This window comes from Miniopterus schreibersii (genome assembly GCF_964146895.1).
Source record: "Miniopterus schreibersii genome assembly, chromosome: 6".
Lineage (NCBI taxonomy): Eukaryota > Metazoa > Chordata > Mammalia > Chiroptera > Miniopteridae > Miniopterus > Miniopterus schreibersii.
Window position 1 is genome coordinate 69,824,474 of NC_138107.1, and position 127,550 is coordinate 69,952,023.

Here is a 127,550-nt window from a genome sequence, read left to right on the forward strand (position 1 = left end):
TAGGCCAGGAAACGCTTTCAGCCGGGTCCCAATATCACCCCTTGGGGCGTGGGACGGAAAGGCCGGGCCACGGGAAATGACAGAGGGCAGCCAAAGGCTTCGGGGGGCCGCCCGCTGCGCCGCGGGGCGCGAAGGCGGGGACTGAGCCTCGCGGGGCAGAGCGGGGGCGCGGCTCTCCGCGCGCGGGGATCGCGGCCCCGCAGCCCCTCCCACGCCGCGCGCCCCCGAAGCCGGGCCCCACCCGCGCGCCGGCGCGGCCCCGTCCGCCCCTTCCGGCGCCCGGCCTGGGCATGCAGCTCCTGCGGGCACTGCGGCTCGGGGGCCTCGGCGCCCGCGCCGGCCAGATCGCCGGGGCCCGAGCCCCCGCCGCCCGCCCCGGGCCCGGCTCCCGCGCGCCGCCCACCGGGCCCCGGCCCCGCCCCGGCCTCGGCCTCCGCCTCCGCCCGGGGCCGCTCGGCCGGGCCGCCGCCGCTGCCGCCTGCCGAGACGCGCGGCCCGCTAGCGCCGCCACCGTGGAGCACCCCGAAGCGGGTGAGCCGGGGCCTGGGGCGTGGGCCCCGCGTAGCGCTCGGCCTCGGGGAGGCCCGGCCGCGCCTCGGCGCCCCGTCCCCTGCGCGGGTTCTCCGCTCGCTCCCGCGGAGCAGGACGCGGGGCCGCGCGGAGGAGCGGGGTGCCGCGGGGGTGACCGGGGCTGCTGGTAGCTACCCATTTCAGTGCGCAGACTGTCGCGGGGCAGGCGTGTGAACCCACCCCAAGTTTCAGTTTTGTTTCCCCCGCTCCGATCTTGTGACCTTTGTACGGACTTCATGCCAACACACACCCTCCGACCGCGTGTGGTCAGGGAAACCCAGATAATCGCGACCTTTATCCTGTATCACAAACACGAAAGACCTGACCCACCGCAGTGTGTCCTGGAGGGTTTTATTCTAGGTGTTTGAAAGGGACCTTTTTAAATTGGCGCCAAATCTGTAGTAGGGCCCAGAATTAATTTCCAACTTAAGTCAGCGTGCCCTGTGAATTGAACTTTGTGCGTAGAGAGTTAGGGGTTGGGCTTTAGGTGAAAGGGACCAATTAGGGAAAACATGCTCTTCTGCGAGCTCTGTGTAGTGTAAACGGATAAAAAGATATTTAAAAAGCATTAAAATGTTAATTGTATTATATAATAGCTGTTAACTGGTGCAAACGTGTTTACAATGGTCATGGGAATGAAATAATCTAGGCCTTGTGGATGGGTTAGGAGGGTCTGAGTTTTTGAAAGAGGATCTGGGTCTTTTCCCTACGCATATTAACAAAGTTTAAGATATTTTTGGAGGTTACTGTTTCCTTACATTTCTCTTCAAATATTATTGTCTTATTTTGTCCATTTCTCTCTAGCAGTTGGATTGTACTTTTATTTTTATGATGAGGAAACCAAAGCATGGAGGTCACACTGCACTCAGCATTTATCCAGATGAAAGACACTACTGTTGTTACCAGGGAGGCATGCTCACCTGGGTTGGGGGAAAGGCATTGGGACCTTCATTTTCTGGGGTTTTAAAGGCTGGGCAGTTAGAAGAGGATCAATAGAATGTTCATCAGCTTCGTGGGGATGTACCAAAATGAGATTTAGTCTCTTAATTTGTCGGTCCTTGGGCGTGGTTAGCAAGTGGCACTATTTGGATTTCTGTTGTTGGCCTCCCTGAGTAGGGTGATTTAAGCTATTTAGCCTCTGGCCTGGGAGAAGTGCAAATCATTTACTCTTAAGTGTCATTGGTTGAGGGAAGATGGCTGCAAACTGCTGTTTAACTATCTGTCTTAGTTTCCCTATTCCACTTGTCCTAGAATTTTCCTAGCTTCATACCATGCTATAACATTCCCCATTCAGAGACTTATGGGAACATGCCAGCATCACCTCCTCCCCCCTTCTTTGCTCCGGCGGGAACACCACGGAGACTGGCAACCAGGGTAGCAATGGGCAGAAGCACTCAGTCCCAGGACACCCCCTCCAGGGAGTACGCCAGTGCCATTCCCTTCCCTCACAGGCACCTGTCCCATAACCTCTAAGGGACCCCATGGGACTTGCAACCAGGGGAACAATGGGCAGAGGCATCTCCTCCCTTGGCTAACTCCAAAGCTCCCCTTTTCTCTGACTTCCCAGTGAGCCAAAGCAGCCCAGCTGAGGCTCTCCTGTAGTTTCTTCTATGCCTTCCTTGTTTCATAGTCTTAAGTATATTTTTGCTGTAGACAGTAAATTTTTGCTTTCTTTTCTACACTTTGTCTCTTGATTGCAATCTTTTCCCCAAGAAGACAAGAACCAAGGTCTCCTCATCGTCTCCCTGGCAACACTATTTTTACTAGCTAGCCAGGACTAGCATGGATGGCATGGACCCTTCCCATTGGTTCTTAGGGAATACACCAAATATATATACCTAATACTTAATGGTTTTATAATGTATTTTAAAGGTATACATTGTTTTCTTACAAAAGTGATATTCTATTTAAAACATATGAATAGCAGAAAGTGGGAAAATACAAATATATTGAAGATACCTATGTCAGCATTTAGATATTTCTATCCTTTAGCTTTTTCCTACAAAATTGTAATTATAGTATTATTTTGGTTTTTAAAAAGTCAATATTTGGTATAAACTTTCTTTCGGTTGTTGCAGTCTTCATAGCCTTTATTCTTAGTTGTCATTAGCGTGAGTATGCATGGTGTAACCATATCCCTATTAGGCATTTAAGCAGTTCCACTTTTTCTTTTTTGTTTAAACAAAGCTGCGGTAAACCTATGTCAGCATACTGTATGTGATAGATACCCAGATATATCAGTAAGAAGAACATTTTCATGGCTCCTGATCTGTTGCCAGACTGCTTTCTGAAGGATTATTTCAATTTACAGCACTATAAACTGTGTATATTAAGAGGCAGCAGGACATGTTTCTGGAAGGAGCAGGTTTGGCAGCAGAATGACTGGACTTAAATTCTAGTCGCAGACCTAGCTGTAACCTTGGGCAAGTTACTTAATTGGCTAGTCTATAAAATCAGTAAGTAATAGCACCTCCCTGATAGCATGGTTGTGTGGATGAAAGGAGCTGCTATCTGTAAAGTGCTTCTGGCTGTACTTGGCATGTTGTACAAGCTCAGTGTTAGCTGCTGTTAGTAGTAGCAGTAGTAGTAGTTTGCCAGTTTGACCTCATCTTTATATTATTAGTGCACTTAGAAGCATTGCTTTTATTTGGATTTGTACAAAAGATAGAATTTTATTTTAACTATGGCTAGACCATATTTTAAGTACGCAAAACAATCAATTGATAGTTTAAGTGCTTTACTTAAGGGTCAGTTATTTTAAGGCAGTTTTCCAAAAGCAAAATATTTATACCGTTTGTAAAAGAAAGTGTAGTTATGATGGATGTGTTTAATTTATTTCTTCCATCCTAACACTAAAGCTTAGAGAACTGAAGGAAGGCTTCTAGATTTGAACCCTGTTAAGAAACATCGCTCTACAGAAAGACCAGCAGTTCTTTCAAGAGTTACTTGGAAGTGGTATTCTCTTTTTCCTGAGTTAATAATTCACATCTACAAAACGGTTTAAGTATTGGGTATTTAATGGAACAAAGTTTATATTTCAAGTTCTGGACTCTTGCTGATTTTGACATTACATTGCATTCAAGAGTTTATATATGTTTTATTTAAAAAGATGGAGAATTATTTAAAAAGATGGAGAATGGCCTGAGCGGTGTGGCTTGGTTGGTTGAACTTGTCCTGCACACCCGGAGGTCACTGGTTGATTTTCTGTCAGGGCACATAACTAGGTTTTAGCTCGATCCCCAGTAGAGGGCATACAGGAGGCAGCCCATTGATGTTTCTCTCTCTCCTTTTCTCTGAAATCAATAAAAACATATTATTTTAAAAAATCAATAAAAAGATATTTTTAAAAAATGGAGAATGATGTTGACCAAAGTCATATTATGCTTCAATATTTATTTTTATGTCATATGGAATAGTAGTACCATTCATTCATCCTATGAAAATGAGAACCTGTGATATGCTGAAGTTGCCTTTAAACACCAGGAATTATTTTTTCATGGGCATTGAGATAGCTATATTGCAGTGTAGCTTGACTAACTTATTAACCATGCCTAAATGTTTACTTACCTTTATTCAGTCATTCAGTACAAATGTATTGATCACCTACTGTGAACTGAACACTGTTCTAGGCATTGAGGAGAATAAGACGGAGCTTAAGGAATTTAGAGTAAGGTAACCATACTTACTGATCGGGGAGTAATTCTGAAAAGCTCCCCCTTTCACTTTTAAAAGTGGGCTTGGGCAGTGAACTATATGGTCCCTTTAGCTTGGAGTCTAATGGGGAAGCCAGACATGTGGACATCTATAACGTGATGTATTTGTGCTGTGATGGGAGGAAGCATTAGGTACCTGGAAGGAGACTGGCTTACCTAACTCAGTCCTGCGTTGGGGACCAGGAAAATTTTCACCAATAGCAAACATCTGATTTGAGTTTTTACCTTTAAATTGATTGTTCTCAACTGTTAACACAATCTCTTAGTCTGGTGTAGAAACAAAATATGGAAGAGGTGAAAGAGATTTTCTGGGCCACAGTTTTTCAAACTTGATTGCATATTAGAATCACCCTGCGAGGCTTTAAAAAAAATACTGGAGGCCGGCCTGATCCCCAGAGATTGTGATTTAGTTGGCCTGGGGTGGGACCAGACACTGGTAAATTAAAAAACCTTCTCAGGGCAGCCAGGATTTAGAATTTTTCAACTAGGACAACCTCGTCATATTCAATTGCACAATTACTACTCTTTGTTGCTAGCTTTTCAGCTGTAAGCTACATGATCAGTGGTGATCCTTTATGTGTAGCTACATGTACCCAAAGGTAAAAGATATTATATTTATCTATTAGAACTTTTGTACTCATCTATGAAAACTTTGGTTTAAGTACAAACTATAGTTTTCAATGCAAGCATAAAAATAGAAAGGAAATGGTTACTTGTTCTTACATATTTCAAATAGTTGTGAGTTTATGATTAGACTCATAGTAAACTGTAAGATCTTTTGCCTTTCTTAAAAAAAATTATTGAATTTAGAGAGAGAAAGAGAAATGAGGGAGAGAAAGAGAAGGGGGGGAGAGAGAAATATCAATTTGTTGTTCCACTTATTTATGCATTCACTGATTGATTGTTGTATGTGCCCTGATCGGGATGGAACCTGCAACCTTGGAGTGTTGGAACAACACTCTAACCAACTGAACTACCTGCCAGGGCTAGATCTTTTGGTTTTTAATCATTGAATTTCCAGAAAAGAATATTTAGGGCCATGTATTTTTTTTCTTTCTTTTTTTTAATCCTCACCTGAGGATATTTTTTCCATTGCTTTTCAGAGAGAGTGGAAAGGAGAGAGAGGGAGAGAAACATCAATGTGAGAGAGACATATTAATTGGTGGCCTCCCACACGGACCCCAACCAGGGCTCGGGATTGAGCCTCAACCGAGATATATGCCCTTGGCTGGAATGAACCCAGGACCCTTCAGTCCCTGGGCCGATCTTCTTACCACTGAGCCAAACTGGCTAGGGGGAGCCATTTTGTTTTTAAAAAGTTTCTTTATCTTTATTGTTGAAAATGTTACAGATGTCCCCTTTTTACCCCCATTGATCCCCTCCACCCGCATCCACCCCACTCCGAGACCTTCCCCCATACCAGAGTCTGTGTCCATGGGTTATGCTTATAAACATATAAGTTCTTTGATTAATCTCTCCCCGCCCACTCCCCCATCCCTATCTTCCCTCTGAGATCCTTCAGTCTGTTCCATGCTTTGGATCCATTTTGTTCATCAGTTTATTTTGTTTATTACATTTCATATACAGGTGAGATCATGTGGTACTTATCTTTCTCTGACTGGTTTATTCCATTTAGCATAATACTCTCCAGTTCTTTCCATGCTGTCCCAAAGGATAAGAGATCCTTCTTTTTACAGCTGCATAGTATTCCATGGTGTGAATGCCCCACAGCTTTTTATCCACTCATCCACTGATGGGCACTTGGGTTGTTTCCAGATCTTAGCTATTGTAAATTGTGCTGCTATGAACATAGGGGTGCATAAGTTCTTTGTGATTGGTGTTTTGGGTTTCTTAGGATATATTCCTAGAAGTGGGATCACTGGATCAAATGGCAGGTCAATTTTTAATCTTTTGAGGAAACTCCGTACTGCTTTCCATAGTGGCTGCACCAGCCTGCATTCCCAACAGCAATGTACTAGGGTTCCCTTTTCTTCACACCCTTTCCAGCACTTGTCGTTTGTTGATTTGTTGATGATAGCCATTCTGACAGGTGTGAAATGATATCTCATCTTGGTTTTAATTTGCATCTCTCTGATTAGTGATGTTCAACATTTTTTCATATGTCCCTTGGCCATCTGTATGTCCTCTTTGGAGAAGTGTCTATTTAGGTCCTTTGCCCATTTTTTAATTGGATTGTTTGTCTTCTATTTGTTAAGTTGTATGAGTTCTTTATATATTTTGGTGTTAACCCTTTATCTTGAGGTGTCGTTGGCAAGCATGTTCTCCCATACAGTGGGCTCCCTTTTCGTTTTGTTGATGGTTTCTTTTGCTGTGCAGAAGCTTTTTATTTTGATGTAGTACCATTTGTTTATTTTCTCCTACGTTTCTCTTGCCGTAGGAGATGTATCAGCAAACATACTGCTAAAAGAGATGTCTGAAATTTTGCTGCCTATGTTTTTCTCTAGAATTTTTATGGTCTTATATTTAAGTCTTTTATCCATTTTAAGTTTACTTTTGTGTATGGTGTAAGTTGTTGGTCTAGTTTCATCTTTTTTGCATGTACCTGTCCAATTTTTCCAACAACATTTATTGAAGAGACTGTCTTTACTCCATTGTATGTTCTTGCCTCCTTTGTCAAATATTAATTGACTATAATGGCTTCGGTCAATTTCTGGGTTCTCTGTTCTGTTCCACTGATCTATATGTCTGTTCTTGTGCCAGTACCAGGCTGTTTTGATTACAGTGGCTTTGTAGTATAACTTGATATCTGGTATTGTGATCCCTCCAACTTTGTTCTTCTTTCTCAAGATTGCTGTGGCTGTTTGGGGTCTTTTTGGGTTTCATATAAATTTTCAAAGTGTTTGTTCTAGATCTGTGAAATATGCTGTTGGTATTTTAATAAGGATTGTGTTGAAATTATAGATTGCTTTGAGTAGTATGGACATATTAATGATGTTAATTCTTCCATTCCATGAACATAGTATATTTTTCCGTTTGTTTATATCTTTCTCTATTTCTTTTCTCAGTATCCTGTAATTTTCCGAGTAAAGGTCTTTTACATCTTTGGTTAAGTTTATTCCTAGGTATCTTATTTTTTTAGTTGCAATGGTAAATGGGATTGTTTTTTCAGATTCTCTTTCTGAGAGTTCATTGTTGGTGTATAAAAATGCCATCGATTTCTGGGTGTTAATTTTGTATCCTGCCACCTTGCTGAATTCATTTATTATATTTAGTAGTTTTTTGGTGGATTCTTTAGGATTTTCTATGCACAATATCTTGTCATCTGCAAATAATGACAGTTTTGTTTCCTCCTTCCCAATTTGGATGCCTTTTATGTTTTCTTCTTGTCTGATTGTTGTGGCTAGGACTTCCAGTACTATGTTGAATAAGAGTGGTGAAAGTGGACACCCCGTCTTGTTACTGTTCTTAGGGGAAATGGTTTTAGTTTTTACCCATTGAGTATGATGTTGGCCATAGGTTTGTCATATATGGCCTTTATTATGTTGAGTTATGATCCCTCTATTCCCACTTTGCTGAGAGTTTTTATCAAAAATGGGTGTTGGATTTTATCGAATGCTTTTTCTGCATCTATTGATAAGATCATGTGATTTTTGTCTTTCAGTTTGTTTATGTCCTATATCACGTTTATTGATTTGTGAATATTGTATCAGCCTTGCATCCCTGGAATAAATCCCATTTGGTCATGGTGTATGATCCTTTTAATATATTGCTGGATCTGATTTGCTAATATTTTGTTGAAGATTTTAGCATCTTATGTTCATCAGGGATATTCGCCTGTAATTCTCTTTGTAGTGTCTTTATCTGGTTTGGAATTAGGCTAATGCTGGCCTTGTAAAAAGACCTTGGAAGTGTTCCTTCCTCTTGGATTTTTTGAAATAGTTTGAGGAGGGTAGGTGTTAATTCTTCTTTGAATGTTTGGTAAAACTCCCCTGTGAAGCCATCCGGGCCAGGGCTTTTGTGTGCTGGGAACCCTTTGATTATTGCTTCACCTTCATCAGCAGTTATCAGCCTATTCAGATTTTCTGACTCTTCCTGATTGTATTTTGGAAGGTTGTATTTTTCTAGGAATTTATCCATTTCATCCAGGTTGTCCAGCTTGGTGGCATATAGTTGTTCATAGTATTTTCTTACAATTCTTTGTATTTCTGTTGGATTAGTTGTTATTTCTCCTCTTTTGTTTCTGATTTTGTTTATTTGGGTCCTCTGTCTTTGTTTCTTGATGAGCCTGGCTAAAGGCTCATCAATCTTGTTTATCTTTTCAGAGGACCAGCACTTGGTTTCATTAATCTTTTGTATTGTTTTTGTAGTCTCTATGTCATTTATTTCTGTTCTGATCTTTATTATTTCCTCCCTTTTACTTACTCTGGGCTTTTCTTGTTGTTCTCTTTCTAAGTTTTTAAGTTGTAGGGTTCGAGAGTCTATTAGTAAAGTTTTTCTTGTTTTTGAGGTAGGCTTGTAGTGCTATGAACTTCTCTCTCAGGACTGCTTTCATTGTGTCCCATAGATTTGGAGTTGTTGTGTGTTCATTTTCATTTGTTTCCAGGAAGTTTTTTATTTCTTTCTTGATCTCTTTGGTAACCCATTCATTGCTTAAAAACATGCTTTTCAGCCTCCATTTGTTTAAATGTTTTTTAGTGTTTTTATTTTGGTTGATTTCTAATTTCATGCCATTGTGGTCAGAGAAGATGCTTGATATGATTTCAGTCTTCTTGAACTTGTAGAGACTTGTTTTGTGTCCTAACATGTGGTCTATCTTTGAGAATGTCCTGTGTGCATTTGAGAAGAATGTATATTCTGCAGGTTTGGGGTAGAATGTTCTGTAAATGTCAGTTAAATCCATCTGATCCAGTGTGTCATTTAGGTTCACTATTCCCTTGATTTTTTGTCTGGAAGACCTATCCAATGAAGTCAGTGGGGTGTTAAAGTCCCCTAGTATGACTGTATTGCTGTAGATCTCTCCCTTAAAGTCCTCTAGAAGTTTTTTTTATAAATTTAGGCACTCCTATATTGGGTGCATATATGTTTATCAGGGTTATATCCTTCTGTTGGATTGATCCCTTTAGTATTATGTAATGGCTTTTCTTGTCTCTCGTTATGGTCTTCATTTTGAAGTCTGTTTTGTCTGATATGAATATTGCTACCCCAGCTTTTTTTTCATTTCCATTTGCATGGAAAATTTTTTTCCATTCCTTCACTCTCATCTTGTGTGGGTCTTTTGTTCTGAGGTCTACAATATATGTTGTAGACAGCATATATTTGGTCTTGTTTTCTTATCCATTTAGCCACCCTATATCTATTTATTGGGACATTTAATCCATTTACATTTAAGGTTATTATTGAAAGATACTTACCTACTGCCATTTTATTTCTTTATGCCTATGTTTCTCGTTCTCTCTATTTCCACTTCTAATTACAGCAGTTCCTTTAACATTTCCTGTAATGCTGGTTTGGTGGTGATAAATTCCTTTAGCCTTTTTTTGTCTGGGAAGCTCCTTATTTCACCATCTATCTTGAATGATAATCTTGCTGGATAGAGTAGTCTTGGTTTCAGATCCTTGTTCTGCATTACCTTTAATACTTCATGCCATTTCCTTCTGGCCTGTAGAGTTTCTGATGAGAAGTTAGCTGACATCCTATGGAGGCTCCTTGGTAGGTAAAAGATTGCTTTTCTCTAGCTTCCTTTAAGATTATCTGTTTGTCTTAAATTCTTGGGATTTTAATTATGATGTGTCTGGACATGGGCCTCTTTGGATTCTTCTTGTTTGGGACTCTCTGTGCCTCCTGAACTTGTATCACCTTTTCCTTGACTAGGTTAGGGAAGTTTTCTGCCATTATTTCTTCAAACTGGTTCTCTAACCCTTGCTTGCTTTTGACCTCCTCTGTCACTCCTATAATGTGAATATTGTTATGTTTCATGCTGTCTCACATCTGTACTTCTTACCAGTCTCTGTACGGTCTCCACTTTTCGTCCTTGGTTATGAGGGTGCTCTCCAGCTCATCTTCAGTTGGTTTTCAGGATGGTTTGTCTGTGTTTTAGTTGTAAATCTAGATTGGTCCCTGGAGAGTGTCAGTGTAGCTTCCAATCAGTCTGCTGCAGTCTTGGATCGGAGCCATGTATTTTTGACTGAGTTTCTAATGTTAATATAATAATGGAGGGGGAAGATTTAAAAGTCTTTATTGAAGAAAAAACGAAAGTCAGAACTTATACAAATGAGAAAGCATAGTGATATTGTTAAAAAACAAACATGAAAAAAGACCAACAAAACCTTATTGGTTTGTTTTCAAAAGGTATGTGAAAAAAAATAAGATTTAAAATTAAGAAAATATAACTATAAATGATCTTGAGGATTATTGATTAACTGAGTCTTCATCTAACCCTCATTTGAGTACAGTGCTTCAGAAAATTATTAAAGCTGTTTAGCATGAAAATGCATTTATAAAAATGTAGACTGTGGTATACATAATATTAATACAAGTAGCTTTACAATATATTTGGATACACGTGGTATAATTTCTTAACATGTTAATTTACATTGAATTCAGTTAGTTGAGTTGTTTTAGCTTAGGATATAAGTTAATTAAGTTAAATAATTAATTTTTCTTTTTTTGTGATATATTAAAGATGTACATTCCAGTGAGTGTGAAAATACGTCGAGAAAAAAGAAAATGTCAGAAGAATGTGAAGCCAGCACTATGGATTCTCTGGTAGATTTGTCACTTGCTGCTATAGATATTAAAGATGATTGTGAACGTAAGTATTTTTAAAATAAATATATATTTAGAAGCAATGAAATTTTGTGATATATATATTTTTTCTTAATAAATTCATCCGAAGTACTTGTCATGTTCTTGAGTTTGGGTTGTTAATTAATAGTTATCTGTTGATATTCTGTAGTCAAAACTATCACAGATAATATTAAGACACATCTCATAGAATTTTGAGCCAGATCATTCTGTAGTTTCTAAGGAACTTTAGGAAATAATGAAACAGGACCTTTCATGGTTTACAACCTCCTGCTTCAGTTGTTCTGGAGCCAGTGCTAATTTCAGCAGTGCATATTCATCTAACCAATATTTCCTGGCCCTTTGATAAGAGCCAGGCACTTTGCAAGGCATTGGGAGGGTCACCAGGGAACAAGACAGACATAGCCCTGCTCTCAAGGAGTTTAACAGGCTAGTGTTGAGAATAGTTCAACTTCCAATTCATTATTCATGTATTAGATTGATTAGGTCCTGAGAGCTCTGTCCACAGACTTCAGAGAGCCAGTGCTTACGTGATTAAAATACTGCTGGAACTACACAACTGTCTGAATCGGAATTTCCCGGCATTGTAAAAACAGTACTGTACATAATATTTGGGGCTACCCCCACTGAAAATGTGACAACTTTGCTTGTTATCCAGGTTACTTGTGAAGAGAAAATAAGGAAAAGCACTGGTGCAGTCCACAAATATCCACTGACTGCATGCTCTGGGCTACTCATTGCTGGCAGCCTTACCTAGAACCTTGCTGTGACTTGATATAGTTCTAGCTTGACTGGGGGCCTGTAACTGGAGGCTCCATAAGAAATTATCTAGTTCAGTCTATTCATTTTTGAGAAGAGAAAACGAGACTCAGAGACATTAAGTAAATTATAAGTCACACAATTGAAAGGAACTAGTTATGGACTGTGTGATTTCTGATTCACTGGTCATTTCTTTGATGAACATTCATTGGATGTCTGACAAATGCCGAGTAGTGGCGCTAGATGTTGGGAATATTGAAACACATAATATTGAAATGCGTGACCATCAAGAAGCTCATAGCTTCAGTGGGGAGCCAATACATTAACTGCTCTAATTCCATAAGATGCATGCCATACAGGATGGCCGGGGAATCCATGGGGAGAGGGTGTGTGTGGGGAGGCATATAACCTGGATGCGGGGTTTGAAAAGGTGGTCTTAGACGGCTTCCCAGGAGAGGAGGCCTGGCCCATAATATGAACTCTTTAGGATTCTTGCCTCTGTGCTCTCATGAACTTCACTGATCACCAGGATTGCCTGTGGTGATTCAAAACTACAGATTCCACTTTTCCACTTCCGTGTCAGGTGGAACCTTTTTGTTTTACTTTTTAAACATCCCATGCTATTCTCATGCTCAGCGTGTCACAGAAACCACATAGTTCCACTATCACACTGTCTTCCGATACAGGAAACCTGGTTAATATTTTGGGGGATGTGAGGAGAGGGGGGATGCTTAGAATGTATGAAATCTCTGGTATCTTATTAGTTTTTCCTGTTCCATAACCCAGGAGGAAAAGGAAGGCAGAAGAGGTGTTTGCTCAGTCAGGGCATGGCATGGGTTTCCCATCTTTTCCTTTACAGCTGGTTGTAGGGAACAGCCTTTGTGGTTTTCATGGCTGTCAGAGAAATGTTCATTTGAAGAATTAGATACGATTAGGACTGTATCCAAAAGATACAGTCACTTTTTCCTGATTTCATTACTCTCTCTAATTTGGGTACAAAATAAAGAAGAAAGCTCCTGAATAGTCATACCTTTGTGTCTTGCCCGTGGTGGGCATCTGCCATCCACTCTTCTCCCCTCATCCCTGTTGAAGTCCCTGAATCACTCCCATCCAGGGGCTCATAAGTTAGACTGGAATAAGAGGTGAAACTTGTTCACTGTTCCAGCTATCAGTACATACCTAAGATATATGAAACAAACTGCTTCTACTAGAGATTGAGAGTGGTACCGGCAGAATCCCAGAAAGCAAGTAGTATTTCTGTAGCTACTGTATTCTTATCTCTCTACTGGTGAGGAGAAACGGGCCACTGGGACCAGAAAGAAGGAAGGGACAGCCATTCCTTCATCCGAATAGGGATCTTTCCTCTTGTATATGGTGCACTTCTTACCGAAAAAATGATCTTATCCATGTAAGTTAGGGGCTTGCTCAGGTCACCCCACAGAAGTCCAATTTTTGGCATAGAGTATTATACCACTTTTTGATAGCTCAGATTTTGCGAGTTAAGTCTGTGGGTTAGTCTAGACTCCAAACCACCGTGCATAATATTACCTTTGTGGGAAGATTGATTTCAAATTCCAAGCTCCAACTTACACACAGTCAGTGTGGTATAATGAGAGAAACAGAAAACTTGTGTTTTATGTTTTGGTTATTTCATTTTCTACTTGTGTGACCTTGCACACTTAAACTGTGTGAGCTGGGCTGCTTCAACTGTGAAATGTGGATAATTTCTTCTTTTTTACCTCATATGGGGTTGCTGTACAGACCAAAAGAGGTAATGTGTGGAAGAAGGCAATTAAAAATGTAAAATAATATACAAATACTATTTAGTAAACGTTTGAAACACATCCCTTAATTATTTGGGGACAACTTGTTGTCTCATTTTTATAACAGCGTTTATTAAAACACTAAGGAACAAATAGTAAAATTGTTTGCAAACCAGAAACTACCAACTAGTTTTTCTGAAGAGAGATTTTTATAGAAATATCAAAAAAATGGGATTTTTGTTGTCAACCCATAAACCTTAAGATAGATACAGTGTGTGTGTCTAGAACACAGGACAATTAGCTGGTAGCTTGGATGGATTTGGGGCTTTCTCTTACATTTAGTAACATGGAAATTTAATCAGTTGAATGGCTCCATGGCAGACAACAACCTTAACATTCTCAAATAGCTGGTTGTTGCCTTGGGTCTTTCAGTTTCCTCTGGTGGGTGGAAATTGTGCGTTAACTGCCAAGAAATTCTTGCTGATTGAAACCCTGGCAGAGCGATGGGGAAAGTAGTGCTAACAAGAAGAACACCGTGGGAAGGGGAATCCTTGCCAGTAAGAAAGCTCCTCCCCAAATGTTTGGTCTGAGTGTCTGGGTTGTCAACTGTGTTATTAGGTGCAGTGTCATTAGGTACCATGCAGTCTAGTTGGCAGAAATTAATCTTTACATTTTTTGCTTTTGTTTTGGAGAAGAGACTATTTTACTAGAAGTATATGTTAGAATATAAAATGTATTAGAATATTGTGTTAGAATTAAATGTAAAATATATTAGATATATTTATTAGGATGTAAATAGATATTAGAAAAAAATATTCAGATGTATATACAAAGAAAATCGTTTAGAAATATGTAAGAAGCCATAAAACCTGCACCATACCTCTGGCTTTACAGGTTGCACATGTTCTGGGAGAAAATGCAGTGTTAGTGAGTTGCTGGCCTGGACCTGGATGGGTCTCTTCGCTTTACTGAGGGAAGTGTCATTGGTCAATAGGTTAGACACCAGTAGAGCACCCAGAAAACGGGGTTGCTGTAAATCCTGCCTCAGAAAGTTTAATGGGGGTGTGAAAGGGAGAGTCATTTTACTGCTGACAGGACTAGCTTAGTACGCTTCCCATAAAGCATAAATTTGTGGAGGGCTTTAGTTTATTGAACTTCATTCTCTTAAGAGAATCACAGCAGCCTTTAACTATGAAGCCACATTTAATCAAGATTCAAAATAAAATGTTTAAGTGATTTTTTTTGTTTTTGTTTTTAGCAACATGTTTTTCCTCATTGTGGAATTCAGTTCTCCTGATATTGGAATTATTACAATCCTTATTTTACCTTACACAGAATTCTAACCTTGTAGTTACTGGAGATTTCAGAGATGTGGGAGACTATCATTTTATTACTTATTATCTAATACTGTTAAGTTGTATTTTAAAAAATACTTCAACTCTTAAATTTTGTAATATATCAATTGAAACTTACCTTTACTTGAAAAAACTTTTTTTAGAAAAATGCTATATCGAATAAAGAGTGAATCTCTCTCCTTGTTAATAGTGATTATCCTGAATCAATTTTTTAAAAAGGTAAATTACGTTCTGTTTCCTCTCAATAATTGATTGGGGAAGCATAGTCCAAATTTTATTATGAAAGGCTTAAGGCAAATATTTGGCCCAGATAATACAAAGGGTTGATACTCCCCTCCCCCTGCTTTTTGTTTGTTTGTGTGTGTTTTTTAAAAAAAACATAGGAAAACAAATAAAAATTAGAAAAGCCTAATAGATACATTAATTCATTCAACACATGATTATCAAATGCCTGCTACGTACCGGGTACTGTTATTGATGCTGGGCAAAGGTTGAAGATAAAATTCAGTTAGTAGACAAATATATGGAGAGTTATTCAACTTTAAAAGTATCAAAGGGTGTGCTTTAAAATATGATTATAACCTACCAGATTGGCAATATCTTTAAAAAATAATATGCAATGATTTTAATGTCATATCTACATTGCTTCTGACATTGCACTTGTTTTAGAATGGAGTTTGTTGAGATCTCTGGCATTGTTCATACATGGGATAGAGCCACTCATGAGATTCCAAATATAAGAACATAGTTTTACTTGGGGAAAAAGTTTTACTCATAAATATATGTGTCACAGTGTCTTTTAAATAGTAAAAGTGTTGGGGAAAAAACAAATGTCCAAGATTATGCAATGGTTGAGTAAACTATGCTTGTGCCTTAAATAACATTATACAATTATATATTATGAAAATAATATTTCTAAAAAGTGTGTTACAGGGAACATTTGCTATATAAAATGCAAAGTGAAAAAATAGGAGGAAAATGTATGTGTTCTTTATAATTGTGTGAACACTTTGTGTGACCTGTCTCCAAAATTCATAGTGGTTGTGTTAAGATAGTAGGTTTATGAGCAAATCTTTTGTTCCTTTCTCTAATCTTCAAATTTTATGAATGTTCTTGATTTTTTTAATGAAACAATACAATTAAACATTTTGATTGTGGTTAAAAACTTACTTTTAAAGACGTAAGCTTCATTGACTTAGTCAACGGAGCGCTGCATAAACTCATTCCTCTTTGATGTTGTCCTTAAGGTGTTACCAGTAGTGTTAAATTGCTGTGGTTAAAAGTGAGGGCAGTGGAGTCAGACTGTCAAGGTTCCAATTTGCTTCTGCACTTTCTTATTGTGTACTTTGAGCAAGTGTCTAGGTGCAATTTCATTATCTATAAAATTGGCCTAATGTTACCTCATTCCATCGTTGGGAGGATTCAACTAATTAATATATGGGAAGTTCTTAGAATAGTGTAGGGTACAGAACTAGCTTTTGTAAATTTCTATTAATTCACTCTCACCAAAATCTTTTGCCTAAATGTATTTGCTAAATTAAATATTTTAAAAATTTCGCCCCTTGAGCAATACTTTATGAGAATATTATCGAGTGCTTCCAGCACAATGCTAAATGCTTTCTCTTTCCAACTTAATCCTTACAGAGACTCATTGATGGGGATAAAATTATTTTTTGTGTGATCCAAAGATTTTCAGTTAGGAAGGGGGAATAATTCTATCAAATACAGAATGTAATATATTAAGTCATATAGTTAAGGAGTTTTAAGAATGGCTACTTCAAAGACTTTGGCTGCTTAAGTAATAACAAGGCAAAAAAGAAGTCAAAACAAAATCTAGTTCATTCTCAGCCTTTCTGGCTAAGAGCAGGTGTGAAAACAATCAACCAACAATAACAGATGGACTACCTAATTAAATTAATTTCTTCCATAATTTATTCCCTTGGAGTTTTTTGAGGAAATAAATAAAACTTTAGGGAAATTTCCATAATTTATGTAAAATGACATGTAGTGCTTTAGGTAAAAACCAAAAACAAATGCATGGATTAGAGAGTTACAGCCTTTGTCAACAAGGCCCGATTCATTGGAGCACATTAAATAGCTACTGAAATCATTATGAAAATTAACAAGTGTAATAAATTAAATTTATAAACATGGGTTTATAAAGCTATACTGTAACTCATAATAATACTTTTGTTAAATGAGAAGGTTATTCTAAATAATCAACGGAAAGGGGAGGGCACATGGCCAAAGCTTTCTACATTTAGCTTCTGTGGTCACTGATCTTTAGTGTTAAACTAGATATTATATGAGTATTTTGTTCATTATATTTTCATATGAACTAAATAAAAAGAGTAGTAGCAAGTTGTATTTTGGAACTTAGCTTATGATTTCAAAGTTAGAAATAAAATGAAGTTCAGTAAGGAAAAAAGGGATTTAATACTCTGGCCATACAAATAAACTTTACAAAAAAAAGACAAAGATGTACAAAAAGGAAAAAAGAGATAATGGGTTTGGTAGGTAACAAGTTGACCATAAATCAGCAGGACTCACTGAATTAAAAATAAGCACAGATATATTACAAGGTTAAATAAAACCACTATAGCAATAAATACTCATAGGATTCATTTCTTTTTTTACCCAGATGTCATCAGATAATTTTAAATTTTGCCCTGGCTGTGATGCCTACCAAAAGAAAATTTTAGCTAATCTAGTTCAAATGAAGGTTAAATACTTAATTGGTAAGATTATAGAAAGCTAAGAGAATTTAGAGAAATAGTGTACTTATTTTTTCCAGGAGGTTGTATTCTGAATTGGAGTTTTTATGCTATGTCATTCTCATGATGCCAGAATTGTTAGAGTTGTGATTCATTACAGCTATGAGTATTACCTTCAGAAATTATGATTTTTCTTCTCTGATGTCTGTAAAATGGTCTTATGGAATGTTTGAAATGGCAAGATAGTTGTTACAGACAGGAGGACAGTTTAGTTTTAAACAGATAAGGTATTACTTAAAATGCTGAAAGCTTCAGTGGCCCTTTAAATATCCTTCTTAGTATTGTTCATATTGAGTGAAATATAGCAAAAATGTTTCTGTGTCTTATGTTCACAGTAAGAGATAAATATATTTTACATTTCTACCCAATACACGTGTATGGAAAAAACTCAAATTTCATGAAGCAATACTGAAACTTACCTTAAGCAATGTACTGTCTATACTAATCCATTCCATTCCTTTTCATTCCATTTCAGCTTTTAATAAGTGCTTTTTTCTTATTTTTTCCTAAGATGATTTCATAACCCACAAGTAGGTTGATACTTGCAATTTGAAAAAAGAAAAACTAGGCTATAGGTTTAAGATTCTCTTTCTACCGTGTTAATTTTAGTTTGGACACCATTCTTTATTTGATTTCACCACCAAATGTCCTAATTGGTACTGTCGTTAACAGTTAGTACCTTTATCACAGATCACAGAACACTAGAACTAACCCTAGGTAGAGATTATATCACTCTCCTGCCTCTGGTGTATGTGTGTGTGTGTTTAAGTTTTGCTATAGAAACTTTAAGGCATATTCCAAAGGAGAATATTATAATGAGCCTCATATATTCATTACTTCGTTTTCATGGGTTATTTTGAAGTAAATTGCAGATGTATCATTTTTATTTGTAAAAACTGTAGTGTGCATCTTTAAAAGATAGAGAATCTTTAAAAAAAAAACACCCAAATTTCCTTATCACACTAATAAATAACAGTAATTCCTAATGTCATCAAATATCCTGTCAGTATTCACATTTCTCTGTGTCATAATTTTTTAAAAACTGGTTTGAATTAGGAACCAAAGTCTATGCATTATATTTGGTTGATACATCCCTTTTATCTCTTTTCATCTATAGATGTTTGTGTGTGTGTGTTTATGTATGTGACTGTGTGTATTTTATTGTTGAAGAACTCAGGTTGTGTAGAAGTACCCTATTCTGCTCATTTAACATATTCCTCTGTCCGTGATATCTCCAGTAAACTGGTAGCGATGTTAGGAGGCTTGATTAAGTTTTGGGATATTGACAACAATGCTGCAAAAGTGTTTTGAATTTCCTATTGTGTGACATCAGGACGCACATAATGTTTGGTTGTCTTGCCTTTTTGTGATGTCAGGATTGATCTCCATCTTGTCGTCTGATGTTTCCATTATGAAAGTTCCCATCAGCTTTCTACCTAATGGATTATTCACTGATGAACTTTGGGTTGATCCATTACTCTATTAAGTATTTCAAAATGGTAATATTTTAACTCTACCCCTTTTGTATATATTAGCTGAAAATTTCTATAAAGAAGGACTTTACCTTAGTTAACTGATTTTTCCTATGACTATTTGGTCATAAGGAAAGACAGGATAAATGTGATTTATTTTCCCCTTTTATCATCAGATTTTTAGAATAACAGTTCTTTAGACTCCTCCAAAGGTGACTTGTGAGTTTTTGGTTTTAATTTTTCTTTTGTTTATTATCTTGAACTGATGGATTTAAACCTGTTTGATATACTTCACATCATTGAAGTTATTATTCTGTTTGATGCTCAGATTGTTTCATATTTGGCCGATATGGGGGGCTTTCAAAATGGCTCTAGAGACCTTCTGACAGGATCCCAGGAGTCTTTGATTTCCAAGCCCCTCTAGTACATTTTGTGCCCCTGACTTAGAATCAGCTATATCTCCAAGGATCAGCCAGACTTTTAAGCTCTCAGATAAAGAAATTAAGTGACTTGATGGAAAGATGCTTGTTGGAAGACTAGTTTTGGGGTGAGTGCCCTTTTCACTGTCTACTGCTGCTCGTTGCCTTGCCAGCAGCCCTTCCCGTTTTCCTTCTGTAGATTGCGCTTTCCACATAGGCATAGGTTGGTAATGCCATATACTCGCTGCCCCAGCTTCCTGTGCTGCTTCGCATTAGCCTTGTGTCCCGATTTGGACAATGAGATCTAAGGGGAAGGATGCTGGGAACTTACTCAGAATTGGTTTGTAATTTTACTTTAAAAATGGGTATTTTGCCTTTGAAATTTTTAAAATATTATATTTAATTTTTAAAATACTGTTCAAGACCGCCTTTTGTTTTCCACATGGTCTGGATGATGAAAAACAATGGGTAGTTTATAAATCATCTCAGTCTCCATTTGGGGTCTTAAAGGTTCTTAGCAGATACAGATTTATCTCCCTAACTATGTTTTGTTCTGGGCAATATCTCATATTATCATAACTAATAATAATGCTTATTTTGTACCAGGAAGTAGTCTAAGGGCTTTCTGTATTAACTTACTCCTCAAAATGACCCCAGTATTATTATCCTCAGACTATAGGGTAGGAAACTGAGGTAAAGAGACTTCATGTGATTTATCTAAGATCACGCTAGTAAGTGGGGGAGCCAGGATTCCCACCCAGACACTCAGGTTCCAGACTATATTAAGATTGGTTTCCATTTTCAGAATACCAGTTTACTAAGAGCAGATGGAATTGGGCTAGAAATGTATTTAGAAGTGCATTAATAATATATGTGGTCTTTCATTAGCATATATTGTGGCTTCTGTTTAAAATTAGTATGTTTAGTTTGGATTACTCCAATCAGATATGGGACCTTTTCTTAGAGGCCTAAAATTATACATAGCTCATCAACATATTGATTTGATTTTCCATATTAAAAAACTTGCCTGGGAAATAAAACCCAGTGGCATCATATGAGGCAATTTAGATCATGCTCATAATACAGATGAGAGTGTTGCAAACTATTTCTTAGCAACTGAATTTTAAAGTTGTGACAAGCTCACGTGTAAAAGAAGCTAATAATAATTTATATTGTCAATACATAGTCTCTGTTTGTGAAGATACATAATTTTAACCATATTAATCACTAGGCATATTGCTGAGAAATATAGTGGTGAAATGGATATGCAAACATGCCAGACAATTTTCCTTAATTCACAATGATACAGTCAGACTTATTACCCAGGTCACCTTGTTCTTATGTACCCCTGTCTTCTAGGTCTCACAAATATATATTAGTTCTAGAAAGATAGCATGTCTATTTCTACAAACCCTTAGTTTAAAAATTTTAAACATACTCTACTATTTTTCTTAGAAGTTAGCATTAAAATACTATTTGCGACACTCATTTAAAATTGTTTACTATTATTATTTCAAAGAAAACAGAATAAGGACAATTATTTATTTTTGGTTTTGTGTATAATAGTAACTAGTTAGGCAGAACTGCAATGGAGAAGTACTCTGATCCAGTAGAAAGTATTCTAGGAGAGTTGAGATTTGGATACCAGACTCAACTGTGTGATATTGAGCAGTTTTTAAAAGGTTTTCTGCTCTTCTGCTTCCTCATATGTGAAATAAGAGGCTTGGTAAGGCCAGGGTTGCATAGGCATTATGCTATTGGTACAGCTCAGACTTCTGCCACAGCCCAGGTGGCAAAGCATTGGGTGCAGGTGGTCATTGTGGTCGATTAGAATCGATCCAAAGACGAAATCAACATATGGGATTAAATGTAAAGTAAGGTGGTTCCTCCCTCCCACCCCTTTCTAAAATCATCCCTTAGAAAGTATAATTATATTAGTATTTTTACAAAGTCTCTATGAGGCACTCCATTTTGAACAGTAAACTACTGTTCAGAAAGACACAGCCTGAAAACTCAATTAACGGTAGCTTTGCATGCATGTGGAAGCCTGGGTGGACTCTGTAAAAAAGGAGACAATTTCACACTGGTTTGGTGATTATTTCTGGGGCATGGCTTCATAGTTAGAATTGTTGGGTGCTGTGAATGAGTTTTTCGAAGACAACTTCAAAAGGAAGTGTGCTAAATGCTTCTCAAATTATCCACGGTCAAGGACCAGTTTTGCTTTTAAAAAATATCCTATTTGTTGCCAACTGATACTTTTGTAAAAGGCAATAAAAAAAATGAATTGTTAGAAAAATGTTTTTAAAATGACCAACAGAATAGAAACCAAAATTCAATAGACAAAACTATATTGCCTGAATGCTATGCAAGTTTCTAAAACAGACTCTTAATTTTTACAAATAGTGTGACATTGGCCACAAACCAAACTTTGAGTGGCACTGCTGCTTATATTGTAGGAGCCACAAGTATACATACACAGGATGGATAAAAAATAATGTTTCCTAGTGTCGTAAAAATTGTGGCATGGGAGTGAGAATGGCTGTTTGTCATGCCTTAGTTCAGAGGTTGGTACGCTGTGGCCCAGTGGCTATCTGCTCTGTAAAAGTTTTACTGGAGCACAGCTATACCTACTCATCTGTGTATTGCCTGCAACAGACTTGGGTAGTTTTGACTGAGACCATATGTATACAAAGCCTAAAGTATTTACTATGAGGTCCTCTGCAGAAGAGTTTGCCATCTCCTGCTTTAGATTTGAAAATGACAATTATGAATGCTGCTACTTATATAGTGCCTGTTTCCTTTTTTTCTGACTGTATTATCTTTGTTTTAATACATTAGATATATTATTGTTTGACTTTTATCTTCTAGTCACTGATGTACCTCAAATAAATTTGGAGAAGAGTGAAGAAAATGAACGTGAAGATCAAATAAGGAAGAAGAAAAAAAAGAACAAAGACTATCAACCGAACTATTTCCTATCCATTCCGATCACCAACAAAGAGGTGCTATATTTTTAAAAACGATTTTTACTGTAAAGTTCTGAATTATATTTAAAGTTCACTAAATACTTACTTGTAAGCCCATTTGTTCTCAGCTTGTAAGAGTCTTTGGTGACATTTTATCGGGTCCACACAGGGAATAATTCTATTTATATATTTTAAAAATAATTTTGAAAAATATTATTTAAACAATCCATATTTAAACAGTTTTGCAAAAGCCACTTGAAAAAGTATTGCCAGATGGCATGTGAGGGTCCTTTCTAAGCATTTGTTCACCACAACAGAGGAAATGTTCGGAAGCTGAGAGCAGTGACCAGGTAGAGCAAGGGTTTCAAACCCTTGCTGGGAAAGTCAGCCAGGATTTCTCGCTGCTTAGTCCTGTGTATGGTAATGGTGATGGTGATTGCAACATAATTTCTTTAAAAATTACTCATTGTCATATCAACTTAATATTACATGACAGACTTGGTAGAAATCTATTAAAAATCTGAAAAATTAATGTAGCATGAATAATAGGAGGTCAGATCAGCCAATTAGCCTACACCAAGTAACCCTTATACGTAGCTGAGAAAGAAAACTACAGTAACTAATTAAAACTGCTAGGGCAGTGAGGTAGGAATTGAAATGCCGTACAAAAGAACGCCTCACTTGGAAGACTGACTGCTTTTCCATTTGGCCCAGTTTAAGAGCCAGAACTGAATTTCTGTTTGATTGTGGGTTATATATATTATTGTTTGACTAGGCACATTTTCAGATTGCTTCTCTTATTTAACTAAAATGTTTCTAGGGAATGCTGATGAATTAAAAAAAATAAACAAAATTGAAATCAATGAAATCACTATCAAAAGAAAAAAATTCTGCAATATATCTAGTCTTTGAGATAAGGTTTAGCAGGGAGAGAAGACAAATAGAGATAAATTGTATTCCTAACAATAGAAGATTTTAGAGTCATATTCTGAGTTTACTGGTGCATACTGGTGGGTTAACAGTAAAATCATTCTTAAAAGTGTTTAATTTAGTGTAACCAGCAATTATATATTATTTTAAAATACTTATGAGTTATTTGGAAAGGTTTTCTTTGAACTAAAGGATCATGTGTCCATATGGGAATTAGAAGAGAGTAGGAAGTCAAAGGTAGTGCTGCTTAACGGAGCCGTCAGAGCCGGGCTCTCAGGAAACTGAAATAGAAGTGACTTCCCCAAGGACGTGTGATTTATGATTAGAAGAGACTCCAGTTTCGTCATTCTGATTTGTTGCTTAGAGAGTGTTCCACTGCAGAGTCAATCAGCATAAAAGTTGTTAAAAAAACTTCTATAAATGACTTTCTCTAGGCCCTTCTTTTTATCTTTTCTTCACCCCTCTACTCTTGACTTCCATGGTGGTCTGGACAGCAGCTGTGCGTCACCCTTCACGCCCCCCACCCCCGAGGCCCGCAGCCTGGTGCTGGTTTCTCACCTCTGCCAGTCAAGATTGGTGGGCGATGTGGAGAGGAAAGGCAGGTAGGGAAGGGAGCTGAGAGGAAAGCAGGTAGAGAAATTCTTTCCTTCTACCTCTCAGCTCAGGATCTGGGCCACCAAGGTGACTACTGGAGGAAGTGGGATGGGAGAACTGTCTTCAAGTCTTAGTTTTCACTGCGCAGCCTGTGTTTCTGCTTCTCAGCTTCTGGGATGCTGGATAGAAAGTGGCAGGACTACAAGCTTTGGAGTCTGACAGGCCTTGTTTGAATACCAGCTCGGTCACAAACTCTCCTGTGGATGTAGATCAAGTTAGCGACTTTCCGTAGTTTCAGTTTCTTCAGGTGTAAATGGAGGTGATGATGAGGATTTTCTAAACCCAAATCTGGACATGCCACCTCCCTGCCTATACATGTCAGTGTTTCCCCACTGACATTAGGATAAAGACAAAGTCTTTACCACATTCTGTGAGATTCTGCATGGTCTGCCCTCCTCTTCAGCCCTCCTTCCTTCTGCTGGAGCCCCCTCTGGCCTTTCTTGAACTTGCCAGGCTCCCTCTGCCCCAGGGAACGCCTTCTCTGGCGGCCAGTTTTCTTTCCTCTCTGGGTTTTGTGAATGCCAAAATCTCAGCTCAAGCCTCTCAGCTGTGATCACCCTGACTGGGTCAATCTTCCCCTTCCCCCCAAAGACTTGAAAGTCTTTCCTTTTGTCATTTGCCATCCTTGCACTTGGACACTTGTTAGTCTTCCTTACGGAGTTTTTCAGCTCATTCCCATTACCTAGAACACTGCTTAGCCAAGAGTAAACACAAAATAATGTCATTTCAGGGGCAAAAGGTGTGTTTCTGGCATACTAAGTTACAACCAGGACTTTACAAATAATGTTACAAGCGTCAGTTTTATAATATAGGTTCAACAGTAGTCCTCTGTCTTCAAGGGGCTAGGGTAACTTGTGACAGTGGGGAATACAGGTTTCAAGTGACCTCGAAACCAAATAATTTAGTGTGTTTCCCTCTCAAGAGACTTATTTGTAGGTAACAGAAAGCTTACATGTAAATATGGGGTTAAGAGGTAAGAATGGGACTGTAGGAGGTACATTCTCTGTCTTTTGTATGAGCATCTTTTTTGTTTGTTTGTTTTCAAGTATCTAATGTTAATTTTCTTTCTAAACTACTCATGAGCTTTTGTGGGAAGGCCTGGGAAAAGAAGCAGCATTTATAACATTGTGTCAATGGGAGACTGTATTCCAAATTTCAATTAAGTGACCTGCAAACAAGCTTTGGGAAGCTAGCACACTCACAATGAGTTGCTCTACTTTTGGCCTCTACTTGTTGGCATCTAGTTTTAAAGAAAAAAGTTTTCAGACTTACATGGATCTTTGATTTTTAAACATGTTCTTAGACGTTTCAGATTCTTTATTAATGGAAAAATCATGATTTCATAGTTTTAAAAAATGGAATTGGAAAATGAATTAGAATGATTCATAAAAATATACTAATTTCAAGTATATGAAAGTATGTTTTTCCATTAGCTGCAGTTATACATTAGTTCAAATATAAAAATAAAGAAGAAAAAAATTTAATGGAGTTATAATAAATCTTCAGTTTCTTAACTGACTAGATTTTATATTCTTTCTTACGGGAAGGAATAATATAAGGTAAATCAACATTGAAAAATGCAAGGGAACAATCAGAAGCGGATTGAAATTAGAAGTGTATTAATTTTTTTGTAAGATTTTTTTTCTATACTAATAGAAAAATATGATTTTTTTAGAGGTTTTCAAAGGCATTTGTTACATTTAATTCTGTATTTCATCATTCTGTAATATGAAATTGCTGGCCTTAGGAAAATATGAAAGTAGATTTGTATATTCAGTTTCTTTCTAAAAAATTATTTTATTTTTTATTTTATTTATTTATTTTTTCATTCAGCATTTATAACATTGTAATGTAATTACAATGTTAATTGTGAAAGTATTTGATGAAATGTAATTGTGAAAGTATTTGACATCATCATGTATGTTAAACACTTGGTAGATATAGAAAATTCTCCTATTTGAGGATAATTTTTAGTTTCACTTCAGTTATTACTGTATCATCAAATTTTTGAGTTCTTTTCATAGTTGTAGACAAGCAAGAAAAATGAGAGTATTCAGCTTGGAAGAAAAGTTAGGTAGCAAAATGTCAAAAGATGAGGTCAAAGACTTTCCACTGTGTAGTAGAATGTGACATGCACACACTCCCTCTTGCACACTAACTTTAAGGCATTTTCTTTGAACTCATGTATGTTTTGACAATTAGAAAGCTTAAAATATGTAAAAATGAAATTTCTCATTGCATTATTTTCGGGCATGTGGAATATGGCTTAGTGGTGAGGTTTAGCAGATGGGTGTTTGATTTATTCTCTAAACACAAAGAAATTACTCAGTGAATGAAATAGTTAAGAATTTAATAAAGCTTTCTTTTTAAAAAAGTTTCTTTCAATGTCATATTTAAATATGCCTCTATAATATTAGATTTTTAATATGTGTATTGTGCAATATGGCCAATGGTTGTGGGTTATGATGAAAGATAAGCTTTAATGAATTTATGAATTTTAACAGTAGCTGTAACAATTAGTTTCCTTTGACCTTTAATGGCATTGGTACTTTCTTTCATGGCATACAGACAAGACTCTGAATATCTTTCCTTTTTATCTTTTAAGAATATCTAATTAGAAATAAAATGCATTTAAAAAACTCTTAAGGTGATATCAAGGAATATATAAATTAATCTGGCCCATCAAAGAATAATTAGACATATATTGCTTGATTAGATTAACTTTAGAATTTTCATAGGTTTGAGGTTAATCCTGCATTATAAGAACTGTGTGACTTCAGAGAAATAGTCTTCAAAGAGTTTTACAGTTTTTAATTAGTGACTTTACAAGCTACTGGATAATTCAAAGATATGAATGGTCTAACACAATTTTACCATGTAGGACATTGCCCTAAAATGTAGAATATACCAGTGAATGAAATTTGAGGGTTGTCCTGAATTTATGTATAATTAGCATTTGAGTTTAGAATGAAAACTAAGTTTTTAAAACCAAGAAAATGCAAATACTGTACCCACGAAATGCAAGTAGCAAACCTTCCATTGTGACAATCAAAATGTGGTCAGGCATTGCTAAATGTCCCCTGGGAGGCAAAATTGTCCAAGGTAGAGAACCATTGATTTTAATAATATTGGCAGTGTTTCATACCTTATGTTAGGCAAGTGGTATAAAGTTTACAAAGTAGGTCATTTACTATGTAGCTTATCTACTGTAATCTTGAACACAACTTTGTAAGTTTGGCAATGAACATTTTATTATTCCTGTTTTGTAATGGGAGAAACCAAGACTCAGTGAAACTAGGGGACTTGTATGAGGTCACACCTGTGGCAGACCTGGGGTTAAATCCAGGATTTCTAGGGCAGGTCCCGCACCTTTCATTTGCATCTCTCTCTACTATATAGCAAAGTTCTCATCCTAAGCCACTTTTGCATGATCAGTTAAACCAGAAATTACTGTTTGTATCAGCTAAGATTAGAAGATGCAGTTCTGTTGTCTTGAGCCTGACATTTTTGAGCACCTATGAACCTGACCTTATTGACCTCTTCATTATTCCTAAGAGCCAATTTCAGCAATTCATTGCACCAGGGAAGAAACTCTCAAAATTCAAATTCAATAGACTTACACTAAAGGCTTTTTCTTTTTTGAGAGGAGCAGTGTGTTGTTTCATTACACTATCCGTAAGATTTCCTAAAACTCTGCTTTGAATGTCTTTTTCCCCCTCGATGTTTCATTTCTTAAGTCGTTCCCTACGGCTCTGACCTTCTCCTTGCGTCCCTGACAGTAGATTCCTTGTAAGTCTTCCTCCCTTTCTGTCCAGCCGCCTCTGCCGGCCGCCTCACCCCTCCTGGGTCTTTCCTCTGGGCGCCTCCCTCATCTTTTCTCAGGCTCTGCAGTTTATCCTCCAGTTTCTGTGTGTTTGGGGCATATGATCTTAAAGGGGCTTTTTAATCTTCTTTCATTTTTAATGGAGACAATACCAGTATCTACCTCATAGGATTGTGGAGAGGCTTCAGTGACCTAATGTATGTAAAGAGCTTGCTTTAGTGCCTAGAGCCCAGTGGCCGCACAATAAAGGCCAGTTACTGCTGTCCTCGGTGAAATATTGTTTTTATTATTATTACCAGGCACTGTGGTAAGGTGGCGGGGTAGAAGAAATAGATATTGCCCTTGAGGAGTTTATAATTTAGTTTGGTGAATATAGAGTAGAGGAAACTGCGGCTCTACAAGATCCTTGTGTACTGTTATGCTATAAGCGTTTTATTTATCAGGCCATCAATATTCTTTTATTGGGTATCATAGAAGCGACATCTTACGTAGGAAAATGTTATGTTAGGTGTTATTGTATAAATTCCTACCAGGAAAATGCTGTTTCCTGTGTTACTGTCTTCCAGATTGCAAGGAATAGAGAAACGCTGAAGTTGTTTTGGGTGATGTGGGTCTCTTGTAAAGATGCATGAGTGGTCAGATCCCCGGACACATCCCATGATTTGCCCAATCACTTTCCTCAGATAATGGGAGCATTGTTCTGGATAAAACAGCTACTCTGGTATCAGAACAGCCTGCTGTGCTCATGATTCAGTGTTTTCTTATCTCTGCTGTCTTTTTACTGACTCTGCTTCTTTTGCCAGCCCCTCTCTCCCCTTCTTTTCTCTCTAATTCTGCTGTCTCAATGCTTCTACGTGCTCTCTTTTCTCAGGGTATGGTTCAGTTTGCCATTTCATATTTGAACTATTTTCCAGTGCACTCATATTTAGAAGTTGACTAGAATTGGATCTAACTGGAAATGAGGAGGGAAGAGGTATCATTCCTCTTCCTGTTTTCAAGTAGGTAGTGAGAGGAGAAGACTTATAAGGGACCTGGGATTTCGCCCGGATGCAAATTGTAATGGCTTTTCTAACATACACATTTGGACTTCTTTCTCACTCTCCCTCCTCACATGCCTGGATAAATGACAGTAGTCATTCCTGTTGAAATTCTTGCTGTTTTAAAAAATTCACTAGGGGACAAATAAATGTGACTTCCAATAGAGATGGACTGTTGTCTCTGATGGTTTGATCTTTCTGTGCAAGAATAAAACTTTTTTTAGGAAAGATTATAGTAAGTCATACTATATATTCAAGGACAGGTTTCTGAAGAGATGCATGGCCATTGAAAGTTTTTCTGCTCAACTAGTGACCCAATCTGTAAAATAAGGATATTAGGCTCGATGTTCTTAAGGTGGTCAAACAGTGTATGATTTTTAAAAACTTACATCCTGTTATGCTTTCCAAGTCATCTATTAGGATATTTGAGAACAAGTAGACAATTAAGTATTGTTTGGTTGAAGAATCTTAACATTTCTAATTTTGGTTGTTGCTTTTCTTCTTGATTTACATTTTGTCATAAGGAAATTTTGCTTACCTATCTCTGTTTTCTGCGTATGTATGTGGATTAGATAACAAGAGGAATTAAGATTCTGCAAAGTGCAGTAATAAAACAAGATGAGCGCCTGGCCAAGGCAATGTGCAGTGATGGTTCCTTTCATATTACCCTTCTGGTGATGAAGTTAAACGAACATGAAGTAAACAAGTGAGTAATATGTCTTTTTTGAAGATTGTTTTTCAGATTATTACTTCAGTATAAATAAACATAGCAGAAACCAAAAAGCAATTAAATTCTAAAGAAGTTTTCTTTATTATAATTTATCCCAGTTAGTAGTCAGTGCACAGAATTAGATGTGTAAATATCCTTTCTAATCTAGATTTTTAAGCTCTGTTTTTGTTGTCAAATGGCAGCCCTTGATGATGCAATTGTTTTGCCTGTGTTAATTATGTAAACCCTCTGGAACTGACCATTTAGGTTGGGATTCTAGGTAAAGACTCTGGAACATACCTCCTTCTCTTAATAGATGCCTGATTTTAGAAAAATTATTTAATTTTTAAGTAAATGGAGAAAATAATAGTATCAATACATGTAAGAGTTCTTAGTATAAGGCCTGGCACATAGTAGGCACCCGATATTGTTATCTATTAGAGCTGTCATTGCGCTCGGTCAGTGTACAATTTCAGTTTTAGCTCACTCATTCTTAGAGCACCTCCGGTTCCAGCGTTGTGCGTGGAGGCCGAGTATAAGTCATTGACTGTTGCTTTCCACCCTGGAGTGGAGAAGCCTTGTCTTCCCCCCGGATTCTCTGGGATACTCTGTCTATATGTATGCTCGCCCCTTTCCCGCTACCTCCTGTAATGCTCTCTGGAATAAGCTCAGGCTTAAGTTCTGTGGAAAACCAAAGCCAGAATGGATGAAAGGTTACTTCTTTTTTCTATCCCGACAGAGTCTCCTAAGAGAATGAAGAACAAAGCTTGAATTAGGAAGGGAGTGGGAGAAAGGGAAAGTAAAAGGGAGAAAACAATAAATTAGTAACTGAAAATATACAGCTACATTATGATTCTTGTAGTAATATCTTAAACAGCAGAACCTCGTGTCTTTAGCGATCCGTCTTACGACCTACCCCAACCTGATCTACCCAAGAGCAAGTCTTGAGCATGCTGCGATGGCAGAGAGGACTAGAAGATTTTACTTGACCAACTTTACCTGTTCACTTTGCCAGACTGAAGAACAAAACAAAACTCTGATGCTCTTAAAAGAAAAGAAGTCAAAGAAGATGTGACACAACAAGATGAAAGCCCTAGAGAAAGAATACTGCCCTGTGTGTGTTAGAATGGTGTATAAGTCAGCGTTCTCCAAAGAAACAGAACCAATGGGATGCACATTTATACGGATATCTAGATATATTGATATCTATCTATATATGTATATCTATCTATATCTATATGCCTATATCTAGATTTATTTTAAGGAATTAGCTCACATAATTAGCTCACTGGCAAGTCCAATATCTACAGGGCAGTTTGGCAGGCTAGAGACCCAGGGAAGAGTTGATGTTGTAGCCTCAAGTTCAGTGGCAGTCTGGAGGCAGAATTCCTTCTTCCTTGGACAATGACTGTCCTGTTTTAACTTCAAATATAATCTTTCGGCTGAACTCCAGTTTCAGAATTCTGTTTCCTATATGTGTATACTTTTTACTAATTTTACCATACATAAGTCTTTTCATAAACTGCTCTTGTAAAGATGTTCTATTTAAAAGAATTTGAAAGTTAGTGATACTTACCATAGACACTATGACTACTTTTTACCCTGTGATTGATGATATCTCATTAGGACACATTTATTGATTTATGCGACTAGAGAACTGAAAAATTGGACTGAGTTTAGATCGTCTATATTTCTTTAAAGAAAAATGAGATATAGAATTCAGTCTCTGAAAAGCCCTAACTTTTAGCATGGCTTGCTTTAGTATATAGTTACATTTAAAATGAGTATCTTGAATTCCCTCGATTTATGATGGACGAGCCAGAAGTGGCTGTTCTGCTTTTGCATGCTTTAACTCATAGCACACAGTGAAGGACAGTATTACAGTAGAAGTGTTTGCACTGTGTCTTTTTGGATGAACATAAATAGTTTGGAAAGATTGGATTTAGGATGCGGATTTGGAGGTACTATAATGAGAAATGTTGACATTTCCAGAGCTATTTTTAGTATTGTACATTATGTTATGACAGAAATGGGTCTCAGTATGGAAGCTATAGATGACAAACAGTTAAAAACTTTATATGAAAACTAATTTAGAGATATGAAAGATCTAGAAAAATACCTAAATTTCTTTGCATACATTTAACATATAATTATTGGCGAACAAATCACTGATCAAAATAATTTAAATTAATGGTGGTTCACCAGAGGGTGTTTTAAAGCCCTCTCCATAGTGTAAGAATGTACCTACTTCTTTTTTGAGTGATTGCTGCCCTCTAGTGAGATTTTAATTTTTTTCTCATGATAAAGTACCTATACGAAAATCCTCTTCAAGATGGAAATAATTGATCTTAATTTATAAAATACTCTAAACCTAATAATGTCTAATTCATTAATATAGTAAATATTTTTTTTATAAGGAAAAATCAAGGACTTGAAATAGAATAGCCCTGTAATGACATAGGTGAAACAGATAATAACAAACTTATGTAGTTGCATTTAGCGAATATGAACTTATATTTTTGTTAAATCCAAGTACAGTAAATGATTTTATTATGGAGACATATTTTAAAAGATGATGTATATTAAGTTTGAGTAGAGTGCCTTGCAAATAGTAAATACTGTACACATATTAGTACTTTTAAGCTCTCATAGGTATTAGGTTTCTTACAATATATTATCAGTAATTTTTTCCCCAAATGTGCATGCACTATTTCCTTGGTTAAAAATTTCTTGGTGAACTATAAAATAATATTTTCTTTTATGTCTTTAATGTAATAAAAATTATAATTAGGTAAAGATTTAATTTACTTCTTTCATAGTTTTTGTTTAAAAATTAATCTTAGTTTTATTTTAATCATATAGATTAGATTTTGAAGGTATTTTGTGCTTTAAAATAACTAGTACAAACATAAAAATTAATTTATCTTTCTAAAACTGATTACTTTGTTTCTTGTTTGGTTTGGTATATTTTATCACTTAGTATGTTATGAAAAATATATTATCTCTTGCCAGGGGTATTGATGCTCTTTTGGAATTAAAACCGTCCATAGAAGAAATCCTTCAAGGAAAACGCCTGATTTTGTCCTTTGAAGGCATTGACACCTTTAACAATCAGGTTGGATTTGTGAAGCTGGCAGAAGGAGACCACATGAACCCACTTTTGGAAATTGCAGGTATAACAAACAGCAACACACTAATATGAAATGTCAACTGTTGAATATGTAGTTCCCCTTTGCCGCCCAATTCTGGTGATAGAGATTTGATATCTTTTAATGTTGGGAAGCCAGTATAACCTTACTTGATATGTGAGCTGCTTCAGCATTTTCATGTGTGGGTAAGAAGTTAAGTAAAATGCCTGAAAAGTCATCTTGATTCTTTCACCTGAGGAATATGTTGATTCTGAGGCTGTCTGGAAGGTGATGGCTGGATTCGGGTATTTGTTAAGAGTGTCCTAATCCTAAATCTGAAGGATCTCAGGGTTAGCGTGACACGTGGCATTGAATGAATGAATAAGAATCACTAGTTGCCCATTCAGAGGCTTTTGGCGATTGCCAGCCCTAATCCAGAGTCAGTAGATAACTCAGCAGCATTTTCCTCTGTGCTACTGTTCCTCCCTCCTGTGTAGACACTACTTTCTGAGCAGAAGGTCCATTGGTGATGGTGCAAGATCTCACATCCATTAGAGAACATGTTACTTTGTGCAGCACAATTGAAAATTGTTAGGGAAGTAGAAGCAGGAAATTATACAACCTGGATGAGTGACTTTTGAGTTGATCCAGAGAGCATAGGTTATATGTTAGTCTACAAACTATAAACCAATTTTATTTTCATTTCCTTATATATATCAAGTCATTTCATGTCATCTCATTTCAGGTTCATTAATCCTTGTTTCATAACACATTCTCATCATTGGTCTACTTTCATCTGTCTACCTACCTACCTACCTACCTACCTTAAATTAATATCATAATCACCTGGGAGTCCCCAACCCAAAATGAAAGCTGTGTAGTAATCTACAGTATTGTCCTTGCTAGTAATCTAACCTCATTGTTTTTTTCATTAATTCATCTCTTTGCCTTCTCTCATTTAAGCACACTGTTGCGCTGAGGTCAATGTTTATTTCTTTGTATTTTCCCAAAGTATATGTAGTTTTAATTGATTTTAATCTTATAAAAGGGTGTCATGTTGTATGTGATCTTTTGAGACATGCTTTTTAAAATTTAATATTATATTGTCTTTATGCAGTTTTATAGTTGCCCATTCAAAAGTGCACCTCTTTTTGAGGTGGGGTGAGCATGAAGATCAGGTTTCATTTCATTGTTGGTTAAGTTCTTTTGTAGATACACACACACACACACACACAAAGATGCAAACAATTAAATAATATTTATTAGTCAAGTAAGACTTAACAGAATTAGTTAGCCAAGGAGAAGGCAACTCTTAATAGTTCCCCCCCCCTTTTTATTGAATTTATCGGGGTGACGCTGGTTAACAAAATTAGACAGGTTTCAGGTGCACAGTTCTACAACACATCATCTGTACACTGTATTGTGTGTTCACCCCAACTCTAACAGTTTTGATGGCAGAGCATTTGGGCACCCATTCCCACAGTTAAACTCAATCTCTTCTTCCTGACTATTCTGGAAAAAATGCTAGATTTAGGTCTTTTCTTTTGTAATTTAAATATCTCTGAACTCAAGAAACATTTTAAATTAGTCATTCATTTATTGTTCTTTTAAATAATTAAATGAGTGCTTACAACATTGAGAATTCCATTCTTATAAAATATTCTCACAAAGGCAGTTTCCATTATTGATAAAAGACCCATCCTGTGCCGAGGAATGTGAAATCTCTCCAGCTTTAGGAGAGTGTTGGTTTATCATTTTAGGGAAGGTCACTGCCCCTGTAATTCCTTTCTTGATACCAGAGACTTCTGCTTAAAAATATATATACCTTTTCATAAATTTAAATGAAGCATTACCAAAAAATGGAAAACAGAGGGAGCACAGCACTCTGTCCCTTCATGTAATCACTGTTTGTTACACTTGTTTAATCTTTTATTGTACTGTTGCTTTTGATTATTGCTTTTATGGACTTTTATAAGAAATATTACTATTTGAATATGTATATACAAAGTTTCCATTGAAGTCTGGTTGGAGCCTCCATTTGTACAATATTCAGTCAGAATGTTCAATACACAGAGTTTTTGTCAATATTTTACCTCATTAGATGTATTTTTAAAAGAATACTTCAGGTTTTTGTATTGCTTTAGTTTAGCAGTATTAGTAAAATAATGTAATTTTGTTTTTGTGTCATATTTTATAAACTATTCAAATGATATAGTCCAACTTTTAGAAGAATATATCCATTGACTATGGTACAAAACTTTGTAATAAACTATGTATATGTATATGCCTGTATAAGAATATTAAAATCTTGTTTGTTCAAAATCATGGAGGCAGAGCTAGTTTGACTTAATGGAAAAGCAAGATAGTTTCTGAAGAAAATAAATTTAATTATTAAAGTATTGATAAAGAACTTAAGTTTAAGTACATATTATGAAGTGTAGCTAACTTGAATAGTTGAAAATTATAATTCATGAATAGTCTCATTTGCCTAATTTTCATAGAGTTTTAAAATTTACAAGTTAGAAGAAGCAGATTCTTAAAATAGGACATAGTTGTTTTTGAAAAAAAGGACTGAATTTTAGACACTAATATTTGAAGCCATTACTGAAAATTTGCAGGCTAATGAGTAATTTAGAAATTTTAATGTGTAAAATTGAAGAAAATTATTATACATTTTGAACGAATAGAGTCTGAATTGATGAACTTTTACATCAGTACTTGAATTATGCATCCAGATATGCTGCTAATCCCTGTCGATTGATGACACTTTGATCTTGTTTTTCCAGGGAAGGGGAGTGGGGGGCTGGGTGGAGGTGGGTAAAGGAGGCGGGGAATGGGGATCTCTGTAATAGTGTCAACAATAAAAATAAAGTTAAAACAAAACAAAACAATACCTTCTTTCCTAGCATTACACAGTAGCTCATAGAGCTAAGAGGATTTTGAAAATTTTGCATTTATATGGCATTTCTCCACATTTTACAATGATGAAGTTGCTCTGAAAATCAGCTTTTTGCATAGAAATGAATATGTGATTTCATTTATTTTTTTCAGTGAACCATAATTTTGTTAACAAGTATATTACATTGAGAGAGTGCTGAAAATTTAGCTTACTGGAATTCTAATAGTCCTTGCAATTTTTTTTTTTTAAATGAGAAAAGTGTGCTTGGTTAGAATGATAAAAGATTCCAAGTGCACTTTACCTGGTAAAAGGAAAATGGAAAGGTTTTAGGATATTCATTTGAACATTACACTTCCTCTTATTTTGACTGTCATTTTCCTCCAAAAGATGGAGAGAATATGCCCTGTATTTTCTGCTCTTTGTGAAGAATCTGTTCTGTTGCTGGTATCTTTGGGCCTTTCTAGGCTGCTCTTACAATTTTATTTTTTTTTATATTAAGTTAAATTTAAAAATATTTGAATGCAGTTTATTAGCTTAATAGTTATCGATCTTATGGCAAATGGTGCATTTGAAAACATTCAGAACTTATTATGTATTTAAACATAACGCATTTCTTCTTTTCCAACTTTCATTTTTAACCTTTTAATTTTTTAAAACTCTTTAATTTTTCACTTTTCCAGAAGTTTAAAAATTTAGTCCGATTTATCTGTTTTTACTTTTGATGCCTGTGATTTTGGTGTTGTATACAAGAAATCATTGTTAAATCCAGTATAATGAAATTGTTTTCTTCTTTGAGTTTTATAGTTTTAGCTCTTATGTTTAATTTAGTCCTTTGATCCATTTTTAGTTAACTTTTGTATATGGTATAAAGTAAGGGTCTAACTTCATTATTTTGCATGTGAATATCCAGTTTTCCCAAAACTATTTGTTGAAAAGACTAACTTTCTCCATTGAATGGTCTTGGCACTTCTTTATTTCATTGGCCTAAATGCTCACCTTCATGGCAGTCCCATACCTTTTGATTACTTAGCTTTCTAGCAAATTTTGAAACCAGGAAATGTTAGACCTTCAACTTTAGTTTAGACTTTCAAGTTTAGTTCTAAGTATTTTATTATTTTTGGTAATATTTTAAATGGAATTTTCTTAATTTTTTTTTGGATTGTATTATTGATCTTTTATAAGACTCATGTGAAGTATTACTTCTAAAATAAAGCCTTTTTTGGTTCTTCAAAATAGAAATGACCATTTTCTCTTCCAGTCCCCCCCCCAACAATAGATGGATATCTACTGTAGAAACTATTAATACCACATGACATTTTGTTATTTGGAAATCTATCTTTCTTAACTAGAGTAAAAGCTCTTTAAGAGAATATTTCATTTTTGTGTCCCTAGAGCATGCTACATAATAGAGGTTCAATAAATATTTATTTTTAACAGATATATAAACCAACGAAAAAAATTTAGATATAAACATAAAAGTCTAATTGAAAGAACATTTAACCTTAGATAGTCTCTCTTCCCTCGTTGACATTCATGTCTAAATCTTTGCATCAGAATAAAATCCAGTCCTGTTATCTAGACTCCCCTAGAAACGTTGTACTTGGTGCTTTCTGACAGTTCACTTGGATTAGCTGGTTGTTAGGATAAGAAGGGACCTGAGAGAAGGGACTGCAACACTTCTACTCTAAATATTAAATGACGTGTCCAAGAATGCACATTAAAAAATCGGAGAACTGGGCCAGTGTTATGAAAATGCTCAATCTGGGTCTCTTTTTTTTTGGTCAATGGCAGTGGAATGAATGTGATTCCTCTGGCATCAAGGTGTAATGTTTTAAAGTTCTATTTGACAGTTCTGTACAGCAATTGGTTGGAAATATCTATTTAAAATGATGAGTATAAAAATTTTAAATTGAAATTGGTTTCAACATTATGCCAGCCTTTAAGTTGAAGCATATAGTTCAAATGACTTACTAAAATCATTTAAAATGAAACAGTTTAAGCAGCATATGGAAATAAGAATCATTCAGGTAGTAATAAAATAGGAATGACAAGAACAGTTGTATGGTTTTTATTTCTTAAAAGTTTTAAATGGCCAAAAGGTGACTCTAAAATTTTATTGAGATTTTTAACATTATATGTGGCATAATTTTACTATATTTTTCAATGGTATTAGAAAGCATCTCCCAATTGGAAAACATGGAAAGAACTCACTGTCTTCTATTGTGTGATTTAATCACAAATCAGTCTTTTTAAAACTATAATCTAACTTATTACTTCTGTTGCATCCACATACTGAAATACAATATATATAGTTAAGAATATATTAGGCCTACCTAATTTTTATTAGTACTTTAGACTGTCCTTATTAATAAATCTCTGTGTACCACAATAAAAAACATAAACCTCTTTGTCATTATTCTCAAATTATGCATCATGCTATCATATAAACACCCCCACAGTTTTAAAAAGGGGGAGCAAATGGCAAAAGGGGAGAAAAATATTTGTTTTGCAAGAAAGTGTATATAATTAAAAGTCCATGATTTTGTTTTGATATGTTACGGTTTATTTTGAGACAACTTTTAGCAATTTTTAAATATTTTAGGTATACATTATTGTTGCTAAATATTTAAGAGTTTACCTGAAGAAATTTCCTATATAAAGATCAAAATATATATAACTTAAAAAACAGGTAAAACTTCCAGTACCTAGTATGCTCAATAAATGTTTCTTTAATAGATGAAAAAAAAATACAAACCCACAAAATAACCCCAGATAAAACTGTATTTGTTAGGATAACAAAAGCATCGTTTCTTTATTAAATTATTCATTTCACTGTTCATTTACATAGCCAAGTCTATTACTGTTAAAATATATTTTAAGAAACTGTTCTTCAGACAATTTTTATCTTTAGCTATCAGGTAAATTATATTATTTAGGAAGCATTCTTAGCTGACTTATGAAGGATATCTGATGTATTTGCTGTGTGATTTTCTATTTAGTGCTTGAAGGAATGCCTGTGGTACTGGAAAGAATTGAACAATCTCTTAAATTATTCATAAGCTTCTCTTCCAGAATATAAATTAACATAGATGAAGAATGACATGTGGTTTTCACACTAGCAAAAACTCTTCTTATCTCAAGAAGGTTATTTTTATGACTGTTGCCCAGTACTCTGGCTAAGCAATAGATTATACTGTTATTAGGAATATAAAATCAGTACTAAGAAATACTTTAAAAAAGTAGGTGGCATTTTCTTTTTCCCTATTCCTTTGTTCCTAGAGCATATACTGTACTGGAAAAACACGTTAATAAAAATTAAATGTACTCTGTGACAAATATTATTTAAAACAGTACTGTGAATAGATACCTATCATGCGTGATTTCAGTAAATAGTGGAAACTCTTGGATCAACATTTGACCAGGTAGTTGAAAAATGTTGTTTCTTTAGAATCAAATAATATGTAAAAACTAACGTAGATAGTAACAGACAAAACAGATGTCTGCTGTGTAGTTTCTGTTAACAAAGCTCCTTCCATTATATCTCCTGCACGTTCTGATAATTCTGGACGTTGTTAAGCCCTCTTCTTCCTTGGGCTGGAATCTGACCCATGAGACCACAAGCTCCATGAAAGCAGGGACGTGTTTGCTGACTTTAGCAGATGTGTCTGGCATGTATGGGAAGTGCTCAGAACATAACTGAACAAATGAATTTTTGCTTTTAACCTTCATGCTATTGCTGTTTTCTGGGTTGATTTGAACATATTGGTAAATTTCTGTCAGAAGCTGGCCTATGTGATAATTCCTCAAATACTTGAAGACTTAGAAAATATGCCCCGATTCCTTCACTCAGATATTAGGAACTTAATAAGTTAGGTTACCGTGGTATATGTTAAATTATAGGACATTGCCAATGTTTGACTGCTTTTTACTCATAAAAGTGACAGTTTCGTATGAATCAGCCTAATATTTTAATCCCAGGTCTATTTAAAACAGTTGAGAGTATGCCGAAACAGAGAGGGTGAAAGCTGGGTTGTGGCAGGGAAACTGAGAAATGATGTATGTAACTTCTATGAGCTAAAAGTTGATAAGTTAATTATAATGTTACTTGTTATGAATACACTCTTACTGTTTTAAAACACAGGAATGCTGGACTGTTGTCTCTTTTTTGGCTGCCCATTATCTAAACTCTTCCCCGTCATCCCCCTGTCAGGTACATTCTTTCACAGGTTCCTTTGGTTCTAGGAGCGTGATCTTGCTTTGGCCCAGACTTTGAATTAGAAGCAAGTAACTTGAAGAAAAAATAAGTTTGCAGAATCCATTCTCTCAGGCTGATGGCAGCATTTCCAGCCCTTTGCTGTGCATGGTTTCAGTGGTGCCAGCTGGACACCTCGTGGTGTCAGTGGACCTGTTCTCCTTCATAACTGTGGGCATCTTGACTTCATAGCCTTCCAGCCTGGTAGTCCTCTCACGTTCTTCTATGGATTCACTTCCTGCTTAACTCAGGCAAAGTTGTCACCCATTGTCTGCAACTCAGAACCAGTGTTTTCTTGGCATTTTAATGGTCTATTGCTTAGCCTTCTTTATTGCCACAGGAGAGAGAAAAATCGTTTGGTGGCAGCGACTTGCAGTGAAGGGTTTTTTAGAACATGCCCCACATAGTTTGTTCAGACGTATGTGCAGGTCTGTGCTCAGCTGAACACTCAAGAGGGATGGACCCTTTGCAGATCTCTGGAGTTTTCGATCTGTGCAGGTCTCACTTCTCCAATACTCTGCCTTGTGAGCTGTACCTTGGTCTCTCCTACTCGCAGCTCTTTTCCTGAACCCAGTGAGGTGACTGAGCTCCATCTGGGTTACTCCTCCTTGCACAGGGGCCTACACACTCAAGGATGTAAGCCGGTCAGTTGAAGGGCTCATCTTGTTTGCATCTCATCTCTCGGAGATCACTGGCCTTCGTTGCTTGATGTGTACAGTGTCTTGCAAACCATTATTTCATACACTTTGTCCTTTTATTGGTTGTTTCAGATGGGAGGGCAAATCTGATTTCTGTTATTCCATCTTGGTCAGAAGCAGAAGTTTTAGATATGAAGAGCACAGATCAGCTAGTCCTTTTGTATACATATGGACACCACCGGTATAATGGGTGAAAGTCAGCATCTTTATCAGCCAAACAGTTATGTTATTAAATGTTTCTCTTTCAAATTGTTGCTTTTGTGCGCTCTACTCAAAGTTTGAAAGCATTGCAGATTTAACGGTCATAAATATATTTATCATGCACACTGTTTTTCTTTCTCTCTTTTAAAAAACTATCTCAAACAGATACTAAAGTCATCTTCATTATAAGATATTTTGTTATTTTTTTGAATTGCTGTTTTTTTAAAGAAAGTCATATGTCGCAGTAACATTTTCGTGTTTCTTTTTATTTACTTCAGAGGCTGCAAAAATGACATTTCAAGAAAAAGGCATCTTGGCAGGAGAGAGCAGAAGTTTTAAGCCTCATTTGACCTTCATGAAATTGTCCCAAGCACCATGGCTCCGGAAGAAGGTGAGTGGACATTTTTATTGCAAGCCTTGTTTTATTGGCCATACCAGCCTTAAGCATGATCGGGGGCACGAGTGACACTTGTAGTGGTTTTTGACACCGTACGTCCTATTGCTCCGGGGTCTAATTCCCGGGGATGCTGGGTTGGCTCATGAGCCTCCGTGGAGCCTGTTCCACCTGTTCCCTCCTTTGCCACTGCGGCTATTAGCTGCGTACTCTGACCAACACTCACTGCTGCTTCGTCTGTTCCCACGCCTGCTTCATCCCACAAAGAGCCTTGAGGTAGTGCTAGGGTTTTGTTTTCTGCTTTCTTTGCTGATGGTTGTTTGCAGCCTGCTGCTATGAAAGCTTCCTCCACTGACCTGCATACACTGGCGCTGCTAACTGGGTTCTTCAAGGTGGGACAGTTTTTAACCTCTTTACGGAGCTCTTTCAAGGTTTCCAGAAGTCCACCTTGCTCTTCCAGTGGTTGTCTCCATTGAGGGTGTGGAGCAGGTGTTCCTGGGACTGGGCAAGAGGGTAACTGTGGGAAACCCCATACTTAAAAGTACTTCTCCCTGAGGATGGTCAACAGTGACATAAGCCAAGGGACTTGTGTCTTGACTTTCCTGATCTCAGGGTAACTTTCCACCTTCCCAGGCCACCCCCTCTCTTTCAGAGGTTGGGCTAACTTTTGACTCTCTTCTGGATTCATGAGCATTTCTCCTGGATTGTTAAGGGCACCCTTCACTGTTTTTCCCATTTCAGCCTAGAGAGTTTCTCAGGCACATTAAGACACCTGCTGACCTGCTCTGATATAGCAGCGTTGTGGAGGTGGCCCTGCAGGTTAGTATTCGCACCTGCTCTCCATGACCCTGGGCTGCAGTTAAGACTGATTTGCAGCTCTATAAATGAAGGTCATGTTTATTACTAAGTAGATCTTTTTTCTAAATTTGGCACATTTTGCATTTATTGTCTTTGTTCTGAAAGTCTTTTTTTCCTTTAAAACACATATTTAATTGATTTACCATCCCGTGGTTATCAGTTTTCTACAAACTGTTGTAAAATTCTTCTCAAAAAGAGATCCTGCATGATTTCTTGTTTTTGTTTCTGTTTTTGATTTTGCTAACTATGCCCCACATTCAGTAATAACTATATTAGGTGCCGTTCTAGAGTATTTTGGTAAAAATAATTTGTGTAAATAATAGATTTTGAAATTTGGAATGCTAACAGCTGACACAGCTTGTAGACCGACAGTTTACTTTTATTCCCTATCTTTCTTATTTTGCCTTCAAATGGACTGTCCTCTTCCCAGTGCTTTCAAACTTAATCACTGAATGGCAGACAGTGGCAAAGGTAATGACCCACTTCAAAGTGTTTTTTTGTCTTATCGATATTAACTTTGAAATGATAGCACACAAAGATATTTATCAAAGGAATATTTAGACTAGAATCTCAATTTCAGTGTTTCAGACTGAATTGAAATGATTCCTTGGCAGTTAATTTCACAGAATCTGCTCCCTTACTTTACAGAAAGGGATGTTGCAGAGCCCTGTGTGGAATCCGTCTTACCTCATTCTCAGTCTCATTTTCTTCCCTCCCACTGGCCACGCCCAGTTTATCCAAATTAATTTCCCTATGTGAGGAGCAATGTGGCCCAAATCACATTAAATTAACAGATCTTTATTGAGTGCCTACTATGCACCAGGCACTGGGTGCCAGCCTAGAGTTACGATAAAAATAGAAGCAGTCCCTGCTTGTGTGGTATATAAACTGTAAATCAGATGGGATTTTGTGTAGGTTAGAATGCTTAATCTTTAGAAAATAAATACTGGCCTTACTGTTTTTCAGAAAGCCAAATAAGAATTTTTTCTTTAAATCTGTGGAATGATTCTGTTTCCATTTACTGCTATGATGTTCAGTGTTTCTGAATGCTTATGAAAGTGTATCGTCAACTTTGGGATTCACGAGTCACTTGGGGTGCTTGGTGAAGCTACAGATCTGGAGTTAAATAGACCTAAAGATCTGGACTTTTGATGTTTAGTAAGTGCTGTGGGTGATTCTGACCCAGGTGATCTGCGCGTAGTACAGTAAGTCCCCACTTAATGTCAGCAGTAGGTTCTTGGGACTTCAGCGAAACTAGGTGTAATGAAACCAATTTTACCCTAAATGCTGTAAGCAAGAGTTAAGTTTCTGTGGCATCTCATCAACATTATAACGAAATGATGTTATTTGAGGACCTGCTGGATACTCCGAGACCTGCAGGCTTAAATAAATATCCAGCATTTTCTTTATGCACATCATTGGCTCCACTGTAAAAGTTAAAGGCCGTGTGAAAGGTGGCGTACATTAGAGTGGACTTCTATTATGCTTTGTCGTTTGGAATGCAGATTATCTGAAAACGTGACTGTTTGGTCTTCCTTCTTAACTTTTTTACATTTCCCACTGGCTGTTCCCTCAGCACCAAGTCTCTCCTGGCTTTTTATTCTGGTGCACTCATTTACAAGTGAGTGGCCATTGATAAAGTCAGTAATGGAATGTATTGCTAGCATTCAGTGTTGTTTAGATTTATAATGAAATAAGAGAGAGAGGAACTGTGGGAAATAATAGGTTTATTTTCACTCAAATATTAGGAAGTTTGTCTCATTTCAAGTACTCTTTTTACATTACAAGTTATTTTAGTTATAGAATATTAGGTGAATATATGCTCACTGTAAACAGTCCAAATACATACAAACCTATAGAGTGAAAGACACAATTTTTTCTCATCACCACCCTGCCATCCCCCTTCTCCCAATATAATCTCTCTCTCCGTAGGTTACCGCTACTAGTCTGTCCTCCTGACCTTTTCCTGTACACTGCAGATATACACAGGTGCATATGCCGTTTCTTTAAAACAGAAATAAATATGCCGTTGACCTCTGAACAACATGGGTTTGAACTGTGTGGGTCCATTTACACACAGATATTTTTTCCAATAAATACCGTAAATGTATTTTTCTTATGATTTTCTTAATAACATTTTTTCTCTAGTTTACTTTATTGTAAAAATACTGTATATAATACATACAATATACAAAATGGGTGTTAATTGACTGTTTATGTTATCAATAAGGCTTCTAGTCAAGAGTGGGCTATTAGTAGTAGTTAACTTTTGGGGATTCCAAAGTATATGCAGATTTTGACTGTGTGAGTGGGGTTGTTCTAACTTCTGCGTTGTTCAAGGATCAACTGTTCATTATTTTGATATATCATATTTTATTTTCCCTTTGATGAATTATTATGTTAATTTCTGTTTCTTTGCTACCACAAAAAATACTGAAGTGAACATCCTTGTCAGATTTTCTTTGGGTAGATATGCCAATATTTCAAAGAAGCAATTCCTTGAAGAGGCATTCCAAGGTCAAAGGGTAGTATACATTTTAACTTTTCAAAATACAACAAATTTCCTTTTATTATTATTATTATTATTATTATTTTTAATATATCTTTATTGATTTCAGAGAGAGGAAGGGAGAGGGAGAAAGAAACATCAATGATGAGAGTCATCACTGATCAGCTGCCTCTGGCACGCCCCCTGCTGGGCATCGAGCCCACAACCTGGGCATGTGCCCTGACCGGGAATCGAACCGACATCTCCTGGATCATAGGTTGATGCTCAACCACTGAGCTACGCCTGACTGGCCCGACAAATTTCCTTTTAAAACAATGGTGCCAGGTTATACTTTCAACCACAGTGTATGGGAGGAACATTTGTGAGGATAAACTTGAGGTAGAAAGACCATCAAAGATTGTGATGGTGGCATATAAATTGATATGGCCCTTTAAGCTGTAATCAAACAATTTCCATCAGAAAACATTAAAATACTCATGTTTTTTAACTAAGAAGTCCATGCTACTAAGATTATCCTAATGAAATACATTTTTAAATGAGATATGATTGATATATAACATTGTATAAGTTTAAGGTATATAATGTAATAGTTCAATATATGTATGTATTGTAAAATGATTACCTCAGTCAAGGTAGTTTAACATGTCTATTACTTCTCATAATTACCATTTTTTTAATGGTGAGAAATTTTGAGAACAACTCTCAGCAAATTTCAAATATATAGTACAGAATTATTAACTATAGTAATTATGCTGTATATTACATCTCCAGGACTTATTTTATCACTGAGACATAATTTAAAATAAGAAATTCTTTAAGTATAAAGATGTTTACTGAAACATTATCTGCAATAGGGAAAAATTTGATAACTTCCATAACAATAGGAGAATGTTTAAGTCAATTATGGTAAATCATATCAATGATTAAGAAGCTATTATAATACTTTTAAGAACTGTATAATAGCATAAAAAGGTACATAAAATGTAGAATGATACTATATTTAAAGTTGTATAAAAATAGTTTTCTTGGGTTTGCTTTGAATACACCTAATGGGCTTCCATGTATTTCAGAGGTACAAAGTGGGTTCCCACAATTACTTTTTTAGCTCATGAATTTTCTGGTAGATCAGTGACTAGAGATGACCTTAATGTCACTGGAATACATATAGTAAGTCCCCTTCACATACTCAAGATTTCTGTCTTGCTTGGGTGGGGGTTTGCTAGGGCTCTGAGGAGGAGTGGAGCCGTGGTGGGCTGAGCATGGAAGGAAGTGATGGTGGGCAAGTTAGATGTCTCGTGACAATTCAGGGTGAGGGGAGCTTAGATACAGGAAATCTGAAGGTTTCCCAGTATCTTTGAGGAGTGGTCCTTCAGTTTGTGGGATGGATGGGTGTTGCATAGTGAGAGTGTCTAGAAAAGAGCTAATGATGTCTGCCACTAAGATACTCTGTTTCGAAGGTTGGTGCCTGTTGGTATACTCCTTATATTTCTATTTGACCCGCTAGAAGGTTGTGTGGAAGTCATTTCATGTACCAAGTAGATACTAGTGTACTCCTAAGATACTGGTGGTACTAATATCAGGGTAGACATGGTAGAAAGGGGTGTTCTGGGTACAGCAGTGCTCTAGGTCATTACAGGCAGATTTTGAGATAGTAAGATATCCATTCATTATTATTTACAGGAGGTATAATCAATTGTTCTGTAGTAGTACTTCAGTTGATTTTTTTTTTACCATATAATGTCATTTTTTTTTAATGATCTAAGAATCTGGTATCCATGCTGACATTAAAAAAAGGATTCAAAGTTGGGGCCATAATTGGTTTGTTCCTGAAGCTGAAACATCTCATTGACATAGAAGATGTGGACAGATGTCTGGTGCAGGGGATGGTCATAAAGATTAGTGTGAGAATTTCCCAGTGGTGTTCAGTGTTGACTGCAGAAGTCCCTGGGCGTCTGGGGTACCTCCCACTTGTAGGCACCTGTTTTCAGGTAATGATACCATTCAGTAGAAGCAATCAAAAGCCCAGTGGGCTAATCAAAAGTTCTATAGATTGTATTCATAATTTTGAAAATGTAGAAACTCTACTTTAGATTTCCTGATAGGAAACTTCCACTGTTACACATGATATTCTGGCTCCCAAGCTAGAGTACTGAGTTCTAACTCAGATTCTGGGAAACATAATACTTTCCTTGGCAATCTTGTATTTTTTGGACATCAGGAGGCATTTAGTCAATGTGCTGGTTTTGCATATTGTTAGTTTCATAAAATGCTAGTGGGGTATATCACATAAGAGAGTATTGAAAGTAGTTGTGTGTTTTAAAGCTATTTTGATGATCACTGTTCTTTCAAAGTTATAGTTTTTTCATCAAATGAATGAAGCCTCAGAAAATCTTATTAAATCACATTGTCTCTGACATAATAACTAAAATTCAAGTTATTTGTATAGTGTCCTTAGAATATATTTTTTTCACATGGCTAGTCTGCTACTTGTTCAGCCCTAGGCTTTTTATAGTGCATTCTTTTGAACTTATTTCTCTCATTGAGTGACCTTGTACTTCTGTGATTTAAACATTGCAGAAACTGATTACTAACACTTGGTGGCAGGAGAAGACCAGTTTCAAATGAAATGAGCGTCTTAATGCAGATCTAGATTCCTCAAGACATAAATGTGATCTTTTCAAGGATAGGTCAGTTGTTTTTAAGCATAAATTATTTTCTGGGCTTCTTAGATGTCTTTTCTGATTTAGGAGTCTTTCAAATTACTAACCTAGCACTTAAACGGTCAAAGTTGTAGTTTATGAATTGGCACTTCCTTGTAGCAGCTTTCCAGAGTCAGACAAGTGTTCAATTTATCTCCACTATTACTATTAGTGATGGGACATTTTTCTCTCTCAACAAGTTTTAGATTTCATTAATTTATTTTCCTAGTCAAGGACAGAATGGAGCATTATGATCTTGTAGGAAACTGGCAAGCCCCACAGTGGATTGATTATGGCTAAAGGCAAAATAAAGCGTATGATCGAGAAAACTTAAACTAGATTCCAAAATAGTGTTGATACAGAATTAGCTTGTTTCATAAATGATCGTGGCTAATTTCCAACCCACACAAATAGTCATATAAAAGTAAACCAGCTAAAATTATTTGGGTGGCAATAAGACTTTCTCTACCACTGGGAAAAGTGCCCAGGCTCAATGGCCAACCACCTCTTGTTATTATAATTAGCTGCATAATAAAAGAAGGTAAAACTGTAGTTTTCTTGAGAGTCTCACTTAGATCTGAGGGGAACCTGAGACTGTAATCCAGAACTAAAACCAGTATACATTGGAATTATACTTCCATTCCTAAATATGAGTTGATTGATTTTAATCGTTCATTGGAATTTTATTCTCTCAAGGAGAGATACCTTAAAAACCAGAGTAATACTAATTCTTTGAATTACTATATTGCTCAGTTTTCTTTCTGTATATAATGTCATCCTAATATACAGATTCCTTGTTTCTTGTTAACTTTTCTATTAATTTTTTTTTGCCTACCAAACCCACTGCTTATTTTACTAGCCTAGAGGTGCTTCTTGAAATTCTCTTTCTGAGAACTGAGCAATTTACTCCTGTAAATTCAAGGAAAGATGTTATTGGCCTCTTTGCCAGGGCCGAACTTCACATTCTCTGTAGTTGAAGACTTAACAGAACTTGCTCATCTCACCTAAGGGCCAGCCAGCCTTGACTGCAGGAACTCCAGCTTGGTTCTTACAGTAAGTGTTCTTTCACTGACACCTGCCTGGTGGCAACATTTTTAATTGTTGGCAAAGTTTGTGACACTATTTTCGAGACCCACCTTGAAGGCTTTCTAAGAACAATTGTATCTTTACGCTCCCCTCAAGCTTATGGCCAGAGTCTGAAAGTACTTCTCTTCCATCTCTGACTATGGCTTTCAACGCAGCTGGATTTGGTGATAATAATTTGTTATAAAACGTTATTTCGACCAGAACATTTCTTTTGTAATACTTTCACGTTGCCAGCACTACCATGGGTCCTTAACCAGCCCTTGCCTGGGAGGATGCTCTGTGTGACTCCCTCTAGTGGTCCTGCACTGGAGCCACATGCCCGCCCTGCTCAGCCGGGACCTGTCCCTCACCCTCCCTGACCTTCCCTGATAATCAGAGAATGGTAGAGTACTTTGTGCCCTGAACTTCCAGACTAAATAGCTCTAGAACCTGGAAATCCAGTTGACTCAAGTGAGGGGAGTGGTCACCTGGGAGTAAGCTGAATGGGTAGGGAAATCATGTGAAACACACTTTTCAACAGGCTATCACTTTCTGTCACACATGTCCCCACTGGCATGTGCCTGAATTGACCAGAGTGTGGACGGGGTGGATATGAGGGGATGGTGTCAGGTTTGGCTGGTCTCGCTTTCCTGTGACCCTGCCCACTGTGATAACACATATCGGGTACAGCAAAAGAGGAATATGCCAGTGTATATAACGTCATCCTAATATACAGATTCCTTGTTTCTTGTTAACTTTTTTATTAATTTTTTTTTTTTTGCCTACCAAACCCACTGCTTATTTTACTAGCCTAGAGGTGCTTCTTGAAATTTGGCAAAAATCCTAAGTTTTTAAAATCTCTGAAAAAGAAGACTGTGTGAAAGTTACTGGCTGGTCTGATATCTTTTTTTTATGGTACTTTTTTTTTAAAGAAGTATGTAATCTAATATTCACATATTATACTATGAATACTATTATATTATTCTAAATCCATTGGAAAAATTATGTAATCTTTATAATTCTGTATTTTAAGAATATACCGGGGAGATTTCACAATTAAATGTTTAAGTTTGAAATGTGGACAAAAGAAACATTCCAACTGCATGTTATATATAAAGTTCTTTTACATAGCCATGGGTATCATATTAAAAAAGAAAATCTTTGGGTACATTTTTTTTTCTCTACTTAGAGAAAAACATTTATTTTGAAACTGGTTTAAGAGGTACACCTGATTCTTGGGTCATATGTGTAATGACTGTTCCATATTCAACTATTGGCTTTTTTCTACAAAACCCTCTTTTATCTAGTATGTTATCCAGGGAATGTTTCTAACCAAAGAAAGTGAAGAGGCTTGTATAATTGAGCACTTTTATTGCTGGTCGCATTTCCTAACCCGCAGCACACTTACTATACACCTTAGTGTCCTTATTTCTTTCCTGCTCCCTCACTCAGTTCCTGAGATGGTTCCTCGTTGGGACGCCTTCCTCTGTTAGGCAGGGACGTCTTTTCCAAGTGGCCTGCAGGGCGTGTGCCTGGGCAGTTCAAAGAGGGTGAGTTAGGGGAGGTAAGGTGTTCTGCTGAAATGGGGGCTGGGAGGGAGGGGAAGGAAGAGCGCTGGTGGGAGGAGAGTGGAGGAATTTGTTCATAAGAAAGTGGAAAATTAAGCAAGTACTAGAGGCATAGGAGCAGATGAGCTACAACAACTCTCTAGGTCTTTCTTGCTTAACATTACAAGATTGCAGTTATGTCTATGAATGAATTTGAAATATTTTGAATGTACAGTCCCTTCTACAATCTCTAGGCGTTTAACTCTTTTTTGGGCTGTATTTGAAACAGTCTTTAGGTCTGAAGTTCTGTCTATAGGTAATCTGACCAATTTAAGTAAATGGTTCCATATTTTTTTTACCTTTAGGCTATACAAGCAGAACACATTCAACCACAATATAAGTACATTGCAGTATATAGGTTAGTGTCATAGAACAAGTTAAAATTGTTTCTTAAGATTTTTCTATGAATTCATTTCTGAATGATCTTCTGCAGAACAGCTTCATTGTCCTCTATTTCATTTTTGAGATCCCAGGAATTTTTTACACTAGTGGCTTGCTGGCATTAGTTAGTGTTGGGAAGTATCGACTTAAGAGGGAAGCTACCGCATCGAAGGAGGAAAATATTTTAGATTAAGTTGTGAGTGTATAGATCATATTTGGTGAGAAATTTTGATGTGGGGGATATTTTGTGTTTATACAACATAAATTCTTTAGTTTATAGAAATAAGTGATTAAGTTGAGGAGTTCAGGAAAATATGTCATTATTTGCTCCAAAGAGCAAAATATTAGGAAAACAGATGTGATAGGGAGGAGTAGGCTGTGGCTTGTTTACATTTGAGTGACCACAAGACTGGTGAGCCAAGAACACACAGCTGGTGTTTGATCAAGGGGAGTTGAGAGCCCAGCTGAGGTCGACCTGTAGGAAAGCATTCTCTCATGCCTTGTTAGCAGACTCCTCTTTTGTCTCATTATGATGAGAAAAGCCACACACAAACACAATAACTTATATGGCCAAACAGCATGTGATCTGTCATGCTGCACCTGAGAAGGCTTGAGGGGGGATTGAGAAGAGTTTTGCTAAGTAGACAAAGGGTGAGCTTCTGTGGGAACAGACTGTGCTGTAAATAAAGGTGTGTTCCAGTGAGCCTGCAACCTTGAGAACTTCTTGGGTACCCTCGACCTGTTATCTCTCTGGTTCACATGTCATTAGTCAGTATAAATGAACTAAATGTTTTTGAACCAAAGCCATGTTCTTCCTCTGTTCTGTTTGAGGCCAGCACCTCATGGAAAAAGACTCCAGGTCCAGGAAGCAAGACAGCCTGTTCTGTTGGTGGCTTTTGTGAAGTGGCCTGGGTTGTTAGAAGTTGTATAGCCTCTGCCCTCTGTGACTGCTTTCCTTTCCACTCGATGGCCCCTCTCAGTTTGTTAGTATAGTAGAAGTAGGTGTCAACAGAAGATTGAAAACATACAGCTCTAGCAGTTATGTTTCTTCCTATTATTTGCTGAAAGATGTAATATTGTAAATGTTAGATTTGATGCTAGGATAAAGAGTTTCTACTTTTTCTTTCCCCAAAGCCTCAAGATTAAACAAGGCTGTAGGGCTGAAGCAAGTTGATAAATAGAGGGACTAAGGAGATGGTTTACCTAAAAAAAGCCCACGGTGACCTGCATAGAGGCTCCAGCATAAAGTAAAATAACGGGTTGAGAAATACTGTTTCCTCAAATAAACAACTGGTTTAGAAAGCGCAGACAGCCTCTGCCAGTATTTTACTTTTTATAGAATGGATTATTTGGGTAATTTTTCCCTATGTATAAGTAGCATCTACGAATTCTTTCTCATCTCCCTCTATGAAATTCATTTACCATGGACATGTAATTATCACTTGATTTATTAACATTAATGGCAGGTGTTTTAGAATACTAGAGATTCCCAAAGTAATTTTCACATTGGTTTTAGAAATATGATAATATATATGATTATATCTTAAGTATGATTAATTTTCTTTAATTTTAATAATTTACAGTAAATAGTGAAGAGCTTGAATACTGTCATTCTAATCTTTTAAGTTTATCATCTGTGTTCTCCGCTTGTCCTGATTCCGAATCCAAGCTCTGCCTCTTCCAAGTTGTGTGTCCTTCAGTCAGTGACCTACTCTCTCTGTGATTCAGTTTCTTTATCTGGGGAACATAGTGGTACCAGTCTCATTGGCTTATTGTGATTATTAAATTAGTTAATAAAAGTTCTTAGGGCAGTGTCTGTACATAGTAAATACTACAGACTTTCTATTATTGTTGTTCTACAGATGACAGAAAGCCTCCCTTTTTCCAGATTGGTTTAGAACGTAAGTGAAGCGCCATTGTCTTGTCAGTTTTCATCACCCCTTACTTTCCTCTCTGCACCTAGTGACGGGCAGTGGGCAGAGTCAGGGCCGCAGGCCAGGGGCGGTGGCGGAGCTGGGCGCGGCCGTGGGTGGCGTGGGCAGGCCCTCTCCTCTCCAGGCCGGCCGAGGGCGGCTGGGTGCAATGGAGCCCGAGGGGAAGGGCCGGGCGGAGGGCGCCGCAGGCAGGGCGGGGCCGGGTCTGCGCGGGAGGCGCGGGGGAGACCGCGGGAGGCGCGGCCTTAGGGACCCACCGAGCGCAGCCGGGGCGGAGCGGCGCCCGGGGAGGAAGTAGGAGCCCTCCCGCCGCCGGCTCTCCCCGCGCTCCGAGCCCCTTCCACCGCACAGGCTCCCGCAGCCGGCGGGATGCGCCCACCCCCCAGGAGAGCGAGGGGAAGCGCGGGGTCGCACTGCTCGGGGCAGTGTGTGCGGCTCCTGCAGGAGACCCGGGGACGGACAGGGGCAGGCGCGCCTGGGTCCCGGTAGCCCTCCTAAGGCGCGTGTGCCGGGGGAGCTGCTTCTGGAGTTCAAGGTCACCCAGGGTGGCTGTGCAGCTGCCCCCAGGGCATTGGCGGCGGTGGCTAAAATGATGGAAAATCTCCCGCCGATCAGCAGGCGCTGCGCTGAGCCCCGAGCGCCCTGCCCTGGCCTCTCCAGGGCCCAGCCGGGAGGCGGTTCCCTCCGGGCGCTGCGGGTCTGTAGGTTTCTCCCCCTGCAGCTGGCTGCGGGGCCCTTGCACCAAGTTGTTAAAAGTGTAAAAAATTACCATTCCTCTTTCACTAGCCGAGGCCCCAAATGAGAAGCCAGTTTGGCTTGGCTCTTAATTTACCTCCTGAATTTTGGTTTCAGGTCATTATCACAGGAAAGGTACACATTTCTTTTACGGCACCTTCATGACAGGAATAAACTGTTGGAAAACACACTGGAGCTCTAGGAATGTCAAGCTTACCATCCGTGGGACTCATAATTTCTTTGTCTGATATGTTTGTATTTTCATCATGGAAGCTGTGGTTATTATAGGTCACTAAGAAATTATTTTCCATTATATAAAAAGCCTTCATCTTCTTAATAAAACTGACATTGCATCTTTCCTTTGATCACATTAACTTTTTCATAGAAATTAAAGATGAATAATAAGTAGTTTATCTTTCAGAACCTTAAATGAATGATTTTCACATCCAGATTGTCCACTAATGTGAATTTTTATATTTCATGGCGCTTTACATTCTTTGTTGAAAATAGAATTGGCTGCAGAGTAATATAAGTCTGAGCCCTCTTTTGTACATATTTAATTATACACATCACTTAGCTAAATGTAAATGATATGGTGTTTCCTGAGTAAATAACTTCCATTACTTGTCAGATACAGCCATTAGATGATTCTAAAAATACTCATCATGTTCTCCATGGCATTTTTCCTGTATTGGCTGTTTGGGTGCCAGGTTATCATCAAGAGTGAAGTTCCTTGGGGTTCATGGTACATTGTATCAAAGGTTATCAAATGCTTTGATATCACTGATAATTTCACTAAACTCTGACTGAAACTAGGCTAAGGGGAGGTAAACCTTCAGTTATTCCTACTGATTAATTAGGACAGTCTTGAAAAGCTTTTCTGTTTGATGTTTCTTGCCACTAATTTATTGTTTCAAAGTCTGATATCCTGTATTTAACTTCCTATTTTCTCTTTCAATGTTATGTTGTATAATTGATATGTCAGTTACATTGGGTACAACTATAAATGTGTAAAATATACCTTTTCCATGTTAGGTCCAAGGCAAAATAATTTTCAAACAGAGTACTAGACACTCAAGCATGTTCAGAATTCCAGGGCTGAAGCACCCTTAGCATGGTTTCACTGAAGATACCCTACCTATTGTTTCTCTAAATTTGAAATAGCCCCAACTCTCTTAGCCTTTGCATAGGTCAAATTTTCCTGCCTTTACCCATTTTTGTGGTTTTCTTTGAGCTCTCCTAACATGTACCTCAAACAATCTTTGAATAACAAGGTACCTTGGAAAGGATCTGGTCTATGAAGAAGGGGAGCAGAATAATTTGGGGGTTCAAAACATGAAAATAATGCTATCACCCCACCCTTTGAGCTTTAAAATATAACTTTGCAGGGTGACGTCTTTGGGACTATTTTGGCAACCCAGTGATCTAGTCAGAAAATAGGAGACTTCTTTACCCTTATTCTAAATGATATCCAATTTTGATGTACTCATTTATTTTCTTAGACTGCTACTCCTTTCTTTTATTATGAAAGAGAAATACTACCTGCTACAGCTGGATGGGGAGACTAATTCAGATATATTTCATTAGAAAAGAAATGTATTGACATGGGATAAAGAGCCTAAAAAAAAGAAATATATTGCCAAACAAAAATTCCCTGGAGAACAAAGAGCATGCTAATATTGTATATCAGATAAAGCAGATTGTCTGTTTTTATATACTTTGTTGTTAAAGATGTTTTCTGATAATTGCTTGTAATTTCATTGTCTGCTAGGACTCATGCCTCTTTGAACCACAGTGCTCTCTCTAAATTGAGTTAAAGAGTTAATTCCATTTTACTCTCTAGTAAAAATTAACACCTTAAGGTTCATGTTGGGAGTCATCTGTGAACAATTCTTGCAAAATAGTTGGTACCTACTTTTGCTAAAATTAAATTAATTTGCCTAATAGACTAGAGTCTGTCTTATGTTTCCCTTATTTCTTACTTGAGAAAATGACTTGTATAAGTGTAATCTGAAAACAATATATATGCATAGAAAAGATTTGAAGGATATACACTCCAGTGTTGATAATGTATTTTATATAAATAGAGTTGTGATTTTTCTCTCTTTCTAGTTTCTTCATGTTTTCTAACTTTTAACACATGACAGGTATTGCCAAGATAATATTAAAAATATTATAAATTGCCTAGCTCAGAGGTTGAGCATTGACCTATGATCCAGGAGATCCCAGTTGGATTCCCTGTCAGGGCCCATGCCCAGGTTGCGGGCTGGATCCCCAGCAGGGGGCGTGCAGGAGGCAGCTGATCAATGACTTGCTCGTCATTGATGTTTCTCTCTCCCCCTCTCCCTTCCTCTTTCTGAAATCAATAAAGATGTATTAAAAAAATATTACAAATTAAAAGGAAAAGTTCACACATGGTCAGCCAGTAAGCTTGCCCTGTATTGTACCTTCATCTTACAGACTGTGTTTTGGGACCGTGAGACTAGGTGCAGGACCATTTGTAAGGAGAGGGGAATATATTCTTTCCTGTTTTGGGAAACTACAGCAGTATCAAGGCATCCCACTGTAATTTTTCAACCATCCCTCCTTCTGCTATGAAAGACACTGAGAATAGGGAGGGGTAGGTAGAGAAGAACTTGGAATTGCTTAAAACTGATGCCCTCCCCCAACTCAAAAAACCTCAAATCGACTTTCATATGATTCTTACAAAAGAGTTTAAATATTGCATCCATCTTATTAAAACTGTTGTATACTACAAAATGGTATGGTCCATATCACTTTTCAAAATTCATCCATTTCTCCTTTGTTGTTGGAGATAATTACTCTGTCCTTGATATCTCAAATTTCAACTTGGTAGACTTCATTATTTCTGAAGCTTAAAGTGTATGGAGTTATGCATGTTGCCAGATTTAAACACAACACTCTTTAATGATTTTTAAATACAACTCATCCTAGACAAAGAGATTTTAAAAAGAGCTTTATAACAATTTTGTGGTATCTATTTTCACATTCCTATAGGCAGTACTGTGTACCAAAAGGTAATGTCAGATTTTAGGAAAGTGATGTAAATATGAACTGACTGCCTAGATGAAATGATTGATTGTTGTGATTTTGTTTTGTCATTTCAAGGGAGTGAAAAAAATAGACCCCAAGTTCTATGAAAAATTTATCAATCACAGATTTGGAGAAGAATTGGTCCACCGCATTGATCTTTGCTCCATGCTGAAGAAAAAGCAAAGTGATGGTTACTATCACTGTGAGTCTTCAATTGTGATTGGTGAGTGCCTTTGGAAAATTATTTATTATTTTAATTTTTTTTTCTTCACATTTTTACTTTTGATTTCTTTAGCCTTATTTTGGCAAATATTTAGGACCAATTGTATGTTTTTCTCAATGACACATTTTTCTAAATATGTGTTTTGGGAATATGACATTGAAAATTTTGTAGAACATATTTAGTATTCATATATATCAGTCAAGATTTTGGTACACACAGTTTTTCTACTTTTGTGCCCTAAAGATGATTATAATGAAGTCTTAAAATGTTGATTCAGATTGCATTTCAGTTTAATTTTATTTCATGAACATGAAGAAAGCATTTTCTCCAGTGAAGGCCTACATGACCACACCATTCTACACCAGGCATTTTCATGTTTGCTGCTTTTAATTAGGAATAGAATGTTCCAGTACATAAAGTTTCACTGTGGGAAAGCCTTTGTAGGTGGCCTGCAAAAATTGAAAACTCGTCCTTCAATTTCTTCTCTAAAGGAAACATATTTTGAGGGGAAACAAATACCCATACATAAATGCTCTAGTATCTTATCAGGGATATGGGTGTGATGAGACAGACTCAGATACACTTGTGTTTCCAAGTGGAAAATGTGTACATCAAATGAAGATTTTTTTAAAAACCAGAACAGATCTTTCCCCATTGTTTACAACATGAGTGTATTTCAAAGGAGCCTGATCTGTTGTGATTCAAATTTACTATTTGAAACCAAGCACGAGTCTTATGAAACTGTGAACTTCAAGACAACTTACCATGAAAATACTCAAAGAAGATACATACATGACTCTAAATATTTCAAAGTCTTCAACCAAGATAATTTCTCTATGCTTCAGTTTGAAGAAAACCTATGGAGATATATGTCCTGAAAGGATCTTAATGCTGACGTTTATTAAAACACTTTAAAAAATGTTCAAGAGGCATGATTTTATTTCCGAATTCTCACTAGAGATCTTCAGAGAATTCATCATTTTACCTTCCAGAGATTTTAGCTACTTAAAACAGAAGATACTCAGCATATTGTTTGAATTTTATGTTCTAAAATATTTCAAACCTATTTTAAGGAATATATTTTTGGTTTCAGAATCTCTTTCATGTTTTCAGAGCTGTCTTCTACTGAAGTTTTGATGAGGGCCAAACCTCCTGTTTAGATTCATTGTAAAAGGCAAATTTAAATCCTTCTTGTGTAGTACAGATTTTGGCTCGCTTTCCATGACTTCTCTATAATTACTTTAGGCCAACCTTTAAGGAGAATTATGTACTTCATTGCCTCTCCTATTCCCACTGTCATTTAAAAAAATAAACAAACAAAAAGCAATATGTGGACTTTACTGAAGATATCGTGGGACTGCATTATACAGTTTATAGCACGCTTCACCTACATCGCCACTAGACAACTCTGCTCAGCTCACCCCAAATCCCTATGTTTAGCCACTGAATTTTTTCTTCGATTGCTCTTTTCCAGCTTAGTTTCTAAAATTCCCCCAATTATAGGCAATTTCTCTAGATTTTTTTTCCCCCCTTAGGTTTCTTTGTATCACACTCTTCAAATTCAAAGCAATTTAGCTTCTTTCAAACTCCACCAATCTTATATCCCAGTACCGATTATTTAACATTATTTAAAAAAAAATTTTTTGCCCATTGCAAACATTCTTTTTCAGTCATATTTAAGAATAATATCTGCATCTAAAATGATAATTATGTTAAAATTAATCAAGTTTAATACACACTAGAGTTCTTTTATTTGCTATGGATAATTATTGATTTCTCAATCTTACCTGAGTTTTGAAACAATACTTACCAGGATTTGGCACACTTTCTTTGTGAATTTCATTTCTTGATCATATGCAATCAGTTTACATTGGTTTGGCTTTTCTTTGACTTGATCCTAACACAAATTTAATGTCTGTTTCCAGAACCTTCAAGCAGTATTTATTGTATATATTAATAGAATGATCTTAAGATATTTTGTAATCAGAATTCTAGGGTAGAAGTTGGGTTTCAGTGACTCTGGGAACCTTCTGAAATTGTTTAAAACTGTGTAGGTGCATATGTGACTTTTCTGAGGAAAGAATTTATTAGGTTTGCAATTTCCCATCTCTTAATTTGTTAATGGTACATTCTTGGAGAGTGGTAGGTTCCAAATCACCCAATTTTCTTTTCAACTGTATGTTATTTAGGGCATCTTGTGTTTTCTTTGTGTTGTTTGTTTTTTTTTTTAATATCATCAACTATATGCTTCATTTCCAATTGATTCTTTTTCATGTTTTCCTCTTCTGTTTTTGCTTCGTGGATGCTATTCCTTCATTTTTCTCTTGGATTTCAGTATAGTTCATTTAAAAAATATGTTTTTATTGACTTTTAGAGAAGAAGGGAGAGGGATAGAGAGAGAGAAACATCAATAGGCCGCCTCCTGCACGTCCTCTGCTGGGGATCAAACCTGCAACCCGGGCATGTGCCCTGACCGGGAATCGAACTGGTGACCTTTTGGTTTATGGATTGACTCTCAACCACTGAGCAACACCAGCTGGGCTCAGTGTAGTTAATTTTTAACATTCTTTTCGTATTTTTAAAATATTTAGTTCCTTGAGTATGAATTATTCTATATTTTGGGTCTTTTTGGCATTCCATTTCCTCTGGTGCTTTTTAAGTTTTTTCGAGGGCTCATGTGCATGCTTTCACCTCATAACCTCATGTGTGGTTTGGAGATGTGTGCCATGGTCCCATAGGGTGCGCTGCTCTGACCTGGGTTAGAAGCTGACAACAGCAAACCATCCTTGTCTGCAGAGTTAAAGTTCACAAATTTGTGAGTTTTTTCTATAAAGAGTAAAGAAAATTAGCGCTTTGCCATATTTCCTTCCAATATTTTCCAGATTTTATTTTGCTTTTAATTTTGGTCACAAGTTATTTTTTATATTCAATGTTTTAAACTTTGATTTTTTTAATTATTGTGACTCGAGTCATCTCCAAACCAAAGACTTGATAAATTGCCATAAGAAATGTCCAAACCTGTAGAGATTTTTATGAGTTTACCTGAGCCAAACTGATGACAATTTCTGGGAAGCAAAATCTCAATAGATTGAGAAAATGCTCCAGAGAATGTCAGCTTTGCAGCTTGTTTTATACATTAGAATCAGAGGAGGAGATGTAAGGAGGGTTACATGAAATTCATTGGTGGTAGATTAAGGAGATGGGAGAAAGCAAAGCAAGAAAATCCCTAGGATTAGATCAAAAGCAAAACAGAAAGACATAGTTTTTTTACATTGGGGGTTCAGGATAGTTACTAATTAACATTTACAGCACTTATAGATGGTATGTGGGCAACAATGAGGGGTTCAGGTTCAGTGGTCACTACTCAGCTATTGTTGTGCCCTGAGGGGCCTGGAAAAGGAGATTACCTGACATTTAAAAGGTATGTTATTTTAGATGCAAAAAGACAATGGACAGGCTTAGTTAAGGTAAAGGTTGACCTTTGTCTAGGAAGCTGCAGGCCTGGGACGTGACTCTCTGCCATGACTCGCTTTTAGTTAGGTGTTTTTATGTTCAGACCATCCCACATGGTTACTTTTAGTCTGTGAGTTTGTGAGGCCTGCCATGCAAGCCTTCCCCGAGATTGTCAGGTTTGGTATGTGGCTCTTTTCTTGTTCACAGATACAGATGCATATTTATATTTTTTTCTAATTCTTTTTTCATTTGAGCTTTTAATCTCCCTGTTAATGATCATTAATATAAGTACTCAGACACAGGATTAACATAGAAACCCAGTTACTAAAAGTGGGTATGAAGTAGGGATTTAGTTTTAGGAATATATTTTAATAATTTTTTTATACCCTTCCAATTTAGTTTGTTTTCCAAAGATCACAGATTAGGAGTCTTTCATGTTATATTTGATTTGCACAGGGTTGGTTTTTACCCCCCGGGGTGTGTGTGTGTGTGTGTGTGTGTGTGTGTTTTCTGTCTAATTTGAATAACTTGCCAATAGTGGGGTAATTTTATGTAAAAAAATCTGGGTTTCTGCCACCTTCTGAACCATCTGGCCCCACATTCTTGCATGGCAGTGATTTCCTGGATGCGGTGGTAGGCACATTTACCTTAAAAGTAGCTGCCTTTTATAATTCCCCCTTACTCTATTGTTTTTCTTATAAAATTTGCTTAACTGTTCACCGTACCTGCTTGACTCCTGAGGGCACTGTACCCCCCCCCGCCAGCTGTTGCTGGTCCCTGTGCCTGCTTAACATTTCCATGCTGGGCATTTTCCTCCTCTTCTGCCATCTGTACCTTTATGTGGAGTGTTAGGGGAGTTCGCTAGGATGTAGAGGTAACATTCACACTTTTAGACACAAGGAATAGTACTACATTCTGGTTCTCTCATAATCAAAACTTTGGGTAATGTTATGCGTACTTAATATTGGGCTACAACTCTTTACAAACCTAATTGCATTAAACAGCTGTAATTCAAATCTCCACTCCCCAACCCCCAAAAAGGGAGGAAAATCAGGAATGAAATATGGTTCAAGTCTTCTAGGATGATGAAAGCTGTCTTCTGTGAGCTACTTACTGGAGTTGCATGAATTAATTTTTCTCAGGCAGCTATGTTCCATTTATATTTCCTTAGGGAAGGTCGTTGACTAAATGACATCCTTTGCAAGCTTGATGAGCAATTCAGTGCTTGCAAAGACTAGTTTACTTTCAGCTGTCAGTCATATCTTATAGGGGGCAGTGGGGAATTTGGAAAGGTCTAGAAGGCATTTCTTTTGCAGGCCAGTGTATTTCTTGATAATTTCTGCAGGCAGAGGTGGGAACATTGGTTTTCTGGGAACACCAATCTTTTTTTGTTTAATAATAATTCATCATTAATTTAATATATTGAGCATATACAATGTGTATACTCCTCTCTTGGGTACCATGAAATACAGAGAAGTGTAAGACATATATCCTTAAGAGTGATATAGAGCCACCGGGCAGCTAAGATTACACCTGAGAAATGGAGACAGAAGAGGAGTAGATGAATAGAGCTTTGTCCATAACAATAATGGGCTTTGGTAAAGGATACAGTGGAAGAAGCTTATAATTTTACCTTCTGTGAGACTGTGGGGTTGGTGAGCGCCAGAGTTTGGATAAATAGGATGAGATTGAGGAGCAGAAAGATGGATGGTAGAGAAAGGACACTTTCTAGGAGCAATAGGTATGATTTACAGGGGTAGAGAGCAATGGACTGGGAGGCAGGGTAGGAGCAGTATTAGTGATAGGAGGCGCACTACAAAGACTGTAGTGATGGAGCCTACTGTCTAGTTAGTGGAGGAAGCCACACAGAGGAGGTTGCTTGGTTTGTGTGTTTGTGGCGTTGGTGAGGGAGGTAGAAAAGGAGAGGGGCACAGTCACACATACTGAGGCAGTGAATATGTAGTAAGGGAGACTGAGTAGATAGATGTGAGATAAAAAGTGGGTGAAGTTTAATACTCAACATAATAACAGGATTGGATCCTAAAGGTAAGACCTTCAAGACTGTAGCACAGAGGCAAATAGAAGCAAACAGGCCTGCACAGATATGGTGATAGAAGAGGAAAAGGCTCATTCACTGTCAGGCAAGTTAGAGCCATCACAGCTATAGTCCATTCAGTCTGTATCCAAAGCCAAACAGATCAGACCAAGATACCAGACTTTATGGGCTGAAACTCTTTGGAGAATTGTGAGTTGAGTCTGAATTTATACTATCCAGATGTCTCTGCTTTTTGAGAATCATCTTTAAGAGACCTGGATACCTTAGACCAATCCTGTCAGTCTTGAAATGCTTCTCATGGTTCATCCAGTGATTTCCAGTAGTTATATCTAGGTGGTGGTTCAGCCAAAAGGAAAGGACTTTTGGGGTTGCATCTGGGGAGACCTCGGCTCTGACTTTGGTGTCCTAATCTTCAGTGCTCCTTTACCTTTAGGGGCATGGCAGAGCTCCAAAAGCTCTGGATCTTGCCTAATTTTATTGTGTAGGCATGGAGGTCTTCTTTATGGAAAAGAATACTGTCAGAATAATTGACCCACTGGTTGATGCGGCAGGAAGTGCTGGAGGGAGAAAGAAGTCAACATTTTTTCTTCATTGGATGAGAGGCATAGCTAGGACAAAAATCTTTGAGCTTTCTAGAATCGTTAAATCTTAACTTGCATTAGATCATTGATAAATAATACATTTTAAAAATGTTTAATTTGAAAATGTTTGTATTGCTTAAATGCCATATGCTTACGTAAAGGCCTACTTAGTAGGTAGAAGTATTGGCAATAGATATGTGCTTGAATGTCAGTTATTGTCATGTGAATCATTTACTTTTTGCTGTAGAAAAATATAATTCACTGAATGATTTAATATTCTAATAATTTATAAGACTATACTTTTGTTGGGTTTTAAATTCTTTTAAAATATGTTTTTGTTCACTAGTTCTCAAAGTTTGGTTTATGGATCCCTGACAATTCCTGAGATACTTTTAGGGGTTTGTGAGGGCAAAACAATTTTTATAATAATATTAAGACATTATTTGCCTTTCCATTGGGTTAACATTTACACGGATGATGCAAAAGCAATGGTGAGTAAAATTGTGCATGGCCAGTATGAATCAAGGCAGTTGCGATTAAAAAATTTTTTAAAGCCAATTTTATATAAGAATGTTTTTGCTGAGTAGTAAATTATTAATTGTATTTTATCTCAACCTTTGAGAATGTGTCTTTTATATCCTGTGTAATAAATGGGAAGTGAGCATGAACACTTCTGCATATTGACGTAGGAAGTTGACTCAGGAAAAAGCATTTGTGTGATTGGTTAAACTGCAAGATAAAGTAGCCACTTTCTTTTATGGAATGCCATTTTCTTTTTTTGAAGGGTGACTGATGGACACACTATCATTTTCACACTTGTGTCTGACAGATATTTTCTTAAAAATAAATAAACCTGTCACATCAAGGACAACTGGCATTAGTTACAGCTAAAGATAAAATTCAAGCTTTCAGGCAAAACAAGAATTTTGGAGAACTCTAATCTATTACCATGAGTTTGACAGTTTCCTAAAACTTAATGACTTTTTTTACTTTTTATTATAGAAAAATTTTACACAAGAGAACAAAGAATAGAAAAATGAACTCTGTTTTCCCAGTTTGTTTTTATGTCTCTCATTACTATTTTTACTTTCTTGAGGTATGACATATAAAAAACCTGCACATATTTAAAGTGTACAGCTTGATGAGTTTTTAACATATGTATTCACCTGTGAAGCCATCACCATCTAGATGCTGAACAGTTTCATTACCCCTAGAAGTGTATTTGTGCTCTTTTGCAGCCCATACTTAAAGACTTCCCTAATAGATGGAGTGATATTAATGAATGTGGTTGTTGTTGTTTTGATGATGTATAATGATATGTGTCAAAATATGGAAGATCTGCATAACTCAGTGAATCATTATTTTTAAAATGACTAATACATGTTATTATAAAAGACATGCATGAATAAAAGTTCCATGAAAGGTTCAGGATAGACCAAAAGATTTGACTGTAAAGAGTATGAAAAGTTCATTGAATAGGTTTTAAGATTCCACACTGTAACTAAACTTTAAGAAACTATAATTTGTTGACTTTTGGTATAGTATCATAAAAGAATATTCACAATTATCTAAATGGGCTACTCTTCTTTCTTTGAAGTATATGTTTATGTAAGGCAGGATTGAATGCAGAATCAGATATAAGGATAAGGTTGTCTTTAAGCCAGACAATAAAAGAAAATTGTGAAAATGTAAATTAATGCCATACTTCTCACTATAAAATTTTTAAATTAAAAATAGAGATTTTATTACAAACATTATTTATGACAATATTTTACTTATAATGGGCTTATTGATATTTTGAAATGAATTAATAATTAAAAATTAAAAAATTCGGTTTTAATTTCTAATGCAGTAATACTGATAAATATAACCCCACATAAATAAAAATTCTTATTGGAGGGAGAGATTTTCAGTAATTTTTAAGAGTGTAAAGCAGTCCTGAGGCCAAAACATGTAAGAATTGGTGCTTTATTTCATGGTCCAAGGAGATCATGAAACAATTTAATCCTCAGACATTCTCCAAAATTCATTTTGATCAATATTTCCAACCTTTTTCCCCCCAACAAATTAGTTTTGATGGCTACTCAGCTATCTTTCTATAAAATATAAATTGTTTTCATTCCTCTCTCAATTTTTTCTCTATCTCTCTTTAATTTCCATTCAACATTCATTTTGTGGTTAAAATGTAACAAGTACAAAAATACGCCAGACCGACAGTAGCATGTATGTATGAAGTGACTTATTTAAAAAGCGTTATAGCACCCTGGCTAGTTTGGCGCTCCCCCTCCCACTCTCTGAAAAGCAATGGAAGGTATATCCTTGGGTAGGATTAAAAAATAAATAAATAAGTAAGTAAAAATAAATAAAAAGCATTATTGCCCCGCCGGCATGGTGCAGAAGTTGAGCATCGACCAGTGGACCTGGAGGTCACTGTTGGATTCCCCATCAGGGCACAAGCCCAGGTTTCGGCTCGATCCCCAGCGGGGGGCTCGCAGGAGGCAGCTGACTGATGATTCTCTCTCATCATTGATGTTTCTAACTATCTCTCCCTCTTCCTTCCTCTCCCTGAAATCAATAAAAACATTAAAAAAAGTAAAAGAATTATTATATGAAATTGATATTTTATAGTATACAAATGTGTTTTTTGTGGTGGACAGAACCAAGATTTTATCTTCTGTTGTTGTGGTTGCATAGGCTGTCAGGGGATGATTCAGAAAATTTCATCTCTACTTAGACCAGCGATTTTCAACCTTGATCATCTCACGGCACACAAGCTAATTACTAAAATTCTGTGACACGCCAAAAAATATATTTTTGGCCTATCTGACAAAAAAAAAAAAAAAAAAGAGGTGTAATTTTGATCGTTCACACCCGCCGGCTGTTGTTGTGTTGTCTGTTGTCATTTTTTATTTGACAATGTAAGAGAAAAGAGGTCGGTGCCTCTGACTAAATAGCCAGGTACTGCATGTTTTAAAAATTCTTGCGGTGCACCAGTTGAAAATCGCTGACTTAGAGCAATTAAGATGAATCTATTTCAAGCATGTTAGAAGAGGGAAATAGCTTATAATCTGAGGAAACTGGACTTTTTTTCACTTGAAAACTTTAGCAGTTGGAAATTTTCTCAGTTCAGAATCATCCAGTAATTTAAGAAGAACTCAGTAGAAGGTGTTTCATTATTTACTTTATGACACAGAAACCGAGTGACCATATAATTTGTCATTCAAATGGTATACTTATAGGTGTACTATGCTGGGATGAAAGAAAACCAAGACTATCCTGGTTTAATTGGGACGTATGTCATCCTACCTGGAAAGCATAATGCTTTTTGAAAAGCAGAGCTTTGGACATGTTAAAATATGATATTTCAAATGCCAGTCTTGTTCCTTTTTGTAATCTAATTGTCCTCTTCTTAAATGTTTTTTTGATGAATCAGGTCTTGTAAGAAGAAAGTGTTTGAAATTTTGTTGTTATATGCCCCTATATAAATGAAAAGAAATTCACAATTGGAACCCTCAGCTTATTTCTGATATCTATTTGAGTTAGAGGAAGCTTCAGATTAAGTAAGTGAGAAAATTAATCTTAGTGATGGCTCACTGTGTTTTAACTGGTGTATCAGCTATTAATCTGGATGCTAATACAAAGTGGCAGCTGTGGCTCAGACTATTTTGAAAATTCAACCATCTGTTGGCCTGGTTTCAAACCTTATGATTTATATTAGATGCCTTAGGAACCCTGCATATTAAAGGGGCCGTGCTATGTGGTCATTTTAACTCTCAGACAAATTAAGCACTGCTGTTAGAATGATGCAGTAATAATTTGTTATTTTATGATTTTTTTGTAGAGCCTTCAACTTTAAGTTTATTTTGGAAAACATGAAAGTAATTTTTCCCCAGATGTATGCTTATTTTATTTTTTTAATTTATTTTTCAATTACAGTTGACATACAATATTGTATTAGTTTTAGGTGAACAACATAGTGGTTAGATGTTTATGTACCTTACAAAGTGATCACCCAGTAAGTCTAGTACCCATCTGACACCATATATAGTTATTTGTTGACTATACAGTCGATATTGAATTCCAAATAACAAGAAAAATGAACTACATGAATGAAATGATTGGAGTGCAGAGTCTGTGGTCAAACAAACCCATTAAGATATAACTAATTAGTGTTAGAAGACCCTTCCAGTTGCCGGTTATGGCTAACTAGCCCATCGTATTGCCTAATTGCTCTGAATACATTGTTTTCACTACACTAAAAATGCTTATTAATTTTTTAAATGTGCCAAGCACAGTGCCTGACAAATAGTGTTATAAACATGTTAGTTATTAATATTAATAGCTGTACTAGTTGTATTAGAATACTTATTGGAACAGTATTCTTACTTCTCTAACATCAAAATGCCCATTTCAGCTTTATATAGATTTACATTATTCTTAATGTTTTCTGTAAATTGGCATGTGATCAACATTGGTGCATTTCAAAAATAAAAATGTGTATATATAATAATATATATATATGGGTGGGCAAAAGTTGGTTTACAGTTGTGAGTACACCTAACACTTTATTCTTGTATTATTTATTAATTATTGTATTATTTGCCATACAAACAGCTATAAACGGACTTTTGCCCCACCCTGTATATGATCTATGTATATAAATACAGTGGTGAAGATAAAAGCTCTACTTTTGCGGGGGGGGGGGGGGACGACGACAGTAAATTTGGTAAATCTATTTAACGTAGTGTTATCTAAAGAATTAATTTGATAATGTGGCGAAATCACCAGAGACAAACATCTGAAACTCATTAAATTCCTTTTTATTTTTGTGAGGCACAGAGGAATTGGACAGGATGCAGAATAGGGGAGAGAGAGTGTACTGGAGAGAGACAAGCCATGACCCAGAACAGACAGACAGACAGACCTGTTCTGATGGCCGCTGCCACTTCTCAACTAGGCAACCTTGTGCACATTACTTAAGGACCCCATACCCATAGGGTAGGGCTAATAATGGTGGTTACCTCATAAAAATGTGAGAACGGAATGAGATAATGCCCGAAAAGCACTTAGCATCGTGCCTGACACATACTCAGTGTTCACTCACTAGTGCCCATTTTTATTGCTGTTTTTATTTCAAACTGTATGTAGAATTCTCAGGACCAGGACAGAGAAGGCCAAAGACTGACTTAAGGAAGGGTTAGTATTTATAAAAAGTAAATTTCTTCTTAATCTTTACTAGCAGTACACTGTTCTAGGAATGAGGAAAAACTTTGGACTCCGAAAGATTGTTAAACCCTGGAACAAGGTGTTAAGGCATTTGTGAAATGCCTTTATTTTTAAGGAGGAAGAGAGAGTGCCCTTTATGAGGTCATCTGACCTGGAGGTCTGAGTGACTTCATGGTTTCTTCCATCATTATGATTCACATGTTCTCTATTTTGTGTTAAATTGTTGTATTTTAGTTTTTTGCCAGAGCTAGACTTGCTGATTAATTGGAAAAGAAGTAATAAAATTCTCATTGTCTAGCTCTGTCTGAAAATCTATTCCACTGTATTCTTCTTTTGTTATATATTTACTCTTAAAATAGGGATTGGAAGGAGAGGCTGACTATAGTGAGTAAATGGCTCTTGGTTGTCACACCCTGGCAGAGCCAACTTGGGATTCATCAGTGTTGCCTGAGCTATCAGTTCATTCCTAACTCCCTCAGGGCATTTGAAGAGCTGCTAGCTGTGCACATAAAGACTCCTTCACTGTAAAACTTCCTTAGTCTTTTTATGGTTGTTATAATTTATTTGTGCAATTTACTGAACAGATATTTATTGAAGTCACCAAGTGCCAAGCATTATGCTGTCTGAATATTGAAGATCAAAGATGGGCCAGCACAGACCATACTCTCAAAGAGTTTAATTTCTAGTGGGAAATCATGCAAACAATTACAATTTAAGTGATAATGACTGTAATTAAGTTGATGGGAACCAAGTGAGGGTAGTTATACTTCGGCCTGGGATTGTCAGGAAAGGCTGCACAGAAGAGGTAAGGTTTGAGCTAAAATGAGAATGTGGGGAGGGAGACAAGAAAAAGGGAGGTGCTTTTCAGGCTGTGTAGATACTCAGAGGAGTGTAAGTAATTCACTCTGCACATGAATTACTTGTCATTCAGGTCTTATTTTTAATTCAGATCTTATTTTGTATGGAATAGGAACCATAAAAAATTTTGGAGTTTAAAATGTCACAATCAGATTTGTGCTTTAGAAAGGTCACTCTACCAGTAGTATAAACGCACGGTGGTGGAGAGGGAACGGGACACTGAATCAGCAAGGGCGAGAAGGCCGGGCGCTGGTCGAGGCAGGTCCTGATCGCTGCCTGCGGTTAGCATGGGCAGGCGCTGAGAAGCAGGGGTGCACTGCAGACCTAGGGAGGCAGGAGAATCAGTGTTTTCGGGGGTAGGCTGGGTTATGAAAGACGGGATAATTCTAGGATGGCTCCCAGGTGTGGGCTTCAGACAGCTAGCGGATGGCAGTGCCCTACACCCGCAGAGGATAGAAGAAAACAGATTTTGACAAGAAGATGATGAGTTCGATTTTAGAGACAGTAAAGCACTTGTGGCCCAATCAAGTGAGGTCCAGGAGGGAGGTCTGGGGCATAGATGATATATTCAAGAGGTAGATATGGGATTCGGTGGCTTTAGGCCGTGGGTGGGAGTGAATGAGGTAGCTGAGGGGTACCTGGGCAACCTGGGACTGCAGACTAGTTTTGCAGCTAGTTACCTGAGATAACCATTGTAGAGGAAGGAAGGAGACCTTAAACAATGGGACTAGGATAGAGATAAAAGGTTGTGGAAATTATTTAAGTAAATATGACGTCCATTTATTGTTTCTTGTTGGTCTATGGGATCTGGACAGCAATGACATAAAAATTTTCCTTTACTATCCAAATTTACTTGATGTACAGAGAAACTTGTTCTGGTAAAAATAGGATCATGAGGGTTAAAGAAACACAGATTATACATTATTTCTCTTTATGAAGTTTGAGTTCTCTGTCTTTTTTCATTAACCCATAAAGATCCTTTGATGAGATAACGGCGTATTGCCAGTTCGTGAATTGTGACTTTATTTGCTCTTCTAGTGGCTAAGATATTCAGGTGAATACTTTGTCTTGATTCTGGCCATGAGGAAAGGAAACTGCATTAGATCTTCACAGGTTTATGTTCCATACCAGGGAACCACAGCTGCCAAATATATTTTCATCGCTTAACAGCTCTTACCAAAGCAAAAGCTCCCGTATAGGAAGCCAGCCTCAGCATAACAAGGTTCAGGGAGGGTGGCTCGCAGTTTTGTGGCTTGTTGTCCTGCTGTGCAGTTAGCAAGGAGGGTGTTTATGTGTGGTGTTCATTTATCCATATACGACCGTTTATTTTATTTTATTTTATTATTTTATTTAATTTATTAGCATTACACTCTTTTTCAGTGGTTTACTTTTTAGGGCTTTTTCTTTTTTTTTGCTATACGAAATTATTTATAGACCTTTTCAATCACTTGCTTCATTTTAATTGACCAAACAGTAGATACCACATTTTTGTTAAAAGGAAGGTAAATACAAAACTCCAGCGGACACTAGTGTTTTGCCTGTTGAGTCCATTCTCTTTCCTTTCTTCCCTGCTGGCAGAGTCCCCTCCCTTCCCTGGAGGCAGTGGGCTTTAGGGCATCTGGGACCCGCTTTAGCCAGCAGGTGATTGGGTCCATTCTTCTGGCCAGTGATTAGTTTAGGAAGTGGCATGTGACCCCATTCTGATCTGTGAGGGGAAGTCTGCTTGGGACCTCAGGGAACAGCTTTCTTGCTGATACACAGAGATTGTAGGGAAGAGAATGCCATTTTTTAATAGGAAGTTTTTGGATATACGTATGTACCTAGACTTAGTAACCACCGTGGGGCACGCCAGGTGAGCACGCATGCTGAGTAAGGGAGACTAAAAAGGTGAGTCTTGATGATCTCGTTAAACCACTGAATTAACCAGTCCTGGAGCCACTCTATCTCAGATTATAGTGATGACATTTTTTTAATGTCAGATAGACTTTTCAGATGTGAAATAAGAAACTTACTAATAGAAAACAAACTCAGTACTTTGGGTTTATGGGTATTTAAACAACAGTGCTAATAGTTACCAGATGTTGTTAGAAGTGCCCATAAACAGAATGAACACTGACATAGTGTATCAGAAGAATCTCAGCCCAGGACGTGGTGGATCATGACAGAATCTGAGACCTGCCAAAGCCAATCTTGATTTAACTGCATTTCATTTAGTATAAGTGAATTTTCTTTTTATTATCTTGGGGATGCTCTCTCACTTTCTTATCCCTTTAAGTGTTATTAGAGGGAAAAAAGCTTTAATGATGCACTGAGTTATTAAAGCACTTTTTATTTGACATCTTCAAATCCTTTACACAGCAGGAACTGTGACTGACTTTTGTCTTGCCCAAGGTCAAGTAGTGGACCACTTTCAGAGCTAACTACATATTGAGGATATTGCACGTAAAGAGTAACTAGGACCTGTGAAAAACCCCAATACATTAGGGACTGTAGAACCAAATTTTATGTTGTTTATAGTGTCAAACTACAAATAAAATATACTTATCGGGTCCTATGGCATTTCTGAAGTATATTTTTTTTCTTTCTGTGAAGATACTGCTTTCTCTCTGAAAGGCTCTTAAATAAGAAATCAGCCATGTCAGATGATACAAACACTGGCCAGCAGATCAGTGTATTCTTTGGTGGGTGGGTGGGTGGGTGGGTGTGTGTGGGTGGGTGTGTGTGTGTGTGTGTATGTGTTTTAATAGGTTTTAACATCCAAAATGTTTAACTTCTCCTTTAGTAACTAAGTCATGTCAGTTTTGGTGATTTTATTGCTAATGCTTGAAAAGAAGGACAGACTATAAAAAGCAGGACTGAACAGCCTGGAAAAGATGACTGTTCTGGCCCTTGCGCTCACGTTTCTGCGTTGCCTTAATGAAACTGCCCCGTGGGATTTGCCACAGTGCGAATGTCCTGCATCCTAGAGGCTGCCTCCAAGTGTCCGCCGCCTCCCCTCCTTTGGCCCTGGCATTCTCACCTACTCTGGCTGGACATCTCGACCCAAGAGCTCACTTCACCCCAGGAGCTGATTTAATTATCACGTAAGCACAAATTGAGTGTTTAATAAATTGTCCCTTGAATCAAATTGGATTGATAAAATGGTATAATATAAATTCGAGGTGTCCAAAGAGACAATGTAACTTGTCAGCCCTTCTCCCAGCCTTGTCTCAAGAGCTCTGCTGCTTTCTGTTCCCCAAGCAGGGGCATGCATTCTCTTCCCTAATTTATTTCTCACCAGTTCTGGAAATGTCTTCAACTCCAGCATTGGCTAAGCTTGGTCCACACACAGGGAAGAACTGACTGAATAATAAGCATGGAGGAGGCATTGAAAATTGGCTGTAAGCAGGAATGCATTGGCAGGCTTATGCATTGCCACTGTGGATCTCTTTCGGAGGTGGGGTTATCTGCTTGTTTCTGCCCCTTTCCACATGCACTTAACTGTGTAGGGCACGTTAGGTTTTTCTCCATGTGTTCTATAGGAAAAAAAACAGGTCTCTTTCCAATTACATACTGAAATTGTATAGCATATGGCAATTTCAAATACAAATACTTATAACTTTTAGTTTTAGAGGAAAACAACTAAAGCACTGCAAAGAGAAGAAGTCTTTGTTGAAAATATGACTAATGTAGGAATAATGGTAAAAAAAAGAAAAGAAAAAAGATTCTTGGCTCCCAAATTTTATAGACCAAGATTATTTTCCCTGGTAGTTAAAAACAGGACTTTAATGGTGAGATTTACAGATAATTCTTAAAGTTTTCAGTTATGATTTTTTTCAGCCTCTTTTCCTTACAGACACTTGTAAGAACAGCTTTCAAATATTAGTATTTAATGAGGTAGTTTTAGAATATTACCCTTAGGTTACAAAATGGCTGTGAAGATGCAGCCGTGGCGAAATCATGGAAGGGCAGCTGTTGGGTCTGGGTGATAAATAAACGCTTATTGTGGATTGACTATTGAGACTTGAAATTTGGTTTTAAAAGAACACACTTAAATAGAATACAGTATTGGGTATGTCCATCCAGCCTTCTTCAGGCCCAGAATCATTGTTTGTCTGTTGGTAAACTGATGTCAGCATAAAAAATTGGGCTATATTCTAAAATGTCCCAATTTTCATAAGTTGTGTTTCCATAAATTGTCAAGCACTTGTTGAACTTCCGTATGTTTTCACTGAAACTGTGACATTTCTTGGCACAGCAGTTTTCATTAAGTGTGCATCCTGCTGTATCTTGAAATCTTCCTAAAGTGTCTCTTTTGTGCTTAAAGGCATTCTCCCGAGGCTTGGCTCCAAAACCTGGAGGGATAAAGCAATATTTTCCCCTTTCTTTACACTTCATGATTTAAAGTCCTCTTTCTTCCTACTCTTTTGAATAAAGGGACATTAATTGATTTTCCTTTTCTTTCTCATGTGTTTCCATAGTTGTCAAACTCAGATTTCCTTTAATTAATGAATTAGAGGTCTCAGTAGAGTTGGTAATCTGTACAGTTGTATAAAATCAGAATCTTACAGTGAGATTTGTTCTTTATCTGAGTCAGACTTTTACAGCAAGGTTGCTCAGAAGTCCAAATATATATGTATTCAGTTATGGGTAGAAAATAATGCCAACCAGTGACATACAGAATAGAGATTTGGTGATAGGTAAGAGTTATTTTTTCCCACTAGAGACAATAATCAGAGTTGTTATTTCAGAGTATATGGAGAAGAGGCAGCTGCCACCCCCGCATGCTTTTAAATTTTATTCCTGCCATATTAACCATTATAATAAAAATTTAAACACTATAGTAGATACAGGCAATTGTCCTAACCATAATTTATCATAGCCAGCGCCTGTGAGAAAAGAAGCATGCAAAGGTTAGGCTTTTAAATTTATGAACATCATGATATCATACCAGCTATTTTTACTCATTGGGGCTAACCTTTTTTTAAAAATCTTCTTTAAGTTATGGTAGATCTCTGTGTATCACTGAAAGGCATTTGTTAATTCTCTAATAAAACCCCGTTAACATCCTTGGGGATGACTTGTGAATGGTATACATTGCTGTTTCCCTGGAAGATGAATGCTTTCTGGGGGCCATTCTGGTATCTCTGTGCTCCATACATAGTGTCTCTCCATGCACCAGACAGCAGTGTTGGCCCAGCTCCAAGAGGAATCTGTGTTTGTGTCCTTTGTTTTAAAATAGGAACATATTACTCTAGGAGCACTCATAAAGGGATTTGGTATCAAATTTGAGAAACCAAGATATTTAAAACATACTACAGTAGAGCTTGGTTAAATAACTACTTTTCTGCACATTTTTCTGAAATTGTAGTATGCTGTTTTATAAAGTATATACCTGATGACACACATAAGTTGTGTTTAATAATACAGAACTCTGGGATCATATGCTTAGGGTTTATGTGGCCAAATTGAGTTCAAATCCCATTATTGTCATATACTCTGAGAGATTTTAGCCCAGTTACTTTTCTGAGCTCAAATTTATTCATCTGTAAAATGGGGATGGTAATAGCACCTTGCTCATAAAGCTAAGTGGTGATTAAATGAATGAGTACATGTAAAAGCACTTAGCAAGTGCCTGACATATCATACAGTATGTGCCTGGAAGACGTTAGTACTTATTCTTATTCGACTCACTTCTTGATTGTTTTTGTGAGACAGGGAAATGTGAGGAGGGGCTTATCTATTTTACTATTTAAGTAAGTTACATACTGTTGTATTCCCAAATAATTGGGTAAATGATGGCTACTTTCTAAGTCCTGAATGTCTCTATTTATATTTGAGGGGGCGCATAGATGGACAGTAAAAAAAATCAAATTTTTTCACCAGTATTCCTAATATATATATATGGTTTGTTTCTAAAGTGAAAGCTACAGACACATAATTTTCTCATTTTTTTTGAGTTGGAAATTTATTTATATGAAAACTTACATGAAATATATAGAAATGAAATCACATTTAATTGTATATTTAATGAATTATCTTTAAAAAAAAATCCAAACTATGCAATGTGAAGACCATTCTTGGAAATCCTGGGCTAGGTGTCTGAAAAGAATGAAAAGTACATGCAGCATGCAGAGTACGATTGTACATGCAGCATGCAGAGTATGAAAGTACATGCAGCATGCAGAGTACGATTGTACATGCAGCATGCAGAGTATGAAAGTACATGCAGCATGCAGAGTACGATTGTACATGCTGCATTCAGAATATGAGTGTATATACTGCATGCCGAGTATGATTGCACATACTGCATTCAGAGTATGAAGTCCATGCTGCATGCCGAGTATGAAAGTCCGTGCTGCATGCAGAACTTTGGAAGTTTTCATTATTGTTCATTGCCCTCTCCTGCCAGCTCCTGGTAGGTAGGTGTGTGTGCCTACCTAGGATCAGAGGAGTAAAGGAAGAATTCGGATGGTACTTCTGGCACTAAGAACAGCCTTTCATTCTTACAGTGTCATCAAGTAAAGCTGTTCCCTCTGCAAGATAACAGATTTTGAACAAGTGCATGAAATCACTGATCTCGTGTCATGAAGCTCAAAATATGTCATGCCTTGAAGTTGTTTTGCTGCCCTTGACTTCCTTAACCACCTTGTGATTTAAATGAGAAAGATGCTCTTATTCCTGATCTTTTCTCAGTAATGGGTCTCAATTTTCTGGGCTATTGACATAGTTGATGCTACTATTTCAAAATTTATAGTATTGATTAATGCTGTAATAGGGGAACAAAGCAGTGGTTCAGAAAGCAGATATTTAACTTAAAAGGTATGCCGTCAAGTGCAGATAACAATCCCTATTCCCATTTCCCCCCATTTTCCCGTCATTTCTGCCGTTTGTTATGTAGTTTATGGAACTTCGTTCAAGTTGTGTTGTCAGCGTTCTGCGGTGTCAGGTTCCCCATTCGTAAAACAAAGAAACTAAAATCTGGGGAAGAAAGCTAGCTCTTCCTCTTCAAGCAGCAGACAAAATGTTTTTCCCTTTGGCGTTCCCCGTGTCTTTACCGTGCTCGTCTGCAGGAGAAGGGCTGGGGCGGGCTGTGCTTCATCACCTTTCCTGTGGGCACTCACAGAGACCCGCAGGGCACACGTGGCACTTGCCGGGGGCCAGAGCTCTGTTCTGTGGGCTTCGTCGCGCATGTGACCACTTCTTGCAGTGAATGCCAGTCCCGGAGCGGGAGGACGGGGTGGAGCCTTCCTGCTCCCTGCGGTCCCTTCTCCCGGCTGTGGGCTGTGGGCTGAGCGCTGGCTCGCAGGCTCCTGCACGGCTCCGGGAGCGCCGCGGGCAGGGCTGCTCACAGAGCTGGGTGTCAGCTGCATTTCCCATTCGGGGGGCCCGGGGAGAGCACCGGGAAGGAAAGACGGCACCGGTGCCATGGGCCAGCTCTGCTGCTTCCCTTTCTCCAGAGACGAGGAAAAGATCAGTAAGTGACTTGCGCTGTGCGGAATCCTGAGCGCCTGCCTGTTCTGCGTGGCCGTCTTCTAGAGGTGGTTTTGGGTTTTTTTCTTGTGCAAAAGATAGAATAATCAGCTGTGATTTTCCCTGTGTTTTTCTTAAAAGATTTGGAGGGTGTGTAGTGAATAATTAACTGTAAAAGTGCACTAACTCAATAAATAGGCTGGGTTAAATGTAAAATACTGAAAACTCATCTTTGATATTCGTCTGTTAGTAGCCTTACAGCTCATTTTTATCACACTGTCTAGAGTCAGAGTTTAGTTTTGAGTTTCTTGAAATCACTGTCTACCATTTGATGTATTGTATAAGCCAGGCTTCATTTTGCTTGTCTGAAATTGGGATGTTTTCAGAGCAATGTCAATGATAGCATATAGAGAAGTAAAGCTGGCTCTAAAATGACATATATTATGCATTTGCAGATATTTTCCCGTATCTTCTGCTTTGTTCATGGGTAACTGTAAGGCTATTCCAAACAAGTGATGCGCTTTGCTTCCAGCAGAAACCTCACCAAATATTTTTAAATGAATGTCAGGCAGATTCCACATTTGCTTATGGCCCAGAAAAGCGAACTTAAAGTGATAACATTTGCATTGAAATTTTTTTCCTCACTGGCTTATATGTATTCCCTTACATATTAGCTTTGCTAAATACAGTACTAATATTTTAATTAGTGTGCTGAATAGAATTAGCCTTATGCTAGTTGCCCCAAAATATTGAATTTTTACTTCTTTTTCAATAAAATATTCATAGTCACAGTTACTAAATCTGCAGCCACATTTCTATCATGTCAGTGCTTTATTTAAATACACTTAAATCTGTCTACAGAAACTTGTGGTATCTGGTTCAGGTGCTCAAAGGTCCATATCTGACTTATATTTCCTGCTGCTTGCTCCTCAGGAAACTAACCAGGGATAGGTTTTAAAAAAATTAATGCATATCCTATACCTATTCACTGGGGAAATAAACCAGTTTTTGCAAGAAATCTTCTGTGAGTGCTGGAATAAATTTTGGGAGTCTTTGGAGCATCTGATTATTAACAAGAGCCAATGGCTGTGCTCTAAATTTTACTTATGAAAATAATACTGTGCAGTATGTGATGATGCTGATCTTAAAACACGAGAAGACTTTACAAGAAAACCATTCATTTTCTAGCAACGAGCATTGGCATTCGTTTGGCAGCCTGAAACTTTTCAGAGGTTTGTCAGAATGATTTATTTACGGTTCAGAGGGTTTTGGTTGACTGATTCCTTCCTGAAGGACTGTGCCTATCTGAAAACCCTTGGCATGGACAGATGTAGGACAGGGCATTCTTTCCCACCCTTCTCCACTTCCTGTTCCCCTGCTCCAGGTTTTCGCTGGGACTTCTGCTTTCCTTCCATTGTTCCTCTTCGCTGTCTGTAAGCAGTCCCCTTGGCTCTCAGGGAAGTCAAGTGTCACTTCAATGAGGCATTTGCCCTCTTCTGGCTTCTTTGGGATCCTTGCAGTGCAGTTTTGCATTTTACACACAGTGCTGCTTAATATTGGTTGGCAGGAAGTGGTATATATTACTTTTTGGGTTTGTTTTCTCAAGTTCCAAAAATTTAAAAAGAAAGTGAAGACAGGATACTGTCTGAAGTGAAATCCCAGTCCAGCAGTGCAAATTACAGTTAGCAGTCAATGCGTTTGCATGCCCTTTCCTCTCACTCGCCCCACTGGTCCCCTGTTCCTCCTCACTCTCTCCCCATCATCTGTTTTTTATTTTTGTCATTGCTTCACCGTTTTTTTTTGCTCCTGACCTACTCCGCACTCCATTCACACACCCCATCAGCTGTTTTCTGATACTGTGTTTAATTTCTGTGCAATAGGATGGTCTAAAGAAAGGCTTCTCTGCCAGGCACTGCTACATTGCTGATCATATATGTCTAAAAGAACTTACAAAGGGGATTTGAAAAAAAAGTGGCAGAGGATTCATTAGCTAGCATGCCTCAAAAAACATGTTAATTAGCACCAGTGGTAGATATCCAGTCCATAAGTTGTGTTCATAACGTGTATAAGAATCCGTAGTAGACATCTGGGAAGGCCCAGCATTTTTCTGATCTTGCTACTGGATGTACAGTAACCTCCTGGGCCTTACTCATCTTTGGGTCCCCACCCACTAGCCTCACTAGCCTGCTCTGAGCCACACGCTCAGTGAGGACCTACTAGGAACAGAGCATGCAAGTGCCAGTGCCTACGCCCTGCTGATTCTGCTGGAAAGGGTGATGGGCCCTCAAATTATAGAGGATTAAATGAGTTTGTGGTGAAAGTTTAAATTTGTGGATGTCATTCTCAAAACACAGGTGAGTCGTCTACAGTCCTGCAGAGCTACAGAAGGGAGGTGCCCAGCTGGCCAGGTGGTAAGGATCGAGTGACCCCGCTCCCTTCCCGCTGCTGTTTGATTCTGTTTTTGCCCTTGGTGGTGGTGGTAGATATCAAGTATTTTCATTTTATTGCTTCATTAGTGCTACTGTTTTAATCTATTGATAGCAAACAAAGTGATTTTTTAATCAACTAGTTGTGCAGGGGCCTAAATTTATGTGGAAAGTTAATTGTGTGCATAGCCAGAAATCTTGATAATGGGGTGGATAGTCAAAGACATGGTTTATTTTTCAGTTCATGCAGCACAAAGCAGCTAGACCCTTTTTGTTTAAATCCAGCAGTTGAACATTTTTCTCAAACTATATGCTTTTTGCCACAATAATTTGAATATACTGACAATAAATGCATGCTTCTTGGAAGATTAAGCTCTTTACTGCTACAAAGGAACATATTTAGCATTAAATATTGCTGTGTATATCATAGGATTCACAAATGTTGTAGATCATTCCCAGTGTAGTTTTTGCTGAATTCTTATATAGCACTGTTTCTTTAAATTGCCTAATTTCTCACAGTGTACTTCCTGAAGGGACTGTCCCTGAACAGGAATGTTGTTGCACAGGCTTTCTGATCTTATCTTTAGTTATTAAAGAAAACTTAATAACTAAAGAGACACCTCTATAACTAATTAGAAAACATTTCACTTGTTCTTCCTGCTGCAAACTTTCCCGTTTTGAAGTACCTTGCTTTTATGAGGATGAAGTAGGTAAAGTAGGTGGGTCCAAAGGTGCCCCACACCGCCTGTGAGGCAGTCAGTTTCCAGTCACTGGGCGGATCCAAGCGCAGGGTGAGAAGTCACTGCTAGGGATGTGTTCAGGAAGAACGGGACAGCTAATGAATGGCTACACTGACAACTCAGTTACTTCCTAGCCCTAATATCTGTGATGCTGAGGAAAAAAATGGTATTAGTATACATTTTAATGACACATTCTAATTTTATACATATGTGTTTTAACAACACATACATATTTTACTTTAATGTATGAAATATGTTCCAGTATAGTCTTTTTGCTTGGGATGTCACCAGGACTATTTATAGCATTCATTTAATAATATGAGTCAAATCTCAACACAGTTTGTTTCTCATGATTTGGAATTTGGTAGTTTAACAGTAACATATAAATTGAGGTAAGGAGTGTTAATTTCATGTCTGGTGAATACTTAAATTTTTGAACCTTAATTACCATGGTGGTTGTTACTATACTCAAGGAACTCTGTATTTAGATTTTCCAGTTCTCCAGAAGGTGTCCTAGAAATCCTATAGCCTTACACTTTGCTCTTCTCTTTTGTGCTTAAAAACACTGACTTTGTGGCCCTGGCTAGGTACCTTGGTTGGTTAGAGCATCCTCCTGATACACCAAGGTTGTTGGTTCAGTCACTGTCAGGACACAAGAAGCAACTAGTGAATGCATAAATGAGTAGAACAACAAATCTCTCTCTCAAATCAACAAACAAAAAATTTGAAGTTATCTTTCATATGTGTGCTCTGTCTTATGACATAGGTTTCAAGCGCCTAATATGCAGGACCCATGGCGTATAATCTCTTTCATAGCACCAGACCCTAACATAGTGTCTTACACAGAGGAGGCATGTTCTAAATGTTTGTTAATGAAGAGAATGATACCCATTTCCTGTTATAAGTATGAGAAAACTTCCAGTATAAATCAGCGTAGGAGAGGACAGAATTTGGAATGTCTCTGTTTAATGTTGTAACCTATAAAGAACTTTGGTTACTGAATGTACCAGAGAAACATTTTAACAGGTTCTCACTTAGACGCCACAGCTTGGGCCCCAAGAAATGTGTGATGGGGAACCTCCCATCAGTGGACACCGCCATTCATTTGCCTCCCTTGTATGTAGAAATGTGTTTGTACAAAGGGGATGCAGCAGGACCCGAGCTCTGCTGCCGCCTGTTGAAAGCATATGGTCTGTCCCTCGGCATGCAGTCTTTACTGTAGGAAGACACAGGACTGGGGGTTCAGAGACCTGGGTGACAAACCAGTCTGCTGTAATATGCTGTCTGGCACTGTGCAAGTCGCTAACAACTCTGGGCCTCAGTTCCTCATATTTAAGAAGTGGGGGTTAAATTACCCTGATCTTGAAAGTTTATACATTTCCCCCCATTTTTCCCTTAGCATTAAAGGTCGAGGAAATAAATATTACAGATATGATGCGGTTTTTCTTCTTTCTGTGGTTCCCCCTCCTCTCCTCTCTACTCCTCCAGGATGCTCTGAGGACCTCCTCCTCTTCTTTTTCATTTACTGGCTGCTTACTGTGTGCCAGGTACAATGCCAGGATCATTTGGAAAACTATAGCTTCCCAATGCCCCATTTAAGTGAGGAAGTGGCTGAAAGCTAGTAGTTTGGGGCAGTTCTCAGTTACAGTCCTCCAGGCGTGTTGCGGGGCCCAGAGCTGGCAGGAGGCTGGGACCAGGCCGCTCACTACGTGCTGCCCCCTTTTGGAAGCCGTGGTGCCATTTAAGCCGAGAACTGCACTGCGCATCAGATTTCTGTGGGTAATATTGCGGTAGCAGCAGTAATATGCGATATAAAACATTTAACCATAGTCACTAAAGATTAGGCTTTCCCTTTATTAAATAATGTACACCCAAGAGGTTTATGTTTCTAAAATTAAGTATAGGAACTATTAGAGCAAATGCTCATAGTTACTATTCTATCTTACCTCCCTGATTCCTTTTATTTATTCGTAGGCTTTATGGTAACTCTCTTTCCTTTTGTTGCTGTTCTCAGACCTTCTTAGAGTTTGCCCGGGTTCTGTGATCAAATGCTGCATAAATTTCATTGGAGTACGCAGGTCAAAGGCTTTTTCCCAGCCCCTAGTGTAGTCACTGGCTGCTGTGAACTTTACTTTGATGCCCTGCCAAGCCAGGTGATGTGACCTGTCCTTGTGCCTTATTTCTGGGGACCATGTAATAAAAGGATTGGAAATCATGTGTGTAAAGGTTTTGGTTAATATTTAAAATTTATGTATGCTACCCCTTTCTGAGGCATTTGCATTTTAACAAGACTGAATTATCCCATGTGCTCTTAGGAAGTATTTGTAGTAAAATAACAGAATAAATTAAACCATGGTAATGACTTATCTCAAAATAGTCTCTGAGGGAGGAATTTCAGACAAGTAAAACTCTTTCAGGGCATCTGATAAATCCCTTCCTATAGATAATTGCCTTCTGTTTAATGAAGTTAGCCCTGTCTAATAGCTTTTATCCATAAGCTTCTGATGCTTTTGGTAAAGAAACTAAAAAGAGCCCCAAATTCTCAGTGCTGAAAGCAGGGGTTTTGGATATAAGGGGCTTGGACTCAGCTTGCATTTTTGGTTCTAATATTTACTATGTAACTTCTCGAAGCCTCTGTACCCTCATCTTAAATATCTATTTATTGGGAGAAGGAAATAAGCTAATGTGTATAAAATGCCTGACATTGTGGTTGGCATATGATAGATCCAGTAAATATAATCTCTCTGTAGCAAATGAGAGTGTATTGTATAACTGTAGTCACCTTAGAAGTCAGCTAAACCATAGTTTGATTTCTAGCATGCCCAGGAAGGGAAAGGGGGCCTGAGAATTTCAGACCTTGAGCTGGTGAGTAGACTTCCAACATTTATTTGTACAACATCTTCCCCTTCTCCTTGGGGTTCTGTCCATCATGACGCCTTGCTGCCCTGGCCTAGGAGAGACACGTGGTCCAGGCAGAGTCAGCTGGAGTCTTCCCTAAGCTTTGATAGAGGGTCTGTCTTCCTTTTGGGTTGTGCATGGAAAGGATGCAGCCTACGATTGCTAGCTTATAGGCAGCGAGTGAAGCCAGCACAGAAGAAAGAGGCTGGGGGGGGGGGGCGGGGAGAAGACAGTCCTTATGATATTTTTGAGCCTCTGATTTCAGATACAACTAAGACCTTCTCCATTACATGAAGCATTTTTTTGTGCTTAAACTTGGTTGAGATACTTTTTTTTTTTTTGGTCACCGCAACCAAAAGACCTCAGATACTCTTTCAGAGGACACTCAGTGTATGTAAGAGTAGATCCATTCTGGAGCAAATAGTTCCAAACCTAGGGAAGAAGTGAAAACTCTGATTTCTCCTGAACCTTCATGTGCCATTTTAGTGGCAATGAAATTTAGCCCTAAGTGAGAGCTGTATATTGTTGAAAAATCTGAGCCAGGTGCTATGGAAGCTACAACGATGATACATGGTCAGCAAGAATCCTTTTCAGTTTACATGACTTTTAAAAAAGAGATGTATTGCGCCCCAGTGTTTATTCTGCCCCAAATGGGAAAATCCAAGATAAAAGATCTGGATACTCTCAATCTAACCAGCAAAGCCACACCTCTTCCATATGAGGCAAGTGACTTAGCTGAGCCAGCCAAGTCCAGTGCAAGGGAGTTAATTGCCACCAGGAGTGGCACTTACCTCAAGCTCCTATCACAGGCAGCAGTTACAGCTTGATGTGGGCAAATACAGTTTCTACAACAAACGTTGTAGCAAATAAAGTTTCCTATAACAAACATTTATAATGCCAAAGTACAAGTTAACAGACTTTGGAACTATTAAAATCCACCTTTCCATTGTATAGTAATGTTCTTTGCCCTTAGCGAATAGTTATAGGCAGGAATGGAAATATGGGATGAAAATATAAAGAATAAGTATAGGTGTGTGTTTTTTAAAATCCTCGCCTAAGGATATGTTTCCATTGATTTTGAGAGAGAGAGGAGAGGAGGAAGAGAGAAACATCCATCTGTTGTCTCCCATACGTGCCCCGACTGGGCATCAAACCTGCAACCTGTTTGGGTATGTGCCTTGACCAGGAATTGAACCCATGACCCTTCAGTGCACAGGATGACGCTCTAATCAACTGAGCCACACCAGCCAGGGCAAGAATAAGTATAGCTGTAACTTAAAGTCTACCCTAACTAGGATATAAATGATGTTAATTTTACTAAAGGCTGAGCCAAAGATATTTGAGAAAATACAATTTTCTGTTTCTACAAACTGCCCCCAAAACTGACATAGTCAAGGCCATTTGTAAGCCTCAGATATTTACACTGAAGAATTATAGTGCCAGGGGAAAAGTGATATAAAAACAGGATGCTTAGAATAGATGGAGAGGGAATTTCATGTTCCCAAGAGAGAAGAGCCCACCAGTTAATGCTGAAGGGAGAAAGAAGAAGGAATCTGATAGAAAAGGGTGGTTCATTTTTTTCCTGCATGTCTCAGCAGCCCCTCCCCCCACCCGTCTTCTGACTTTGTGGTTAGATGGTTGGTGTTGGTATTTGCCATGTAAATTATATCAAATTTCAATTTGATGTCTTACATCTGTTAGAGCAAAAATAAAATTCACACTTTCTAAGCATGTATATTCGGCTAAAGTTAGCTGTGAAGCTCAGCTTTTTCAGAGTTTTGATTGATGTAACGATAGCTAATAAACTGGCAAGCAGATGATCTGTTAATCTAAGACTTTCTGTCTAGATCTATAGCAGTCAGTCCTATTTAAAGTTCTGACAAGAGTGAGTGTGGCCTGCAGAGGGAGGGCAGGATGGTGAGGAGCTTGGAAACCACAGTAAAAGAGGAAGGCTGAAGGACTCTGGCTGCTAGGCTGGGAGAGGAGAAGACAGGTGGATTAGTTGTCTTAGAATATTTGGAGGGTTCTTTAACGTGGAAGGGAAAGAAGAGGTATTTTGTGTGGCCCCAAAGGGCAGAATGAGGATAGTGGGTGTTCGTTTTAACACATTCTCTTTCGGTGAAGGACATGGCTGGCTGGGGGTTCACCCCATAGCCCGTCCTGTCTATGCCTCTCCGGGGTTCACCCAGCCTGAAGTCTCTTCTCACACTGCGGACAGAGACTCTTGCTGAAGTAGTGGTGATACAATTTTTTTCAGGTGTGGAGTTTTTACCAGCCCTGCTAGTGACTTTACCCTCCCCAGGCAAGTGATTCTGATGGCCTCTAATAGCTGGGCTAGTAATTTGTTGCTTTGCTTCTTATATAATAAGCAGTTTTGGTCCTTTAAGAGGCTTGGCAAAGTCAGTCAGCTCCCCTAGGAGGTGAGAGAATATTTCCTGTTAACTTGACTGGACAGAGTTAACAGGCTTTTCTAGAAGGATTAACAAATATTTAGTCAGTCTATAGACCAGTTAATACAAACTTTCCATTTCTGGGAGTCTTCGCACATCTGAGGCTTCTTATACTTCGTTGGTGTGCCTGTGGAAGTTGGCAGCGCGCAGCAGCGTCTGCATGAGCCGGAATTACAGCGGCCGCTGCCAGCACCACGTGGGCATCTCGGTCGGGGGCGGGGCTCCCACCTGCTTAGAAGGTGCCCAGTCGCCAGGGAAACCCCCGGGGGCCGGAGCTGGGACTGTGGTCCGAGGCGGCAGCCCCTGCCCCCCAGCAACGCGGTTCCCAGGAGTGTGCCAGGGGTCCCCGCAGCGCGGCCCGGACGCACCCAGCCAGCACCCAGCCAGCACCCTCCCTCTGCAGCGCGCAGCCCCAGGCTGGTCTGCAGGGAGGCGGGCCTTGGGGCGAAGGGTGCAAACGGCGCCCAAGTCCCGGGAGGTCCGAGCCGCCCCGAGCCCCGGGGCTGGGGCACGTGCCAGCGGCGGGAACAGGGGCAAGTCCCAAGTCACGGCTCCGAGGGCAGTTACAGACGCCGCGCTCTGCCCCATTTACTCTCGTAAGATTACAGGGCTCATGCGCGCTAAGGGGGAGACGTTAGCACAGGGAGCTAGTTATTAATATTAGGAAGGGAGCCACAGTTATTACTAAGCTTAAAACACCGGGCGGCTGAAGCGGTATCAGGACGGCGTTCCCCTGAGTTTGCTGGGACACCCCAGCCTCCCCGACGCGTTCACACGCGCTCGGAGACGGAGCGACGACGCCTGGTCCCCGCGTGCCCGGGAAAGCCTCCTGGGGCTGCGCCCAGCGCGGGCCCCCGCGGGCAGAGGGAGGGAAAGGCCGGCGCCGGCACGTGCGCAGTGGGAACCGATGACGTAACAGCGCTGTGGACATGCGCAGTGAGTCGGGCCGGCGCGGAGGGCGGAGCCCAGCCGGGAGAAGCTGGAGGGCCCGGATTGGACGGGGCGCGGGGCCGCGGGTCGGTCCCGAGAGGCCGGGCTGGGGGCGGGCCTCGCTAGGCCCCGGCGTTCGGAAAGCGGGGGTGGGCGGCGGGGACCCAGGAACTGCAGGGCGCAGTGACGGGAGCCTCCATAGCTGGGCGGTCAGCAGGGGCGGCGCTTCTGGAGTCCGCCCGCCCGCTGCCTCCCCGAGGCGTATGCGTGCCCTTCGCCCCAGATGAAATCTCGCCATCATGTTTAAACTTCTCCACGAGTGTGCTGTTAGAAATTCGTTTCCCTCGACAATGCAAAAGAACCTTTTCCCCCCGCCAGTAACAGGTCATTGAGAAAGAGAAGTATTGACGGAATTATGTTCTTCAGTCATCCCCCCGAAGTTAAAGCAACGCACTTAGGAATTCACCATGCTTCAGTTTTTTAAAAGTGTGCTGAGTTTCTTTATTCATTTTTATTAGGTGTGTGGAAGAATGGGCGTGGATTACTTTATTATTATTATTATTGTTATTATTGATTTCAGAGAGAGGAAGGGAGAGGGAGAGAAACAGCCATGAGCCACTGCTGGGCCGCCTCCTGCGCGCCCCCTGCTGGGGATCCAGGCGAAGCCCCGCACGTACCCCGACGGGGATCGAACCGCGATCTCCTGGAGCCTGGGTCAGTGCTCAACTGCCCAGCCGCACCATCTGGGCTACTATTTTTTTTAATTTTATTTTTCAGTCACAGTTCACATTCATGGCTATGGATGACCTTAAGTTTTCAGTTTTCTCTTTATTTCGTTTTAATAATTATCTTCAAGTTTTGTTTAGCATTCCACATTCTTTATTTGATTGACCCTTTATTATGGCTCTTTATAAAAGCCAATAGATTGGCCCACAGCTTGCTTAGTATTCACAAGGAAAATACACTAACCAAATAGTTCTGTGCCCCTGGATTTTCATGGTCAGACTTTAAAAACTAGGTTTTGGAAGCCATCGGAGAAAACGAACAGTGGCAGTTTAACACATTTTATATGTTAGCTAGTTGAATAAATAGACTGAAATTTATGTGGTATAAAGTACATTCTACATGCTTATCCAAAAAGGGTTTCATTTAGGATTAGGCAGTTGAGTTAAAGAGAACTACGTTTTGAATAATTTTTGAAAATACAATTTCTTCCATCCTATGGTATTTAAAGTATTTATGATGCTCTTGATTACACTGTAATTATGCTTGTATTTTAGTGTCTCTCACCAAGCTTAATGACTGGTTATTTGCATCGAACATAAAATGAAGCAAAATCACTGGTTAGTGGCATATCTGATGTTTTCCTAAAAAATAATAGAAATGTTCTGAGACTCAAGCTTACATTTTAAAATAGTCGCTCTGTTCTGAAAATCTAATTTTCTTTAACATTATACCTAATGGGTTGAAATAAGTAGTTCCTTGAAGACAAGCCTTAATAATTTGTGTATCCCTCAGAATCTAGACATGTGCTTTGATCATAATAGGTGCTCTAGATACATGATGTGCAGACTCCTCAGTGTGTCCTGCCCACAGGAACCGTTACAGTCTCCTCCCTGTGTACATTTCCAACCTCATCACTTTCCTTCCCTCTCACCTCATCAGTCACTTTATACTAGACTGAATTCTGCAGTTACCCAAATAAGCCACTACTAAATTGCAGGTGTCCTGAAGGCTGGGCCCATGTGGGGTTCATTTCTGTATTTATTGCACAATGCTTATCACAAGTGGAGGGTACTCGGTGAATGTGCATGGGAGGAGAGATGGACAGAAGGAAGGAAGATGGAAGAAAAGGACTGTACTGCATTAATCAATATCCTTCTAATATAAAAATTTCTATCTGAGAATGAAACCCAAATTTTTCTGCTTTCTGATTAATGAAGCATTAAAATGTGTGGTATTTCTCACGTGTATACCTCATTTCCTTAGGATGGGAGTGCACCAGAGAGCTGTGGAGTATCTGCTTGGGGATGGGTGTCCTGGATGAACTAATTTTCCTGATTTTGAGTGAGAGCTACCAATTCCCATCACTTTACTGTAGGATCTTAGACAATTTATGTAACCTCTTGTGTTTCAGTATTCTCACTTGTAGTGTGGGAAGAATAACATTTTACCTCATAAAGTTTCTTTGAGGATCAAATGAGATAATGTTTCTGAAAGCCCTTTGAAAAGTGTGAAGTGTTATGTGAGTGGAAGGAAGTATTTCTACTGCTATTAGTGACCTAGAACCATGGGGATTTTCTGAGCCCACGGAACCTTCTGATCTGGGTGTATGTGTCCTTATGCTTATGAAAGAGGTAGAGTGATATCTACAATTATGATTTATTTAACCAGATTAGATTGCTGGCAACCTTTATGCTGCTATTCTGTCTTGGTAAACATTGCCTTCAGAACAGAAAAGTGACCTTTATTTCTGCTTGAATCAGCTCCTACCCTGGAATATCAGCCTAGAAAGAAAAATATATATTATCATGAATTGGAGTGTTGGCCAAACAAGTGAAAACTAATTCCAGCTAGTAATGCTTTTAAGTTTTATGTAACATTCTCTTAATAGATGATAATAAATTACATGAACAAATAATTTTAAGATTCAAAGCAATGCTCCTTTTCCAGCCTGATTGTTTGAAAATTTATACTTTCCACATGTTTGAAACTATATTTCTTCTTTGTCATAAGAATACTTTTCCAATGATAGCTGTACTTCTTTTGCTACTCTTTTGTACCAGGACTTGCATTTGGAATGTCTGCTTCTTTTATCACTGTTCAAATTGCACCTCTCAATCAGTTTTGCACAAAATGACACTAGTGGTCCTGAGCAAATAGTCAGGGATATTGAGAACTCCTTACATTCCAACCTGAACAAATATAGGAATCAAAATTCATGGAGGAAACAATCATTGTTTATATAGATAGTTTTCGGTGTGGAATAGCAGATAAGAATCTATAAACAATACAAGGCAAAACAAGTGAACAAAACAACCACAGTGAGTATAGTTTCCCTTGGAAATAGATTTCAACAACAGAGTGACACCTAATAAAGTGAGTAAATTAATGATTGGCATTTAGTAGGTATTGAGCACATACTTCTTAATCATAACACATGTATAAAATCTACTAATAAGATAACTACCATATTTTGAAAGCCTACTGTGTTCCAAGCACAATGTTAGACACTTTTTATAACATCTCTAATGCGTACAATAGCAATGCAGGATATATTATTCTCATTAGTGGCCCATTGAAGGGATATTTAGGTTTGGAGAGATTGTGAACAAGGTTGTGCAGATAGAAAATAGCAGAATTGGATTTCAAGTTCATATGTGTCCTCCCTTCAACCCCTGGCAACCACTGATCTTTTAATTGTCTCCATAATTTTGCTTTTTCTAGAATTCCATAAAGTGGGAATCATACAGTATGTAGGCTTTTCAGATTGGTTTCTTTCACTTAGCATAATACCCTCTAAGTCCATCCATGCTGTTGGCCAAGTAGTGCCCACTGACAGTGAATATTTTAAAATGTAAGCTTGGGTTTCAGAACATTGCTATATTTTTTAGGAAAACATCAGCTATGCCACTATGCTTCCTTTTAGGTTCAATGCAAATAACCAGTCATAAAGCTTAGTGAGAGACACTAAAATATTAGCATGACTACAGTGTAATCAAGAGCATCACAAATACTTTAAATATCCTAGGACGAAAGACATTGTATTTTTTTTGCATGAGGATGTCCATTTGTTCCAATACCATTTGTTGAAGAGACTATCTTTACTCCATTGAATTGATTTTACTTCTTTTCCAAATATAGGTTGACTATATTTGTGTAGGCCTATTTTTGGGCCTTCTATTTTCCTATTCTTTGGCCAGTATCACACTGTCTTAATTGCAGTAGCATTATAATTAATCTTGAATTCAGCTTGTGCCAGTCTTCCAGCTTTGTTCTTTTTTAATGTTGGTATAGCTATCATGCTTTTTGTGTGTGTGTGTTTTTTTGCCTTGCCTTGAGTGTTGCTGGGGGAAGCTGAGATTCCAGGGAATGGAGCCAATGACTCCACCTGGCACCCCCAGGTGTACATTTAATTACCTTATAGACAAGGGCCTATGTGGGCCTGCAGGTCAAAGGTTGAGGGTCATCACCATGTCACTTACCCATGACTCTCTGGGTTGCAAGTTATGAGAAGCCCAATCCCAACAGGCTAAGTAAATACATGGAGATAATTCTTTGGCTCTAGCATCTGAAACGTCCTAGTAATCGAGTTCGACTTCCCTCCAAGGAAGAGCACTCTGAGTTGCAAGATGGCCTCCTGGTCCCATGCCCCCCCAAAAGAATGTTTTTTATCAAGAGTTTGCTGCATACCTTGGGAATATTTTCATGTGTACTTTTGTTGGAATATTAAAAGGTAGTTTGTGTACCTTGCAATGGCATATTGAACTCCCCTTGTTAACTAGACTTCAGGAAAAATGAATGTCATTTATCTTAGAGGTCACTGTGGGAGACAGATACCATTATTCAAATAGTGAGCAGGAGAAAAAAACAGTACAACTTTAACTTAAACACCTTACTGGCCAGCTATTTCGAGCCAGGACTGGCCCAAGCGACTGGCTACTTTGGTCAGCAAGGTGTTTAAAATTACTTAAATAAATGTAAGTGCAGACACAAGTTATCTCGTGACCGGTCAGCAAGGTGTTTAAGATGCCTCCTTTTGATTAAATTGAATTAAGTTTGCTAAAAGTGGGAACACACTGGAATGAAGACGCACATTTCTTGAATTGCTATCTTCTTGCAGGGCTCTGTGGTGAGCCTTCTCATAGGCTCTTCCCTAGGCTCTCTAGCATTGATAATCTGAGGACGTTTTGTGGAAATCATAAGGCGAGGTGAGAAATTAGTACAGATCTGGAAGATTCATATATAAATTTCTTTATTATTTTGTTGATTAGTTAATTAGTTTGTTACCGTAGATGGTTAATTTTTATCCCACAGGCTGGATATTTTGGCATACTGACTGGATTTATTAGGCAAAGTAGATGGAGATTTTTCACATGGATATTTGTATTATTCTAGAATCCTTTGCTCTTGATTTAATATTAAATCTAAATTTCTGGCCATGGTGTGCTATCCTTATAGGAAGATAAGGACATTTAAAAAATGTTGTCCTTGCCCAGCCAATGTGGCTCAGCAGTTGAACACTGACCTGTGATCCAGGGGATCACGGTTCCAATCCCATCAGGGCACATGCCCAGGTTGCAGGCTCAATCCCCAGTAGGGGGCATGCAGGAGGCGGTCGATCAATGACTCTCTCATCACTGATGTTTCTTTCTCTCTCTCCTTTCCTCTCTCTGAAATCAATAAAGATATATTTTAAAAAAAAGTGACTTTAATCAACAATTCACTTGACTAATATTTGTTGAGCCCTTACTGTGTTCAGTAAACTGCCATGCAGTAGCAGAGTGGGAGATAATTGAGAAGCCTTGAATATGTGTCTTTGTAAGAGCAGATACTGAATTAGTAGTTGTTGAATAAATGCATTAATAAATAATGCTTATAATTTGTAAAGAAATTAAGAAAGGAAAACTAGTGGGACTTTTTTTTTTTCCCTCTGCAGTATCCCTATAGGCTAGAATAACCACCTAGATAGTAGGTCCTCAGTGCATACCTGAGTGAATGACCAAATGAGCATGTACTATACATGCAGTCAGACTAGTGGAATCAAGGGGAAGCTCATCACTTTTAGCTGGTTAGTCAGGGAAAGTTTCCTGGGCTAGGTGGGATTTTAATTGGTGAGAGAGAGGGAGGGCCATCTTGAAATAAGGAATGGTGTGGAGGCTCCTGAGGAGATGTTGGAAGCTGACAGTGGAAGTGTGGCAGTGGTGGGTGATAACCAGAGGTAAATTTTGGAAAGCCTTGGAAGACAAGTTTAAATTTTCCTGTGGAGACAATGAAGACTTAAAAGGGATGTTTTAGAACTATTTATTTTTAGGGGTTATACCAGATGCATTGAAGAAAGGAGAAATTATGAAGGGCACACAGATAAGACTTGATGACTAAGTGGGTTGATGAGGGAAAGGACGGTGTCAAAGATGGTTACAGTCTTGTTTTGAGTTTGGTTGACTTGGATTATAAGTAAAAGCATAAACCGAAATAGGAAAGTCGGAGGGAATAGTAACTTTTTGTGGGAAGATTTTTGTATTTTCAATTTTTTAATGTTTGAAGTAACAGGGACGCCACATTGTGGACCAAGAGAAATCACAGAAGCACTGATTATTTGACTGGAGAAGCATTTTGGAGATTGAGTAGGATTAGACTCAAATATAATCCTGTTATCTTACTAGAGTTCATGTGGTGTATCACATTGATTAATCTGTACATGTAAACCATCCTCACATACCAGGGATAGTTTTGATCTGATCTTGGTGTATGACCCTTTTAATGTGCTGTTGAATTTGTTTTGCTAATATTTTGTTGAAAATTTTTACATCTAAATTCAGAAGGGCATTGGTCTGGAGCTTTCTTGTAGTATCTCTGTCTGGCTTTGGTATCAGGATAATGTTGACTTCATAAAATGAATTTGGGAGTGTTCTCTTCTTTTCAGTTTTTTGGCAGAGTTTGAAAAGAATTTGGCAGAGTTTGAAAAGAATTCTTTAGATGTTTGGTAAAATTCACCTATGAAGCCACCTTGTCCTTGGCTTTTCTTTGTTGGAAGGTTTTTGATTACTGATTCAATCTTACTTGTTATTGGTCTGTTCAGATTTTTTATTTCTTCATGATTCAGATTTAGAAGGTTGTATGTTCTAGGAATTTATCCATTTCTTCTAGATTGTCTAATTTATTGGCATATAATTGCTCATAGTAGTCTCTTATGATCCTTTGTATTTCCATGATATCAGTTGTAATGTCTCCTCTTTCATTTATAATTTTATTATTTTAGTCTTTGCTCTTTTTTTCTTGGTAAGTCTAGCTAAAGGTTTGTCTCTTTTCTCTCTGTTTCATTTGTTTCTGCTCTGATCTTTGCTCTCTTTGTTACCTTTTTCCTTCTGCTAACTTTGGGCTTGGCTCTTGTTTTTCTGGTTCATTGAGATATAAAGTTAGGTTGTTAACTTGAGATCTTTTTCTTTAATTTTTTTTTATTCAAGTATAGTTAATATATAATATTATATTAGTTTCATTTGTACAACATAGTGATTTGACATTTATATACCTTATGATGTGATCATCACAGTAAGTCTAGTAACTATCTGTAATGCAAAGTTATTATAATATTATTGACTGTATTCCTCTTTTTTCTTAATGTAGGTACTTATTGCTTTAAACTACCCTTTTAGCACTGCTTTTGCTGTATTCCATAAGTTTTGGTATGTTGTTTCCATTTTTGTTTGTTTCAAGATATTTTTGATTTTCCTTTTGATTTCATTTTTGACTCATTAGTTGTTTAGGAGTGTGTTGTTTAATTTTTACATGTTTGTCAATTTTCCAGTTTTCATCTTACTGATGTCTAGTTTCATACCATTGTGGTCAGAATAGATACTTGGGGTGGATTTCAATATTTTAAGTTTGCTGAGACTTGTTTTGTGACCTAACATATGATCTTTCCTGGAGAATATTCCATATGCACTTGAAAAGAATGTGTATTCTGGGGCCATTGGATGGAATGTTCTGTGTATGTGTGCTAGGTCCATTTGGTCTAAAGTATAGTTCAAGTCCAATGTTTCCTTATTGGTTTTCTGTTTGGTTGATCTATCCGTTGTTGAAAGTGGAGTATTAAAGTCCCCTACTATTATTGTATTGCTTTCTATACTCCCTTGAGATCTGTTAGTATTCGCTTAATATATTTATGTGCTCAAATATCTTTGTTTCCAATCATCTACCTTCCTGAGTTCACAGCTCATTGGAAGGAGATGAGGGACTGAATGGACGTGAGTGATTGAACTCCTTTGTGCTTTTCCCAGTTAAGAGAGACAGGCAGAGACTGGGAAATATGTAGCATGAGAATAGATGAGAACCAGCCCTTTTACAATAAAATGAAAGAATAATTAAACCTCGATCACCACTAGCAGCAAAGCAAAATGGCCATAAAATATTAACATCTTGTAGTTTACTGTCATAAGCCTAATTCTTCCTTGAAGAGTTTTCCAGTTTTTAAATTCCAGTGATAGCACTGAAATTAAAAAGAATATTATTTTTACAAGCTTATTTTATACCAGTTTCTAGCAGTAGTAACTGCCTTTGTCTTCACGGGAGTGCTAAGAGTTTATTAACAACCAACCTATAGGACAAACATTTTAAAATTAGTGCTCTTAAGTAGTTAGTCGATAGGCAAATCTTGATTGCCTGGCATTTGGTAGCAGACACAGATCTAGTTGATGAATTCATATCTGAGGCTCCAGGTAAGCACATGAACTGGCCTTGGATAAGAGAAAAACAAAATTCCATGCAAAAATGGGAAAATTCTAGCATTATAGTAGAGTAATATTTAGATTGGGGCTTATGAACTACTTTTCAACCTGAAGGCAATCTTCTGCTTCTGCAAACACCAAATGAAAAGCCAAGCCAATATTCTTGGATTTATAGATTTAGTTTAGCAGATTGAAGGACACTTGCTCTTTTTAACTAACTGAACTAGCTGGCCCCTGCATGCTGAGTTTCTATGGCAATGTGATCTCAGTGATCTCTCTTCTCTATTGTGGAATGTAGGTGATAAGAATGGAAGTGAGCCTGATGATGCTGAACTGGTAAAGCTCAGTAAGAGGCTGGTGGAGAACGCAGTGCTCAAGGCTGTCCAGCAGTATCTGGAAGAAACACAGAACAAAAACAAGCCAGGGGATGGGAGCTCTGTGAAAACTGAAGAGGCTGATAGGAATGGCACTGACAATGACAACAGGAAATGAGACCCAATGCAGGCAGGCCCCGTTGCTCTGTGAGAAGCATCCCTGCTTCCCTCTGCTGAGTCAATGGACTGATTTGCAATGTGCTGTTTAAGTGTCTCTTGTCCAATCTGTGGAGGTTGCCTAATACTTTCATGATCAGTGTGTGTGCATTTCTGAAACACAACAGAAGAAAGACCGAAAGCTGGGACTCGCAGAGGACATTAATTTATGAAAGAAGAATGGCCCAAGTTTCACTTGCCCTCAGCCATGGCCAAGGGAGAGGGGACTTTGGGTTATGCCTCATGGACTCAAAGGCCGTGGAAGGGGCCTTACCATAATTGGAATACTGCCATTTATATTGCTTAGCAGGGCATTTGACTACTTTATCTGAGGCCAAAACACACACACAGCTAACGAGTGCTAAGTTTAAAATAATCACTGTTGAAATTACCCATATAGTTAGTCCATAATGTTTTATGTTTGTCCTACATATGCTGTTGCTATGCAGTGATCTTTATTTACACTACATTTGTTTCAGGTAAATAATATATTTTTTGGCAAAATGCAACCTTTTCTATAAAATGTGGGCAACATTTTAAAGGATTCTTTTTAGCCCTCTTTTGATAAGTCAGTGTGCCATATTTAATGTTTTTCATTTGCATTTGTATGTAAAATGTATTATAAATTTTCTTTCTGTAGGCAAGAGACCTATTGGAATCCAAGACTTAATTAATGAAGCTTTGCAGCAAGAAAGGATGGTTCTGAAGTCCAAAGTGAAAGAGATAAAAGAACTTTTATACCAGCCTGAGACTCAGGCCAAAATTAGAAGGGAGCTTTTTGAAGGAAGATCCATTAACAACAGTAATCAAGAAAATGGTGTTGATTTCAGTGCAACTTTCACATAGCTCTACATTACTATCATGGTACCATAGTTCATGAAACCTTTTCAGCTGATTAAATGGCTCTTTGGTCAATACCAAAGAAGTGTTCTGATAGTGTTTTCACTATAGCACACACCAACATATGGTAAGGAATTAACAACTTCTTGCCAAAGAAAACTGATTCTGCCCTGTTTTTATTTTTATTTTTAAAGTTAAACTTGTGTTTGGGAATGTTTGTTTCTATAATATTGAGAGTTATTTTATAAAAAAAAAAAAAAAAAAAGGACTTCTTAATTAGCTGTTGTAAAATGTTCCTGAGGCCCTCACAGATAAAATATGCAGATGTGAAAATTCATTTATAGACAAAAAGATACAGTATTTTAAGGGTCACTTGCTTCCTGTTGACATGATTTTTGTTGTAGTAGTAAATCAAAAGTATTGTCCATACGTGACTATATCTAGTGTTACTTTTAATGGGAATTTGAATGTTTATTGACACTAGTACTTGAATTAACATTTATAAATGTAATTATTATAATCACTGGTTAAGAATGTGTTATAATATCCATATGTATTACTTTTCAATGATCAAAATGTAGTTTGCCTTTTCATTTCTTAATGAATATATGTTTGGGATTTTTATTTTCTACTTTTTTGAGGATAAGCCCAGGTCTTACTGTATCCCTTAGAATCTGAATTTGTTTGCACTGGTTTATTTTTACAGAAAATTCTTGAAAAAATTTTCCTTTTATGATAATAATCATTGGTAACAGCTTTTCTATGGCCATTGTAAAATTGCTGCTACTAAGAGATCATGACGGAGGGGGGAATTATTGGAGATCAAATATGTAATCATTTCAAATATAAAATCCAGTTGACTCCTGGATTTTAGCTATTTTTTCACTGGGTAAATTATAAATGAGTTTTTGCATTTTCATGCTTCTTAATAAACGTATTGTTTTCCCTTGCTGCCTTTCCTTGTTTTCTCTCGCTCTCGGAAGGTGTTGGGTGTGTGTCGGTATCATGAAGTCACAAACGGGAGCTCCGATAGTCTCCGTGTGCCTCTGCTTCATGTTCTTGGCCTTCAGGCTCAGCGAGCACCGTCCACTTTAGACTGTCGGTCACTTCAAATCAGTCAGCTCACAGAGAATTAACAATACAACGTTAAGTGCAAAGATAATCTAAATAGCTTCTGATAAACTGCTAATAACATGTCACTGAAGTGACATTAGCAAAGATGAAAGGAGCAGGTCCATCCCAATGCAGAGACTGGGAGCCGCTTACCATGACACCCCTTCAGTGGTATAGGGCTTTACTGTTTGTAAGGAGAGAGATTTGGGGCCTTGGCTGGTCTTTCAGGTGAGGAAACAGGCTCAGGGAGGTTGAGTACCTTATCCAAGCCACACTGCTGTGAGGGAACTGGACCTGAACTTCAACCCTGGACTCCATCTCAGAGTTCCATAATCTAACTTAACAATATTTCACAGAGAGCACATCTCAGCATATATCTATAAATATCTTTATCCTCAAGGAGCTATCCCAAAGCAATTTGAAAGGCTAAGGGTTATTTTTTGTTTTGTTTTTTTGCAATCCAGGGTTACATGTCTTACTGTTACTTTTCCAGGTGTACCAGGTGAGTTAGGCATATTACTACATTCCTTCCTTTTAGTGACCATGTTAGCAAGTTACTGTACTGCTTTACAGATAGGAAACTAAGAAATTGGGCCTCTAAATGGTTAAAATGGCTGTAAAGCTAAATGGCTATTTATAAAGGTAGGTCTAAATTTAAACTGGGATCTGTTCTACTTCAAAGTCACAATCTTTCCACAATGCACTTCCTTTCTGTACCAGGTACAATACATCCCACAACTTTAGGATGTGTAACAAAGGGAAAGTCACTTTCTTTTGACTAAGCCAGCTCCCCGGTAAACCTGAAGTTCCATGAACATATTTGAGAGCAGTCAGTTGATATGATAGAACTGGAAAATAACACCCACAAAAAACCCCCCAGATACCTAATTTAGGCATTAAAGATTCTAATCCTTATCAATGAAATCTTAATTTAAGCAGGCTTACATGGACAATGGAAAATACACAATGAAACAAATTTTGTTCATGGTCCCATTAAAAACAACAACACACTAATAAAACATTAACTTCCAAAAATCTAAGTTTGGGATCTGAAATAACCAAAATTACCTTTCCCCATTAATCAGAGTCATAGAATAATTGCTTATTGAGTCACATAGTCAGAATATGTTTTCCTGAATTGGCACGGCATGCTATGCAGCCTAGTCTTGTGACAGGGATAATGCATGTTTGGGGAAAGAGCATTGGTTTGGCCCAGGAGGCAGACTGTGGCTTCTAGGCCTGGGTCTTACCTCTGACAAGTGATCTTGAGCAAACCAATTTACTTTGTTGAGCCTCAGTTCCCAATCTATTATTTGAAACAGTTTGGCCAGGTGATTTCCAAGGATTCTAGACTCTTTGTGACTGTGCCAGGGTGCTCCTTGTGCTGATGCCACCATCTCAGCTAGCTACTCAGGTGTGAGGCCTTCTTGATTGGGCCACTCTAAGGGCATCTGTTGTCAATGACAGGGTGGGAATTCTAGAAGACTTTACATTGTTTCACTTGTGTTGGTTGTCACTCATGTAGGGCAGTGCCAGTGGCACATATTCATTCACATTTATAGCCAGATTCCAACATTTTTAGTCACTGGAAAAATAGTAGGTCCTGTATGAATATTTAAAGGGATATCAAAAAGTATTTTCAACAGAATAAGATTGTGTCAGTGTTGAACTTGGTCCTACTTTATGGAGTCTTAGAGTATTAATGTATTTATACTCTTTGGTCTAAAATAAATATAGGCCTTTGAGGTATATTAGATTTATATCTAGAGCATACTTAAAATTCAAACTATTCAGTCCAAAACTCCCAGTGTGCCAGTCACTCCAGCAGCAAGATGTTCCACCAAAGCAGATTGACTTCATGTTCTAGATGTCATTTCAGACATAGGACAGATAAGATACGTTTGCACCTCTGCACTCCATTCCAGATGCATAAACCAGCTACTACATTATGTACAATTAAGAATTTATCTCATTTTATAATTAAAGACAACAAACTTATAGTCTCTTCAAACATAAATTGATGAATGGATAATCAATCTATCATCATCCATGGTTTTCATCCCTTTCAAATCTCATCTCTTAATGATTTTATCTTGAACAAATTGTAGATGCATTCCTGAATTCCTGTTTTTCAGGTAGAGAGAGTTCATATAAAAAAAGAAATAAACCCAGTGTACTTAAAAAATAATAGTTTCTAAGTCCCTATATGGATTTGATAGCAGTGCACATGGATTATTTCATTCATAGTAAAAATGAGTATTAGAGCAATTCACTCTGAGTCAGTGAATTTAATATTCTGACACTACAGCACTTATTGCCTGGATCACTGTTTTGGGGATAATAGGGTATTTGAGAGCTGAAGGAAGATGCTAATATCATCTCTAGAGTAATATGCTCAAAATTTATTTGCATCATTAAATGGAACTGATAAGTTCAGGAGATTTAGGATCATTTTAAGATGTAAACTGCAATATTTATTCCCCTGCATATCCCATGGTTCGTGGCTGTTGGAAGGCCACAAAGTTGTGTTACAGCACCAAAGACAGGAACAGTAACACAGGAACCAATTCATCGTTCCCAGTACCCTAATGTTTCTCTTCCTTTAGTGGCTCAGGTTATGTTTGAAAAGACTATCCTGTGACACTATCCTGTACATTTCTGTTATATTGTTTGACCCATCTGCTTGGAGCCCTGTGAGCTTAAGCAGCTATATGGTCTATGGAGCTCTTGTTCCTAAGTAACTGTAGAGCAAATTGGTACAACACTTCAGATTACTCCCCATGCTTCCTGCCAAAACCACATGGCACACTATTGTCAGGATTATGTCTTTGAACCAAAGGGCACTGTAGTTTCTTTGCTTATCTTTTAAAAATTATAGGGAAGATATATGTTACCCATAAGATAACATGTATCTTACCCATAATTTTAAAACTTTTTTGTTGTTTTGTAAATGCTCCTGTGGGATAAATAAAGTTGTAGGAGCTGAGATGACAAAGAAATGAGTCTCGTAGCTGGACAGACACTACAATGCGAAGGAAAGAAACAAGTGATACATATGCACCAATCCTCAAAATATCTGATATGGTAATTGAGGTAGAGAAAATAAAATGGATATGCAAAGTGGGGAGAGATTAAGTATTTGTTTTTAAGATTCTGGAAGACAAATTTGGAAGCTATTTTATTAGGTCCACACTTGGAAAGTATCTTTATGGAGGAAAATGTGATGAGGGCTTTTAATGGTTTCCTGGACATTTGTCACACTTAGGGACAGCCCAGCATCTTTTGAACACCCTTCCTACCTTGGGAGCCCTGCTTCCCCAGGGTAGAGGTCCTGAGGTAGAGGCCAGGAACTCACATTCTCAACCTCTGTGTCACTGGATTCAGACATGTGATCTGGGCTTCACCAAGCAAGAGGGAGACCCTGCATGGAATCAATCCATTCTGGGGAAGGTGCTCTCTGGGGATCCCCTATCCTCTGTAGGTGGTTCACACTGGCAGAGGGTAGAGCCAACAAGGTTTCCCTGGAGCAGCTGGCAGTGTAATGGGGCATTCTTCTTGCTGCCTGGCCACCCAGACTGATTCTCTGGACCTTCTGGGGATTCTGTCAGCTACTGACTATTCTTTACTCTAAAATTCCCTTTGCATTTAAACTAGCTAAAGTTGGTTCTGTTGTTTGCAACTAAAAACCCTGACTAATATAGGCTACGCTCTACTAAATCAGTTTTAACAAAGGGCATGGTTGGCATTTTGAATTGGACACTTCTCTGTAGTGTGGGATGGTTCTGTGAAATGTGGGATGTTACCATCCCTGATCCCCAGGCACTAAACTCCAGTTACTATGACAACTAAATATGCCCCCCCAATTTCCAGATGGGGGCAACATAACCCCAGGTGGGGAGCGCATTATTAAATAGGGCTCTCCTAGCACATAGGAGAGTTAAAAATGCTCCTTCTCATGCCCATTGTATGAAGAAATAATTGAGGTCTTAAAGAGGACATGCTCACTGGGGCTCTGGACACACTCTCTCAGGTGCCCTGATAGAAACAGGAAAATGGAAGCACCTGCATACGTATGTGTGTGGGTCAAACACCTAGTTAGTGCATGTGGAAAATGGCTGAAAGGGTCCATTGTGTTGGTAGTGATGTCATCGTTGAAAAAATGTTATTTATAGGATTCTTTTTAAAATTTATCTTTATTGTTGAAAGTATTACAGGTGTCCCATTCCCCCCCCTCAATTGACCCCCCCCACCTTGCTCCCACCCCCTCACCCCATTATTGTCTGTGTCCATGGGTTATGCATATATGCATGTAACTTCATTGGTTAATCTCTTCCCATCCTCCACCCCCCTTCCCTCTTTCCTCTGAAGCATAATTGTCTGTTGCATGTGTCAATGTCTCTGGATCTATTTAGTTCGTCAGATTCTTTTGTTCATTAGCTTCTTCTTAAAGATCTTTCAATATTTCATGTAGTATTGGTCTGGTGGCAATGAACTCCTTTAGCTTTTTCGTATCTGTGAAGCTCTTTATCTGACCTTCAGTTCTAAATGATAGCTTTGCTGGGTAGAGCAATCTTGGTTGTAGTTCCATGTTTTTCATCACTTTGAATAATTCTTGCCACTCCCGTCTGGCCTGCAAGGTTTCTGTTGAGAAATCAGCTGACAGTCATATGGGTGCTCCCTTGTAGGGAACTGCTTTTCTCTTGCTGCTTTTAAGAGTCTCTCTTTGTCTTTAACCTTTGGCATTTTATTTATGATGTGCCTTGCTGTGGGCCTCTTTGGGTTCCTCTTGTTTGGGACCCTCTGTGCCTCCTGGACTTGTAAATCTATTTCTTTCCCCAGGTAGGGGAAGTTTTCTGTAATTATTTTTTCAAATAGGTTTTCAATTTCTTGGTCTCTTTCTTCTCCTTCTGGACCTCAATAGTACAAATGTTGGGCCTCTTGAAGTTGTCTCAGAGGCTCCTTATACTATCTTCATATTTCTGGATTCTTTTTTCTTTTTGCTGTTCTGGTTGGGTGTTCTTTGTTTCCTCATGTTCCAAATTGCTGATTTAATTCTCAGCATCCTCTACTCTACTGTTGATTCCCTGTAAATAATTTTTCATTTCAGTTCATGTAGCCTTCATTTCTGATTGGTACTTTATTATGTCATTGATGGTCTCACTTGTTTTCGTAATACTCTTAATAATATCCTTGAGCATCCCTATAACCATAATTCTGAACTCTATATCTGTTAGCTTGCTTGGTTCTATTTCATTTAGTTCCTTTTCTAGAGATTTCTTCTGTTCTTTCCTTTGTGACATGTTTCTTTGCTTCCACATTTTGGCTGCTTCCAGGTGTTTGTTTCTATGTATTAGGTAGAGCTGCTATGTCTCCTGGGATTTGTAGAGTGGCTTTGTGTAGTAGGTGTCCTGTAGGGCCCAGTGGCTCAGCCTCCCCAGTCACCTGAGCTGGGCCTTCTAGGTGCTCCCCTGTGGGCTGCATGCACTGTCCTGTTGTAGTTGAGACTTGGTTGCTGTTGGCATCACTGGGAGGAATTGATCCCCAGGAAAATCGGCTGTGAGGACCAGCTGCAACTACAGCCAAAGAGCTGCTGTGCTGGAGACACCCCTATGAAGCAGGATTTACTTCAGTGGAGCTTTGGTGTTCACCAAGTGCACCCCTTGAGTGTGTCACTTGTGGATGTAATAGGGTTGTAATCCAGCGTGGTCGAGTCTCACCACTGGGCACACTGTCTCTGGGGCCTCCCAGGAGGTGCACAGTCAGCCTGTGCCAGTACCTTGCCCAGGGCCACCCAGCATGAGCTACACAGCAAACCGTAGTTGGCTGCTCCTTGTGCTGGGCTTGGAGGTGCCCAGGAGAGGCCCAGCTATGAGCCAATGCAGCTGCCGCTAGTGCCAGGCCTGGGGCCGCTTATCAAGCCGTATGGGGCACGCTGCTGCTTGTTTGAGGGATTTTAGGAAAGTCCTAAGCATGAGGCTCGAGAGGCCCCTTGCACAGAAAAGCCCCTGGAAATGGCCTGGATGAGCCTCAGGTGGGGAGGGGCGGGGCCTCCGGGAATCACGGGGCGGGGCCAAAGGCGTGAGTCAGGTGCTGGCGATTCAAACATGGCGCCTGCCTGCGGGCTGTGTGCGGGGAGGACTCGCCAAAGGAGCCATGGCCTCCGCCAGCCCTTCTGCCTGGGAGGAAGCCGCCCCTCCGCCTCTCGCCCGGATCTCAGGCAGGTTAGTTCCCCCCCAAATGTCCCGGGTCCTTTCCGGCTGCTGCCCGGCGCTGGGCTCAGACGGAGTGTGTCCGGGTGAGTCCGTGCGCGGGCCCTGTAAGAGGAAAGCCTGGGGCTCCCGCAACCTACGTGACCCTTAGCTACAGTCCCCGCTGGTTTCACAGCCTGAAGCTGTGGGGACGTTTCTTCCCGGCCCTGTAGCCCTGGGCTGGGGCCTGCTGTGAGGCTGGGGCCCCTCCCTCCTCCAGGAAACCCCCACCGCCGCCGAGATTCCCTCCCGGGTTTAACCCGCTGCAACAGGTGTGGGCCCTCGGCCGTGTCTCCGGGATTCAGCCCTGATCCGCCCGCGTCTCCGCCCCTCCTCCCGGTCTTGGTGCTGCTTCAGCTCCCTGGCTGTAGGGCTTCTGTTCAGCCAGGTCTCAGGTGGTTCTGAGTGATGGTGGTTCTGTAGTTTAGTTGTAATTTTGATGTGGCTGTGGGAGGCAGCGGGTGCAGCTATTACCTACTCTGCCACCTTGTTTCTCCCCCTCTGTTTATAGAATTCTTAAGGCAGACTTAGAGACTAAAAAAAAAAAGATCACCTCCAAATTAAAAAACAACATGACATATTAACATATGATTATTAGGTAATATAATAACAGGGCTATTCATTTCATAAAAAGGTAAGTTAAATATTTTATATCATGTGCTTAAGGGAAAAGTTTATAATAAACAGACATAGGGATTTTATATTTTAATATAAGAAATATTAGAGATACACTAGAAACAGAAATGTCTTAATATACACACAATACTAATTTTCCCTAAGAGGCATGTAGAAAGATTTCAGCTATAGAAATGGGAAAGCGCGGTTCCTTTAAGGCCCAACTGAAACCTGAATAGAGGTAGCTGCCTGAGTTAAGTGACACATGAAAGTACAGAGGAATGCAATAAATAGAGGAAAATGAGTACATCACACTAATTATAGGTTGTGAAGGATTTACACAGGAACAGTTCAGAATCTGACATAGGGGATGGCTGGAGTCACTGTGATGGACAAGACAGCAGGGCATGGAGGCCAAACTGGGGAGGGGTAGGAATACACTCTTCTCAAGGGCAGAGATGTAAAAATAGAACACTAAGCATCAATTATGGAAGGTGCCTAGAGGTCCTCATGAGAGTCTCTTAAATTATTCTGGTAAAGGAGAAGATTGCCCCCACGGAATAGTGTTTAAAGAGGTGGGCAAACAAAAACAGAGCTGTATTTGGGTAATGTCACCAGTCCTGTTTGTCCAACAAATTGGTCGAAGCATCGTGACTGACTGAATTAGGCTCCCATCGCCTTGCCCAGGCCAGATAAGAGCCTCAAACCCTGGCATGGGGAGGGGAAGAAAGAGAGTTGGGTACTGAGGAGGGGTGTGGGCAGGACTGTGTCCTCCCTGCCTCCTCTGTCTTGCTCTGGTTGGGGTGATGCTAGGACTCCTCACCCCTTTAAGTTTGGAGAATCTGATAGTGGAAGTTCCAGAGAGGTGTTCAGTCTAGGTCAGAAGTTACCCTTTGCTGCTGTCCTGGAGGCCACCTGCAAGAGTAGAAATGGTGATGGGCTCGTCTGGGTTTGAGAGAGGAGCAGAGGGCCCACGCCCTACTGCCTGACGAGTTTTCTGAGCACTCCGAGTGCCGTGAGAAAAGATCTTAATCCCAGAATGGGCAAAAAACATATAAATTGGCCAAAATCATATATCATAGACAAAGATACAAACCTCACCAATAATTAAATTAAACAAGTTAAAACAATAATGAGATACTTTTTTTTAACCTATCAGAGAATATGGATTTAAGTTAAGATTTAAAAGTTTGATAATATATGAACTTACTGGTTGTTGTTTTAAAGAAGGAAGAGTGGAGGAACGATGAAGGGAATTTGTGGTGAGACATACCTTTTTGGTATATGATAACAAAAAATCCTGTTATTTATGTGTTTTGCTAGTTATGTATCTTGCTAGCTGTGTATTTTAAAATAATGGCCCCAAAGCTAGAGAAACAAATGGAAAGTCAGGGAAATGGGAAAAGTGGGTGATTCACACCAACCATTAATTACTTTAGTTTGTGTTAAATACTTAAGAGGCTTAGGAGGCTTAGATGACACTGAAGTAACAGTGTTGTAATGATGCTGGAACCAATAATGCTGTAACAGGTTCTAAAGATGCTGGAGTAATAATGCTGTAGTGATGCTGATTAAGGCTGTGGGAGCCCGGCTAGGCGTGGCTCAGCGGTTGAGCATTGACCTAGGATCTAGGATATCGTGGTTCGATTCCCGGTCGGGGTACATGCCTGGGCTGTGAGATCGATCCCCAGTCGGGGGCGTGCAGGAGGCAGCCGATCAATGACAGTCTTTCATCATTGATGTTTCTCTCTCTTTCTCCCTCTCCCTTCCTCTCTCTGAAATCAACAAAGATATATTTAAAAAAAAAAAAAAAAAGACTGTAGGTGAGAGGCTGAGAATCCAGCATCATGATGGCAAGGAGAATCTCATTGTCATATTGCTACAAAATAGGCACTCGATTTCCAAACGCACTGAAACATTTCTATACAGCAAAATTTGGTGAAGGCCTGAGGGGGTGTGTGTGGGGGAGGCGGGAGTTGAGTGGGGGGAAAAGGGGGACATCTATACTTTCAAAAATAAAGGTGCATTTTTAAAAATTTTTTCTTTTTTGGTGTACAGTTTTATACATTTTTAGCATGTGTGGTTCTCATAACCACCTTAGACAAGAGGCAGAATGGTTTTAATGTCCTGAGGGATACCTTCAAGCTACCCTTTGTATTCAGGCCCTCCCTCTACCCCAACCCCTGGCAACCATTTATCTGTCCTCTGCTCCTATATTCTTGCCTTTTCCAAAATGTCACACAAATGGTATATTACAGTCTGTACCCATTCAAGACTGAGTCCTTTCACTTATAATACATACTTTAAAAATATATATATATTGATTTCAGAGAGAGGAAGGAAGAGGGAGAGAGAGAGAGATAGAAACATCAATGATGAGAGTCATTGATTGGCTGCCTCCTGCACTGGGGATCGAGCCCATCAACCTGGCATGTGCCCTGATCAGGAATCGAACCGTGATCTCCTGGATCCTAGGTCGACAATCAACCGCTGAGCCACACCCAGCTGGGCCTTTTTTCCATTTTTAAAAGAATGTATTTTTGTGGAATACCAGATGAAGAAAGAAGACAGAAAAGACTCAGGAACTGCAGAGCTTACATGGATGGCGTCTCGACGTGCTGAAAGGAGTGGAGAAGTAACTGCGACACTGCTGAAATGCTGTTTTCCTTCATATACAAGAGCTGCATCTATTTAAAGCATTTGCAGTCTGATTTGCCTTCTCTATTTTGGGAATATTCAAATTTATGTCCTCTAGAGGCATGATGGAAGAAAACTCACCTCGCTACAGACTTCCTTCAGTCTCTGCATGTGGAGACATAATGATTCTGTTTTTAATTAATTTTTTTAGTTAGTTGGGCACTTGGGTTTATTGTATTGCTGGTGAGATAATCATATGCCTTCGCAGCATATTTCCTTGTTCCCTGGAAAACTGCTGACCTTTCAAGCTATCACAGGTTTTTTCTGCACAGGCTATGTGCACAGCACAATTGTGTGCAACACAAAATTGAGCTGGATCTGTAAGAAGTGAGAAGAGCCACGGCTTGTATTTTACTGCCTGAGGGGAATTCCTAGCTTCCATCAATGTGCTCCCACTTTCATTATAAGCAGTACATTCTCTTTGCTGCTGAGTTCTGCTCTTTCATATGAAGGAAACCATTATTTAGGGAGGGAATTAATATTGTGCTTTGGAGTTCCCACTGAGATGAACATATTTAGCAGATAGAGAGCTCAGTACCCACAGAGCAAATAGAAGCAGCAATCTCCACTTCTAGCTATGCTTCCCACACATGGGCACAGACCTTCACATGGTAAGTGCTGCGGAGTTGGGGAGAGGTGGCCTTCAGAGAACAGCCTACACTGCAAACTTGTTCGCTGTTGCATTTTTAATGGTATGCTCCCATAAAGAAGCAAATCTGCTGTGGAATATGTAAGATGGCCTAGAGCCTAGAGAATGGCTGTATGAAAACTTGATGCTTTTATTCAGATGGTTAAGATCAGGCCATTTGAATTGATCAAGTTTGCCAATGGGCTCAGCTCTGTACTTCTGAAGGGTGTCTTTAGAATCTATTACAATTACAAATGAATTTGCTCCATTTTTAATTTTCCGTTGCATTCCCTTTGAGGCTGACTGTACTTTCTTTTTACTCATTACAAACTCCATGTTTGAGATTATGAATAGTTTGTGTTCGAGAAGCAGAGTAATTCAATAACCAAGCAGAGTGTCGAATAGGATTCCCAGTTGTCTCACCATCACTGTGCTACAGCGGACTGGGAAACCCTTCACTGGTTTGTCTGCCACACTGGAGAGAGATAAACGACTGGACAAAAGACTAAAAATCAAGTAGACCGTGGTCTGTACCTCATCAGGCAAATCAAATTGACCCTATTTCTTCCGGCTGGGCTATGCACTTTTGAATTCAGGAATTTTATAATGCAGACGCGTTTAGAACTGTAGGTTTGGCTGTCAACCAAGCAGCAGTGAATGCCTCCCATCTGTGCTGCCATCATGACGCCTTGAGCACACTCTTGTAATCACTGGCTTCAAACAGCTGTCTCTCCCTCAGGTGTCTTGGAGGCCTTCAATGACCAGAGTTTTCCTTTGTACACATAGGATCCCAATACATGTTTTTGAGTAAATGTTTACATATTGAGAATTATAGTTTTACTGAGACTCAGTCTTTTCCTGCTCTTTCTGTTACATCATCATGACCCAGACCTTGGAATAAACCAGTCATCCACGATGAATAAATTTCAGTGAGTAGTTTTTCCTTCTTTCTTAAGATTTCCTCTCTTCTATGTATCACTCTTTTCCTGTGGATCTTTGGATTTCATGATTATTTACATTTGGAAGTATGTAATTGCCTTTTCTCCTCTCAACAAACTTTTCCAAGTTTGCTGAGGACCAGACAACATCTCACATGTCATCATATCCTCCATACCGCCCAACATGATGTCCTGAAAATACAAAGTGCTCAAAAGAGGGCTGCTAAGTGAGTGAGTGAGTAACAGAATGACTGGTGAATGACTGTGGTGATATGCTTATGGTCAAGGGTCCAGAATGAAGACAAATCAACGCTGCTCAGCTTAATAGCAAAATCTTGAGATGAAAACTTCCAACAAATGGTAACAAGGAACCAAATTTAAACCTCTTGCTTAGATCTTTTTTTGTGGATAACACCTAGCTGATTCCATATTTGGAATTCTATTTCCACGCAGATTTGAAGTTTGATCAAGTTTAAATCAAAGCAGTCGGGGGGAAAATGCAGTGATTGGAAATGCAATGTTTGTGCCAGTATCCAGCCCTAGTGGTCCGTTATCAGAATACCATCATTACGTTGGAACCAACCCTGGATGGGTAGCAGCTGGGTTCTAGCTTCAACTCTGTCCCTCGATATCCATGAGGCCTTAAGTTATCATTTCCAGACTTCAATATTCTCCACAGCAGACCAATAATGTTTGTGTGGAGTGCAGGTGGTATTAGATGACCTCTAGGAATTTTTTAGCTCTAGAGTTTTTTTACCTTATTCTGCCATATGCAATCACCATTCTTTTTTTAATTGCTTAGAGGCCATTTTTCTTCAGATTTTATGAACAGTTAAGGTGATGGGTTTGCAGAAGTTGAAGAGTTGTGAACAAAGAGGGTGCTTAAAGAAACATTGCTAGAATAATGACTCCTGCTAAAAGTGCTGAAACTTACAATATTTGTTCTAAGATATGTATGGAATGCCTCTTGTGTGCTAGGTCCTGAGGGTTGGAGATAAACAAAACAGTAGTGCGTGAAAATTTATCCTAAGTTAGTGATAAGCCCCCTTAGTAGGGGGCTTAATTCAAGAAAGGACAGCAGTTATGAAACCTAGACCTTGAGAAACTGAAAGAAGTCACTGTGATTGGAATGTGGAGAGTAGGGGTCATGTAGAATGTGGCTGAGAGACTGATCACCGCCGGACAAGTAAGGTACATGAAACTGCCCTTTGGGTTGAGCTATGTTGTTGAGCTTGAGTGAGGCCGTTTTGAAGGAGTAGTGGGGTGGCAGCAACAGCAGAGTGGCTGGAGGATCATCCAGGAGATGTGGCCACCGAGTTGGTGAAAATGGGCACCATTTTGAGAAATTTGGTTATGAAAAGGAGGTAGAGAGGGAAAATAGATGGGGAGGAAGTTGGTTGATTTATGTGTGTGTGTGTTTTTAACGAGAAAAGACAGAATGGAAAGGCAGCAGTGGAAGACATCAGAGAGATGGCCTTCTCATGGGTTGAGGTACTGGTTGAAGTGGGTGATACGATGGAGCACACAAGGAGGAACTGGCCTTAGGTAAAGGGGCCACACTCTTCTATTTCACACCCTGGCCAGATTTTGGGGAGTGGGATTCTTAGGTTTTCCTAGTGGATCTTTGAAGAAATGGGCTCCCTAGTTGACTGCATAACTCACCAAACCAACTGAGGACTGTGAGATTATGCCAGAGACCCTCTGAGTCTGTAGTACTACAAGGAATGTAGGGAAATATCCATGTGATATTCCGAGAAGCTGGGATCTATGTAAGATGGTCTGTCTTCTGAAGAACATATGTTCAGTTAGTTATTAGTCTTCACTAGTTTGGAGACTAATACACTGTGGGCAGAGTTTACAGTAGGCTCTCTAGTAAGATGCAGATATTGATTTTATAGTCTCAAGCCAACAGGATGGTCAAAACTCAGGTAATTTGTGACAGGGGCCTCCAGCCCAGGGATTACAGAGTTGTATCTTGTGATGAGTTGAGGAAGATATACTAAGTTTCTCTACAATTTCCCCCATTTCTACCAGATGCTTCCTTTCTACCCATCTGCCCTAATTTTCCTTTTCCAGAGACACTCTTTCCTGCTGCCTTTGAATACACCTCTCTGGTGGGCCCTGCTTACTCCTATCCTTGGGTCAGTAAGTGTGATCTTAATTCATCCTATTCTCAGACCTCGCCAAGTCTGTGCTTGGCACAAAAAGACCCTTCAGTGAACTGGATAATCTTGTTCTCTGTTACCATTAGTTATAAATTGTTGGGAAGGCAGAATTTTCTTTGTTAACAGAGAACCTCCCAAAAGATATCACAAGGCTTTTACAACCTCTGTGTCTGTTATAGAGCATATGTTTCCTTGGTGACTGGGTGATGCCCAGTATGATCTCTGACCAGCCTTCAGAAGGCTTCAAAGGTCTTCTAAATGTTTCCTTAAGTCTTTCCACTGCCTCCTGCAGTCATATTTGAGGCCTGGATTCTATTATATTGAGGAGGTACTGGAGATAAAATCCTGTGCCAAGCACACATTTAATATAATTTCTTTTATTCAGAATTCGGCTCTCTGTCCAATCTAGTCATTAGTCTTCTTTTTCAAGATTCGGCATTGATGCTGGAAAGAATAGGTTAGGATGCCCCTTTTCGTGAGTGATTCGCAGTGTATTTACCAAGGAAAGCAATTAGTTTTCTCTTTTCCTTTGAAGACTTCTAAATATTTTGAGAACAATTCCTTAGTAGGACACCAAATGAATAGAATAAATGAATAGAATGCACAACCACTGAGTACACACCATGCACCACAGAGTTTAATACAATATATGTTAGCACAGACTCAGAAAGTGTTAAATGTGGCACCACATTTAGGATTTCTTGCATGCTACCAGAGTTAACCGACGATGGTGCAAGGCTTGGCCACCAGTCTCTATGCTGCTTCCATTATCACAGCACAAGACAGCACTGGATTTTCATAGCAGAATTCATTATAACTACTTTAAATAACAATCATCCTTCTCAGTTGTTTCTTCTTATAACCATAGAAGAAAACTAAAATATCTGTGAACCCATCAAACTACATTGAAATGTAAAAGCTTACTTTTTTTAAAAAAAATATTAGGAAATCCAAGAGTTCTAATGTTTCCTTCTAGTTTCCTCTTTCCTCTCATTTTTCTTTGTAAATTAGAATATAATTAAGATACTATAAAATTCACCCATTTTAAGGACAGTTTAGATCTTCACATTTTAACAAAAATGAAAATAAGTTAGAAAGTAACACCACCTATTAAGATTTTTTAAAAAATTTGCACAAAACACAAATATGGAATAAACTGAGGAAACTATCCATATTCTCCCAAAGACTGCAAACTTGGATTAATTTTTAAGTGTATTGCTTCCTACATTCAAGGATCAGGTAATTCCCATGCTATGGAAAGGAATTTGGAATAGAGAAAAGATTAAATATTGCTCACTTCATTTTATAAAATAAACCCCAATGTCAAATAGATACAGAAAAGATTCCATGAATCAATCTCATTTACTGATATATATGAAAAATTATAAACAAACGATCAAATAGAATTTAGTGGTATCTACAATAATAACCTACCATGTGCAATGGGGTTTATTCTAGGAATATAATGGTGATTAAATCTAATATTAGGAAACTTACTAAAATAACATAGCATTAATGAATAATTTGGGTGGACTATATTCACCTCTAAGTAGGTCACTTAAGTATTTGAGAGAACCCCCTCATTTTTTATTTAAATAAAATGAAACAAATCTCTTTGTGAAATAAGAATGGAAGGAACATTTCTTAATGTGACAAAGCATATCAGTTTGAAATCAAAACTAAGAGTCTATTTAATGGTGAAACTCAAAAACATTCCCTTTAAAATCAGAAACATATACATGATCCCTTATCAATATTATTATTTAATAACACTCTGAAATTTCAGGTCAGTGCTATGAGATATGAAACTGGATTAACAGAAAGATATATTAGAAAGAAAGTCTCAGTGTTATTATTTTTGGATGATATTATCATATACATCATACATTATCATGTGTAGACAACTCAAAAAATGTGACAGAAAAATTCTAAGAATTAATTTTAAAGTTCAATAAAATGGCAAAATACACGATAGTCACACCAAAAATTAACCTTTATGCCAGAAATGAGTTTTAATATAATGGGGGGGGGGGAGTGGCACTCACAGTTGCAACCAATATTTATTGCAACCAACAAAAAAACCTTAATAAAAAATGATCAGTTATAGGATTCACAGTATTCATAAAATAATCCCAAAGAAGGAGTTTAGGAGAAGTGCAGAGGTCCCAGTAATCATCTCTGGTAGGGGGTGGAGTGTTATGAAGTGGATAACTTCCTCAATAAGAATTCATAAGAGATACAAAAGCAAATTTTTTCTAGGGGCAATTTCAAATATCCATTAAGGCACTCCAAAGTCATAATCGTGCCTAAGGGTAATTTGGTGAAAGCACTCCAGGACCAGTAATGTGTCTTAGATGTATGGTTATCTGATGGTCTAGCTTGGTTTAAGGACAGATTAGGTTAGAAGCAGCACAGAATTGGCCTGGAACGAATGGCTATTTGTGTTGGGTGATTATACTACGCTGTCTATTCTTGTCTACTTTTGGGTGTGTTTGAAATTCTCTATAATAAAATCTTAAACAAGCCTAAAATAGCAGTTCTTAATATATAGATTCCACTGAACCATAGCGAGATTTCACTGTGGATCAATAACCTTGTTGAAATGGTGTACAAAATGTCATCTATATGAACATATGTTCATTTTTTCTCTGATCAGATGCTTAGGAGACAGTTTTGCTAATGTAAGAGCAATTGGAGTAAATAGCTTTCCTTTTAGCCAACCCTTCATGAGGATTATTCCTTGGAACTGATGTTTACAATGGACATTGGGAAATAGAGATTTTAAGACCCTGAAGTACAAATGAGACTTGCCAAACCACAAGTGTTCTCGAAACCATTGTGATATAAGAATTTGTGATTGAGGAACCTAAGTCTTATGATGCAAAAACAGTGTTAGGGGAATTGAAGATACAAATTAAACACCGAGAGCTGTTTTTACATGCTATACACTTATTAAAACAACATAATTGAGGCAAAACATTAAATAAAGCAAACGAAAGTGACATTTTACAAATCTTAAAAGAGCAAGTATGGGCATTATACAACTTATTTCCACTTACCATTTCTAACTGGAGAAACTTATTCATCATCCCCCATTGAGTTGCTTTCAAATCCATTTGCTTTGCATTCTAAAAACTCTTCCCCTCGCTGCCTCCCACTGCCTCGTTTGTCTCATTCTTTGTCCAAATGTTCGGGACCTTTAAAATTTTGTCACTAGAAGTTGTTGATTCCCACCTCCCAAGCCCACAATGTTCTAGACAAATAGAGCAAAATAGCACTTCTTAAAAATGTTTCAATGCCCTCTCTTAGAAAAGACTCAGTCTTGTGATAATTTTTTTCTCAACTTCCAATATATCACATACTGTTTCACTAGAAAACTTCTACTCTGTCATCCGCTTAGTCTCCTTTCCTTTTATAAGTAAGTGATTTTTAATTAATAAACAGAAGTCCAAATGGTACAGCTGTGATGATGATGATAAAGATGATGATAGCTTATGATTACTCTGTGCCAGGCACTTTTCTATGTGCTTTGCATGTATTAACACATAATTCTCACATCAATTCTAGGAGGTAGGATCAGAAAAATCATCTGAAACTTAGAAATAGGTAAAAGAAATAAGTGCATATCTTTTCAGCATTTCTGAGCTTGCAACTTTGATTGTCTATTGCCTGACAGACTACTTTACAACTCAGTAGAGGAAAGAGGTTAACTTGCAGATTTGTGTTGAGATACAAATAATTTCTATTGAGTTGATGAATTGGGGTGGGTGGGGTAGTGATAATCCCAAAGGTATGATCGTTGTCATTGTGGATATTAACCATTTTTTTTTCTAACCCAGCAATCTTATCTAAACATTTATTTATTAAGTTGATCATAAATGCTTACTTTCTTAAATGCTCTTTGGATCAGTTTTAACATCTTATGGTTGTCTCATTAACTAATGAGTGAAATAAAACCGTTGACACATTCACTTTTTTAACCATTTGAAAATCACACTCTAACACTAGGTATGTTGCATTATAACTGTTAATGGTGTGTATTATTCTATTGTGTAACTAAAATCAATGTACTCAACTGACCCTGTTGTAGGATATTAAAGTTGTTTCTAATATTTTTCCTTTTAGGAAAAAATTCTGTATTCTATACTAAATATTTTGTGGTTAAACCTTTGTATTGTGTTCAGTTATAACAATACAAGTAAAATTTCTGTATCAAACCTGTTCACATTTTAAAGATTTTTGGTGGACATTGCTCAGTTGCCCTTCAGAAAGTTCATCTAGTTTATACTTCAACAGAATATAGAATACCCACTTTCATTCCTCAGATCCCTTTTGCCCTAAATGATTCCCAATAGGAATGACTCATACATGTAACACAAAAGGAGGAATTGATGAAAATGTAGAGCAAAAATTTTGAGAAAAGAGTTGGTGATAATTTGCTGCATTTACACATTAAGAGCAGATTATATGATTTGAGCACCAACTGAGTAGGGTTGACAATATTTAAGTTATTTCCTAACTAATCTAACTAGCATGCTGGGGTTGCTGCCTAATTCTGCTTTGTGTAAAGAGAGGGCAAGGAATTATTTGCAGAGAGAACCAAAATTATTTTCCTCCCTCCCTCCCTACTTTCCTCCCTCCCTTCCTTTTTCCCTGGAAAACATATCTGAATGTCTATAAAACATAAATGGCTAATTAAAGCCATGCATTTCTATGTCATAAATCATGACAATGCTAATTTCAGCTTGGAAAATATTTATAATATTTATTATGAACACCTAACTCTAGCCTTGCCCAAGTAAATAACCCAGAGAACACCTAATTTTAAGCAATATTGTTTCTTTCATATAACCAAAATCTATTTTTATAATAAAAGTTAAAACTTATTTCCTGAAGTTAAATAAAAAAGAAAAAAGCTAAATGAATTTTATTTATTGATTGATTTGAGAGAGAGAGGAAGGGGCCGGAGAGGGAGACACACACACACACAGAATTTGTTGTTCCATTTATTTATGCATTCTTTGGTTGCTTCTTGTATGTGCCCTGACCAGAGATTGAACCCGCAACCTTGGAGTATTGGGATGATGCTCTAATGAACTGAGCTACCTGGCCAGAGCCAAAGCTAAATGAATTTTAAAAGATTTTAGTAAATACATGTTTTGAAGTATGCATATAGCAATTCCTTTATCTTGTCCATTGAGCACTTTTCAAGGCATAAAAAATGTAAATTATTTAAAACTTGTGATTTCTTAAAGTTAACTTTGAGAATAAGTTCCATGACATTGCTGTTACTACTAATAGTTTTACAAACTTTCAGTGCTTTATGAATATTTATTTTAATTTTTAAAGAGATGTCACTGTGTCCAGACAAAGAGTCGGTTGCTGGAAATCTATTTAAGGCTCAAAGAACTAAGAGGTTTTAGTTCTGTGTTTTCTTCCTGCTACCAAAGAATTTCTAATAAAGTGAAAGCATTGACAATTTGTCCTGAACCACTCACATCTTCCCATTTATGTTCAGAGTGATCTCAAGTTAGAAGGGGAAAAGAAGAAGAAGAAGAAAAAAAAAAAAATATATATATATACACTAAAGTAAAGTTATTAATATACTTAAGCTTGAACATGGGCAAAACCAGGAGTCTGCTGGTAAATTAGCTTTTGCCCAGTCCCTGGGGACTCCCCACATAGGTGAGAAGCAGTCAGAGAGAGAAGATATGCAGGTGCTCTGTGGCTGAGGCATCCCGGAATGCGGGGAACAGTGCTCCACCTCACCGTGTTTCTAACCTGATAATCAGCCCTGGTTTTGAGAAAAACCACACACTGTTATGCTATTCCAGAAACAGCATGTTATTCTTCTTTTGTGTGTTTACTGAATTTCCATTTAAAGCACTTAGCTCTTTTTAGTCCTTAAATGGTTTTCATGGCCATTAAGGTGAACAACAAAGTCGTTGACCTCGGTGCTCAAATGTCCAGATGTTGGGGAATGTTTACCAGAAAATTTCCCTAATGAGCCAGGCTGCTTTGGCATAGGTTATGAGTGCTAGAAAGGCTTTCTTGGAAATTTGTTCAAGAATATCCTCTTTGGCCAATGACCAGACCTCAGGTCCAAGATATTAAAGATTTATTTCTAATTGAGACATTTTCAAGACAAAAAGACAAGTCTGGTGAAAAATTTAAATTAAGTCCAGAGCAAGGCTTAAATGGTAGAGTTTGAAGGGTTGAGTGGAGGAGACACTTACTTTAAAGTAGAGTTTTAAAGTAATGTAGCTTGAATGCAACTAACAGATTAGGTGAGGGAATAGACATATATTGAGGTTTACAATTCATATTTCCCCAACGACTAAAATTACAACGACTCTGCCTATCTAAATTCCCATGAAAAACATTTTAACTAAAGAAAGGGGGAGGGGGTCACAGTATAATGACTTCCCAAGCTTCTCTGTCTAGTTTCCTCCAGGAAATTAATTTTCCTTGGATCTAAATGTTCACAGGAACCTGCCTGATGTGGCACGCCTCACTTCTCTACTCCCAAAGGCCAGCCCGTGTTCCAGCACTTGAGTAACTAGTGTGTCAGGCGGGACAGGCCCTGGGAGGCCCAGAGAAATCCTGGAGCTGCCACAGTTTGGGGTCTCCTGGGTGTGCTATTGTCATACAAGGCTGAAGCAGAATAGTAGGGTAGCCACAAGAAGAGAGACTTTAGAGGAGATACGGAGCCAATCCAGACTTCCGAAGGCTTTCTCTGAATGGGATTATATATAAGTGTGTACCCTTGGGTATTGGAAATGCAGGTATTCATCCTAGGATTAGGTTAGAGTGGGATTTGCCTCTGTAAGAGGGGTGATAAAAGCTGAGGCAGCTTGTCTAAAACAAGTTTCTGAGTATGTTTTCTCCTAGGTCAGACATCGGATTCAACTGGATGCCTAGACGGTTGGACAACTACTTAATTGCATTCACGGGTGCCTTACACTATACTGCCTTTCTGGTAATAAACAGGTGGAAGGATGGAAAATAGAAGCAAATGGTACTTTTCAGATTGGAGTGGTGGAGAAGAGGACTGTCGCTGACAGGGTGTGGTTAAGAGTCCTTGGGGGTCACAGAAAAGCTCCAGGTCAGTGACAGCAGAGGAAGGAGTGTCCCCAGACAAAGACCTGGGGAGGCAGCGAAGCGTCTTGGGTAACATGACTGAAAATAGACCATCATTTCTAAGCCTTTCTCCAAATGTCTTCTCTTGAAACTTTTAAGATCTGATGTGACAATCAGTAGGAAATGCCAAAGATGTTTTCTTTTTTTTTTTTAACTATCAATTTTATTTTATTTTTTAAAATATATCTTTATTGATTTCAGAGAGAGGAAAGGAGAGGGAGAGAGAGAGATAGAAACATCAATGATGAGAGAGTCATTGAGCGGCTGCAGCCCGCAACCCGGGCATGTGCCCTGACCGGGAATCGAACCCTGATCGCCTGGATCCTAGGTCGACGCTTAACCACTGAGCCACACCCGGCCGGGCAAGTTGTTTTCTTATGAGTGGAGGGTTTGACCCAGAGGACAAGCAGGGAGCTCCTTAGAAAACTGTAATATTAAAAAGGTTGAGATCCATTGTTTGTAAATCATGTTACTTTATAAAGATGCTGCAAGTTGTAATTCTGAAAAAATAAGACTCAGGGTAGGAGTGGCTTTCTAAATAGATGTACCCTGCTTTTTGAAAAGCCCTTTACCAAACTTAATTTGGTTTTCTACATGTTCCCTGTGCTCTTTTCATTTCTCAGAAACCAATTTCAGAGGTAAACAGTTATCTGTCAACTTCACTGAATTAAACAAATGTAATATAATTGTATAATTCATCACTATTTCCCAATTACTCCTCTTCTTATGCCCCAGATTGCTGAGGGAGCACATTTACCCATGACATTAACTTGTTGATCTAAATCCTAGGCATCTCAGTTTCCAAATAAATTGACATTATATTCTTTTAATGTGATACTGCAAATGTAAGGCTAATATTTATCACAGAAAATAAGTATTTTAAGCACATGGGTTTATTTCCTGTTTTCTTTGTTCTCATTACTCCTTAGGCTATTTTATTCTAACATCTCTCAGGTTATTGTAGACTCTCTAAGGAAGCTCTTTTTAGATTTATATATTTTAACGATAACTTCTAATCCTGGTCAGAAATACCAGATAATGAAATATGTAGATTTCAGGATTTATATCAATGTGAGTGTGAAGACCAATGGCTATATCTTTCATACCGGTTCAAAACAAACAAACATTTAAAATGTATATTATTATCTATAAACTCGTAAGGTTTGAAAAACCTGTTAAAATTGTTAGGTGGGTTGCACAGCTGAATGCCAACGAGAATAGTCTGTGCCCCAGGAGCTGAAATAAGCTCTGCATGCATTTTCTCACTCGATTCTCACATTGTGAAGTGGAGATTACAGGTAAGGAAACTGAAGTTTAGAGGGTAAAGGATTTATCTAAATTACACAGCTAGTAAGGAACAGATTCAAGGTTTAAAACTAGGTTTCTGATACCTATGTCTTATATTTCCAGAAAGTCTCTTTAGCCAGATTTGGAATAATAAACATATACATGTGGTCATATCTTTCTTTAGATTTTGTTATTTGATTTTCAGAATTTCCTTATTCCTTAATTAAAAATCTTGTCTATATGAATGATCACATATGGTGATGTTAAGCATCAGGAAGGTAGGCTGATAAATGATGCAAGTACTCAACTTGATATCCATAACTTTTTTCTTTGATATCTATAACTTTTTAAAGAAGTTTATAAACTTGTCTTTGCAATATACTTGAATTCTAATTTGTGGTGTTAACCACTAGTTAGAAACTGAAACTATACTTCTGTTTACTTACACCTAATTCTTTGACTTTAATTTCTAGGGTTTCCAGATGGTATAAACATCTTTGTCTTATGCCTGACTCCTTCCTGGGTAATATCACAAGTGATCAGGACTTTTTTATATGTCTTTGAAATAAAATCCAGTTCAAAGTCCCTCTGACTTCGATGGTATATTCTATGAATGCCACACTCCAACCACTTGCAGGAACATGCTGTCTCAGCTCTCCGCAATTCATTGTCAGCACAATAGGTAATGATAATTTACTCTTTTCTTCACCCCACTGTATTATCTCATCCTGGATATCTATATAGGTTTGGGGTTAAAAGGTTGATTGTGCCATTGTTTAGCTTGATTTATCAGCAGCCATTTGGATTCTGAATAGTCTCATTTTCCATGAATCAGGGTTCTAATTGGTTAATGGGATGGTGTTATATTCCAAATGCATGTGTTTTATTCTTGATTTTGGTCCAGAAATAGAACTTAATGTTCAGAAGAATACAGTTACCTCAGCCAGTGTTCAGTACACAGCACACCCACCATTAGGGCTTCTTGGGCTGCTTTGAAGTTCTGTGGATTTGTACATATTTGCTTTTGCTTTCATGATTCCCACCAAGACCTGGTCTCATAATATTGAATCAAGTAGCCATTGAAGAAATTAAAAAGATGACCCTTTGGCTTTTTTATATTATTGTCTTGCAGTAAAGTCTATTTTAAAGAAAAGCTAATATAGAAAAGAAAACCCAAGGGGAAGTATATCAGAATTGAATCTTGTGTTCTTTGCAGCTTCCCCAAGGCCAGATTTCAACTTACATTGTTTTCACAATAAAGCAGCAGATTTCACATAACATCTGTCGCTATGGTGACAATAGGACAATAATAGCTAGAAAAACTAATGGTTTTTTTTTAACTTGCCATCTGGAATGCATAGCAGATGTGGAAGCAAAGAGGTTCCTGAAGGGAGAGGTCAGCAAGCCTGTTGCGTGAGGTACTGTCTCTTTGCCAAATCCAGAGGCCAGGGGCCTGGGCCAGCCATTCCTCCCTTTTCACTGCCTGAATTCCTTGAAAAAAAATCAAAAGAATAACAATAAACTTGTTAGAAAGAACATGATGGAAGGAAAGAGAGAGAGATGGAGAGATGAAAACATAAGTAGCACCGTTATAGCTTCAAATGATCTGAATTGAAGGAAGCCCTGGGAGAAGGGAGAGAGAGGTAGTGGGGATTGCATCAAGGTGTAAATGGGGAGGAAGGAGAGGTGTGGAGGTGTGGCTTGCTATCAGCTGGGTAGTTAACATGCCTGTGTGATTAATAAGTTTAAAAGCACTAGCTTTTTAAATATGGTCGTGTACATGTACCTCTGGCTGTACAGCACAGATACAAATATACAAAGATACGTGGATACATGTAAGTGGCTTAATGGATTACCTTGGATATGAGGCAAGGAGAAGATAGAAGGCAAGTGGGAACCAAGAGAAAAATAAGATGGAGCAAGTATGTGAAAGGGTCTTACGTAGCGCAAACAGTCCCCTGGCACTTGCTGAAAGGGGTTTTGCCTGAGCACATCAAGTGAGGGCTGATGTGGACCAAAAGACAGTAAGTAAGCTGTTACATGCTGCCCCAATCCTCAGTTCTAGATCCTTTACCCACAGTTTTCTTATGCTTTTTGGGGGAAGGAGAGAAGCATGTTGGGAAATACTTTTCTGGAAAGGTAGCAGAGCCAGCATTATACCTAAGGGTAAATAAATAAATAAATAAATAAGTTGAGTGATTTCAGGAAACTGTAAAAAGCACTTTGTTTAAATATCTTATATATAGGAGCCTAAAATTTTACCCAGAGTTAGGCAAGGGATGATAAATAGGCTTCAAATCATGGACAACTCCTGTCCATCAGCTGTCACTATCTAGTGTGCTATTCTAATGAATTACTGCTGTCTATCAAACCATCACAGAACTTAGGGGGCTTAAAACAACAATGAGCATTTTATTATGACACTTGGTTTCTGTAAATCAGGAATTCAGGAAGGGCTGAGCTTGGTGATTCTGGCTTAGGTTCTCCCATGTGGAACAATTAGATAGCGATTGGGGCAGTGGAGGTCTGGAGCAACTGGGGACAGATAGGGCATCTCTCTCTCAATATAGATATATTTATTTATAAGTATATGTATATACATATATATCAATTAATATATATACAATGATCACTCTTGAAGGTGTATATAAAACATATAAAACATATATACACCTTCAAGAGTTATCATTTTAGCTAACATCATTTAATGACCTAGCCTTGGGAGTCCAGCAGAGTTGCTTCTGCTACATTCGGTTTGTTATAAGTGAGCGACAAATCTCTCCAGACTCAAGAGGAGAGGAATGAGACTGCACTTCTTGGTGGAAAGGTTTTAGAAAGCGTATAGGATGGGAAATGTAGTCGTGGCTATCTTTGAGAAATGTCACCTGCTACAGGTCCTTTATTGAGAAGCATTTACAGACCACCCTCACGGTGCATGGGCATGCTGTACGTGTGTGTGGCAGGAGGTGAGTGATGCGGCCCTGTGTCATATATTTGCTCTCCCTGCATTATGCACTTTCTTCTCTCTAGCCCTTTTATAAAATGAAAGAGCCCCTGCTAATAATAATGACATATTATTGTCTTCTTTCACAGAACAGATAAAGCCAGCAAACAAAAACACAAAACAGACACCCCCCCCCCCCCACGTGAAATCCAGGGTGACTTAGAGAATGGAGCATAGGAGGAGAGTATGTGGAAATAGGTTTGGGGGAAAAATAGCCAAAGGCTGGCTCTGAAAAATGTCATAGGCACCTACAGTTGTAAGGGCTACAAAATTCAGAGAATATTTGTGGAGTGGAGATTGTAGTGGGGGTAAACTCCTTAGACAGAAAAAAACAACAAATAATAAAATTTGACAAAATGTTTTTACACAGAACTTAAAAGCTTCAGTCTGGCAAAAGTAAACATTTTTTAAAAGTCAGAAGGCAAACAACCAAATAGGCTGGGAAAAAAATGTTTGCAATACACATAACAAAGGGTTGTATTTCAAAGAGCCTCTAGCAAATGTGCCAGCAAATTATAAATAATCCAATAGGAAATGGCCCAAGGATATCAACAGGCTGTCCACAGAAAAGAAAGGGAAAATATTCAAGAAATATGAACCTTCGTCATCTGAGAAAGAGAAATTAAAACAAAAGAGAGCTACCATTTTTAACCATTAGATTCCAAAATTAAAAATAATGATACTGTCAAGTGCTGGTTAGGGTATGAGGAACTCACATGCATTGTTGGTATGATTGTAAATTGCTATACTTTACACAAAAGAAATCTGGCATTTTTATTAAAATTGAAAATGCATATATCTTTAACACAGCAATGTACATCTTTGAAAATATATTCAACAGAGTAAAATTGCATATGAATATATATTAAGTGTATATATTTCCATATAAATGCATATATTAAAGAATGTTTATTATGGCAATTTTTTATTTGCCAAAACTAGGAAAAAACTGAAGGTCTGTCTGTAAGGTAGTGATTGAGTTTTTTAAGTTATAGAATTTTAGTCTATAGAATACTATGTAGTCAAGTAAAATAATGAGGTGCATTTCTACAGATTGTTTTAGACATGTGTCAATATATAATAAAGAATAATATGTATATACATAAAATAATATGTATATATATATTATAGTTGATAATATAGAGTATAAAGAAAATGAGAAATATATGTGCATATGCTTTTTAAATAAAGGAAGTATAGAGGGACTCATTTGAAATTGTTAGTAAGATTAACAAAGGGTCATTAATGCCCAGTTGAGACAAGATGGGAAGCAACACAGTTTTACTTTATAAACATCTTTATATTTGGAAATGTTTTCACAAGAATGAATTGCTGTTTGATTCAAAAGACTAAAGAAAAAAGAAAGGCCATTACATGTGTTGGCTGGCCGAGCTACTGGTATAAATAAATATCTATTGAATGAATAAATAAATATTCTGGATCTGTCCTCTCACTTCTGCAAGTCTGTTTTCTGCTTACAGGGGTCCTGGGATTTCTACATTTAAATCCTTTTTTTAAAAAATCATAGGGATAATACTTTTTGTTCTTCTCACAAGGAAGGTTATTCCAGCAAATTAAGTTTCTATTTTGATAATCAGGCCTACATAGTATCATCAAAATAATTCTAGTAAAAAAATCCCACCCAACAAATTTAACTGTCTCTAGTGTTTCTTTATTTAGAGGGAACATCAAAGATTTGCAGCACAGATTTTCTAACTTAATTCAATTCTCTGTCCAAATCGACTAGAAAATTCTCATTTCATACAATTATAGATCGTTTTTTGCTTTTCATTATAGAATGTTTTCCTTAAGGAATAGAACTTTTTTGAGAAAGACCAATTTTCTGGAGTGAATAAAAACATTATAGCACCTCATCCTTTTGAAAATTGAATTTGAACAAAATCCAAGCACAGTTTAAGATTCAATTTCCTGCTTTGAAGGACTTCATGATAGGTCTGTCAATACCCACAATGCACCGAGTAAGATTCTATGTTATTTTTATTAACTGGTACAACAATAGCTAATTTTTTTAAATGAAATAAAACTCACATGATTATCTCTCTTTGAACCTGGGGGGTCACTAACTACATGCATTCTCACGGGAGAAGGGGAGCAGGGCCTTTTTCAACATTACGGCCTCTCCCTTATGCATCCAAAGTTCCTATTACTGACATCTCCAGGTTGTCCCTCACACAGCAGCACAGGAGCAGGATCTCCTCTGCACACCACGTGTGCCTGGGCCTCACCTCCCGGCTGCCCTGTGAAGGCAGCTCACCCCCTAAGCAAAGGACCGGCGCCTGAACCGCTTTCCCAGCTCCTATGCGCCTGTCCCAGTCGGCATCGAGGCGGGAAGCCCGGGCCCCTTTGGCGAGGGAGTGGTCACTTTGCCCTCCCACCTGCAGGCGGGCTGGGAGGGTTGTGCAGGACCCTAGTGACGCCTCCACAACAGAGACAGGAGCATCTCAGATGGCTCTGAGAGTGGTCACAGGAAATATGATAAAATGAGAGGGTTTTTGTGTAGATAGGAAAATTCCCCAGGGGACAGGTGAGATTTAGAGTCTTGTCATCTGCCAGAATGAGGACACATGCATCCCTCCCATGATGGTGACAGGCAACTGGGAGGAGGCTCAGAGCAGAGGGGGGGCGGCCTGCAAACTGCATGTTTTTCTCTGGGGACGGGCATTTTTCATAGAGATCAGAACTTTGAGGAACTACTTCAAGTCTGTGTAATTAGGGAGTGAGATAGAGCACAGAAATGCAATTGATGCGGTTTCCTTGTATAAGATCCAGACTTTGAACAATTACAGGAAGCCTGGAAACACTGGGATACTGGCATTCAGTGTCACATAATGAGGAAATGACTATCCCAAGGAAACCTGCCTGATATAGAAGAACAGCAGGGCACAATGCAGGTGCCAGACAAAGAGGGGAAAAACACCCAAAAACAAACCCAGACCCGATCAGGCAAAAGATAATTCCTTTAACCATATCTGGCTAATGATTTTACTGATTCCTAATGAGGAGGGATTGAAAGTTAATGGGAAAACCGCAGGATATTTAATTTGTAGTTTCAATATATTAGCAAATGCATTCACGCTCCAGTTACTATTTAAATAAGCTTTATGGAATTCTTGTTTGTGTGTGTGTAGATCTAATGGAGGCTGTCTCGGTTGAGAGGTTCCAGCAGGTACTGAACCCATGACCGAGAAATTAGAGTTGGGCATATGGGTGCTGTGGCAGAATGCGGGCCTCACCCAACATGGCCCTCTGCACCGCCCAGTGATCTTCTCAGAGGCGGTCATTACGTGGCTCCCTCGGCCATCCTCCACCTAGGTGAGTGAGCCACAGAAGGTAGGGACGTGGTGAAGTCACACACTGGTATTAGCGAGACCATACTAGCTGACAATTGAGGACAGGTCATCAACTCCAAATCACATTTATACTTTTTCTAAAGCAAAATTCTGAAGACTTATTATTAATTACAGATTCTGATTCATTGGTAGGTCTGCGTCAGGACCCAGATATTGGCCTTTTATATGAAAACCTCAGGTGAATCTGATCCACGGCCCACAATTTGAGAAACATCGCTTTAAGGTAACTCTGATTCCTGAGCTAAAGAATTTGCAGATTTATTGGAGAATAAGCCATTGAAATTTCAGGCAGACATTTCCAGTCTGTGTGTAGAAATGAGCTGAGATGCAGGTGTTGACAATAAGCAGTTTTTTTGGCCCAATTAGCCTGTCACTCTTCCGGCTGCCGTAAGCATTTTCCACACCTTACAGAGGTTTCCTTCTTGGAGATGTCAGATCAGACTGCTATAAATATGGGAAGGGGAAAAAGGAGAATTTTTTTTTTTTTTTTTTATGCAGGTTAAAAATAATACCCCCAATTTAGCTTTTCCACCAAACTAAGTAAATCAATGAAAATAAAAGCTAAAATAGGCAGAAAAGGGTACCGGTGTACAGTAAAAAGAGGCTATAGAAATGGTGAAAGAGTCAGCAAAATGCACTGTAGAAAAAGAGGGGCCAGCCTTCAAGACGCAGTGGCAATCTGAAGACCCACAGGGGTCTCTTCTCTGTGCGGTGAGTATGGACCTTGAGAGCTTGTTTGGAGGTTCTAGCAGGGAGCTTGTATACCCTGGACCCAAGAACAGTCCTCTCCCCTATGGGGGAAGGTCATCCTCTTGGACCGAGTGTGCAGCTTGGGGAAGGACGCACAGGGAGCGGTGATGGAGAAAGGGGACACCCACCTAGCCAGCCAGATCAGCTGAACTGACCCCAGCTATCAATGGGGTGACAGATGTCACAGCTAGATCACCCACACATCCTTATTTCAGCCACTTGAGTTAATACCATAGGTAAGTACTAGCCTAGGGTGTTCATTTATTTTCTGAGTATATACTTACAATAGAAAAAATTTTCTTGGGTATGCTTGCAGAAATAAGAAATCAGAGTTCTTCTGAAGAGACCATAGAAGGACCAGAGGCAGAACACTTTATGGAGATCACACTTCTCTGGGAGCCTCCCTACAATGAGAATCTTGACCTCTAGGTCTATGATGGTTGTTTTTAAATTGGAGTGTCCCCAAAAGAAGGTAATTCAAAGCTGCTTTTAAAGTTCTCCCACCTCCTTCTAATATCATGAATGGTAAGGCCAACTCTTGATGGTTATTGTAACTCTGACCTGGCTTAGTGCAATCTCACAGACAACCTAAACCTCAGCTGTGATGATTTGTTAACAGTCAATGCCTAGGTTGAATGTATCTCCTCTATTCCCTCTTTGATGAGCAATGAGGAGCAGGACACAGCTGCAGTGATGTAGGTGGGAGATAGACGGAGAAGATACAAAATGTCAGAAAATGTTCCGATTCCTGATCTTGAGGAGCTTAGTGACCTATGGAAGGTGCCTTCCTATCTCCCCACCTCACACCTACACTGAGCCAGCTCATTGCTGAATGCGCACTGTAGATCCTTACTAAATATCACCTGGAAGTCAACATGTACTCTATCAGCACTAAGTAATAATAGAATTAAATTAATATCTTTTTTTTTTAACCTACCTCATTTCAGTCCATGTGTTTAAAGTCAGTTCCCCTGCTTGGAGTGAGAGAGGATCCATGTATATATACTTCAGGATACCACAGCAATTCCATGCCAGCCCTTATTCTTGGTTTGTGTCAACAGCCCATGCACAGAGCATCTATGTTTAGGTGACTGTGGGAAGCACTTTGGGGGTGAGATGAGGGCAAAGAGAAAGAAAAGAAATGGAGACCATGAAGCATTCTATTTGAGGGGGGAAATATCTGTGTTAAAAACAAAAGTTTCTACCACTCAGTGTGTTTTGATCATTTCCCATCACTAACTTCCTTGAGCCTCAGTTTCCTCACCTATTAAAAGGGAATGATATCTACTTTGATGGTTGTACTGAGGACCAAATGAAATAATTAGGGTTGCCAGATTTAGCAAATAAAAACAATGTCAATACAACTATGCCCCTGCTATGTTTGGGACATACTAATACTAAAAAATTATTTGTTATTTATCTGAAATTCAAATTTACCTTATGTTTTTTTGTTTGTCTTATGTTTTTTTGGCGTCCCTAGAAAAAATATGTGATAACAGCAGCCATTTGTTGAGTGCCTTTCATGTGTCAGGCACCTCTAGGTATTTCAGTTACATTGGCCATCATTCTAACAGCGGCTGAAGGCAGTTATTACTAATCTCATTTTGCATCTAGGATGTGGAAGTTTTCCAAAATGAAATAGCCAGGAAATGGCAGTCAAGATTAAAACCCACTATATCATTCTGTTCTTTAGTTGATGAAAGCACTTTGAATTTGGAAAGTACCCAAGTGTTTATTATGACAAATTGCCTCACTATTTATTACCCCTGTCCTGGGTACAGCAAAAGGGACTGTAGAGAGAGAATGGGAATATGGAGATTAAAAGGTGCCATCAAGTGTAGGAAAAAGCCTGTAGTTACTGCTCAACTTCCTGGGTGATGGTCTCTTGCCAGGAAATCTGTGTTTCTAAGGATACCGAAGAGGGCGCAAGGGCTCAGTAACAACATCACAGTGTGTATGCTACACATGGGATTATCTGCTGCCAAGCCCATGCCAGAGCAGAGATTACTGACTAGCTGGGCCTTAAAATAAATTACTTACATAGGCAACCATATTCACATTTTTACTTCCTCAGTAACCTTTTAAAAAATATATATATATTGATTTCAGAGAGAGGAAGAGAGAGGGAGAGAGAGAGACAGAAACATCAATGATGAGAGTCATTGATCAGCTGCCTCCTCCACACCGCCTACTGGGGATGGAGCCCACAGCCTGGGCATGTGCTCTGACCGGGAATCGAATCCCCATCTCCTGGATCCTAGGTCGAGGCTCAACCACTGAGCCATGCCTGCCGGAATCAGTAACCTTTTAAATAACTAGAATCCCAAGTGAGATGTTACACACACACACACACACACACAC

General features: G+C 38.4%; 1 protein-coding gene across 4 annotated transcripts; it reads left to right on the top strand.

Annotated features, from left to right (window-relative positions):
- The first annotated feature begins 421 nt into the window (after nt 1-421).
- On the top strand, nt 422-96,184 carry AKAP7 (A-kinase anchoring protein 7). Of its 4 annotated transcripts, none has more exons than XM_081139540.1 (8): nt 422-531; nt 10,927-11,055; nt 22,459-22,592; nt 29,573-29,706; nt 32,722-32,882; nt 41,166-41,278; nt 56,199-56,346; nt 94,162-96,184. In XM_081139540.1, the coding sequence occupies exons 2-8, from the start codon at nt 10,971-10,973 to the stop codon at nt 94,353-94,355; spliced, it is 969 nt and encodes a 322-aa protein (XP_080995666.1). In that variant the 5' UTR covers nt 422-531; nt 10,927-10,970; the 3' UTR covers nt 94,356-96,184. The 4 variants fall into 4 exon arrangements, with proteins under 4 accessions (XP_080995666.1, XP_080995665.1, XP_080995668.1 ...); XM_081139539.1 differs by having other exon boundaries at nt 95,034-96,184; XM_081139542.1 differs by lacking the exons at nt 422-531; nt 10,927-11,055; nt 22,459-22,592; ... (2 more) ...; nt 41,166-41,278; nt 56,199-56,346 and adding an exon at nt 75,569-75,976.
- The last annotated feature ends 31,366 nt before the right edge of the window (nt 96,185-127,550 follow it).

What these genes read in the sequence shown, in the direction of transcription:
- AKAP7 (XM_081139539.1), top strand. Translation starts at nt 10,971, where the DNA reads ATGTCAGAAGAATGTGAAGCCAGCACTATGGATTCTCTGGTAGATTTG. An exon ending in TATTAAAGATGATTGTGAAC is followed by an intron (nt 11,056 to 22,458) that starts GTAAGTATTTTT and finishes TTTATCTTCTAG; the next exon opens with TCACTGATGTACCTCAAATA. An exon ending in TTCCGATCACCAACAAAGAG is followed by an intron (nt 22,593 to 29,572) that starts GTGCTATATTTT and finishes TATGTGGATTAG; the next exon opens with ATAACAAGAGGAATTAAGAT.